At 38.7% G+C, this 144,179-nt stretch overlaps 1 protein-coding gene across 1 annotated transcript; it reads right to left on the reverse strand.

Annotated features, from left to right (window-relative positions):
- Positions 1 to 30,866: 30,866 nt before the first annotated feature.
- On the reverse strand, positions 30,867 to 111,879 carry LOC149223094 (putative calcium-binding protein CML13). Its single transcript, XM_089385757.1, has 7 exons — positions 111,619 to 111,879; positions 55,822 to 55,951; positions 55,692 to 55,728; positions 55,548 to 55,575; positions 31,606 to 31,758; positions 31,357 to 31,459; positions 30,867 to 31,154 (listed from the first exon to the last, which is right to left on the reverse strand). Exons 1-7 carry the CDS (start codon positions 111,619 to 111,621, stop codon positions 31,093 to 31,095), a joined length of 516 nt encoding a protein of 171 aa, XP_089241883.1. The 5' UTR covers positions 111,622 to 111,879; the 3' UTR covers positions 30,867 to 31,092.
- Positions 111,880 to 144,179: the final 32,300 nt, after the last annotated feature.

A 144,179-nucleotide genomic window follows, 5' to 3' on the forward strand; every position in this document is an offset into this window, starting at 1 on the left:
TTCCAACAAGCTACTTCAAGTCTACAATGAGGTATTTCAACAAGTTTCTTTAGGTATACATAGAAGCCTTCAAAAGTATGCCCTAAGGTACTCACCAAGTATCACCAAGGGAAGCTTAAAGGTGCTCTTCAAAAATTGTTCTCCAAGGTCTTCTATTCTGCGATATTATGCTACAAAGGTGCCTTCAAGTCTGTATTCAGATGATTCCAAAGCATTGTCCTTAAGACTCCCAAAACTTTGTCCTCAACTCTCCCAAAACATTGTTACTAGGTTGCTCTAAATAATGCCTAATAATGTGCTCTCAAAGGATGCCAACTTGAAAATCAAGTGCCACAAGCCTAAAACATTTAGGCCACATTTCAAGTGTCACAGGTCTGAGCTTGTTGAGAGTATAGGTCTGAATTTAATAGATTATACAGGTCCAAATTGTATTGCCACGGGTCCACATGTTGGAGATTTTATGCATAGGTTTGAATTAGATCATAGGCTCGAATTACAGTGCCACAATACCATAGGTCTGAGTATCAAATGTCCGAGCTACAGTGCCTCAGATTTGAATTAGATCATAGGTCTGAATTACATCCAAACTTTCTTTAGGATCCGAGACACAAAGATATGCTATAAGAGACTAGGTCGAGGTCTAATGGTCACAATTCTGATATTTTAGTTTTGTTTCAAAGAAAGGTGGAATAGATCTGTAAAGGAACCCGAGTTACAATTAAAAACAGATATATTTTCCCATGGTTCTTTCAATAGAAAACACAACAAAAAGTACAAAGGATTCTCCAAAAAATTCCAAATGTTAGATGGTCTTCATCCTCCTTTCCTCAGATTTGAATCTTCCTTGTATTCTTGACTGAGATTGGTGATGAAAATGGGTGAGAATTATTTATATTTATACTCATTTGACCATAGTTTGAAGGGACACAACCATCAGAGGAGTTGACTTGATATTAGTTGGAGTCGACCTAGAATATTTATAAAATTCAAACAATTAATTTTTTTTAAAGAACTATGTGAGTTAATTTGAACCAAGACTTGCATTTTATGTATAGTAAATAAATCCTCTCTCACTCTTTCTTTAGTTGTCTCAATTTTTGTAAAGGTCATGCTACTTTTTCATCTCTACCTCAAAATAAGCATAGGCTTCAGCGATCTTTCTTCAAGAACCCATTTATTAGAGCACAGTAGATATGCATGTTTGGACAGACACCCTTCAAAAAACCATATGGTACAAAAGACATTAATCAGTGTATTGTAAGTATGATCATCAGGCACACTCCCATAAATTCTTAAGTTTTCCATTTTCACATGACAACCCTATTATGATCATGCCATTGATTGTTAGGGCTTCTTCCATACACCTAGGGTTTGCTTCAACAATGCTAGACATCATATTGACATCAATGACAACCTTATTCAACATCAAATGCACAAAATGGCATGCTAAGATTCACCAATAGCTTAGTATCATACAAGCTATCACAACAATAATCAATCTCTCAACAATTACAATGTACAAGTTGTACAAGAAATACTGCCTCCAAGGAATAACACTAGAAGCTCCCTCTGATTTGTAACAATCACTAGAACTAAACAAGGTCAGCATTATTGTAAACCCTTGAGCCACAAAACCAAACAGATTTTTTTTGTAAGCTGCGATAGTGCCTTTCTTTTTCTATTTATATAAAAACAAGTTGAACCATATACATCGTTTTGGTGGCCTCAACCTGCCCAGATGGGAAACCAGATCTGTTGGCCACCTCAAATTATTATAGGCCATCCAGTAGCAAAAATTAATAAGTCTATCAATCCACGCTAAATAAACTTCGCAACAACAAATGCTGAACATGTTCCAGACAGTCATGAAACTACTAAAAAGAAAAGAGAATATTGTCCTCCAAAACAAACATAATAAACAACTGCAAAAACTAAACTTTTTAGTCTTCCACATTCTCAGGTGTTGTTGCCGCATCCCTCGTTGCTGGAGTTAACTTCTTCAGTTGTTGTTGGATTTCCTCCAGCTTGTTGTCCTGCATAATCATTATGATTTGTAGATTTTTCATCTCTTTCTTCATGTTTGGCATGCCCTGGGCAAGCTCTGCCATTTCACCTGCTACTTGTTCCAGCGCCTTGGCAAGTAAACGCTTCAGCACCCAGTAAACGTGCAAGGCTTGCTTGTATAGAGTCATTCGTCCCCTGGTGTTTCCCGGGTCAGGAATGAGATCTCCCCATTCCTCCATTTCGGGCTCCGAGTCTCCTTCTATGACATTTTCTTCCAATTCCTGAATGAGCTTGCGGATGTCAGCATCAGTTCCTTCTCTATATGCCCTTGCAGCCTCTTGCACTATTTTCCTCATGGTTTTCTGACTACGCCTCTGAAGTGCAGGCATAGAGGTCATGGGGTCGTTACGTCCTGGCTAGCTTTGCCAGCCTCTTCCACCACAACCCCTTCCTCAACCTGGGCACACCATCTTGCTCTCTACAGCCGCCTGTTTACCATGACCAACAACAAAGGTTAGATTATCCGCAGTTACTCTTATTCCCATCTCTTGAGTATCCCTATCCCAGATTTTGCCCTCCCCACTCCAGGTTCTCCCGATGGTCTGGCCACTCCCAGGATTCCCTCCCCTTGGGCAAGACAAGTGTATGCCCTCTATAGTCTTATCTGCCTCCCAGACTGCTTGTTTGACCTCCTCGGGCTGCCCCTGTACCCAGCACTTGCAGAACCCCAGCAGGCCTTTATTCTGGTCTTCGCGGTTCTTTACTATGTTAGACCCTTCCTCTGCATTCCTCCTCTTGCCCCCCTCCACCTCCTTACTGCGCGCTGCAGGGAGGGTTGTAGACTCATGCGGACTTCTCCCTCTCTCAGCAATTCCTATCTCCCCCCCTCCTCCGTCATACTACAAAAGGTTGAAAGGGATGCAAGAATTGACACTGAGAAAACATACCCAGACTTTCGCTCAGTTGCAGAAGAAACCAGTTCTCGCCTAGCTCCGATCTTCTCCTTCCTTCGCTGAGTACTGATCTCGCTTCCACCCTTAGCCATCCTCATTAACCCTCTCCCACCTATCCTGCATCCCATCACCCTTCCGCCGCCATTTCCTACTACCTCTTCCCCCACTCCCCTGTCACCTCGATGCCTCGGGATTCCATCAGGCCTGCATGATGCCCCCACGTCCCATTGAGTTATTATGAGAGTGTTTGGTGGCCGGCCTTGCCAGCCTCTCCCCTTCGTTGTCCTTTTGAATGTTTTTTCCCTTTCTCTCACCCCAATCGGGGGACAAAACCAAACAGATTGAAAAATATTCATCATTACAAATTTAGACACACTCTCATCACAAGACCAACCAATATTTCAATCCAACAAACCCTTCACATTTGCAGGTACTCATTTCAGACACATTTAAATTTCACCAACCAATAACCTTTCCCAAATTCATAAACAAAAATATCCAATGTTCAAATCAAAAGAAGGAAATATTATTCCAATCCACACTTCACATCTGTAGGGGCTCATTTCAAACACATTGATATTTCACCACCAAGAACCTCTCCCAAATTCGGAAACTAAAATATCCAATGTTCAAATCAACAAGAAGGAAATCTTCGTCCAATCCACTCTGATACCTTGTTAAGAATCCATGAGTTGAGTGTTTCTTAGGAAATTTCAACATTTTTTGCCAACTCATATTTCAACCCTACTTAGGGTCTCTTACGTCTGTTTCCTAATGAACTTGTTGGCCTAGGGTTGAATTTGATTTCAAATTTATAGAAAACATAAGAATCATTTAAGGAAACAAAACCAAACCACTCAGAAACTCAAGGAAACAAACACAAAATCATATGCAAACTTGGGAGATAATTCCCACCCAATAAGAGCACATTCCCAAGCAAGAAAAAATTTAAGGATGGAAATTTATCTTAAAGTGTAGAAACATTGTTGAATCTTACTACTGCCTAATATTTTTTCTTAATGGTAACTAGGAAATTATATTAAGCAAAATCTATGCATGGAGACACAACAAAGTTACATAGAAATGAGTGGTGTTGTTACACGATTTTTAGGCAAAACATCATCCTGGTCCAGATCTAGACCATCTATTCTATAATTATACTTAACTATAGCAAACCAGGGGAATAATAATGTATACATAGTAAAAAAACCCCAAAATGAGACAAAATTTAACTTGGTTGTAGTTTTAATAAAATAAATTCCCTTGAAATAGCCCATTAGTTGCGATAGAGTTTAGTTGAGACATTGTCATGTTCAAATCCGGGAGGGAGGACCTAGGTTGTGTGAATGAATTGACCAAGGTCAAAGTGTGTGGATCAGTACAATAGTTTGATGAATGCAAATTTCTTTCCTAACCATCAAGCTATAAATCTTCCACTTGAGGCTGAATGAAACCCATTTTTTCCTTAATGCATTTGAGATTAACTCTATGATCAATCAAAATTTCCATCATGATTGCTAACTAAGTTTCCAATTGATACTCCCTAACATGTAATTTGCACATATTCTCCTACAATTATGTGAGTCCATGAAAGATTCCTAGGAAACCTTACTCTTGTTAGAGGCCATTACAAAGGTCTTGTCGTAAATCCAATTAGCTTCCAAATAACAAGCCCAAGTCTGCATGCATTGATGGAGACACTTGAATGCCATAAGGGGAGGGTTTTGCACATGAGAAGCCACCGAGAGCAGATCCAAAATCATACACCAAGCAGTCACCATGACTACAGAGTATGAAACATTGCACCCCATACCAAGAAGACAAGGAAAACCAGCAATCGCTATGATGCAAATTTTAAATTTCCGCTTAAACATGCATGGCATCTAAGGTGTTGATGGGACTCAAGATACCCTCTAATGAACATGCATAATCCCATGTGGCATCATCAATAAATCAATTGGAATAACACTCTTGAATTGATTCGCAAGGTTCTGGTGGGTTTCCCTATTTTGTGGGTGGCTAATCTATCCCCTACCAAGTTGTTGGAGTGGACAACATAAAAATAACTCGCCTTCAGGAAGGATTCCAATCCTAATGGTATACACTGGAATATGACTTTAGATAGGGGTTGAGGGGAGAGGCTCCATAAGGCACGTTCCTTATGGTGTTTTAGAGTCCCCTATTATAATTAGATTTCCCATATGGAGTGAGACCACTATACGAATTCCTTGGAGAAAGGCATAGGCCTCTACTTGGTTGTTAGAGGTGTGCCTTATACTCCAAGAGAAGGTTCTGTCTATTATTCCTCCAAGGTTATAAATCACCCCACCCCCAACACACCTATCACCTTTGGGTTTTTTTAGAAGCATCATTATAGCATAACACATTAGCAACTTGGGCTTTAAGCCATTGGTGAGACTAGCTAGGTGGGAAGGAGAGCTACCATTTCTCACTATGAGAAGGGACACATTCATAATGAGGTTGGACATTGAAGTGGGAAAACTAATGCTCCTCATATAAATCCAAGGTCTGGAGTTCTAAAAGTTGAACTAGTCAAGATCATAAGTGCTTGACCAAAAGGGATTTGGCTCAATATGCTACCACCATTGGCTAGGTTAATATCTTGAAAAATAGCCCTACCTCGAGCCAATAAAGCCTTCCAGCATATGAATTTGGAATAACTTTTCAAATCCTTCTGAAAATTGGAATGTTGGTAAGAATTTTCTAGGATACTAGTCCCTAATATGTAAACTATAAAATATTTGGCAATTTTTTTGGGAAAACATTCAAATTTCTAATGATTTCATATAGTATCTCTAAAATTTTGACAAATTTTAAGGTAGAATAGTTTTATCCTATAAAATTTTGGAAGATAATTTTTTAATGGAAATTGACAAATCTTTTTTTGGGGAAATATCATGGAAAATTCACCCATATACGAAATTAATCCCCTAAAATTTTCCATTCCCATAAGTACAAACCAAATCTAATTACAATATTGCATTGTTATTTTATATTTACTTGTCAATTCACCCAAAACATAGTTACCAAGAAAACGGGAACTATTACCTCAAAACAGGTACTTTAGCCCAAAAACCCCAAAAAAACATGAAAAAATAACCCAAAAAACGAAAATTGTGTATGCCAGAACGATGTTTTTTTATGGGTAAATGTTCAATTTTTTTTCTAAATGGAAGTAAAAACCATTTTTTTTTGCAAAATGGATGAGAAAAACACCCTTAAAAAAATGTGTTTATGCAGGAACCAAAAAAAATCGGATTACAAATTTGATACTTTTTAGCAATGGAATTAAAGATAAAATATCAGAGCTTTGAAAAATTGTAAAATTCCAACAATTCTCAGACATGATGTTAAAGATAAAATATCATGTTTCAAATCCTGATAATTCCAATAATTTCCATCTATGTTGTTAAAGATCAAATATCTTGACTCTAAAAAACCTTGAAATTGTAATTGTTTTCAACCATTGCGTTAAAGATAAAATATCATAAGTTAGAAAAACATTTAAATCTTGACAATTTTTTAACCGTGCAATTAAAACCAAAGATTATGACTACAAAAAAATCTTAAGTTTTCAAAATATTTCAAGCATGTAATTATGGAATAAATTTATGACTAAAAAAACTTTAAAATGAACACCTGAATGAAAGAGTTTTTATACCACGAGTAATTTATTTTTTAAATGCTAAATATATAGCGATTTTAAATCTTAGTCTCAAACAACTTAATACATTGCAACAAAAATTTTAAAATCCACCATCAAATTGGCACGCAATGTAGGTGAACTCAACCCATTGTAATGAAAACTTTAAACCCAACCATGAAATTAACACATTGTGAGGGCAGACTCTATTCGTTATAACAAAAAATTTAAAATCAACTATCAAATTGCACATAATGGGATTGGGTTGCTAGACGAGTATCGACACAGACCCTGCAAAATATATATCTATATATATATATATATATATAAAATAAAAAATAAAATAGAAACCAAAATAATAAATAAATGTATAAAGAAATAAAAATGAGATTTTCAAAAAAAAAAGAATCAAATATTGAAAAAAAACACACAAAATAATACAAAACAAAACAAAATTCAAATATTGATAAATAATAATAATAATAATACAAAAGAAAACAAAATTCAAATATTGAAAAAATAATAATAATAATAATACAAAAGAAAACAAATATTGAAAACAACAAAACAACAAAAAAATAATACAAATAAAAACAGCAATTCTAATATTGAAAAAAAACACAAAATACAAAAACAAAACAAAACAAAAACAAAAAATAAAATATTGAAAATATATGTATATATATAAACAAAAAGAAAATAATACGAAAGAAAACAAAAATTCAAATATTAAATATATATATATATATATATATATATATATATATATATAAATTTAAGACCAAAAAAAATCAAAATTAAAAATGTAGAGAGAACGTAAAAAAATATCAAAAGAATAAAGGGGAAATTTTTAAAAACATAAACATAATTTAAGAAGGAAAAAAATTAACAAAAAAAAATAAAAAATAAAAAACGTCGGTGGTTTTTTTTTATAATTAAAAAAAGTTATAAAAACAAATTAAAACAAAAAAATAAAATAAAAATATAAAATTTAAAATTTAAAAAATAAAATAAAATAAAATAAAAAATAAAAACCCGCCCAAGAGTGGCAGGGCTGATTCCAGGAATCGACCCTACCACTCCTAGGCGGGTTCGACCGCAGGGTGGTTGGGGAGGCAGCTGCGTGCACACCGCGGCCCAACCCGCCCAGGAGTGGCAAGTCAATTCCAGGGATCGGCCCTGCCACCCGTGGGCGAGGTGGGTGGGGATGTTGCCACGTGCAACGCCTCCCCGCCCACCGCCGCGGCCCACCCTGTCCACCAGGATCAGCCTACCACCCATGGGCGAGGTGGGCCGAGTTTTTTTTGTTTTTTACAGAAAATAAAATAAAATAAAATTGTTTTATTTTAATTTTTTTTGTTTTTTTTATTCTTTTTTATTTTTTTTGTTTTAAATTATTTTATTTTAATTTTATAATTTTTTTCTTTTTTACCATTTTTTTTATTTTTTTTTTTGTTTTTTTTTTAATTCTTTTTAGTATGCGTTTTTTAACTTAAAATAGAAATTGTTATAGATTTTTTTTTCAATTTTTTTCTTTATATTATAAGTTTTTTGAATTTTATTTTTACAAGTTAATTTTGTTAATTTTTTTTTTTATTTGAGTTATTTTTTGTCATGTTTTTTATTTTATTTTTATGTTTTATTACTAACATGAAAATCACTATCATTTAAAAAATAATAATAATAATAAATAAATAAATAAAATATCCACACTTAATACATTAGAAAATTTATAGTGCAAAAAATAAACCCTCTAAACAAAAGAAATTTGTGTTGTCTCAACAATTTTCAAAATCAAGATGAAAATACAATTTTCAAATTTAAAATGAAAATCACTAACATTTTAAAAAAAATGTTCATACTCGATACATAAAAAAGATTTAAAGTGTCAAAAATAAACCCTCTAAAAAATGTGTTGATGTTGCTTCAACACTATTCAAAATCAGCATGAAAATCACTAACATTTAAAAAAAATGTTCATACTTGATATATAAGAAAATTTAAAGTGTCAAAAATATGCTCCAAAAAAAAATGTGTATTTTGAATCACCACTTTTCAAAATCAGGTGACTTTTTGCTACCTCAAAAAAACGGATACTAGGTAATTTTCTCATTTGATCGGTAACTATGTTCCAAGTAAATCTACCAACTATTATATAAAATTATCATAATAAAACCAACACTAATAACTACTTAAATCACCATGAAAAATAAGTTGTAATACAAATCTGCAAGTACAAAAAATTAGAACAACGATGTACACTTCAAATTAACATAAGAATGAAGTACATATGCATAATAATGTGTGTTAAGCTAGTACATATTGTGCACTAGCTTGTCACAAGATTGGACTACTCCATAATGCTCTCTAGGTCTATCTAGGGTAACCACCAGAAGCTAACATCAAATCCACTATCAAACCCTAACCTCCAACTCCTGCAAGCTAGGTATCCCTCCAGACCAAAGCTAGTTGATCCATTACTTGCAACATAAATGTACCTCCAAGAAGATCATCACATTGAGATGGAATGGAAAATTGTATTGTTTTTCATCTATCTTTATGCTTTCAAATTGGAAAAACTAGAGGAATCATCTCACAAGACCATTTTTACTGGCAGGGCCCAGTTTGGAAAATTGGGGTCTGAAACCTTCCAAAAGTAGTTTGAGGCATCAAACGACATTTTTTGGGGGGTAAAAATTTGTCACTCAAACGCAACACATTTTTTTGTTATTCTACACAGGGATTTCCAACGATGCAAGAATTGTCTCAATCGGAGTTCGTATGCAAAATTTGTCACTTTGAAGTTAACCTTCCTGTTTTGGCCACCATAATTTGATAGGATACCGTGTCAACCCCCATTACTCATGGAAAATGGATTAGCCACATGATCATGATGAAGGATACTTTATAAGAGTCGATATTGTAACTCTAATTAAGAGTTGAAGGACTCAAACCTAACCACTAGTATGCTATCAGGGTGTGTTAGAAAGCCACTAGGAGGAAAAGGGGTTTCATTCTATTCGAGTGCATTTTGTTCCATATACGAGTAGAGTAGACAGAAATTGGAGAGGGAGAGAGAAAACAGGGGATTTGTGCACTATAGCAATCCACGGCCATAGACCTCACTTCTTTGTACTTGCATCAATTTTCTATTCAAAGAAAGAGAGTAGAGCAACCTCACCTTCTAGTGGGTTTTCCCCCAAAAAGGTTTCCTAGGCTATATCTTGTGTTAATTGTGGTTTGTGAGTTTTTATTTCATTGTTCTTTATTTTCTTCATAATTACATTTTGCATGCATATGCAATAAACAGTAATTAATAGATCTAGAAATCTAAGAAGAAATAAACCCTCATAGTGTAGATTTTATATTTTAAGCTTAATTTTATCGGATTTGTTGTGATGAACTATCCAGTGGAATATCCATGGAAATTTACAGATCCTATTGGTATCAAAGTGGGTTTATTTCGATAGATTGTGAGAGTTGTAGGGGATTCAAATTGGTTAAGCCGAAAGTCACAAAATCCAACCATGGTCAACAAATCTGCCAATGGCCCTTAGGGTCCCGCAAAGGAGAGGTTCGTGTAGCTGGAAGCACAAGTTGCCGATATGAACTGTAATGTGAGCCTCCTCATGGAATCCTGAACAATAAGATCAGTTTATTCGAAGATGGGGGTTCTAACGCAGAGATCTAATCAGAGGGGAGATCGGGAGATCGAGAAGAAACCAAGGACTTCCAGAAAGAACCCAGAAAAGATAAACTTAGTTCAAGTGTGATGAACTATTCACAGTCTCGGTTCAAAATAGAAGTGAAATTTGACAGCAATCCATATCAAGGTGAGACTGGCGCTATAAAATTAAATCATTTGTTGCAACAATTAGAAATTTATTTTAGTATTCATCATATAGAGAAAAAATAGAAAACTTTGTTTGCTCGACTAAAATTAGAGGGCCATGCCCTGACTTGGTGGGAAATCCACGTGAAAATATTGAGGTTGGAGGGAGATCATCTAGTGACTAAGTGGGAGGATTTGAAAACCCTCATAAATTCATAATTTTACCCTATTAAGTACGTAGAGAACCAATGGATCTAATGGCATTATTTCAAAAAAAAGTAGGGGCAAAGTGTACACAAGTACACAACAGAATTTAGAAAGATGGTCATGATGTTGGGTATCCCTCCAAAGGCCCCAAACGTACTCCACAAGTATTTGGGGGGTCTACACAACCACCTGTGAAAGCAAGGGATGTTGTTCAAGCCCAAATCGATGGATGAGGCTTATGTATAGGCATGCTACTTGGAGAACATAGGCTAAAAAAAAGGGAAATCAAGTGTGATGTGGATGGTTACCAGAATTTGATGTGGTAGTCTGCAATTAGACTAATGGTTCACTTAAAAACCAATCAGTTGCATGTTAAACATTATTTTGTACGTGTATTTTCTTTTAAGGGTCCCGTTTACCTGACCTATCACTATCGGTCCTACTTTGACTTTTCCTTTGCCCAAGTGTTTCAATCTGCACCGTTGATCTTGCTTCTCCAAATCCAATAAATATCACGTCGTATCACGCGCCAACTAACCCGGACGATCTCCACCGTCGATTTGTCTCGTTCGATCTAACAGTTATCGCACAATTTTGCATGAATTCTTACACAATCGATATCAGGTTAAGAGCGCACCAGAAAAGTGGTTTTTTCGTGCTATGTGTCGCGTGCTAAGGTTAATCGCGTGAAATTCAGAAATACCATTTACAACTTTTAGGGCGCACGAGATACCGCTTACCACTTTTTGAATACTACCCACGTTCTTAATTCATATTTTTAAAAAAGACGCTTAAGGAAAGGTTTAGCGCTTAAGCTCGATATTAACCCTTAATACTAATCGACTGTGATTTATCAATAAAATGTATAAACAGATAAAATTACCCGATTAGGGTCCAGAACACCAATACACAATTACAAGAGAATTTCTGCACCGGGATTAACACGCAACACCACACTTAACCATTTATTCACTAAAATATAATTCACAGAGTCTTGGCCCTCTCGGCTCGATTACATCAATTTTTCTGACCTCTGTTTCTTCCACTCTTCAAACACTATCTCTGTCACTCAATCCCTCGCTTACTCACTCTATTCTTTCTGATCATCTAATCTCTCCGTCATTACATTTTTTTTCTCTTTTATGGATCAAATCCTATCCTAACTGCATTGACAACTCAATCTCTATTTTTATCAACTCAACCATTAAATCCCTATTCTCAAACTCTGATACACACCTATACTAACAACTTATCTCTTAGTCTAAAAATAATACAATATTCTGATTATTACAATAATTAAAGTAAATATAAATTCGAGAGATCCAACCCTCTCTACCAAAACTGATTTTGACCACTCAGGTCAATGAAATTCATCTCATCTTAGCCACAACATGTGAACATACAATCACATTATTGGCTAAGTCCGGATGCTCTTGCATCAAAATGGGTTGAAACATAAGGAGCATTGAGATGCTTCTAGGGAGAGGAGGAAGAAGTGGAAAGGAGGAAAAGATAACAACACAACAACCATAGCACACCATTGCAAAGATCCCAGCAACCACTGCAATCACTATAACATAGATTGGCATACAGAGCAAAAGTGTTGGAAATTGCTTCCAAAGCGTAACCCGAAAAACAAAAAGAAAGATAATAAGAAGAAGAATCTCATGGCTACTTATTTGAGCAATTAAGTTGAAAGAAGCTTGGATGTCGACGAAAAGTTGTTTGCACATTAGTGCAGAAGGAGATGAATATTATTAGCCTTCAACAACATGAATAGAACAAAAACACCAAACTCTTTTATGTAAAGATACAAGTCAAGAAGACAAATATTGATCTTTTGTTCAACTTAGGATCATAGGTGAATCTCATTACAGTAGAGCTTATCAACATACTTGAATTGGAAGTTTGTGATCATTCAAACTCATATCCATTGAGATGGGTAAATAAGGATTTGGAAATAAAGGTAACCAAACAATGCAAAATTAGATTTTTTATTAGTGTTGATTTCATTGATGAAATAGAACTAGATGTAGTTCCCCTTGATGTATGTGGAGTGGTGTTCAGAAATCCCTATATGTACATGCGAGAAGCAATCTTCATGCGAAGAGCTAACCAATACCACTTCATTAAGGATGGAAAATACTTCACCATCTGTTATGAAACCAGCTCACAAAAAGATAGAAAAGATAGATCAACGACTTCAAAATCATCCTCTTCAAGGGGGCAACCTCCTTTACATTACACAAACGAACAATTCTTGGATGATACAAATCACAATACCTCATTTCTATATATAGGAGTCTAAGGGGTCCCAATACAATCAGAGCCTACATAACAATAATATTGTATGATCACAACAATAACAATAGTGGGCTTCTATGGGGCATAATAATAACAACTTGGGGACTATATGGGCACAATAATACAATAAAGGGGTTGCACTAACAATAAGGGGTTACACTAGTAGTATAAGGACCTAATATGCCCCTCTCCTTCAAAGAGTGTTGTCCTCAACACTTGAGTAGTGTTGGATGCTTCTGTATAAAATTATTATCCTCCCATGTGAAATGTTCAGCGGGTAAGTTCTTTCACTTAATGACATACTCTAAAATTGATTGATTTTGTAGCTGTCGATTTCTTTTTTTGTGACTACTTCTGGTTCCAATATGATTTTTCCTTCCTCGTCAAGTTCTAGCAATATTGTTTGAACTGGGATTTTCTCACCTATAACCTTCTTTAAGCATGAAACATGGAAAACTGGGTGCACTCGGGAAGATGCAGGAAGCTCCAATTTGTATGCCATAATACCAATCCTTTGTAACACCTTGTATGGACCATAATACTTTGGTGATAATTTATTATCCTTCTTAGCTTTTTTGAGGGACATTTGTTTGTATGGTTGTAGTTGTAGAAATACCCAATCACCTAGATCAAAACTTCTTTCGCTGCGATGTTGATATGCTTGTTGTTTAATTCTATTCTATGCCAAAGTGAGGTTATACTTTAAGAGTTTGAGAACTTGTTGTTGATGCTCGATGTGATCTTCCACTGCTTGAACATTAGAATTTCCTTTTAAAGATGATGTGATGGACGGTGGATGATATCCATAAAGTGCCATAAATGGAGTCATTTTTGCTGCAATATGGAAAGAAGTGTTATACCACCATTCAACCAGAGGTAACCACTTGACCCATTGTATATGTTTATCATATACAAAGCAATGAAGATATCATTCCAAACATCTGTTCAGTATCTCAGTTTCCCCATCAAATTGAGGATAATAAGATGAGCTATGAGCTAACTGAGTACCCAAATATTCCACCTCTTGTACTCCCAAAATAGGGAGATGTGATCCAGATTGGATCATTATATTGTTTTTCATCTATCTCGATGCTTTTAGAGTGGAGGAATCACTCACAACACCATCTTTACTAGTGGGACCCAGTTTCACAAACTGGGGTCTAAAACCTTCTTGGAACATTTTTAGGCATCAAACGATGTTTTTTGGGAGTAAAACTTTGTCGTTTAAGTGCAACATATTCTTGTGCTACTCTACACATAAATTTTTCCAATGGCGAGAATCACCTCAATCAAAATCTGTATACAAAAGTTATGCCACTCGGAAATTGACCTTCATGTTTTGACCACCATAATTCGAGAGGATGCTACGTTAGCCCCCATTACTCATAGAAAATGGGTTAGCCACATGATAGTTATGAAAAAGACTATAGAAGAGTCAATATTGTATGTTATAAATAAAATATATATAAAATGTAATTAGATATATAATTCATGAATGGATTTGATACCATAATGACATAACTCATTCATTCATGCATAATGATATATATAATATATGCATTCACTCTCTATTGATCGAATCAGGTCTTACACATATCTCATTCATTCATGCATAATGACATATATAATTCATGAATATCTCTCCTCAAAATCACATCTGTCTGGTTTGGAAATCACCTCTAAGTCATTCAATCTCTAGTAATGCATCATGTAATTACATATATAATTCACAATTGGATTTGAGAACGTAATTACATATATAATATATGCATTGTATGATAAAGCATCGTAATGTCGAGTATATAATAGCAGCATTATCTACTAAAGCATAATTACAGTAGAAATGTGTAATGACATATATCGAGTCATGAATGGATTCGATACCGTAATGACATATATAATTCATCACGGAATTACATATCTCCTTCATTCGCCATAATGACATATATAATGAATGAAAGAGAATTCATTGATTCCTACAATGCATGAAAGTCTCACTAGCTACAACATCGAAATTGGTTCAATCACAGTGAACTTGACATATGGGGGCAAAAGGGCAAGAGGAATGCCCCCCATCAAGTGTCGTGCCCACCAAATACTCCCTGGTTTGGGCAACAAATGGGGCTTTCTTGTCGCACAGAGTCGCATCAAAACAAGGTTGGTCTACTTGCCCCCCCCCGCTCCTTTGGGACTGAAAACTATTGGTTGGATTGCGGCACCATACCTTTCGTGCCAAAGGATGTAGGTGGGGTAACCCCCATCGAACCACCTGACCAAAAGGAAATGATGATCGGTTACACTCGGCCTGACTTTGAGACCGAGGTTCATGGTTCGAATCCACGCGTTTCCAACATAAGGTAGGTAGTCGTATTGACATAAAAAGGTAGTCATAGGGGAACCTGCTGCTGGATCAAATACCTTTAGTGCCCTCCCTTATCGATACCTACCCTACAAGTCATTGACCCGGATATGTCCATGATTCACTAATTGTCTAGCTCTAGGAATGGTGGGAGCCATACCCAATCGAAAAATATAAATAATGTAAACAATAATAATAATAAATAATGATTAATTAACTAGTAATTAGTTAATGAAGAGGTATGTCCCTAAGGACATAGCCATTAGTGAAGAAGTATCTACCTAGGTATATAAGAAAACCCTCACCCTCGTTATAATCATTCTCATTCATACATTTTAATATATATGTGTGTGTGTGTGTATCTTTAATGGAGATCTTTATATTCCAAGTCTTCTAGAGTATTTAAAATTTTGCGTATACGAACTTTGTTCATTATATTGATATCAGAGCCACATTGGTTAATCATCAGGCCTTTGGCCATCAACCCTTTGTCTATTGCCATTGGAATTCAGGTTTTTAGCCACAAGATGATTTTGGAGATTCTCTAGAATTAACACCAAGCCATTGGCCATTTAAAAAATATATACATATTGAAAAAAGAAAATAAATAAATATATATATAACTAACCAAACAGCATAAAAAAAAGTTGTAAAAGAAATTAATAAATAATCATAATAATAATAAAATTTAAAAAGAAAATGAAAAAAATAATAATTTAAAAAAAAATTATATATATATATTAAAATAAAAAAAGGTTCTATCGTACAATGTTGCAGCAGCGAAGACACTTGCCACCCGCTCAAACAAAAAACACGACTCCCAGAATCTTGTCTGAACTACTGCTGAAATACTCTCGCACCTCCATCACAATCTTACATACCACCTTCGTGTCGTCGCCCTACTCGAGGTGACGACTCAGTGCCACCACCACCCTACGCAGTGCCGCTTAAACTCGTTATGTTTGCGTCTGTCTTTGTGCGTCACTGTATTTTTGTCACCATTGAACTCGTGTTGTTCCCATGCCATTTCAATTGTCTTCAGCGGCCGACATATCACAACTCGTCCATTTTCAATCCGCCCTTCATTTCTGCTCTTAATCCATCAACCATACAATTTGTTCATTTGTCCATGATATCCTATCGCACCTAAATTATGATTATTTCAAGTTATAATTCGTGTGTGTGCCATTCTGAATGCCAAAAGTCACAACCTTTAGAAGTCGTGGCCATACACTAGGTTAACGATTTATTAAGTCTTGGCTCTTCATTCATAGTCATATCATTAAAAAAGCATATTATTTAAAGTGATTTGAAGAAAATTAGGCAGTGATACCAATGCCATTAATGCCATTATATATAAAAGAAAAAAAAAAAAGCCATTGTATATATAAAAGGGAAAAAATATTATTATAATATTATTAAAAAATATTATATTATAGAATAAAATATTTTGATATGATATTAAAAAAAGAAAAGGGGAAGTAAGAAAAGCAAAAGAAAATTTTTGATTCAAAACGTATAAACTAAAAATATTATATTAAAAAAAAAAAAGGAGAGATAGGAAGTAGGGTTCGCAAAAAAACAAAAAAATAGTCTAATTCGGAAGTAAAGAAATAAGATTTCTATTAACTTCATATAACTGTGCTTCGGCGCTATTTAAAGTAAAAGGGACTTGAAGGGAAAGATGTTACAATATCTATCTCGCCTGCTAAAAATAAAAATTATATAAAACCTAAAATCACAAACTAATTAGTGATTCCTAGTCAAATATAATTGAAAAATTAGACTTCTTGGACAAAAAAAATACAAAATAATTGATTTACAGTTAAACATTGGGGATTATACATTTATGTCGCAATTCTCTGTTCAATCCCTATGGAATGATCAAGGTGACATTATTCAAGGATCACCCTGGATGGAAACACTAGGATCCTTCATCCAAAAAAAAAAAAAAGAGATACATTTTCATACAAAAAGAAAAAAAAAAATTTACAAGACATTACATTGAAGCCAGCATCAATGACGCCAAAAGGCATACAAGATATCTCAAAAGTAATTCTTAAAGAAAGTCAAAAAGAGATACAAAATATGAAAATGGAAGTTGACAAAGTCACTGCTGACAAGAATGAAAAAGTTTCTCGACTTAAAGACCATAGTGAAAAATTATTGACGCAAGTTAAAAAGCTTAAGAAAGACAAGAAGTCATTGGAAAACAAAGAAAAACAACTTATCGAGAAGGAAACATTGAATGTAGAAATTCAAGTTGAAGAAAAAACAATGAATATCGATACAGTGAATATCACAACTCAAGAAGATGATAAGCCAGTTGAAAAAAAAACACACTGAAATGTTGCAATTTAGACAATGAAAATTCTGAGTGAAGATTTTGTAACCAACTCAACAACGTCAGAACATAAAGCAAATCAAAACATTGCCACACACATGACAAAGGAAAGAGAAACCAAAAGAACTCCTTATATACCCCTGAATCACAAGAACAAACATCTCAGTGAATCTACAAGTCTGTAGCACTCGGAACATAAAGAACCGAGTTATGTTCCAAAGAAAACTGATCTCTACACCATCTAGTCTTATAATAACAATTCATTACAAAGTTTCCCATAATCGAAAGATTCCATAGAAGATTGATTTAAGATGGCTAGATACCTTCTCAGTGCAACAATTTTGTTTATCACTCAGAGGATCCTATTATCTTGTATCAACAAAGATGATAAATCGAACATAAGTCCAAAAGATGTGAATATATTACAAAGACAAAGAATAGATAATCGCCTTGTCAGTGATAAGCTTTGAGGACAAAGCTTTTTGAAGAGGAAGACAATGCTATGAATAAAATATATATAAAATAATATAAATAATGTAAACAACAATAATAATAAATAATGATTAATTAACTAGTAATTAGTTAATAAATAGGTATTTCCCTAAGGACATAACCGTTGGTGAAGAGGTATCTGCCTAGGCTTATAAGCAAACCCTCACCCTCGTTGTAATCATTATCATTCATACATTTTAATATATATATATAGATATTCTTGTATATTCCAAGTCTTCTGGAATATTTAAACTTTTGTGCATACAAACTTTGTTCATTACATTGTAACTCTAGTTCAGAGTTGGAGTCAAATCTAACCACCAATGGGCTATTAGATTATGTTATAACCAAGCCACTAGGAAGAAATTGGGTTTCATTCCATTCGAATGCATTTTGTTCCATAGATGAACATAGTCGAAGGTTGGATAGAGAGAGAAAAAACAAAGAGGATTTGTGCACTATAGCAGCACACGAGCCACAAGCCTCACTTCTTTGTAATTGCATCCATTGTCCATTCAAAGAAAGAGAGCAAAGCAGCCTCACCTTCCAAATAGGTTTTATCCCAAAAAAGTTTCCCATGTTATATCTTGTGTTAATTGTAGTTTGCAATTTTTTATTTTGTTCTTTATTTTCTGCATACTTATAATTTGCATGCATACATAATAAACAGTGATTAACAGATCCATAAATATAAGAAGAAATAAACCCTCATACTGTAAATTTCATATTTGAAGCTTAATTTTATCAGATTTGTTGTAACAAACTATCTAGTGAAATATCCACGACAGTTTACGAATCAACATCACATGATAATTCAAGCTCCATTGAGCGTGACATCATATCAAGCTCCAAGTGCTCTATGCAACGCATTTCACCATGCTCTAGATCTCCACATTAGCACTCTTGACTTCCGTAGGATTTACCAACCCTAGCCAACTTGCATCACACAAGTTCAAGGCTTATAATACAACTCTAATAATAGCCTCCAAGTATTCATGTCCATCCTATGGTTTCAGTCCCCAAAATCTATATATTCAATTTCACATCAAAACAAGCACCAAGACCTCCCTCAAACATCAAGAGTATAATACACGAGTCTTCTTCCAAGAAAGGCATCACACCAAACTCAAGATTACTCCACTCAACGAGCAATGCTACAAATTTAGCACTGCATGATTTTTCCCTAGCACCCATGCATCACAAAGGAACAATGCTATAATATCACCCAAAGTGCTAGATGATCCAATATCTTTTACTTATAAATGCATCAGAATTACATGAAACAGAGCTTATTAACCATGGAACTTAAAAGCACATAAAATAATGCGAAAATAACATGATAAGAAATAAATCATGACACAAAGATTTGATTGCGGAGCTTGTCCAATTTGGACTGCGTCTTCGAGCCCTGTTCAATAGTGGGGAGGTCTTCTTTCATTAAGTGGCATAAAAGAGATAAAAGTACAAGCAACATTCATTTACAATCCTTATACCTCCAAGCTGGAAGATGGATGAAGAATGGAAAGCCAAGCTTCATAAACAAACAGTACCACCGAAATCCTCGCGAAAAATCATGCAAAAAAGCCTATCCGAACACCCATTTCGGATAATCGAGCTTTCTGCACCCTCTTGGAACCTCCCTGCTACTCAAGGCGAGGTTCCATCCCCCCACTGCCAGGTCGGGTTACTATGGCATACAATATTCTGAACTATCGGCCAGTCTCCCCCTTTTTCTAGCGCTGATAGTCCTATATATATATACTTGGTGGCTAACCCCTCAATTCCCAGGCAGTTCCCAACAGATGACAAGTATTAGATGGCGAGTTTGTTTCAGGCAGAGATTCTCAGGCCCCTGAATAGTACGTGGTAACAACCCTGTCAAACATAGAAAAAATTCCATGGACTATTTTCGCGTTAAACCTCAAACGGCGGAATAATCCATCGGCGCAATTAGCCTCATCGCAAATCGCAATCGCCGTTTTACATCGACATACAAACCCAAGCCTTTACAACAGGCGCCCTGTGATAACAACAGACCCGACAAACTTATTAAACACAGTTCATAATATATCAGGTCTAAAGCCTCGTCGCAAATCACAATCGGTGGGAACCAAGGTGGTACTTGTTATCGGGATACTGCGCAGTGTGATGTGCGATATGCGATATTGTAAATGAAACCTGATCCTGTCAAGGTTGATTATGTAATGCCACTCCCTCTGCGATTGCAATATGCGATTATCGCATCACAACTTTTCTTGCCTGAGGTGGATTGAAACCGCTTATTTGCCTCTAATCTACGATTGTGATATCGCAATTGCAACCCGGTAATGCTGGGGTCCGATTCCTCAACCCGCAAACCTCTGCCTTTTGCGATCAGCGATATGCAGGACCAATGGCAGCCTACCACTTGGCGCTTCCCCATTCGCTGAGAGTTTTTCCACGTCACTTCCTCCTGCCACTTGTCCAAGTCAAACTTGATCTTTGACTTGCTCTAACTTCTTCATATGAACTCGGATTTGAGTGTCGTTCACACCGTTGGAATCAAGTTGACAAGCACTTTGATCCGATGCTATGTTTATAGAGTTTTTGTCACTTTGAGTTTTGAGTCTTCTGACCATGCCACTAGTAATTTTTAGAGATCCACCTAGATCAATCCTCCCCACTAAGAGCTTTTGTACAGCCAAAAGCCTTTTCAAACAATTGGCAAGTGAAGAAATTGCTCCCTCACTCTCTTTCTCCATCCATCGAGATTTACTCAGATGCATTCCTTTAAAGCCAACACGAATGTACTCCACATCTCCCCGTCATGAAAGTCTGGTTTTCCTGTCGAGAATGATATCTTCAAGCAACTTGTCTAGATACTGTGGCGCAAAATCGTCCACTATAGGAATTTGTGCAACCTCTTCAGTATCCATAATCAATGGAGGTTCATAATGATTTAGGTTTTCAACATTTACTACTTAGTACATTTGCATATAAGCGAGCAAGTCAAGACGAAAAGCATTGTCTCCAATCTTTGCCAATATGGTGAAGGGACCATATCGAATGGGTCTCAATTTCTTCCCTTCTCCCTTCATTCTATCCTTGTTGATGTGGAGCCATACCTTGTCCCCAACTTGAAACTGATGGTCAACTCGGTGCTTATCATGTCAAGCTTTATACCAAGCCTGACTCTTCTCCAACTGCTCCTATACTGCCTAATGAATCACCTGTATCCGCTAAATAAACTTTTGTGCTTTGTCCCTATCATCTCGTCCATTGCCATCCTCATCTTTCCCAAAGACCATGTCTAAGGGATCCCTTGGTAGGTAACCAAAACATGTCTCGAACGGTGAGCTCTGTGTGGATGAATGTGTTGCTTGATTGTATGCATGTTGCACATAAGGAAGTTGTTCATCCCACAACTTGGGATGTTTTCCACAATATCCTCGTAACAAGTGTACCATGGTTTGGTAGACGACTTTTGTCTACCCATCGATCTGTGGATTAAATGTCGTACTTCTTTTCAGCTTAGTGTTGATCATTCTCGATTCTCCACAAGCTGGTCCAGAACTCTCCAAGAAAGTGAGAGTCTCGGTCTGACACAATAGATGTGGGCAACCCAAAATGGACCCAAACATGCTAAAAGAAAATATAAGCAGTCTTCTCAGCAGTGATCTGCTTTTTACAAGGCATTAAAATACACATTTTATTAAACCGATCCATGACGACATACAAATAGTCATGACCTATCCTAGACGTAGGCAAACCACCTACAAAATCCATGTACACACTTTCCCATGGTCGACTCGGAATAGGGAGTGGTGTGTAGAGCCCAAGTTTTCTATTAGAGGGCTTTGAAACAGAACACAACACACAACCCTTTACAAAACAAGTCACAATGTTTTTCATATGAGGCCAAAAACAAAACCTCTGTAAATGACAGTCTTTTCAACCCCAAAATGACCAGATTACATGTACCCTTTCAGCAATGGGTATGCATAGTTTGCCAAGGTGGTACAATAGTTTTCCCTGCAAATAATAATTGTCCACCTGCGATCCACGAGTCAGTTTTTCATAAATCTCTTTAAAATCATCATCGTTAGCATATTGTTCAACATAACCTTCTAATGATAAAGAATAATTTTGCAAGACTACAGATACAGAAATAGGAGGGTGAGAAAGCATATCTGCTACTTTGTTGTTGGAGCACTTCTTGTATTTTATTACCAAATGAAACTGCTAGAGGATTCCCATCCATCTAAAATGACGGGCTTGTTGAAGCTTGGTCTGTAACTGAAGGTGCTACAAGGGTTGATGATCCGTATAGATGATGGTCTCCTTACCGATCAGGTAGTGTTTCCACTTATTTACACTCTGGACCAAGGCGTACAATTCCCTGTCGTACATGGGATAATCCACAATAACCGAGGAGAAAGTCTTTGAATGGTAACATACAGGCTTCCTTTGTTGCATCAATACAGCACCCATGGCATATCTACTGGCATCTGTTTCAATCTCAAAAGGTTATTGAAGGTCTGGTAAGGCTAGCACTGGTGTTGTGCTGATCTTCTCTTTCAGTGTGTCAAAGGATTTCTATTGTTTTCCTCCCCACTGAAATGCATGCTTCACACTTGTCAATGCATGTAAGGGGGTTGCGATAACAGATAAGTTCACAATGAACCTTCTCCAATACTGTACCGCACCCAAAAAGCTTCGGACCTCTGTAACATTTGTGGGCTCAGGCCACTTCATAATCACATCTACTTTAGAGGGATCTATTTTCAATTGCCCATTACCGACTATGTGACCTAAATAAACCAGAGAGGTCTTCCCAAACTCACACTTTGACAGCTTTACATACAATTTTTCTTTTTTCAGAACATCAAGCACTTTCTTCACATGACATACATGTTCATCCCATGTCCTACTATACACAAGAATATCGTCCAGATATACAAGCACAAAATTATCAAGAAAAGGCCTAAACAGATCATTCATTACCCTCATAAACGTGGCCAGAGCATTGCACAGTTCAAATGGCATCACCATCCATTCGAACAACCCCTGTTTGGTTTTGAATGCAGTCTTCCAAATGTTTTGTTCTGCAACTCTAACCTGGTGATATCCACTACGCAAATCTAGTTTTGTAAAGTAGACAACATTTTTCAACTAATCTAATAATTCATCAATGCGAGGGAGATGGTATCGATTATTCACCGTAGTTTTGTTTAGCATCGTGTAGTCTATGCACATTCTCCATGTGTCGTCTTTCTTTGGCACCAACACGATCGGTGACCCGCATGGAGAAAAACTCTGTCAGATGACCCCTTGATTTAGCAATTCCTGCACCTGTTTCTTAATCTCCTCCATCTCAATAGAAGCCATCCTGTACATACCAATATTTGGTAAAGGAGCATCCTGTTGTAAATGGATCTCATGTTGGATTTCTCATTTTGGGGGCAATCCTCTCGGTTCCTAAAACAATCTATGATAGTCAAAAATAATTTCAAACAATTCTTTCTTATGACCAGGATCACAACCTTTGAAAGCGTCATTCGTCTCGACCTCTTTTGCTCTCACTACCATGAGCATGCACCCTTTACTGGAATTAACCAGTCGTTTAATTTGTCCTGCACTTACAAGGCTAGCACTGACTTTCGTATGATGAGCTCTGACTATATATTCTACCCCATCCTTCGTGAGGTGGTATTTATTTTCGTGTCGAAAGAAAACTGCCTTTCTGTCATATAGATACGAACTTCCCAAGATAATTCCACAGATATCCAAAGGCACAACATCTAACTCTACCTCATCAACTAATTTGGAAGCAATAACAAATATGGCCCTACACTGCTTGGTTACTTGTAATTTTTCTTTATCGCTTACCCAACCAAGTGGGTATGGACTCGGATGAGGCTTAGTTTCGAGGCCTAACTTTTTCACTAAGGACTCTAAGATTAAATTTGCTTGGGAACCTAAATCGAACAAAGTTTCCACCTTTGTGTGTTTTATAATAACTCTAATGTGGAATAATTCAATTCTCTTTCGCTCATTACTTACAGGCTCATTCAAATAACTAGTACTTGCCATTGAATCAGAATTATTACTAACAGAAGGAGTACGCCCACGGCTGTGATCAATGTCTCATCATCGAAATCTGATCCAAGGTCCTATTGTGTTGTTGCCATTGTCTTTTGCTTGCCCTTTCTGCTGAATCTCTTTGGTCTCAGCTCCGGATGTAGCTTCCAACAGTGGTCCTCGTCATGACCTTCTCTCTTGCAATGAGTGAAAGATGGCATTTCTTTGTCCCCTTTCTTGGCTACGATGATCTTCTTAGCCTTCCCCTTGCCTTTCTTCTGGAATTTGCCATGTTGAGGGTTGAACGGTGTTTTCTTAGCTTGACCATCTCTGTCATTCTTGCCTCGACTTTCAAGATGAATGGCCTTTATGTTGGCCGCATCAATCGTAGTAGGCTCGAACAATAACAGTGAGTGTCTTATGTAACTATGTAGCACACCAACATACTTAGTTACAGTCTCGGGCGAATCTAATGAGATGCCCAAATTCAATGCTTGTTTCCGAAATTCTTCAGTGAAGCTTTGCACATTTTGGCCTTTATCTTGCCTTAGATATTGTCATTCCATTAGTGCCTTTTGTTTATAACCCAAATGGTAAAATTGGTCTTTCAATGCATAAATAAAACTAGACCAAGAGGAAAGAAGGTTACCCAACTTTTTGTTGCCCTTCTGCAACTTGCTCTCCCACCAAACGAGAGCAGTGCCACTCAGTCGAAGAGATGCTAACTGGACCTTTGCCTCATCTTCTTCGATCTGTTGGATTCAGCAGTAAACCTCTATTTGTCTTATCCAATTATTAATTTTTTCTGCACTACACTCTCCATTGTACATGGGCAAGTCAAACTTTACATCTAGCTTGAAGAACGGTTTCTTAGATGTATGTTTGGAATTGCGATTAGAGTGATGAGAACTATCACTTGAAGAAGGAGAGGGAGGAGGCTCTTCTCCATCACCTTCATGATTCGTTGATCTATTGTCACCGGCATCTTCCTTCTCGTGCCCAAGTGCCTTCTCATACTCTAAAAACAGCGTGTCCACTTTCTCTGCCATATTGCAAAATACCTTGCGGAAATTTTGCTCATCTTCCCAACGAGCTTCTTCATTTGCCATGTTTCTTCTTCGTTGTGCACGTCCTGCTTCAAGATCAAAGGAATTAAGCGTTCCTTCTCCTTTTCACAGCTTGTTCCGGGTTAGCATATACTCATGCAATTCACATCAACAAAGACCTGCTCCGATACCAAACTTGATCCAAGATCTTTTACTTATAAATGTATCAAAATTACATGAAACAGAACTTATTAACCATGGAACTTAAAAGCACATAAAACAATGCGGAAATAACATGATAAGCAAGAAACCATGACACAAAGATTTGATTATGTAGTCTAAATTGGACGAACTCCGTAATCAAATCTGTGTCATGGTTTCTTGCTTATCACGTTATTTCCGCATTGTTTTATGTGCTTTTAAGTTCCATGGTTAATAAGCTTTGTTTCATGTAATTCTGATGCATCTATAAGTAAAATATCTTGGATCACTAGATGCCTTTTTCATGTCTTTTGTATGGTCAAAACCCTAGCAATACCACTCTTATATCAACAAAAAATTCAATGCTAAATTGGACGAACTCCGTAATCAAATCTTTGTGTCATGGTTTCTTGCTTATCACATTATTTCCGCATTGTTTTATGTGCTTTTAAGTTCCATGGTTAATAAGCTTTGTTTTATGTAATTCTGATGCATCTATAAATAAAATATCTTGGATCACTAGATGTCTTTTTCATGTCTTCTATATGGTCAAAACCCTAGCACTACCACTCTTATATCAACAAAAAATTCAATGCTTCTCCATGACAATACAAAGAATAAGTAACAATAAGAAGCAAGGCTTGCATTCAAGTCTTCAACTCCTCTAGTGCTCATGTTGTTGTCTAGGATAAGCAAAAACCTTGTAAATTTTCCAAACCCTAGGTGATTGTTGTCCTATCCTTTATTAAATAAATCAAATCTTGAATTTACTCAATAAGGAAATAAAAAACCTGAGAGTGCATCAATCAACGGATGGTTGAAAAATACAACAAAAGCATAAAAATTAATTTCTCACACATATAGGTAATTACTCCTTCAAATCAGCTTTTCATTCCATCTAAAAAACTTACAAGGAAACCTCCACATGTTGCCCAAAAAAGACAGCATGCACAAATACCAAAAAATGCTATAATTAACCTTGTACATGTTAAAAACCCAAAAACAACAAAAAATTGTTGTATGCCTAAAAGATAGCATGTATAATATGTTTGTACGATTGTACAAGCCTATCTATATGACTGTACATACTTTTGTTCGACTGTATGGAGCTATATGGACCACTATCTCGTATTGCATGGTACTTGAGAATGTCTTTTCCCTAACCACCTGCTCTCTCTCTCTCTCTACTACTACTCAAGTGTGTGTAATAGCCTCAACCTTGCCCTGTTTTTATAGTTTTAGCAAAAAATCAATTTTTAAGATTATTCCTAGTCTAAGTACAATTTTAGATTCAATTGCTAAAATAAGACTTCATTTTTCACAAAAATGAATTACAAAATAGAATTATTATTCCAAAATTAGAATTATTTTTTAAGAATAAGTTTTTCAAAAATATCTCGAATTACTTCTTGTATGTCCACACTCAACATATGTAGAAGTTCATATCCAAGCTATAATTCTCAACAAATCCTAGCATCTTGTTGCATCACACAAGGATTCCAAGAACACCTTCAAGTGCGATCATTTGTCTTCATGTTTCTTCTAAGATTTACATCACAAACCCTATGTATTTCTCCCTATAAGACTTCCCCAAAACAATTAAGAGATAGAATGAGTGCAATAGTAATGTGTTATGACAAGGTTCTTGCCTCCCATTATATAGAATATGTGAGGGAGGCCAACATAAAATGTGGACTACATGCACACAAGTAACCGTAGACCTAAGTCAACAAGGCAACCCCACATGGAACACCCTACAATACAAGGATGACAAGTCTTGTGCTAGGGTTTTACCCAACCTAAGTTAGTGCACCCTCCAAGCATGATGCCCCTTTGGCCCAATGCCCCTCCTCCAAGATAATGTGCTATCCAACAAGTTGTTGGCCCTAACCCAGTGCTCTCTCTTACATGGTGGTTTGTTTCTCCGAGTATCCTCATGCAAGGTGCCCCTTGTCTCCTCATGCAAGTTGTTCCTCTAGTTGTGCACCACATGTTCACTCAAGTAAAGCAATTCTCAACATGTGTCAAGGTAGTTACTTCAATGCTTATCCTCAACATGTGTATCAAGGTCCAACCAACCTCCATGAAGTATGCTCCCCACCCCAAGTGTTCTCAAGTTGGGTATCCAACCTCCATCATGTATGTCATAAGGTCCCATGTTCTTATCAGTGTTGATAATATCGGTATCGGGAAAATATCGGCGAGGGTCCGGAAAATATCTTATCGGAAATATCGGCGAAAATATCGGCAAATATCGGCAAGCATAAAAAATGCATAATATATTCATTTTTTTTCAGATTTCTAAACATATAAAGCAATAACAACATGAACTAAACACATTGGCACATAAATATGAAGAAAACACTGATATCAAATAGAAATGATACATCAAACTTCAAAGGCGATACCAAATCCTGCTGATCCCTGATAGTGATAAATTGATAATTGTCCAATCAAGGACTCAAACAAAAATTAAAATAACATCACACATCCTTGATAATTGTCCAATCAAGGACTCAAACAAAAATTAAAATAACATCACACATCATTGGCATAATTATGAGGATCTTTGTGATACACTCTCGACATGCTCTATAGATAGTCACAATCTAAGCATCATTGTGGTGAGAAGGATCTCGGTGATCCTATAGTAGCTCACTCTGTCTCGGCATACTTATAGTCTTAGAGTATTAGAGATATATGAACAAGAATAAATTATTGGTCTTTGTAACTCAAAAGATAAAGAAAACTCCACGCTATTTGTATGTTCTGGTTATGCTTCTCAATAGATATATCATATTACCAATATAATGTGTTGCAGGCTGCAGCGTTGCGTTGACGGTTGTATTATTGAACAGTGAAGACGTCGGGACTCGGACGATTGCACCGGGTAAACCCTCCTTCGCAGCACCGACTGCCACCGGTTTCGTCTCTCTCCAGCTCGCACGAAAACATTAACAAAGTGACGGGAAAAGCAAAACACTATAACCATTTTATAACCCGATTAAACCTAACCCGCGATATTTACAGTCGTAGCGCGATATTTATGAAAATATCGCCGAAATTTCGGAAATCTCGCGAGAATTTAAAAACATGAAAATATCGCGCTATTTTCCAGCCGAAATTTCGTTTTCACCAAAATCGCGCGATATTTACGAATATCGCCGAAATATCGGCGATATTATCAACACTGGTTCTTATGGCTAAGTGCCCTCCTCCAAGTGCCTAGTGCTCATCCTCCTAGGTAGGTACCTTACATAATCAAGCAATTGACTTGTCCATAGTGTGCACCCAATGGGATAATCATCTTGCCATATAGGATAACAAGCTCCTAGGTAAGTGCACTATGATAGCACCCTATCCAAGGTCAAACATCGACTCTAACTGGGCCATCCATATGTCCATCAAGCATCACCAAGGAACTAGGAGACCTAGTGCTCTCATAGCTAGGTGAAAACACTTTGAGTAACCATAGAAGCTAACACAATCATCATGAAGATACCATTGCAAAGACTAATAATGTCCTCCACTGAATGGTCAAGACCAATTGGGACCAGGTTAGATAAACCTAGGTAGCCTGATATTACTTGTAAGAGCTCTTCTAACATCCAAAGCTGAAAAGAGTAAACTAGTAATAGGACCCTAACCACTCAATCTGGACCAGCAGATGACAGCGTCTAAGCCAACTACAGTGGCTGTGCCTTACTGACCTTGTGAAATATTGAGACTGACTAAAGCATTACAGATATTGAGATGGAGTCTTGTAAGTTGTATCCCAAAACACTTTGCAAGAACTCTTACCTTACGGAATTGATCCTCAGATGCAGGGATCCCTTGTTCCTTAAGCTCGGCAAATTCTCAATCCTAAGAGAATCAATTCTCCAATTCACTGATGAAAATGCCTAATATTGCTTATTTAACGTGTACATATAAGGGACAGTTTAGGAAGTTAATCTTTGAAGTCTGTGTCACATTTCCTTTTTCAGAAAGGTACTGCTGCAGGAAAGGAACTCAGATTCTGAAGACACTTTTCAATGATCTTGGTTTGCATTCCCTTATGCCTCATTATCCTTGTTACATACAGATGAGAGAATCAACTTTTAGTGCAAATTCACAAACTGTAGGAATACATATGGCTTCTTGTAATGTTGAGGTAGCTTTTCAGAATCCAAATTCCACTATATTTCTCCTCTTTGAATCATGGAATCTCAGATTGATAAATGACATAAAAGGACAAAATATCCTCCCCAACCTGCTGGAATGGATATTGCATTGGCAAACATTATATTTCTTAAATCCTTTCCAAAAAACATTGAATCACTTCTGATGCTTGATAGAAAGCCTTGATAATTATCAGGAATCATTGATAATTTCAAGGGATAAGAATTTATTCACGTAGACAGAATAAGCAATTTACAAAGTGGATCCTGATGTCACCTAAATATCCAGATTCAACCACTTGTTTTCTGCCAAATAAAAGGGAATCCAGCTTCACAAAACAAACAGTTAATGAATGTGGACATGCATTTAAGAGAGTGGAAATCATTGAATTCAAAGGGAAAATGCACATTATAAAGGGTTTCTCAGGGAAGGATGGTAGTTTAGATGTCAATATCAATAAATTACAATCATATTTCTAAATTTCACCTTTACTATGAAAGGCCACAAAGAAAGAAACCACAAAATAGTTTGTTCTAGTGTGATCATTCCAACAACCTAAGAGTAGTAGTACCATGTAAATTATTCATGACAATTGGGTTATTGGATATTGGGAGAGAATATAATACGATTTCTTACTACCAAGTGATTTCTTTCTCAAGATATGCTCTAAATCAACCTAGATATCCCAAGGTTTGAGACATGTTACAACTTACCCCATAACATCAGAAGATAAATGACAAACAGAAAAGTAAAAAAAACACAACTCCAGAAAGATCTCTTAGACAATACATGGTGATACTCAAATGAGCTAACCCATGATTAAAATAGCTTACTATTTACTTTTAGCCCACAGAAGGCCTTCATATCATGCCTGTTGTTTTCTCCAACAACAATAGTGACATCCTTGCACATCCTACAATAGATGTTTTGCAGGACAAATAGCCATATCATAACTAAGGATGCCACGCTGCTGATAATATCATTAGATAACATCAAGCATGATACCTGTAATTGGAAGGCACAATTCTGCAAAGCTCCAAGGCACAATACTTAATAGACTACAAGTGAATGAGAAAAATTACAGTTCATTTTCGTTTGAATGTGGTAAGAAGAGTTTTAACAGCCATGCTTCTGAAATTTAGCTATTCAAGACGTATTGGTGCTCATTTTTCACGGTCAAATAAAAAAGATGCAGGGAAGAGAATCTAAACAGAGGTATAGAGAAAAAGGCCCATGGAATTGTCCCCAGTAAAACAGATTGCTCTATTGCACTTAGTTTAGGAAAAAACAAATCACCAATTAGAGAACAACACATTTGTTTGCTTCAAATATTTTACAACAAGCACATACAGATTCAAACCCCAATTTCGAGTCTAGACACACAGTCAACATGAGGATTACATACATAGATTCTATTTTTACAGCAATCTTAGCAGAATGAAGAACATCTTTAGAACCACAGTAACTAGTAGAGACTGGTTCTTTTCATCATTTTGAAGAACTCATCTGGGTCAACTTCACCATCGCCTACATGAAACACAGTATAACATAATTTCCTGTTAGGAATAGAGAGATCAAATTGTCCTCCCGGAGCCAGCTGGTAGGACTTATATAAAATTAGTAGTAATTAAGTACTCGAGCAATATTTCAAAATGCAAATAGACTGAAATAAAGAAATGTACTAACTTCCGGTAACTTGTGTTTTAATTAATCATAAAGGAGCTCTTACCATTACGGTCTGCTTCATCAATCATCTCATATATCTCCTCTGCACTAAAACTCTCGCCCAGTTCCCTGGCCATTCGTTGAATGTCTGCAGCAGAGATCTTTCCCTAACAAACATCGAGGAAAAAACAATGGCATAAATCCTTCCAGCAATGAAAGCATGCATTAAGAGAACTAAATATTAAAATACTTACATTTTTATCCTGATCTATTTCACGAAATGCTTAAGAGAACTAAATATTAAAATACTTACATTTTTATCCTGATCTATTTCACGAAATGCCCTTGTCAACTCTTCCCTCGTATCTCGCTCTCCAATTTTTGCAGTCATCATGTATGCAAACTCATCAAAGTCTATAGTGCCACTCCCATCTTTATCAACGTCTGCAATCATCTGCCTTATTTGCTGCGGGAACCAAATTACAAGTTATGAAAATGGAAAGCAAACGTTCCCTAAAATTCGAGGAAAAAGGAGTTTGCACAAACAATATAAACAATCTCATATACCATATATCAAAGTAAATGAGACAGTAAAAGGAAATCAATAAACATGCTGTTTAACTACATGAAAAGTAAGCATTTCAGAAGCTTTCACAGTCCAACATACAATATATCATTTTGGGATTATTCGTATAGAGTAAGTCATTAATGCATGACCCATCTCCCTTGAGCATTAATTAGAATGGCCAAATTTCTAATCATATTGAATAGTCGACATAGCACTCACTGGATCCTGTGATGTTCACAGGGTTGAACAATTGGAATTGGAACTAGCGAAATGAATCACATAGCATTAACTATCACCTCCGTAGCTTGCACCCAATAATTAGGACTTCCTGGAAGATCACCCCTCCTAAGACCCTTCTAGCTTAACCATGGAGTATTTCCCTACAATCAAGCCCACTTAGATTCCTACTCCATTTGCAAAACCTTAGCAAGTATTGTGCTTTATGAACCATTCATTAAAGCAAGCTCCCTTGACTCTTTATTTAAGAAATGTGGGAACAACTTTTGCAGTGCAACATATGAGATATCATTTTTGGGATTATCTATGTAGAGTAAGTCATCAATGCATGGCCCATATGACCAAATTTGCCATGATACCTAGTAGTCCACCTTAGATGTTAGCACACATTGCATCAGATCATGCTCACAGGGTGAAGAAGTGGGATTGAAGCTACTACTTCACCTGTGCGAGCATCATCAGATGCAGTGAGATCTAATTGAGTATCCAATATTCTGAGATATTTGGTCATTCTGACTAATGCTCGTGGGATATGAGTCATTCATTAATTGCTTACTTTAAAGTTTATGCAGATAATCCCAAAAATGATGCCATATATGAAAAGTAGCCTACTGTTAATTTAATTTTCTGATATTGATTATAATTTCAACCAAGTTGCATGGAAACAAATGCAAATCCACCAGATTGCTGAAAACTCAAGATCCATATATGGGAAAATGATATATAGAGATATATAGAGAGATAGATAGGTAAATATTTCATACAAAGAACACAATGAACCAGGAACGCAGAAAAATCAAACATCTAAATAAATTTCACTCTAAATCACAGTCACAAACTTACAAATCCAGAGTGCTATAGGAAACTCAGAATTTTGTGTTTTAGAATGGGGAAGGGGCTATTTTATAGGCAAGAGTTAAGTTTTTGGGTTCCCCACATAACCTTTTTCTATCTGTTATTTTATTTTTCTATGAATTTTTCCTAAATGGATTATTTTGGAGCATAAGTCTGTCAGAAGTTTCCAATAAGCTGGAAATAGATCTTGAGTGGAAGATCAGATTGTATCTCTTGTTGAATTGGACAATTTCTCTAAGAAAAGGTTGTTGGGATTTTCCGTGGTTAGGGTTTTCCCAGGATAAATTTTGTCTCTTGTTTGGCTGTCTCTCTATGATATTACTGGCTTTATTGTTTATACCATTGAGATTTTCTGTGTAATTGCTTAATGATGAATGTGACACAAGACAAATTAATGAAGTAATCATTGGAAGTAATTATCAGTCTTGAAAATCTTGAAAAATCAACATGGCATCAGAGTTATGGTGAAAGAGCAGCCTTGAAGAACTAAGCTAGGACTAAGAATTTACCGCAGATATATCACTGTTTCATTCTAAAGGAATCACAGAGCAGCACATTGAGTTGGCTTATATTCTAACTGAGGATCAGATGGCCAACATTTAAGCACCCAGATTTATGTTACAAAATGGCAATGGCAGACCTTTGCTACTCTGAAGCAGACCTTTGAGTTCACCAACTGAGGCCGAATGAAAGGACATATGATGACTGAATACAGGCTCATAATTTAGAGTTTGAAAGCAAGAGAATTCATGATTTAATATTTATCAATGTGCTATGCTGATCATGCACAGGGGCAAAGTTTATTTTCTTTGATATGGTAATTGAAAGGACATTCATGAGTTTACAATGAAGAAGAGGCCGAATTCCTCATCAAGTTTGGAGATCGAAAGAATACAGGCTCATAATTTTGAGTTTGAAAGCAATAGAATTTATGATTTAATATTTATCAATGTGCTATGGGGCAAAGTTTATTTTCTTTGATATGGTAATTGAAAGGACATTCATGAGTTTACAATGAAGAAGAGGCCCAATTCCTCATCAAGTTTGGAGATCGAAATTCTCTTGTGAAGACCAAGTCATTTTCAGAACTAAAGTTGTCCTTGTAAAAGCACAAATTATTGCTATTACTACAATGTTTTGAGAAAGTTGAGCTACTTGGTTTGGAAGGGCCGAAAATGTTCAGCTGAGAATACATAGTTGCAATGCTAAGCTTGCAAGAATTCCATAATTGATTGCCAGTACTGCCGATATAAGAAGCAGTAACAAAGTATGCTGAGGGTTTGCTATATTTCCTTTCTTTGATGAAGACATCTTAGTTTTATAAAGTAGTATTTACTGGAGATATTGTTGGTAATCATAAGGATGTTCTAGAGAAACCTTGAAGATTTGTAGATATGGCTTGATTAACAGTGCTGGAGGCAGAATACAAGCCCTACAAAAGCTATGATGGACCATTAATCTTGATACATTTGCTTGGACTGGTACCAAGATGGAACATCCTTGACTGATTGATGACATGATGGATTTCATCACATATGCAGAGGCATGGGGACACTATGGTTTTGGACATTTGGATATGGAAAGAAAATTTACATATGGCAAAGTCTGTTGGACTTACAAAGGGTGTCAATGGAATTTGGAAGCCTAAGGGTTTGTAAACCCTAGAAGACAAGAAGTTTTGAAAAACCCAAAGGTTTATGGATAAAACCCTAGAGCTAGACCTAGATCAATGTTTTTGCTAAAAGAATAAACCCTGGCTCATGCAAGTAAGCAAAAGGAAAGCAACATGCTGATGATGAGGATGAGGATGATGAGTTTGCAGATGGATTTCATTTCTGCAAGAAAGCAAGGATCAAGATGGAGCTGTCAATTCCCTACAATCCTCAAAGATAAGTACTACATATCTTTCTTCCTTGATTGTTATCATTTCATTTTTTGGTTAGCCTCTTGTCTTTGTTTCTTTTGTTGGGTTATAATCGTTCTTCCATGGGCCTCCTAGTGAGGATTGCAGGTACATTGTGAAGGCTGCCAAGGCTCTGGCAGAAAGTGGAAGTATTGGAAGAACAAAGCAAAATTTGTGGCAAGAGGATTCTCCCAGGGTCAGTGATTTGTGGAGGGAGAAATTGTACTAACATCTATAATCGTACCTGATGACTAGAAGAGCTCCTAGTTCAGAGGGAGCAGGCAGGCCAGCAAGTTTGAAGGATGTCATTGTGCCGAGATCTGTGGAAAGTCAATGATGACTTCAAAGTGGATTTACAAGATCAAGCATTTGGTAGATGGCAGCATAGAGAAGTACAAAGTGAGGATTCTCCCAGGAAGAGGGAGAGGACTATGAGGAGACATTTGCTCCAATTGTCAGGAAGAAGTGTACAACGAAAAACCTCTAGACTTTGAGGTATGTGAGAGGGGATCTCATGTTTGCAAACAAGAAAAAGCTTTGTACGAACCTCAAGCTTGGTATGGATATCTGAGAAATCTTGGTTGATCGTGTTTTTGATGACTATGGAAGAACTCACTTGTCAAAAGGAGCAACAATCGTAGAACGATTTGCTTCCGTGATAGAGGGAGCAATCATGACAAAGGGAGTTGATCTCTAAGATCAAGATGAAGGATCCTGATTGGATATATTACTATTTGGGAGTAGAAGCGTGGCAGAAGCCAGGTGAGATCATCCTTGGTCAAAACGAAGTGTATTATTATGATCCTTCAAAGATTTGGGATGATGAACAACAAGTTCATGGCCATTCCCATGGTATCCAATCTGATGAAGCTGAGTGGCAGAGGGAGCAGCCTGGATTGTCTCAACAAAATTTGTTTCAGCGTTAGAGGGAGCACCCAATCAGGGTGACCGGAAAGCAGTTGTGGTGATGGATTCAAGTTGGTCAGTTTATGGTTGAGCCAAGGCATGTGGCACAACATGTGTTGAGGTACCAGCATGGTACAGTTGGATATGGATTGAGATATGTCTCATACAACTACAAGGGTGATTGAGGAGGAGGTGTGTATTGAGCAGCCTCAGGGCTTTGAGGTATATGGGAGAGATTCCCATGTATGTAGGTTGAAGAAGGCACTTTATGGGTTGAAGTAGGCTTCTCACGCATGGTATGCCAAGATCAATGGATATCTTCTTGGTTTAGGCTTCACTAAGAGTGAGGCAGATCCTAACTTGTACTATGTACTTGTTGAGGGTGAACCGCTCATCTTGGTATTGTATGTGGACGATCTATTTTTGACAGGATCGGAGAAGCTCATAAGGATGTGCAAGGAGGATCTTGCTTCGGAATTCAACATGAAGGACATTAGCTTGATGCATTACTTTTTGGGATTGGAGGTGTGGCAACAGCCAGGAGAGATTTTCCTTGGGCAGGGAAAGTATGCAGTTGAGATCTTGAGGAGGTTCAGGATGGAGGATTGCAGACCTATGTCTACACCAATGATCACTAACCTGAAGAAATTGAGTGCTTCTAAAGGTGAATTAGTGGATCCCACACTATACAAACAATTGATAGGTTCCTTGATGTTACTAGTCAACACTACGCCGGATATATGTTTTGTTGTGAACACACTCAGCCAAGTCATGGTGGAGTCGAGACAAGTTCATTAGGTGGCAGCGAAGCATGTGCTGAGAAACCTGCATGACACAGTAGACTTTGGATTGAGATATGTCAGATTTGGAGGAGTGGAGTTATAGGGATACACAGATTCTGATTAGGCAAGGAGTGCAGTAGACATAAAGTCCACATCTAGATGTTGTTTCAACTTGGGATCAGCCATGATCTCATGGTTCAGTAGGAAACAACAGTTAGCAGCACTCAGTTTAGCAGAGGTAGAGTACATGGCAATGAGTAAGGTGAGTTGTGAGGCAGTGTGGCTTCACAAGATGCTTGCATGATTATTTGATTTGCAAATGGGGACAATGGTGATCCACTATGATAATCAGAGTTGCATTAAGCTCTCTGAGAATCTCGTGTCTCATGACTGGTCCAAGCATATCGAGACCAAATATCACTTCATCAAAGATAGGGTCCACAGGGGTGTTGTGAGATTACAATACATTTCTACAGAGGAGCGGGTGGCATATGTTATCACTAAGCCTCTAGTAAAAGAGAAGTTTGTAAAGTACCAAGATAAACTAGGGGTGGTGGAGAATCCCTTCCTTGCTAGGAGGGAGTGTTGATGCGAGTGGTAGCTTCGGAAGGTCTTCCACATAGGCTTGGTGTCTTAGCATGTGGAAGACATTATTTGCCTCTTCTAGGTGCTTGCTTGGTGGAATAAGTGATTTAGTCTTCTTTCCTAAGTCTAACTAGGAAAAGTACAATTATTAAAGTCAATTAATTGTTGTGGACTCTAGAGTTATTTTCTAAGGATAAATAATTTAATTATTAAAATGAATTAGAAATAATCTCAATCGTTGATCTCCAAGATTGTTCTAGAAGGGAGATTGGGGTTAGGGATTTGGACCCAAGGAAGATTATAAAGGGAGCCTAGGGAGGAAGTGAAGACACAATTTGTGTGAGCGAATCATCATTCAAAGAAAGCGATATACGAGTGGCTTTGTGGACCAAGTGTGCAGAAAATTAGAGGTGCGAGTGGATTGGGCTGAATCCAAGAGGGACTAGTAAGAGGAGATTGAAAGGTCGAGTTGCTGGAAGGAGATTGATTTTATCTGGAGGAGGCTGAGTTATTGAGAAAAATGGTACCAAGGAAGTGTTTCCTAGGCATTTATCCTTTGGCCTAAGAAGACACATTAATAACCTTTTTGTCATGTGACATTGAGTTTTATTAATGTCATGGGGTAAAGTCACTTTATGAGGTGGTACATGTGTTAGGTACTTTATAATAAAGTCACTTTATGTTTTAAATGTGACTTTAGGAGAAAAACTACTAAATGTCTTTTATTATTAAAGTCGCTTTATATTTTAATGTTTGACATTATGAGAGAAAAAGTGCACAAGGTAGAAAACATATTAAAGTGACAAGGAGTTCATTAAGTGATGGAGACCACATGAGAAAAGGGGTCAAGAGAGGGAAATGATCTCTACCCTTGATCTAATGAGCTGAGATTTAATCTCAGCCATTAGATCTCTAGGGTTAGGTTTCTCTTCACTAAGAAAAGACAAAAAGGAAAAGGAAAAGGGATTATTGCTCATTCTTCTCATGTGTTTGAGGAAAGCGTAGGAGGCAGAGAAAGAGAGCTCGAGTAGGAGAAAAGGAGGGAGCACAAGATTGCAGAGAAGGGGAGCACTGAGTATAGCCAAGAGGACAGTGTTCAGCAAGTACAGAACCCGAGTATTCTGCAAAGACATACTGGCACGCGGTCCTAGAAATCAGTGTTAGTTTGCAGGCTGAAGTTCGAGGAAGTTCCAGGTTGAATCTTAAAGTGTTTTGCAGGCCGAGTTATAAGTCCCAAAATTCTGTGCTGGTGTGGTAAGTCTCAGAGAGATTCTCAGTGAGTTTCTTGTGGAGGAATAGGACAGTTCGAAGCCCTCATTATTCTGGTTTTTACACAGGATTGCAGACCCAATATTTTAAACAGTTACAGCAAGAATTTCGAAGTAGTATCAGACCTAAAACGTAGCAGAATACCTCTGCTATGGCACAGATTTGAAGGCTGAAAGTTAGTGGACTGTGTATGCTGACTATGTATTGTTCAGGCTTCCAGACAGCGAAATTTCTGGAGTATTCACAGCAGAAATTAAGGCACAGTTTCCTGTAGCAAAACTCAATGCTTTATGTGACTGTTGGAGAAGTAAAACCAAGCAGAAGTCTGGCAAGCAAAGCTCTGACTGAGGCAGAAATTTCTGCTGTACTTGGCACAAATTCCAAGGCACTGTCTGTTTATTTGTGCACAGAATTCAAGGCAAAATATCAGTCTGAGCTTATGACCGGGAGCTTGAAATTTTATGTCATTTGGCAGTGACTTCAGCAAGCATTAAAAGGGAGATAAGTTGACTTCACCAAGCATTAAAAGGGAGATAATTTGACCAATGACCAAAAGTGCGAGAGAAAAGAAAAGCAAAGTATGGAAATATATAATTGTGAAGTGCCTAATATTATTTTTTAATACCAGATCTTATTTAATTTTCCTAGCAATTTATTTTATACCCAGAAAATATTTCAACCAATAAAATCTTTTCTGAAAACTGCTGAAAATAAATACACTGGTATTTTAACTTCACAATTTTGCAACAGAATTAAAAATAGAAAATCAGTCACAATAACAGCAAAAATTTTCCCAACAAATTCTCCTTCACTTTTCTATTACTTAGGAAAATTAGGGCTCCTTTACCAAGGAAAATAACCCTCAGATAAACTGAATTCTTCTTGCAGCAAATGATTCTGAGGCATTTTTTCAATTAAACCCCTCAACTTTCACCTTTGACTCTGGTCCTGGAATTTTCTTCTTGGTATCACCTTGATTTAAACCCACAGCTGGCCAAAATCATGCTCTGACTTGGTAGCTTCTCTTGTAGGTGATGTATTTGTGGTCTTCCGGATTCATCAAAATGCTGATATATACTGCCCTTTAAACAACACAACTATCTAAGACGATGCTCTGATACCACTGTAAGATACCCCCCTTGGAATACCTTATTGTTTTCTCCAATATTTTCTAGTTTTATTTTAGTTTGCTTTTGTTTGTTTAGTACGTGGTTCTATGTTTTAGTTTGCATACTATTGGTTACAAGTGTACTTTTTATAATTTATTTCAATAAATGGAAAACATAGAACCACATACACACCAAATAAATCCCTCAACCCGACAATATATGGTTTATAAACTTTGAATGGGGTGCATGCCACTGATAGAGAGTATACCAACAATACTAAGAGAAATGAAATGATAAATATCAGCAGATCTTTGATAAATATATGGTTGTCGGTGACTATTAAGAAAAACAAAGAAATGCACCAGCAAATCCACTCCAATTTCTCCTCTGAAAAAAACCCAGAAAGGTACAGCAATAAAGGATTTCCTTGAACAATAACAATAGCATATATTAATCCTTTAAATCTGGTATATATGACTCAGAAAATAACCAGCAGCTGACTCAGCTATGAAAGCACACAGAACTTGGCCTCTGCAAGGGTATACATAGCCCAAAATGAATGTTCACTAACAGCAGCGAGAATAACTCAGATTTATGGGCTTGGCCCTCATCAAACAGCAACACAGCTCCCAAATAAAGGTAATAACATGACCCCTGTATAATGACAGTCACCTCACCAGCAAGGAAGAATGATTCTTAGCCTCTTTAACTAGTGCAACTTATCCCTCAGAGGTGGATGACAGAATTCGGCAAACCCCTAATAAACTCAGCCCTCAACAAATGATAGAACTCGGTCCCATCTTCCATAAACTCGTCCCACTGAGCTGTGGCAGGACTTGGCCCTCAGATTAGGTTGGAAACTCGGCTTGTAAAAGAGATATAGAATGCCCAATATTAGAGTATAAAATAAATTGATAACACTTTAAAAACTTACTCCAGCACTACTATTGTTTTCTCCTCCTCCAACAATGAAGCTCAATGTCGAAATCTGAATGATTTCGCTCCAATACTAGCTAGGGTATATAGTTTCAACACCGAAACCAACAACCAAAATAAGGGTTTCCAAAAACCTTATGCTCTTTCTCAAGAGCCCTCCAAAATTATATTTTCGCAAGAATGAAGAGAGACCCCCTCATTTTCCTTTTTCATAACTCACTTGACTCTTTTACCACCCTTTTTACCTTTTCCCTTCAATTAAATAATAAAAGCATTTTTCCTTACTTTATTTAATAAAGTGATTTTTATTAACTAATTAAAGCCAATTTTAACCCCAGAAAATGCTTAATTCGCCTCCATGATCACCCTAGCCACCCAAAGCCCCTTTTCATCATCCTATCCTATAGATATTTTCGCTTCGATTCCAACAAGCTATTACATTAAGGTGTTCCTCCAAATAGTCAACCCCAAATAGCACCTTAAGCATAAATAATTAAAGTATGCTTGTTAATATTAATAACCCTACTTTACAGGAATCGTAGGAATGCAACAGAACCAGGAGAAAATCGTGTGGTACTGATCTTGATGATGAAATATGTTAAGCGATCCCCCCATAAAACTCCTCCAAACTTCTCGGGCTCACCAATGGTGTAATCCTGCTCCTATGATCTGGCTGACACATGCTTTGGAGATCTCCCTTAACCATATCACACAGAAATCCAAATATTGGGGACATTACAATTTCTAACTTGGATGCCAATTCAACCACTTAGTTCATGTCTACGCTTCCTACGATTTGTTTTTGTGGACACTTATTCTTTCATTTTTTCCTCTAAAAATTGATTAGCATAGTGCCATTTCTTGTAGTTTGTCAAGCCAGGAGGGTAACTCCGAATGAACTTGTTTATTGCATTACCCATGTCATGAATTTATACATGAGTGGAGAGACTCTTGGGATTCCAATTCCAAGGTCTCTTGGTTTGCTCAAATGCATAACTGCCAATATTTACAATAATCCTTTCAGATTAGGTGTCAACATTCCCCCCCCTTAATTTGAAGGGATTTTGGTGAGTCCAAGCATCATTCTGAATCTTTCAAGCTTTTCTCTTCCAAGTGCTTTGATGAAGATGTTTGCAATCTTCTCATTTGTGGAACAATGAAGTAAGTGGATTGTCTTGGCCTCAACATGATGTCGAATCAAATGATAGTTTGTATTTATTTGCTTGGTTCGATCATGGAACTTTGGGTTCTTGGCCAACTTTATTGCAGAAGTGTTAACAATCAAAAGAGGAATTGAATGCGCTTGTTTCTCCTGCAAGTACTCCAGAATTTTCCTGAGCCACAAAATTTCCTTTGTTGCTTTAGTTGCTCCCACATATTCCACCTTAGATGTGGAATCTACTAGAACTGATTGTTTGCGTGACCTCCAGGAGACAACTCCTGATCCAAGACTCATAACATAACCTGAAGTAGATACCCCAGTTTCTTTATCTCCATCGAAGTCTGAATCAGAGTATCCAATCAAGCTGAAGTCGCCCACCTGTGTATACTTAAGTCCAAAATCTTGAGTTCCCTTCAAGTACTTTAGAACTCTTTTTGCAGCAGACCAATGACCCTCACAAGGCTTTTTCATAAACCTGGAGAGAATTCCAACAGTAAATGAAATGTTTGGTCTGGTAGTAGTCAGGTAGTTGAGACTTCCTACGAGTTGTCTATACTTTGTTGCATCATCAAATTCTTTTCCTTCAATGGATGTGAGCTTTAAGTTTTGTTCCATTGGAGTAGTCAAAGGATTACACTCAGCCATGACAAACCTGTTCAACAAATCTCCAATGTACTTCTTCTGAGATGGGAATATAAACTTCAGATGTTGAGTTACTTCAATATCAAGATAGTAGTGAACATAGACCAAATCTGTCATTTCAAAACCTTACTTCAAATGTTGAGTTACTTCAATACCAAGATAGTAGTGAACATAGCCCAAATATGTCATTTCAAAACCTTTCCTCAATTCTTTCTTTATGGATGCAATGTAGCTCTCATTGTTCCCTATCATTAGAAGATCATCTACATACACCACAAGATATACAACTGTTTTTCCAACTTTCTTGACAAACAAAGTTGCATCATCAAGATCATAATGTTTGAAATTGAGTTTCAGAAGATGCTCAGTTAACTTCTCGTACCAGGTTCACAGTGTTTGCTTTAGACCATACAAGGATTTTACAAGCTTGCATACTTTGTGTTCTTGACCCTTCACAACAAATCCTTCTGGTTGGGACATAAAAACATTCTCTTTCAGATCTCCATTCAGGAAAGCAGTTTTTACATCCATTTGATGGACTTTCCAACCGTTTTGAGTTGCCAAGACAAAGTGTCCGAATGGTAGCCCATCTTTTTGTGGGGGCAAAAGTCCCCTGATAGCCGACCCCTTCCTTCTGTGCAAAACCTTTTGCCACAAGCCTGGCTTTATGTTTGTCAAGTGAGCCATCTGCTTTATACTTGTTCTTGAAGACCCACTTGCAGCCTATTGGTTTGGTTCCCAATGGAGGATCAACCAACTTCCAGGTGCCATTCTTTATCAAAGCATCATATTATTTCTGCATTGCTTCTTTCCATTCATCATGAGAAGCGGCTTCTTTAAAAGAAGTTGGTTTGAAATCTGTAGACAAATTCAGTTCACAATCATAAGAAACATCCATATCAACAGGTGAATCAGAATCTTCTACATCGCCTCCATTCTGTCTGGTTGAGCTTTTTGTTCCTGTCTTTCCAACCTCATCAAGACGAATGCCTTGAAGTGTCTTTGTCAACCATTTTGGAGGACTTTTCTGAGATGTTCCAAGTTGCTCAATTGACTGAGATGGGGCTGAATCAAGATTTAGTCTCCCAATTCTATCAATCACATCACTCAAAGTGTCATCAGTGGCTGGAGCTTCATGCGGGGGAGAGAGTGTTTCAAAAGAAGATTCCACAGATTGATCCAGTATAAGAACCCCCCCTTCAAGATGTGGAATCTCATTATCAAATTCTTGAAAAGACTTTGCATGTCCGAATCTATCCAAGCGATCAAGTTGCCGCTCAACAACATTGTCAGTCTTGGAAGATTTAAGAAAGATCACATCTCTAGATATTATAAACTTCTTATTCACTTCATCATAGAGACAGTATGCTTTGGAGGTATTTGAATACCCAAGAAGATACATTTGTGACTCCTTGCACCGAGTTTGTTTCTCTGTTCCTTGGGTATCAAGGCATAACAGGTGGAACCAAAAACCCTGAGATGCCTCACCGAAGGAATGTGGCCATACCACATTTCATAGGGAGTCTTGTTTTTTATAGCATTAGATGGACACCTATTCTTTATATACATAGCACATAGAACTGCATCAGCCCAAAACATCAGTTTAACATTCTTGAAAAACATCATGGAACATACCATATTTAAGATTATCCTATTCATTCTTTCAGCTACTCCATTACGTTGGGGATTATAGGGCGTGGTTGTTTGATGTTTGATCCCAAGTTGGCGAAGATAGTTTTCAAATTCATTTAAAGTGTATTCTTTTCCATTATCAGTGTGAATAGAGCCAATATGAGATTGTGCATCATTTTCAATCCATGCATGAAAGTTCTTGAATGTTTCAAAAGCTTCAGATTTGTTCTTCAATAAATAAACCCAACACATTCTGGTGTAGTCATCAATAAATGTCATCATATATTTATTACCATTTGCAGAAGGAACAAGCATCGATCCACATAAATCAAAATGAATAAGTTCAAGTTTTCTATGTGCTCTGGAATGAGAATCATGAAAAGATTGTTTGTTGTGCTTTCTTAAGATATAAGAATCACATTGCTTAAGTTTCCTAGGAATTGTAGGCAAACCAGTAACACCATTTTTCTTCAACAAACGAAGGTTGTCATAGTTCAAGTGTCCAAATCTAGCATGCCATAAAAGACTTGATGGAAATGTACCTTCATCATAGTGAGAATTGTATGAGAAGTTTTGTGCATGAGCAGAGGTTCCTTGCAGCTTCAGAAGTCTTTCTTCTTCTATCCCTGTCATGACAAGTGAGTGATCTGATGCTTTTCTGACCTTGACCTTGCCATCAAATATATGAATGGAGTGTCCTTGCTAGCAAATGTGGACCAAAGACAGCAAGTTTCTCCTCAGCTCCGGGAGGTATAGAACATCATGTAGAAGAAAGTCTGGAAGACCAGGCAGTTTGAGCCTGATGGTGCCAAGCCTTGATGGCTTGAGTTTTGACTTGTCTGCAAAGTATACTACTCCATCAACATTGTCAGTGAATTCTTCAAAGAAATCTCTCCTGAAAGTCATGTGGCAAGTTGCTCCTAAATCAAGCAACCAATCATCTTTCCATGAAGCAAGTGAAGCATTGAATAAGTCTTCAATTACTCCAATGTTGCAATGTGCCACAACATAATGAGCGGACTCGGGTGCTTTACCTTTCCCTTTGTCAGTTGTTTTACCTTTCCCTTCATTTCTTTCCTGCTCAATTCGGTCCCAAGGCAACTTACAAGTGGAAGCATCATGTCCATCTCTATTGCATCGTATGCAATGAAGATTAGACTTTTCTCCTTGGAACTGTCTACCCCCCCGCCTCTAAAATTATTCCTTCCTCTATCCCTTCAGCCACCTCTTCCTCTAGAAGAATCTTGTGCATGATTCTTCTCTTTATGTGCAAGACATACAGCTTCTTTAGAAGATTGAGGAGTTGTCTTCTTCCCAAAAGCTTTCTATCTCTCAACAAACTTCTTCTCAAGGGAGTCAAAGGTAATCTCCTTAAGGTTTCCACTTGCTTGCAATGACTCAAGATAATGTGAATAGGTGGGATATAGTGCCTTGACATAAGCTATGAGAGGAATATCTATCTCAACACCAGTGGCTTTTATATCATGCATAATGGATCTTACTTCTGATGCTAAGACAAGAGGGTTGTCATTTTTCAAAGTGTGAGTCATACAATTCCTTCAATTTCTTTAAAGCTTCAAAGGCATTTGAAAATGGCAAAATATGGCAACTCGCCTCTTCATTTACTGATGTTGCAATCAAGGCATAGGCCTTGTTGTTCTTGTTTTCCCAAATGGCAAGCTCCTTATCTGAAGTGGGCTTTTCAAGTGCATTGTCTCCTTCTTCTTCACAAACCACTTTCCACAACTCATTGAAAATGAGGGTGTGTTTTATCTTCCGGGACCACTCAGGGTAGTTCTCTTTGCTAGTGAGAACTACTCCCACTATAGAGATTAAAGAGTGCATTATGTACCAAAAAAATCTCAACCCAAAGATAAAAATATATGATCCAACCCTCACTACTACTCACACCATATATTAAACATCTCCATAATATATTTACAACATACTTCATAATGGGAGAATGTATGGCTTTAACATAAAAGGAATTATGTATAATGTATGGTCATCATAATTGATACATGTATACCCATTCAATCAATTTTATATGCCATTCTAATTAATATACGCCCACCAAAACACAGATGACCTTCCAAAATAAAGTGTATACCATTTATACACACTTATGGCATGAAATTCCCTACATGGCCTTCATAAAAGAGGACTCACGGCACACCATATAAAATTTTCATGAAGTGCACCACACGATCTTTATAAAAGAGGGCTAAATGCAGCACATCAAATCAACTCTTCATCGTATACCAAACAGGCTTTCATACACATATATGTCATTCAACACACACACTGTTTTCAAAAATATTCAACGCAGTTCTTAAAATCTGTTCGACTTATACCACGGCCTTTAAAAAAATGGCTAATGAACAGTCAAATTACCAACACAGTAATCAACGCATACCATATGTCAGACGCCTTCATGGTCTCAACATTCAATGCACAGAGATAAGCTACAACTCCTTTCAACGCATAGGAACCAGCAGTCACATGCACCGGCAAAGGCTTTAGTGTACAGCGTTCAGGTCTCATATGCAGGAGAGTCTTCAAAGCAGAGATTCAAACTCCTTCTTTTTTAAACACAACAGTTTACAAATCCTTGACACAGCAAAAATACAAGCCCTTCTACAACAGAAAATTGGAAAGTAGGTTAACGCAGCGTCTAAAGCAGTCAAGGCAGAGAGAGGTTTCGACCAACGGGATTTGAATTCTGGCAGAGGGGCAGAGAATAATCACAGGAAAAAAATGAGGACAATGGCAGGAGTTACAGCAAAAACAACTAATATTGGGAGCTGGAGGAAGCTAAAAAAGGGCTGGCTCTGGTACCATGTCAGGCCAGGTGGGTAACTCCAAATGAACTTGTTTATTGCATTACCCATATCATGAATTTATACATGAGTGCAGAGACTCGTGGGATTCCAATTCCAAGGTCTCTTGGTTTGCTCAAATAAATAGTTGACAATATTTACAATAATCCTTTTGGATTAGGTGTGAACATAGTTCATGTCTACGCTTCCTACAATTTGCTTTTGTGGACACTTATTCTTTCATTTTTCCTCTAAAAATTGATTAGCATGGTGCCATTTCTTGTTGCACTTCTAAAAAGTCACATCACTCACATTCTTCACACCAAAATCAGAAGAGGATGTCTCCTCCTCACCCTTCATGGGTCTCCCTTTCTTCCCATGTTTCTTCATCTTCCTGATGAGAGCAATGTCTTGTGCCTCTTCACTTCACGCTGAAACTATTTCCCTCATTTCTTCTTGGATAAAGATATCCCAAAAGCTTATCACGAGTTGGGAGATTATCCTGAGTGCAAAGACCTTGAACAAAAGCTTCCTAATAGTGGAAAATCCATTTCCTGAAATAGGCACTAATTTCTCAGCTTTCTTCTTATCAAGGACAAAGTGTTGATCTCTAAGCTCAGTAATCTTCATGAGGTAACTTGTCACAGTCTCTAAATCACTCATGCGTGTGTTAAAAAAGCTTGTTCTTCAAAAGCACATCCCTAAAATGTTGACACTTCAATACACAGGAATCAATGCCTCAAACATCTCCTTAATCGATTTCCCCACTACATGAGGAATTAGGGGATTCTTCAGAGAGTCCAGAGGAACCCTCTTAGCGTTAGTAACATACTTATTGTGTTCACTGTTGAGCATTGATAGGAGAGCAGTTTTGGTACCCTGGACCATGCCCCATAGATCAAGCTCTTACATGAGCATCTGTAACCTGCACTTCCAAGGCATGAAATTAGAGGCCCTTTCTAATCGGTCACATTCTCTGAGACCTAACATGTTGGAGCTCACCAATCCTACAGTGCCTTGAATCACAACTTACAGAAATCAGCAATCTTTCACAGGTTAAAGCCACACTTCACGAGCATACAAAACAGTTCAACCTTAATGCTTTGAAACTTTGGAATTTAAGATAGGCACCGCAATAGAATACAAAACAATTCAACCTTAATATTTTGAAACTTTGGAATTTAAGATAGGCAACACAATAATTTAAGAATTGTGTTGTCATGAGTAGGATGAGCATGGGAAATCTATGCTATAGAAGATATTAACTCACTTAAACATGAGTCCAATCGAATTTTTTTAACTTGTAAAATGGACAGGTCAGCATAGGCAAGCTGGATCATACAACAAAAATTACACCAAAATACAGTGGTATACCGTTAAAAAAATTGGGTGTTTCAAAAGTCAAATAGTTTACAAATCAACAACATTTCATGCACACAGAATCGTTATGATTAGAGTGTGAAGGCAATAGACTAGAAAACATCACCTGGGAAGGAAAGATATCACATATGCAGGGTGTGTGTAATTCACAAAGAATAGAAGTCCAAGGTGTTAAGGACAAAGGGTGTTCATCAAAAGAGTTAGTAGACAGCTGGGCAGGTGTGTAGAATTTATGACAAGGGAAAAAAAACAGAATTGTTATTGTGTTAGAAACATGTAAAGAACTGTGAGAAGAAGATCTAGGAAGCATGCATTGCCGCTTGGAGTCAACTAGTCTAGTGCGCTAGGGGAACCATTGACATGTGGGAGGATAGATAGGTAAAGGATAGGATAGGTAAAGGATAGCGAAGGAGTAATATTCTTGGGAATATTACTGGCAAGGAGATAAGACAACATAGGGTCAGCCATAGAGTTGGGATTGTCAATTCAACCATAGTGCTGGGAAGCTATCGCTCCTAGGCAAGCATTGCCTAAGGTTTCAAAGTTCAAGTTTTTAAGTTATTTTCACTTTTCAACAGTAGAATTTGTTTTTCAAAGTTGTTTGATTAGGCAAGACCAGCATGAAAAATAGAAAAATATCAAATTCTTGGAAGTATGGTAAGTGGAAGCAAGCAAATGTTTCTAGGCTTGAGACAAGTGACTAGTATTTGAGCTAAGCATCTCAAACCATAGAACAATGTGGTAAGAACTTCATTTTCAGAAATGTTCTTTACGTTGCTAGTTTAAAAGAAGTCATGAATATGAGTACATGAAAACTTTTTTCTACGTTGATCTATGGTTTGTTGATCCTTTTTCACTGTCTATTAGCCCCATGGATACTTCGTTACAATCCTTCCCTTGTGGTTCTCTTTAAGAATTCGACAACACAGAAATATAACTAAACGTGCTATTATGGAGGAGGCTTAGCAGAGGGTTAGGGTAAAACCCTAGTGTTTTACTGCAGCACCAACTTTCACCAACTGCAGGCACCCAGACAACCGACAGTTCCGTTCCTCCGTTTCCTTCGCAGCTGTCTCCATCTGCCGGCGGTTACCTGTTTCCAGCATGGGCGATGTCATGGAAATTGAGGAGCTTGATTACACCAAGGACCCTTTTCCCGACCGAGTGATTTTTGGTAACCCTAACCCTAATCCTCCGGTCTCAGGTTCACCTCTTCCGTCCATTACTGTTTCATCTTGTACTGCTCCGGTGGTCTCTTTCCCTGGACACGTGCATCTTCGCTCGTCTTCGGGTCATTATCTATTGATTCTCCTGCTCTTGATTGCCCTCCTTTATCTTCGGGAACCCTACACATACTCACTGCAATTTCGCCGCCCTCGCCCTCTTTTGAGCCGAACCCTCCAGTAAACCACCTCCGTCCATCGAGCTCGACTTTGTTTCCGGCACAGCCTGAGGAAACCCCAGCATCTTGCGGCCAAAACCCTCCCATCTCTGCAAATTCTCCGTCGGGTTGTTTTGAAACGCCTGCGGTAAAGGTCAAATCAGCGACCCATCTGCCTCAGGACGGGGTTGTCTCACTAGACCCGCTATCGGATCATCCATCTGCGCCGCGAACAGGGAAGTGAAAAACTAAGTGTGTGAAGGCTACTACAAAGGACATCACCATTCGATTTGGCGAAGGTACTGCTATTGGGGAAGCCGTTTATATGGCAAGTACAGTGCTGGTTGGACATGTCCGAGGCAGGGCATACTCAGCGGATAGACTAACCCTGTGGGTGCGAGAAATTTGGGGGAGCATGCTCAAAGATCTGCCAGAGGTGCAGGTACTTCCTAGGGGTTGGTTCGCACTTCATTTCGCCAAAGGAAATTATACAGACTTGGTCCTGGCTAGGTATTGGCATATTGAGATGGCACCGGTTCTTCTCAAGAGATGGAGCCCCCTTTTCGACCCGGAGTGGGAGCAGATTGGGGCAGGACCTCTATGGGTTCGCTTGCCTGGACTCCCTTTGTAGTACTGGTGTGAGGAGGTTTTCGTCAGAATTGGGAATGCCCTTGGCACATACCTGGACCATGATAAGACCTTCGTTCAATCTAAGAATCGAACCCTAGCTCGCATTCTGGTCCACCTGGACACGCGTGAAGGTCTGGAAGAAAAAATCACTCTACAATGGGGGAAATACACTCGGGTGCAGATCCTGGACTACGAAGGAGTCCCATTTCGATGCAGAAGATGTCACAAAGTGGGGCACATCTTCAAGGATTGCCCACTAATCAAAAAATCAGAGGATCCTTCGAGTGCACCACCTACATCAATGGGGCCTGCTGCATCTACTCAGAATCGCACTCCTGTATCGGCACCTCTGGCACCTGTTCGCAACAGCACTCCGAGGACTGTAGCAGGAGATTGCAGAACGCCATCGCCTCCCTTAACAAGAGCTCGTGCAGCTGCCGAGGCCGCAAAAACTTCGGGTATTCCTCTGTCCTCTCACCCTTTCTCTTTTTCATGCAGCTCTCCTCTTGATTCATCTGCCATCAATACTTCTGTGGTTCACTGTACTCTTGCACCTACACCTCCCACCATCGCCACCACTGTTCCATCCATACCTCCCTCACCGACCATCTCATCCTCTCCATCCTCAGATGGGATGAATCCACCCCATAATTACAACCTTCGCTCCCGTTCTCACATTGATGGTCATCCGTCTCTCCTCTCAGGATTGGGACTTTCCCTTCCTGGTTCTGTCATACATTCATCCCGTGGGAGGAAATCTCATCTTTCAATAGCCATTCAAAGGGTTGGGGCAGAGGTTGCCTCTGGTAGACAATCCACTTTGGAAGGGGTTCTTAGAGCACTGAATACCCCGGGCAGGGTTCCCCCATGAAGTGCCTCTCATTTAACTGCAGGGGCATGGCTAGTGCCTCCAAAAAACTAGCCCTGCGCAGATTATTTGAAGTTGAACCTATTGATATCATCATGCTGCAAGAATCCCTGGGCGAGGCCGAAATTATCTCCAGAACACTAGCCTCCCTCAAACCTGGATGGCAATTTTTCGCCATAGATGCTATGGGGCGATCGGGGGGTTTAGCCATAGGGCACAATCCTCGCACCATCAAAGTGTTAGCATCCTGGGGAGGATCTGGGTTTATAGGATTGGATATCTTCTCGGCGGAGCTCAGACTGAACCTTAGGGTTATCAATATATATGGTCCATGTCAACAGAGAGAGATCTTTTGGCAGCACCTGCTCAATCTCTCGCTCGTATCTCCAGACCACATAATTCTCGGGGGTGATCTCAATTTCTCCATAGGATTTGGGGAATCTTGGGGATCTCAAGCTCAAGTGGACACTTTATCAGGATTCATGACGAACCTTTTGGAACAGCACAATTTTGCAGATGTCCCCATGAATAAGCCACTCCCCACTTGGAGAAACAGAAGGGTGGGAGAAGCAGCTCTTGCCAGGAGGTTAGATCATTTTCTAATAAAGGTCCCCCTCTTAAATCAGCTGCATCACTACAGACAATGGGTGGGTTCCGGGGGTATCTCGGATCACTCCCCCATATATCTTGAAATCCTTGGACCCCATCCCAAACCCAAAGCTCCCTTCAAATTTAATCATGTTTGGCTACAGGACCCTGGATTCATCAATCTGGTCTCGGATTTTTGGAAAGCCAATCCTATTGCGAGACATGAATCTTTAACAAAGGGTTTCTGTCATAACCTGACCCAGCTCAAGCACCTCTCCATCACCTGGGCTAAAGAGAAAAATTAGAGGGAGGACCTCACCTTAACTCAGATTGAGTCAGAATTATGTGCACTGTCAGATGACCGCAACCTGGGGTTTACATCTGCAAATGAAAAAGCTCACCTGATCGAGCTTGAAAACCAAAAGGCAAGGATTTTGAAGGAGAGAGAGGAATCATGGCGACTCAAGAGTAGGGCTATCTGGTTACAAGCGGGAGATGATAACACAAAGTTTTTCCAGAATTATGCTAAAGGTAGAAAAGTTTCCAACACCATTTGGAACTTACCCCTACCTGATGGGGGAGTAGCAGACACCTTCAACAAACTCTCCCAGCTTGGCACCTCTCACTTCAAGCAACTCTTCAAATCCCCACCTGGGTCTAATCTTGTAGACATCATCAATGTTGCTGGTCATTTCCCTCTTTTTGTAAACGAAGATGAGGCAGAAGAGCTAAACTCCCCTGTTACTCCTGGCGAGCTTGAAGGGACTCTGAAATGGTTCAAAAAAGACAAAAGTCCTGGACTGGATGGATGGTCGATCGAATTTTATCTTGCTTTCTATGAACTCTTGGGGGATGATCTGTTAAAAGTTGTGGAAGAGTGCAGAACCTCTGGCACCATATACAATGTTGTCAATACCACTTTCATTGCCCTTATTCCAAAATCAGATTCCCCCTCCTCCTTCAATGACTTTAGGCCCATCTCCCTTTGCAATTGCCTGTATAAGATCATTGCCAAAATCATTGCAAACCGTATCAGGCCCATCCTCTCTCGCCATATAGCCCCTGAACAGTTTGCTTTCCTTGAGCATCGACAGATTCACGAAGCCATAGGTACGGCCCAAGAGGCTATACATTCGATCCGGACCAAAAATCTAAAAGGAATCATCCTAAAGATCGACCTGGCAAAAGCTTTTGATCGGGTTAGTTGGCTCTACATCAAGATGCTGCTTATCCATCTTGGCTTCCCCCATGCTTTCATCACCTGGATTATGGCATGCATCTCCACTCCAACTTTCAGTGTCCTCATCAATGGATCTGCCTCCCATTTTTTTCATGCCGAGAGAGGACTCAGACAGGGCTGCCCCCTCTCCCCCTTACTCTTTCTGATTGTCATGGATGGGCTCAGCAGATTACTTGCACAAGCTAAAAGAGATGGCAGACTCTGTGGCCTCAAGATAAATGACTTCTGCTATCTTACACATCTCCTTTTTGTGGACGATGTACTCATTTTTCTTGATGGAAGCATTAGAGACTCAGTCACCTTCTCAAAAGTCCTTTCCCTCTTCTCGAAGGCTACTGGCATGCAGGCTAATCAAGGGAAATCCACCATTACTTTAGCCCATACTTCCATCCATGAGTCTCGGTTTGCTCAGCACCACTTTCCTTATTGTATCTACCCCCTTGATCGTGGATTCAAATACCTGGGATTTTGGATCAAGCCACTCGGTCAAAAAATAGCAGACTAGGTTTGGCTGGTAACCAAGTTGGAAAAAAAGCTCTCAAATTGGTGTCATAGATACTTATCCAGAGCAGGCAGATTGGTGCTCATTAAATCTATTCTCGAGGCCACTCCTGTTTTCTGGATGGCATTGGCATGGATTCCCAGGAATATCCTCACCCGCCTTCAAGACCTAGCTCTTTTTGCACAAGCCCTAGCTGCAAAAATGGGCTAGATATTATTGACAGGGCAGAATCTATGGACCTTTGTCTCCTATTACAAGTACATTTGGCCTCTCCCAATCATGGATTGGGTTCGCAGGCCTAGCTGGCCAAGAACAGGTATATCATCAGTTTGGAAGGCTCTTCTGCATTCCTTACCAAGCATCTGAAACAATCTTGTCTGGAGAATAAATGATGGATCAAAAGCTCGCATAGGACTGGATCCCTGGACTGGGGGGGGAGGAAGATTTCAGCTGCCAAGAGAACTCGTTCAACACCTCAATTCACATGATATAAAGGTCTTTGCACACATAGCTGATCAAAGGAACACCACCATTTTCTCACAAGGATGGAAATCTGCCCAACAGCTTGATATTCCTCCTCAATGGCATCGGGAGTGGCAAGAATATATAAATGCTTTGTGTGAATCTCACATCTGGATTAAGGAGGGACCTGACGAACTTGTTTGGTGCCTGGCAGAGAATGGAATTTATTCCCCAAAGGCCGGCTACCTCAGTCTCATTTCGCACAAACATCCTGAGCAGACACCAGAGTGGTGGAAGAGCATCTGGAAGCTTGGTTCTCCCCCGAGAACAAGACTGTTCTTTTGGTGTGTTCTCAGGAACAAGGTCCCCACGAGGGAATCTCTATCACATCGCTCTTTCCAAGGCCCTCACTAGTGTGTATTATGCAAAAAATCTTCTGAATCGACAGAACACTTATTTCTTCATTGTGAATCTCTGAGCAATCTCTGGCAGATTGTCTCCTCCTCGATTCATCTGTCTGGAAAATGGGAGGGTGAAAATATTTTCCGAGCATGGGAACATTGGTGCAATCTGCATCGAGGTACAAAACAATTATGCCTTCCCCTACTAATACGCTGGCATATCTGGCTGGCCCGAAACCGGATTATATTTGATGACAGAGCAACTAGATGGACGCATATCTCGGCCCAGATTATATCTGCCTTTCACGATCTGCCTGAGCCCTCCAGACCTCGGTCTAGGAGACCGCATGCCCCTGCTCCCATTGATAAAAACACTCCTGGGCCTACTTTGACGGTGTTGCACAGAACCAAGGATGTGGCGGCGGTTTCATTCTATATCTCTCTGATCAACACTATTTTAAAGTCAAGATGGGGCTTGGACATGGGACAAATAATTTCGCAGAACTTATCACTCTTCGCCATCTGCTGCATTTTTCACTTGGTCATGATTGCATGGATCTAAACATTTATGGAGACTCAAAAATCATTATTAACTGGTTCAATAATATTACTGTTTGTCATGCACATACTCTCAGTAATATTCTGGATGAAGTAAACATGTTCAAAGCACAGTTTAATTCTATTTCTTGTCAACATATTTACAGGGAACATAACTGCAGTGCTGACGGGCTTTCCAAGGAGGCCACGATACTTCCCCGAGGAGAGTGGATGATACAGGAACAAAGGGGTACAAATGAGTACCGATACTATCACAGGCCATACAATGATCAGACTTATCACAGGGCAGAGAGTCCCTAATTTTTGAGTTTTCGTTTTTTGGTGAATCATGCACAGACTATACATATGTATATATTTATTTTCAGTGTTTATTTTGTTTTTATCTCCAGACCATACAGAAAGGACATCACCCTACATGGTGTATGTAAATTATTGTAGATAACAGCTATGTTTATATTTTTATCAGACAAAAAACCGAACACCCTGCGTGGTGAAGAATGATACATGCATCCTTTTTGACAAAAACTGAGCACCATTTTTTATTATGGCTCACAGAGATGGCTAAGGGCAAGTACAGCATATGCTGAAAGGCATCTACTACATGTAATTTTTCAATTATAATGAAAGATTACGATTTCTTCAGTGGAAAAAACTAAACGTGCTATTACAAAGACCATTAAACATTTATTGCACATTATGCCCGTAAGGCTCTGTTCAATTCCTTTTCCAAGGTTTAACAGCCAACGAGCATCAATGGTGTAGATTCAAGGATAGAAACCTCAAAATTAGTGACTCTGCTAAGAAGGAAAAGCTTGAAAGAGTCGTTGACAGTTAGCTTACCTCGTCTGTCATCTCAAACCCGAGAGCCCTGCAGCCAAGATTTGATGTTAACAAAATTGTTATCTATATCAATGTTAAGGTTAACTAGAGTAACACTGTAATGGTATCTATTCTCCCCATAAAGCCAAAATTATACAATCATACCTCATTGCAACATTCAGCTCCTTTGCATCTATTGTACCTGGAATGAAACATTTTTATGAGACAAATCCAAGCCAAACCATGAACAAATCGTTTGCTATAAATAGTATCAAAATCAAATCTAAGGCCATACCTGACCCATCAGTGTCAAATAATTCAAATGCCTCCTTAATCTCTTGTCTTTTTTGCTCAGACAATCCATGATTGCGGCCTTTGCGCTTCTCACGCCTTGAAGCTCCGACACCGAGTCGAACATGTGATGACTGTTATATCAAAATACATAAATAACAGATTCATTTAAGTAACCTTCCAATTCAAAAGAGAAAAAGAAAAATCCCCTTCAATGACCAGACACCCAAGACATGATTCATGTGTTGAAGTAATACCCGCTCATAAAGAAACATATGAGTTACATTCTTATTCAGCAAGGCTAAGTTCTTAGTGAAACGAGTAAGAGAACTATAGTTTCAAAGAAACAAAGCATATGGTATCGACTTTAGCATGCTTAAATGGAAAGACAGCCTATAGATCCAATATCCCGGATATACTCAACAAGGATCTAAGTAAAAAATTTGGAACCTGCAAAAGTGCATATCCTTGTATGTTTTCTCATCAATTGCGCCCATCAGAAACCAGCATGAATCACGAGAGAAAAAGATTATAGATTTATAATGAACCTAATTTTGTGTTTAGTTCTAGCATTATGTTGTCTAGCATAATGGGCATTAGGTAATTATGCATTATTAGCCTGACACATAATTGGGAGGAATGCAATTTGTGATGTGATATTGGCTGGCATGTAAGAAGAGACTTCAAATATATCATCAGCTCCATTGCTAAGAGCACCCAGGTCCAACAGGAAGACCAGGAATCCTGCCCGCTATATTGTACTAGTGTAAATTGTATATATGTTATATCACAAATACCCTATCTGTGAAAGATATGATTTCTCTAACTAAACAACTTATAGGAAGCATGCTCTCTCATTGTCATCAAGAGGGACAAAAGCTGTCACACAACCATTTACGAATGCTAATTTCTTTAAACCCAGTTACAAATTTATTGTCTCAACAAATAATCACAGATCTGAAATAAACAATGCTTTCTAATCTGATTTGTAACAATAAATATTCTAGGTTTTTAACCAAATAAACAGCAGAAGCAAAAAATACTCTAAACCAATCACATGCAATCACATGCAACAAAAAATAACACAGATATACCCTGAAAACCCCAGAGTGGGGAAAACCAGCAAACGTTAGGCCTCTTATTCAGCCTCAAGAGAAATATTTCCATACAGCAGTTACACAAGAATTTGTTTGCACAAATACCCAGTGAAATATCTCAGCCCTATTTCTCTCACTCAACTCTTGTACACCCACACGCGCAGCCCAACAAAAAACTTCTGCGTACAAAGAAACTTGGCCTTTTGGCCAAAGAGAAAGCTTGGGCTCTCTGCTGATCTCGCTCTAGCTAGCTAAATCAAGCCTTTTCGAATGTGCATTCCCCTTTGGCTCTCAACAGTTGAGATTATATCTCACTTTACCAAGATCAATGGCTATGACATAATTTGTCGTTAACTTATTTTCCCTTTTTATAAAAAAGTACACAGCAATTAAATTTCTCTCTAAAGTCTGGATTTAGAAAATTCATTAATAAACTGTCATAGGAGATAATTAAGGTGACTCGTTGCATGTCATGGCACTGATACATGCAAAATCACCTTCCCAGCTACAATCTCAACACTCCCTCTTAGCGAGGAAGGTGTTCGGCATAACACCCAACTTATCCTTGAAGAATATAAATGTGCCTTTCATTAAGGCTTTCGTCAAGATGTATGCAACCTGCTCGTCTGTGGGAATGTACTGCAGCGTTACTGACCCCTTCTACACACAATCTTTGATGAAGTGGTACTTGATCTCAATATGCTTCGAATTGTCATGGAATACTAGAACCTCAAAGAGTTTAATACAACTCTGATTATCACAGCGAATGACAGCCAGATTCAACTCCTGATCAAAGAGCCCAACAAGGAGTTTCCAAAGCCAAATAACCTCGCATGCTCCCATACTGGCAGCAATGTACTCAGCCTCTGCAAAACTCAACATAATTGACGTTTGTTTCCTATTGTAGCAAGAGACTGCTCATGATCCCAAAATAGAAATTGCACCCAAGAGTGCTCTTCCTGTCAGTTGTATTGCCTACCCAATCCACATCGCTGTACCCCTCCAACTTCACTCCATCTTGTTAAGTGTACCTCGGCCCATACTCTATTGTACCACAGAAATATCTCAGAACATGCATTGTAGCTACCCAATGCACTCACTTACACTCTACCAGGAGGGGCTTGACTTAGTTGTGGAAGAAAAGAGAATCAAAGGACAAATCTTCTTGGAATAGAATGCAATGATCCAAATGAGGTCGCTAGACAAGGGAAACCTAGGGAAAGAAACAATCCTCGAGCTAGGGCTTGTAATATCTCAAGATACCAATGTCGAAATTTCCTGAAATTTGGAGGGCCTGAGGAAACCCCAACGTAGTAGTGTACAAGGGATTGAATGTTGACCTAGGTTGTCATTGATGTCAATATGGCAATATTCTGGATACTAGAGGATGACATGAAGCCAAGGGGATGCAGAGCAGATTCATGAAGAGACAGGAGCAAGGCCATCAGGAAAGCCAAGCCATAAGCAAAGAGGAGCTACCTAAGGAGGCATATCAAAGCACACTACAAGATATTAGAGCAAGAGAGGCATTCACAGCAAGGAAAGCCATACCAGAGCAAGAGGAACGCTCCCTGTAATATACATATCGGAGCCAAAGAAGAGGAGCAAATGGAGCAGACAGACTTATCGGACCGAGAGGAGCCAAGAGGAGCCAAGAGGAGCAATATATAGAGGAGGAGCAGATGGAGATGAGAGGAGCAAACAGAGCCATCGGAGGAGCTCAAGAGGAGCAGATGGAGACAAGAGGAGCAGACAGAGCTACAAGAGGAGCCACACACATATATATAATATATATATATATATATATATATATATATATGCGAACAGAGTTAGAGGAGCTGCAAGAGGAGCACACAGAGTTATCGAGGAGGAGACAGAGCCACAGAGGAAGTAGACAGAGCTATCGAGAGCAATGTATGCCACAATAGGGTTATATGCATGCAAACAAGCCTGAGGAGCCACAATGGAGACGAGAGGAGCACACAGGGTCATCAGAGGAACAATGCATGCAATTAACAGCCATGGGAGCCATATATATATGCAATATATATATATGCCAAAGTAGAACAGACATATATATGCATGCATTTAACAGCCTATCGGGAGCCATATATCCATGGGACGCAGCAATCACAGTTATCGGAGCAATAGTGCTTAAGGAATACTGTATCGGAGGCGGAAGACTTAGATATATATTGCTTAACACTATCGGGCTTGTAAAACTATGCATATATGTGTTTAAACATAGAGATCCCTCGAAGGCGGTGAATTCCATTTCCGCAAAGAAATGGCGAATAAACCATTAAACGGAACATTGGGTGGACGTGAATTCTTATTAAGATTGGTCCAGACCCATATCGGGTCCGAAACCAATATCGCATCGGAGGAGTGGAGCCTTTCGGAACCGCCGAAGTGTATGCTCCGAAATCCCGAAGCCGAAGTATTATAAAGTGCAGCGGATAAGGATTTCGAGTCCGAAAAGAACCTTTGATACGGCTACATGGGAGACCTCCGATATCCCGAAGCCGAAATACTATAGATTGGAGTTAATGGGTATCGGGTCCGCAAAGGCTTAGACTGTACGCTCCGATAATCGGAGCCGAAATATTATAAAACAGAGCCTAAAGCAGCGTTGGGTCCGTAGACCCTTTGTATTACAAAACCGCCGATGCGAACCTGCCAAAATGACGGACCCGAAATCATTAAGAAGCAGAGTATAAAGGGCCGTCGGGTCCACAAAACTATCGCATCACAAGAGGCCGCGATAACCCTGATATCCCGGACCCAAAGTCATTATAGGAAGGGATGTAAGAGGTGTCGGGTCCGCGAGGGCGTCGGGGGTTGGAGTCAAGTGGTTATTGCGATCGTCGAACGGACGGACCCGCCGATAAGTATAGAGGCGGGTGTATAATATTTGGGATCCGCATATGTGAACTGGAGCGGGACTTACGTGTTTTCCCGTGTATTAATATATGTGCATGTCTGCGGGGCTTTAAAGCTTAGCCCGATAGTTAACACAGCGGATGGGTGGTGGCTTCCGATAGTATTAAAAGCGCCGATAAAAAAAGGTGGCTCTGATTCTAAAGTGTGGAGGCAAAAATACTGTAAGGAACAGTCCCGATAGTGCGGGAGACCAAATCATGGCGATTATGATTGGGATAAGATGTGGCTATCTGTTAAATGAAACAAAACCCTGTGTATGCCTGCTATTATTGTCGAAAGGACGTGGCTGTCCGTTAAATAATGCCATCCCTGTGTATGCCCACAATCATTGGCAAAGCAGCGTTGTTACAGTTTTAGCCGAGAAGATATGTTCTCCGGTGGATTGTTTTGGACCTGGCCATTGATTCAACGTGTCCCGTGAGCATGAATAGACAAAGGAAACGGAAATTCGGGAAGCCGAAGAAGCAAGCAAGCGAAGAGGAAATGACAGCGAGCGTTGAGGAAGTCTAAGAGGCCGTGTAAGAGGAAACGAATGGACAGAGGCACGGGAATGCATAAAAACAGCAAGAACAGAAGACTGTGGTTGCTGTTGTTGTTGCAAACAAAATGAGAATGTGAGATAGCAGAAGCAGCAGCGGTGAATGTTGTTGAAGGCTGTTGAACGCTGTGGAAATAAGCTGGAGGAGACAGAGGCAGCGAGAGGATCCAGCAAAACAAAAAGAGGGTCGCAGGGCTAATAAGACAGCAGACAGTCAAAGGGGAGAAGCAGCTAGCAGAAAACATAAACTTGAGCAAGAAGTTGTTCTTTATGCAGAGCTTAGTGCAGCTAACAATAGACTGACTAGAGTTGTGTGAAGACATTATCAGAGAGCATGAAGGCTATTGGAGACTATGCATTGGAGACTATGCGTGGGCAGTGTGCAGAGGTATGAAGACTCATCCATAAGAAGACATGGTTGTCATTGATACTGTAGTTTGGAGATAGAAGCTGTAAATAGACAGAACTCAGCAGAGAAGAGTTCTGAGAACAGAAGGATAGGAGTCCTTGGGGTTGGTGCCTCAAAAGTGAGAAGAATAGGAGTCCTTGGGGTCGGTGCCTCAAAAGTGAGAAGGATAGGAGTCCTTGGGGTTGGTACCTCAGAAGCAAGAAGGATTGGGGCTGGTGCCTCAGAAGTATGGAAGGATTGAAGTCCTTGGGAGTTGGTGCTCCTAAGTCCAAGATTGGTGTCTTGGCAAAATAGAGTTGGTGCTCTGGAGGTTGGAGCCTCACCAAAGTCCAAGTTGGAGCTTGGCAACTGATTGTGACCATCTATAAATTGTATTTATTTTACTGCACAGTGATATTAATAAAAGCATTTATTCTTGCTGTTCTTTTTGTGTTCTGAATATATATGTTTTAACTGGTAAAACAATAGTGGGAAAAAGAAATACTGATTCACCCCCCCCCCCAGTATTTCCAACAATTGGTATCAGAGCCAAGTTCCTTCATTCAAAGCTTAACAGCTTGAAGGTTGACTCTTAGAACACAAATGGCGAGGTCAAGGAAGAAAGTCTCCAATCCTCCTAAGGATGTGTCTCCCTCTACTACTAAAATAGAAGACAATGAATTTAAGGAGGCTCCAAGGCTCAATGGGAACTTTAATATATGGGAAGCAAGAATGAGGAATTTCTTACAGACTCAAGGCATTGAAGTCTGGAAATCAGTGATTGCTGATAGCAGGATGGATGAGGAATCCAAGGAGTACAATGCAAAAGCAGTAAAGGCAATCTTGAATGGGCTACCTGATTCTGTAAAGAACAATCTAGGAAAATGTTCATTAGCAAAGGGTATATGGGACAAACTTCATGACCTTCACTCAAAAGGAGCGTTGACCATGACCATCAGTCAAGAAGATGATGGAAATCTAGAAAGAAATCCAGAACCCATCATGGAAACTGAACATGATAATGATGATGTCAAGGCTAAAGCAGACTTAGAAGATGAAGAGAATGAAAAAGACTTTGTAGAAGAACTCCTCGCTCAACTTATGACTGCCATGGAAGAGATTAACAATTTGAAAAAGAAAAATGAGAAACTTAAGAAGATAGCTCCAGTTGGTGACCAAGATCAAACAAGGAAGAAAGTTGATCTCATCAAGCTTCAAGTACAAGAAAAGGATGAAGAGTTTGCCAAGCTTAAGAAGGAATATCATAAAGCAAAGAAGCAGGAAGATATATTGAACAAAGGCACAAGAGAGTGAACAAACTTGAAGAAGAAATTGGTCAGTACAAGGTAGAGGTCTCCGCCCTTAAGTCCCAATTACAAGAAGCCAGGAAACAAGCACAAGGAGCTGAGAAGGAAATGGAGAGCAGTCAAGCAAAGAATGAAGAAATCTTCAAAATGAACTCAGATATCATCTCCCTTAAAATAGTAGCAGCTGAAGCTACTCGTAGCAAGGAAGAAACTGAGGAACAACTTGCAAAGAAGAATAGTGAGTGTGAAATACTGGAAGAAGAGATTGTCCTCCTCAGGAAAAAGGTTGAAGGAATGAACAAAATCATGAAGAGCTCTCAGGCCTTGGATGACATGCTCAACTATCACAGATGTCCATATGATAAATCAGGCCTCGGGTATGCAGGTGAATCCTCAAACAAGAATGAAAATGCTTCAAACAAAAGAGATATAAAGAAGACAGAAAGAAATGGTGATGCTCCCAGTTCCAGCGAAGGCAAGGAGAAGAATCAAGATTACAATAGAACAAATCCTGCTCCAAGAAGAAATATAGATGATGACAAAGATGCGAGAAGCAATGGTTATCATCAAAGGATCTCAAGGCAGAAAGGCTTCAGAAGTACATCAAAGAAACCTCCATCTCCTAGGTACCAAAGTTCATTTTTTGGTTATTGTTATTCCTGTTCAAACTTTGGTCATATGGCAAAAGACTGTAAAGTATACCATAAAGATAGATGTTGTGGTCCCCAACCATCTCATAGAGATAGATGTTATAGCCTCCGACAACCTCCAAAAAACAATTTTGCAAGAAGAAACCATGAATTCTTATTCATGTACAATGTAGAATGCCTCAAGTGTCATAACATTGGTCATATGGCACGAGATTGTAACTTAACATGGGCTCTTACACAAGCTAGAACTATGCAAAAGAAGAAAGTTACACAAGTATGGAGAAGGAAGGAAATACAATCCGAAAGTCCCTTGAGTTCTTCAGCCAACAGCATGTGTCATTGGCCTAAATTTTGACAATCTAAGCATTTTATAAGAAGACTCTGCCAAGAGGAGATGATGCATACAGTTAGGGGGAGCCTATCATGTTCTCAGGAGCACTCCATTGAAGCATATGATCCTGTAACCATGCTTTGGACTGTTGTTAAAGAAATAGGGCAAACAACCATGGTGTTGTTATGATAGACGTTGAATGTATTAACTCAGAAATTAAATGTGAGAACAGATAAATTCTGGACACTGATAGAGGCAGTCTTCAAACAAACAGATACATCTGGAATGGAGTTTGAAGTAAGAACAGCTAGCAGCCTATATCAAAACTGAAGCATTGCAAAAAGATGCAGATCAACAATTGTATTTAAAAGACAGTCACAGATTGGATATCTGAATCTGCAGAGATATGTACAAGAACGCAAGGAAAAGATGGCTCATAGGAAGGAGAATGTTGTGCAGTCAAGCATAACTTAAGCTGATACAGATCACTTAAGGAATATAGCAACAGCAAGGCACAACCCCTCACATTTTTGTCCAAATGCAATGATGATTGAATACTAGATGGCAGTAACTTAAGGGGAAGCACAAAGACACAAATAAACTCAGATCTGAAGAAAGACAATCTCAGTAGCAGTCTCTCTCTTGATTCGAACTATGAAGGTCTCTCAATTCTGCCTATGGAGACATCAATATGGATTGAGCATGAAAGCCTGGACTTGGACACTTGTGTATGGCCATTTGCAATCTGAATGAAAGCATTAAAGTAGAGCATCCTTAAGCATTGTTGAAGCCATGATAAAGCAGTTCTGAGACATGAAGATGATAAAGCATCAATCCTTCTATCTTGAAGAAGAAGAGCACTATGACAGGGGGAGTCACAGACCCATGAAGATCTACCATTCATGAAGAATAGAAGCAGTTTGATAGGGGGAGTCCCAGAGCACTCCTTTGTCATTGATGTCAAAGGGGGAGAGAAGAAGAATATTGCCATCAATAACAAAGGGGGAGATTGTTGACCTAGGTTGTCATTGATGTCAATATGGCAATATTCTGGATACTAGAGGATGACATGAAGCCAAGGGGATGCAGAGCAGATTCATGAAGAGACAGGAGCAAGGCCATCAGGAAAGCTAAGCCATAAGCAAAGAGGAGCTACCTAAGGAGGCATATCAAAGCACACTACAAGATATTAGAGCAAGAGAGGCATTCACAGCAAAAGCCATACCAGAGCAAGAGGAACGCTGCCTGTAATATACATATCGGAGCCAAAGAAGAGGAGCAAATGGAGCAGACAAACTTATCGGACCGAGAGGAGCCAAGAGGAGCAATATATATAGGAGGAGCAAATGGAGATGGGAGGAGCAAACAGAGCCATCGGATGAGCTCAAGAGGAGCAGATGGAGACAAGAGGAGCAGACAGAGCTACAAGAGGAGCCACACACATATATATATAATATATATATATATATATGCGAACAAAGTTAGAGGAGCTGCAAGAAGAGCACACAGAGTTATCGAGGAGGAGACAGAGCCACAGAGGAAGTAGACAGAGCTATCGAGAGCAATGTATGCCACAATAGGGTTATATGCATGCAAACAAGCCTGAGGAGCCACAATGGAGACGAGAGGAGCACACAGGGTCATCAGAGGAACAATGCATGCAATTAACAGCCATGGGAGCCATATATATATGCAATATATATATATATATATATATATATATATATGCCAAAGTAGAACAGACATATATATGCATGCATTTAACAGCCTATCGGGAGCCATATATCCATGGGACGCAGCAATCACAGCTATCGGAGCAATAGTGCTTAAGGAATACTGTATCGGAGGCGGAAGACTTAGATACATATTGTTTAACACTATCGGGCTTGTAAAACTATGCATATATGTGTTTAAACACAGAGATCCCTCGAAGGCGGCGAATTCCATTTCCGCAAAGAAATGGCGGATAAACCATTAAACGGAACATTGGGCGGACGTGAATTCTTATTAAGATTGGTCCAGACCCATATCGGGTCTGAAACCAATATCGCATCAGAGGAGTGGAGCCTTTCGGAACCGCCGAAGTGTATGCTCCGAAATCCCGGAGCCGAAGTATTATAAAGTGCAGCGGATAAGGATTTCGGGTCCAAAAGGAACCTTTGATACGGCTACATGGGAGACCTCCGATATCCCGGAGCCGAAATACTATAGATTAGAGTTAATGGGTATCGGGTCCGCAAAGGCTTAGACTGTACGCTCTGATAATCGGAGCCGAAATATTATAAAACAGAGCCTAAAGGAGCGTCGGGTCCGCAGACCCTTTGTATTACAAAACCGCCTATGCGAACTTGCCGAAATGACGGACCCGAAATCATTAAGAAGCAGAGTATAAAGGGTCGTCGACTAAGTTGCAGGAAACGTGGCCCTAGGGGGCGTTTCTCCAGGGGAAACGAAACGAAACGCGTTTCCGGCCGTACGACCACGTTTCCCGAAACGGAAACGTGGCCGTACGGCCGGAAACGCGTTTCCAGGCCGTACGGGCCACGTTTCCCCCAAAAAAACATTTGTTTTTTAATTTTTTTTTTCTAATGTAGATCTCTTACATTTGTTTGCCCTAGTGTTGATATGCAGTTCATGGTAATGTTAAATTCTTAAAGTAAAAGTGATATTCTCCTTTATTTTTCATTTTCATCCTTTTACTTAAATTTTTAACATTACCATGAAATGACTCAGGATGTTTGAGAGTGGTTTCGCCGTCATTGGATTTCATATGGAGAAAGTAGAATTTTAGATCTTACTCAAAATCCAGCAGACTTATTTGTTTTTCAGGATTTCAGGATTGGGGGGATTTCAATGTTTCCATTGGATTTTATCATGTACTAGGGTATGGAACTTGTATTTAATCGAGAGAACAAAGCCCTCTATGCAGGGGAGACTCCCAATAATCAAGAGAATGTAGGGTACTAGGGTATGAAACTTGTATTTAATCAAGAGCACTAAGGTCATTCGACTATGTAGGAGGAGACTCCCAATCAACCACGAGACAAAAAATTAGAAATTTCTCGTGGCTGATTTTGGATATTTCTATTTTCATTATGTGATTATTCATGAGTAAATGTGATGTAAATTTAGATACTTATAGTCTATGCATTGACAATTGACAATTTTATCATAATGTAATAAATTAGAATGTATCATATATGCTTTATGATTGCACATATTTCTTAAATTCCTAATATATATATATATATATATATATATATATATATATATTCGCGTTTCCCCGTTTCCAAAATTTGGGGAGGTCGCGTTTCGTTTCGCTTCCCGTTTCGGAAACTCGTTTCCGTTTCCCCGTTTCGTGCAACTTAGGTCGTCGGGTCCGCAGAACTATCGCATCACAAGAGGCCGCGATAACCCCGATATCCCGGACCCGAAGTCATTATAGGAAGGGATGTAAGAGGTGTCGGGTCTGCGAGGGCGTCGGGGGTTGGAGTCAAGTGGTTATTGCGATCGTCGAACAGACGGACCCGCCGATAAGTATAGAGGCGGGTGTATAATATTTGGGATCCGCATATGTGAACTGGAGCGGGACTTACGTGTTTTCCCGTGTATTAATATATGTGCATGTCCGCGGGGCTTTAAAGCTTAGCCCGATAGTTAACACAGCGGATGGGTGGTGGCTTCCGATAGTATTAAAAGCGCCGATAAAAAAGGTGGCTCCGATTCTAAAGTGTGGAGGCAAAAATACTGTAAGGAACAGTCCCGATAGTGCGGGAGACCAAATCATGGCGATTATGATTGGGATAAGATGTGGCTATCTGTTAAATGAAACAAAACCCTGTGTATGTCTGCTATTATTGTCAAAAGAACGTGGTTGTCCGTTAAATACTGCCATCCCTGTGTATGCCCACAATCATTGGCAAAGCAGCGTTGTTACAGTTTTAGCCGAGAAGATATGTTCTCTGGTGGATTGTTTTGGACCTGGCCATTGATTCAACGTGTCTCGTGAGCATGAATAGACAAAGGAAACGGAAATTCGGGAAGCCGAAGAAGCAAGCAAGCGAAGAGGAAATGACAGCGAGCGTTGAGGAAGTCTAAGAGGCCATGTAAGAGGAAACGAATGGACAGAGGCACGGGAATGCATAAAAACAGCAAGAACAAAAGACTGTGGTTGTTGTTGTTGTTGCAAACAAAATGAGAATGTGAGATAGCAGAAGCAGCAACGGAGAATGTTGTTGAAGGTTGTTGAACGCTGTGGAAATAAGCTGGAGGAGACAGAGGCAGCGAGAGGATCCAGCAAAACAAAAAGAGGGTCGCAGGGCTAATAAGACAGCAGACAGTCAAAGGGGAGAAGTAGCTAGCAGAAAACATAAACTTGAGCAAGAAGTTGTTCTTTATGCAGAGCTTAGTGCAGCTAACAATAGACTGACTAGAGCTGTGTGAAGACATTATCAGAGAGCATGAAGGCTATTGGAGACTATGCGTGGGCAGTGTGTAGAGTTGTGAAGACTCATCCATAAGAAGACATGGTTGTCATTGATACTGTAGTTTGGAGATTACAGTGAAGCTGTAAATAGACAGAACTCAGCAGAGAAGAGTTCTGAGAACAGAAGGATAGGAGTCCTTGGGGTTGGTGCCTCAAAAGTGAGAAGAATAGGAGTCCTTGGGGTCGGTGCCTCAAAAGTGAGAAGGATAGGAGTCCTTGGGGTTGGTACCTTAGAAGCAAGAAGGATTGGGGCTGGTGCCTCAGAAGTATGGAAGGATTGAAGTCCTTGGGAGTTGGTGCTCCTAAGTCCAAGATTGGTGTCTTGGCAAAATAAAGTTGGTGCTCTGGAGGTTGGAGCCTCACCAAAGTCCAAGTTGGAGCTTGGCAACTGATTGTGACCATCTATAAATTGTATTTATTTTACTGCACAGTTATATTAATAAAAGCATTTATTCTTGCTGTTCTTTTTGTGTTCTGAATATATATGTTTTAACTGGTAAAACAATAGTGGGAAAAAGAAATACTGATTCACCCCCCTTCTCAGTGTTTCCAACATTGAAGTCTTTTGAAAAAAATATGCTTTTTAAAGTGATCCCTTATGGAAGGATTAGTGCCTTGTCCTTTGGAAGAGGTTTTACCCAATCAAGGAGGTTGTCAAGCAACTTCCTATGGCATTAGGACACGAGAGCAGCTACTCGAGATCTTTATACTTCGATATGCAATAATTGATGACTTATCAAGATGTATTTTGACAAAATAATCTCTAGGAACATTCACCCATTCACACATGGCCCATGCAATGATGCAACGCTATAAAAGATCAAAATTCCCACAACTTCGTACCAGAAAGCAGTAAATTTCAGACTTGTATAGCGAAAATCCCAGCAACATTCATGTGACAAAGTAAATAACATGAATTAACACAAAAAGATTACTTACATGTGCAAAAGAGGATATCCAATCATCATATTATGCCAATAATGAAGCTCCAAGATAAGAGAGTGATATCCAAACATCAAAATTCATCCATAACATCCAAACTCCTCCAAAAGGGATAGCGAAAATCTCACAAGAGCAAATAATCTAATCCAAGTAATGATGATCGAGAGAATGCCTCTCTTCTATTTATACAATCCACTAAAGGATTCAAATGGCCTAATTTGGACTAATAATGCCACTAAAATAAAATAATGTGCATAATAACAATGCTTTTGGTGACAAACCCACCAAAATATCTCAATAACATAAGAATAAGCCTCTCAAGAGGGCAGAATGATCAATATATGAGCCATTGGGCCTCTGAGGAGGCCTAATGAAGTCCAAGGGGTGCCATGATGTAATACTGGACTCCAAACATAGTGGACAAGGGGTTAGCCCCTTGTTTTCTAAGCAAGAACCCGTGGTGCTCCCAAGTGGGTGTAGGGGCACAAGGACATCCTCATGGGTCTCCAAGTGGATCGAAAATGCTTGTAGACCATCTGTAAGGGCTAGGATGATGACATAAGCTCCCCCTCTGCAGCGGGAGACATCCTCTGGACCCTAGAACATCTGCCAAGTGCATGGTCCATGTGTGGAGCTGGTTTTGTGAACCAGGTGCATAATCCTAATCCAAAAGGTGGAACACGAGCAATCAACGAGTGGTGTTGGGGATCCATGAAGTACTCTCTTCTATGGTGGAGGCTTGTTGACCACTCCATGTCAACTACCCATAGTTGTACATTTTTTCGCACGTGGATTTCCATCATGTCCGAGCACTTAGATGATCCACAAATTCATCATTATCAACTATATCTACGCTGGAGTTTTGTAAACCCATTATGCATTTTGTAATGTAAATGATCCTAGTAAGACAAATGTATGTATCAACCTAGGTAAATTTAACTTTCTGATGATGATTTCTATCCTAGGAGGTTTTTTGTCTCACTAATTTTTATAGGTCCCCAGCCAAGAGAATATTGGAAATTTCAAGATATTCTGGACCCTTGGGCCATAGTAGTTAAGTCAAAGTCAACTTTTTGAGACAATTAACTCAAAATAATCATTTTTGAGTTAATTAAAAGGAAATTATAAGTCAAATTCGAATTTCCTCAAAAAGTAACTTTATTTCAACGGTGATGATTAAAGATCATTTGATCTTCAACAACGGTTGAAATTGCTTTGACAGGGATCAAGCCAACTAGCCGTTGGAGAATTTCTATAAATGAGAGGCCTCTCTCCATTATTTGGATCCGATTTCTGAATCGTGTAATTGCTCTAAGAAAGCTCTTGTAACTTTTTTTCTGGTTTATAAAATGCAAAGACTTTGGGGTTTCAAACCGTGGTGTTCCTCTTTCAAATTTATGTGGTAATATTGTTCTTAATACTCTGTTGCTTTTATTTGTATTTGCTTAATGATAGCCTTTGAGGATTGATTTGTGCACAGGTATCTTGCACAGCTTTCTGGGTTATTAAAATATCATTTTGATTTGATAGAGGTTGTAGGTATCTCTATTTCTTGGTGATTTTATGGTCATTTTGAATCTCTATTATTCTAACAATCAGATCTAAGTGTGCAGAAGTTATCATTCAAGATTTGGGCGTTTGGAGAAGTCCTCAACTGGACCAATTGATTCTCTGATTACAGAATCTAAAGAGCCTAATATTTTAAATTTTTGAAGTCATCTTACAAAATATTTTATTTGCAGGGTTTTTCTTGGGCTTGTACCTTTATTTAAAATTTTCAGTTTCTTTATAAATTTGTGCAAAATTGTTTAAAATCTGGCTAATAGAGGGCTTTGATCTGTAGATCTGCTAGATCTGTGAAATATTATTGTAGATTTGTAAATATCAAATTTTTAACTTATTGGGGTTTTGGGTATTTCATATTTCTATATATACATGCTTTGGGGTTTTTTATCTTTTGTTTGTGAAGGAATAGATCTGAAGATTATAGGTGATTTTTGTGGATTTTGGAGACAGATCTAGGCCCCAGAGGGAATCTCCATTTTGTTTGCAGGGTAAAGAGAAATTTCAAGAAGATCGTGGGCAAACTTTTGTTTAGTGCCTTGAGGCTCTGTGCTAGCCACCTCCAGCCTCCCTTCCATCCTTGACCACCCTTCTTCATTCTCGGCCTCCCTCCATTTTCGGTCTCCCCTCTTCATTCTCACCTCCCCTCAGCTCTATCACTCAACCTCAAGGCATTCCACCCTCAAGCCTCCCCTCCTTCACCAAAAGTTTCTCACTAATTTTTCCTAAAAAATTTCCCAAAAAAATTCTAAGTTGAAGATCTTCAGTGACTTGGGCAATTTGTCTCCAAATAGCTTCAAGCCCCTAAGGGTTGACTGGTGCACACCCTCTAACCTTTCCTCATTTCATTTATCTAATTGAAAGCAAGGCTAATACTGGCATAGATTTGAAATTAGTTGGAGTTTAGCAGCAAATTTAATTTACATCTTTTACTGTTGTACATTGCAGAAATAGAAGTTATCTTTAGTAACTTTTTGCATGCTAATTTCTAAACATTGTTTCACTGTTGTTCAGTAATTTATTTCTGAGTTTTTAGATCAAATGCATCAGTAGATTAGGAATAATTAAACTCAGAAATTTTCTGAATTGTTAAGTGAAGTTTCTGTTGTTATATATAGAAGAAATCTGAATTTTGCATGGTTATAGGACTGTTGATTTAGAATATATTGTTGGCATTAACATTTGATTTAAGAGCAGATTACTAGACTGATATTTCATTGATGTAATCTGAATTTAAACACTTAGTTTAATTTCTGAAATACATTTATTTTTTTACATGCTCATGCAAGTAGGACTAATCTAGTTTTACTTATGCATCTAATGATCTTTGATTGAGTACCTCATACAAATGGATTTTTGAATTTAAAGTGTTTTATTTCCAGCATTTTACATTTCAGTCCTATTGTACATTTCAGTAATTACTTGTGCAGATTTTACATTTTACATTGCTGGTATAAGTACTTGTTTTCACATTACGATCATCATTTTTTTGAGCCTTAAGTTAAACAACACTCACAACATAACTTAGAATAATTCATATTTTAGGCCCTCATTTAACTAAAATTTATGAAGTCTCTACACATCACATCATTTCACTTTGCATTTGCATATAAAATAGTTGAATCATTCAGCAACAGTTTCCCATCCTTTACTTGGACTTCATTTCCTTCGCAAGATAGTTGACTCCACAAGGCATTGATATCATTTTCCTCAAATCAAATTGAATCCTTCAAAATCTTGCGCAATCTAAAACAAGTATTGGTTGCTTAGTTGTGTCTCCCAAATTGGTTGGTTCACAACCAATCTTCTCTCATTTCATTTCCATGTGGTCTACCCCCCTTAGTTTGCTATTGGGAGACAACTAAAACAGAGTGATTGGAGATCAGTGTGACAGCCCTCGATATGAGTTATTGTCGCGGTGCCTAGACATTTTGTGTGACAACAAGGCCCATGGCTCTCAACACTCACCCTACAAGTGCTAATATGGCCCTCTATAGGGCTAGGACCCCGTATAGGGAGACCAAGCCCCAAATGGAGAAGCACGTGCAATCCTGAATAAGATCCAATGCGTCCCCTTGTCCTCCGATAGAACAAACCATCATAATAATCAAGTAAAAGATCTTACTAGTCATGGAATCAAAGGGGCATTTCATGGTGAAATGCCCTTCCATAGTGGGCTTTAACATGTACAAGTGTATCCAAGCTCAACAGGGGGTTAATCAAGGACCCCATTAGGTGGTTTCAACCTTTAAAGGGGGGGAATTTCCATGGTACATCCCTCAAGTGGCAAGTGACAAATGATATAGTAATGGAACAAAGTGGGTATCAAGGGAATCATCCAGACCACATGTCATGGTACAAAGGTAGCTATAATAAGGGAAGCCCACACCTAGGTATATGAGTATAGGAGGGAGAAAATCATGATACATGAGTTACCTCGCCCTTTTTTTTTCCACCCTTCATAATTGCTCAGGGCTCCAGGGGATGAGCATGATGTGTAGCAGTGGATACCCCCTTAAGGTGGGGAGGTTCATCGCCCACCAAGAGTTGTGACAATCATGGGTTCCTTAATGATGGAGAGGGCTCATCTAGGGCCCATAAGAACCAAGGTGATGGCCATGGATAATGGGTAGAGCTCACGTTTGGCTTTGGCCCACATGCTAAATTTGTATGTCCTGACCACCTTTTTCATTTTTTGGTATGTTTCCTATTGAAAGTGACCAAATTATGCTTTTTCTGTTCTTTTTAGCTGCATCAACCTCTGGGGCATCATTTCAGGCCCATCCCAAAGTATGGACAAGGGGAGGGGAAGGCTAACCCTATGTGGACACATGTGGACCCGGATGGGAAAGGAGATGAATAGGGCTAAAATGAGTGGAAGGGGGCGATGTATGTGGTGTCGGGAAGCGAGACTGCAACCAAAGTCAGGGTTTCCCAAGTAGTGTCAGACCTAAAGCTAATGCCAGTAAAGGAGATCCCACGAGACTAGGATACAAGTGTAACCATGAAACTAGGGAATGGAGACAAAAATACAGACCTAACCCACTCTTTCTGGTGAATCTCCCCACCAATCCATGCCCAAAAGTGCCCATGAAAAGTAAGGAAAATTACTCAACTACACCAGTGAAAGCCATTCCTTCAGGGTCGGGAAGCCCACCTTCAAACATACAATCATAACAAGTGGGCGAGGGACCACATGGCTGGCTCAAGTAGCGGAGATAATGGAAAATCGAGCTATCTAGTGGCTGCAAGGGGCTACTAGCTATTAGCTAAGGACCATCTAGGAGAAAAAATTTCTCCTATACATACTACCCATAAGGGGGTGGGTTGTTGATCACAAATGGCTAGCCATGGGTCTACAATACTCCATTCTGAAACGCTTCAATATTTTAACTATATATTTCCCTTGACCAAGGAAAATCTCTCCTTCTCTCTACCACACCTCCAACCCTAGAAAGTAGTGCATCAACCCCAAATCCTTCATCTCAAACTCTTCTACAAGATCCTGCTTACAGTGCGCTATGAGCTCCTCAGACCCAACATACAACATCAATATGAGAGACTCAACCTTCACCTGAATGTAGTACAAGTTCAGGTCTGCCTCACTCTTGGTGAAGCCCACGCTTTGCAAATAATTGTCAATTCACGCATACCACCCCTGGGGAGCCTGCTTGAGCCTAGATAGTGCTCTTTTCAACCTATACACATGGGAATTCCTCCCATGCACCTAAAAACCCTCGGTTGCTTTATGTAGTTCTCTTCCTCAATTATACCATTGAGGTTCACGTCCATCTGGTGAATCCTCCAACCCATCTGTGTTGTTATAGAAATGATAGCCCTAATAGATGACTATATGGCTACCGAAGCGAAGGTCTCATCATATTCGATCCCTTCCTTCTGCGAAAATCCCTTAGCCACAAAACAGGCTTTGAACTTCTCCACACTGCCATTCACAGCATGCTTGATCTTGTACACGCATTTGGAGCCAATCTCTTACTTGCCCACTAGTCGTGGCACAACCTCCCATACATTATTCTTCATGATGGAAGAATATTCTTCCACCATGGCATCCATCCACACCTAATGCTTGGACACCTCCTGAAAGCTAGCAGGTTCAGCCTCAATCAGTTCACTCATCAACGCCATACACCTAGAATAGCGTTGAGGAGCCTTGCTCTGTCTAACTGAATATCGCACCAAACATACTCTTGGGCCTCTCTCAATGTCTGCTCTACCCACTTGCCCTGCTTCCTCTCTATTCTTGGAGTCTGAGGCTACGTGTGAGGAATCCCCTGTTCCTCATCCTGATCTCTCTACTTGGCCTACTCGCTCTACTCACCAACTTGCATGACTATAGACAAAGGAATATGCGTTGACTCGACCTTTGGTGGTTGCTACCCATGAACTTCAATTGTAGAACTCATGCTGACAACTTCTGAAGAGCCCTCTCTTCTTCAAACTTCACATCCCTACACACTATTGTCTTCCTAAGAGCAGGAACGCAAACACAATAGGATTTTGAAGTCTCATTGTACCCCACAAGGATACTTTTCTCTGCAATAGCCTCCAACTTGGTCCTTTTCTCCTCGAGAACATGGCAATACACAAAGCACCCAAAGATGTGAATGTGTCCCAAATTTGGTTTCTTCCTTGTAAATGCCTACTCTAGTGTCAATCTGCCCAAAACCTTGTGCGAGCTTCTATTTTGCAATTATATAGTAATGTTGCAAGCCTCTGCCCATAGAACAAAAGGAAAATCCTAATCATCTAGAATGGCCTTAGCTGCTCCAACTATAGCCTTGTTTTTCCACACTACAACCTCGTTCTGCTAAGCGTTGTATGGAACAATCAACTCTTTGATACCTTCCTGAGCACAGAAGTCCTTGAAGTCATTCAAGATGTACTCGTCGCCATTATCTGACCACAGTGTCTTGATCTTCTTCCCTATCTAATTCTCAACTAAAGCCTTGAACTCCTTGAATGTGTTGAAGACCTTGTCCTTTTTCATGAAATAGATCTAGGTCTTCATCAAGAAGTCATCTATGAAGGTCATGTTGTCGCTCAAATTGTACAGGCACGGTGCGACAACAACTCAGCGCAGGGGCTGTCACTCTAATCCCTGCCCGCTCCGTTCTAGCTATCTCCCAATAGCAGACTATGGGGGGTAGTCCCTATGGAATATAAGAATGCAAGATTTGTTGGCAACCAACAAATTTGGGAGACACGAATCCAATGTTACCAATGCTAACAATCTTCTCACAATAGAGCATTAAACAATATCAAGAGTCTTTATGCACTTTGTGTTCCAATGACATTAAATGAGCAAGAGAAAACCTTTTAGGACAGCAGTAAGTTAATTATGACAGCAGTTGTGTCAAAAGAATCCCAACTACTTATCTCTTTCCCTTTAAATTAGAGCACTTAAGATGAAATGCAAACAATGAGAAAATGCCTATGAGTGCAAGCATGCAATAGTGCAAATGAGATGAATGAGGCAACCACGACAAGACTAGAGGGCAGCCCTCTTAAAACACTTTGCCAATACAAAGAGATAACCAATGATGCAAGGGACAACAAAAGACAAATGCGTAATTGATTAAGGATCCTTCTCCAATATCACTGCTATGTTAGATCAGACCTTATTATGCCTTTCAAAACAGTGTGACAATCAGTGAAAATTTATGGAATATGCTAAACAGTGAATGCTCAATTTATGCAAGTGACTTATCAATGTGTTAGGTTACTTATCAATTATTTGTATACCACTTAGATGACGATTAGACCACTGTTATGCAAATGATTAAGGCTGCTAGTGAAACAGAGACAAGAATGAAGGTTTGAGAAGACAAACCACTAGGCCTCTTGGCCTAGAAGATGACCAACTCACTTCCAAAATTTCTTCAATGGAATGACCACATGGAATCACAAATATAAGCCCAAAATCTCTGCAAACACCAATGAGGGCTAGAAGGCCAAGGGAAGGCAGCGGATAGGGGAAAAGGCCTAGTAGGCCCACGGCAAGGAGGGAGGAGGCCTCAAGGCTTGGCGTCAAGACTTAGGAGGGCTGAGAGAGCAGAGAGGCCCCATAAGGGGCTGCAGCCAAGGATCAAGCCCTCTAAGGGCTGCAGCAAAGGGAGAAGAGGCCTTTAGGCCTGTGGCAGAGGTGAGGGACTCTCCCGAAGGGCAGATGGAGGAGGGAAAGGGCCAGCTGAGGAGGCCTAAGGCCTTGGGAAGGCCTGCGGCCAGCCCTAGAAGGTCCTAAAGACTGACGGCTAGGGTATCTAGCCCAAAAAAGGGCAGCGGCTCACCAAGAGAGGTTGAAAAGGGGACAGCTAGAGCAAGGAAGGCTAACGCTAGGCCTAGAAGGCCTAAAAAAAATATTCGGACCCCTAAAAAAATCAAAATTTGCTTCAGATCACCAAAAAATCACCACAAACGCTGCAAAATCACCTCCAAGGGCTAGCGGCTTCCTTTCTTGCTTGAGCATTGACCTAGAGAGTGGATCTTGCCTTCCTAGGCCTAGATCCACCTCAAAACCCCAACGATAGTCTTGAAGTAAGCTAAAAACCCTTGAAACCCTTCCAAAATTTCAAATTTGGCTTGAGAAATCACCTGCACAAACGAAAATAAAAATTTCCCAAAACCCCAATATATACAAAATTCAAATAAAACCTCCAAACCCCAATTGCTGCAAACAAGGGTTAAGTTATTTACAAAAAATTATATACAATGCTTATAAAATGAAATTTTTTGAGAAAATAGTTTACGAATAATGATAATGGATCAATGTATTTTTCGAAAGTTAGAATATTGGACACACCCTTTAGCGAAGTAAAAACACCATACAAAAATTCCTAGAGCCCAAACAAGGTCGGCTCTTCCCCAAAGTCTGTGAACTTGGAGCCCAAGGGCTAGTGTACTTGCAAATCTCTATATATTTTCTCAAGCAGACTTGTTAGATCATATGGTGAATCAGATCACCTAAGATAAAACCAAATTTTACCAATAGAATGTTCTTATCACCAACAAATGAAATAACAAGCTCATAAAATAATTAGCACAATATAGGAAAGCACATAACTAACACATACCACAGATCAATGGAACAAGAACACCATGAACTGAGCCCCAAAGTCCTTTTATTATGATATCAAAGGTTCCCAACAAAGCAATGGCTCAATACCAACGTTACAAATTTACATCATCCAAAATCATCCTGACTTGAGAAGCAAAATGGCTTTCTATTTATAGAAAAATCCCTCCAAGTGGAAAATAACAACTAGTTGGCTTGATCCCTGTCAAAATAATCTCGAACGTTGATAATAATTTGATCATCTTTTAATCTCAGCCGTTGAAAATATTTATTTTGAGAAAAATTTCGAATTTCTCGTAAAACCCATTTTTTATTAATCCAAAAATTAACTTTCTGAATTTGTTTCCTCAAAATGTTGACTTTGACTTAACCACCAAGGTCCAAGGGCTTAATTTTTCTTAAAAAATCCATTTTTGCCTTGGTGGGGAGCCTCCAAAAATTAACTTATTTTTGACCCACGAATTTTTTGGTCATTTTCCACTTGGAAAAGATTAATTTCTCTAAAATTAATTTTGACTCTAAATTAATTAATTTTTTGGCTTAGGATTTAATTTTATTTTTGCCAAAAAATTTAATTAATTGACAGTACAGGAGATTTATTATTTTTTCCACCTTCAAATATTTTAGCCATGGTGTCTAAGTATGAGGAACCATGCACTAAAATATTTTTTACATAAGATATTACAAATTCAACCCTCAAAGGGGAATACACCTTTACATATAGACCCTCAAAATAATTACCCAATTTTGCGACACAATATGATCTAGTAGACCAAGTGATCTGTAATAAAATAATTTAGCCAAATAACTTAAATTATTCCCAAAGCACTTTTACAAAAACTCGATATAACACTATGACTCACCTAAGACCTTGTCAATGAATTCCACTCTAGCTTTGGGGTCTAAGCTGGAGGAAAAACTTTGTCGATTATCCGCGTTTAAAAACACAGATAATGCAATGAGGTTAAAAAACCTTCGAGAACGAAATTTGTCACCAAAATCAAAGGCTTACCTAGGTGTTGTTACAAAATTAAACGGTCATACTAGCATCATTTATATTATAACTTGCAGAATTTGGGTTTAAAATGATACACATATAGTTGCCTGATGATTCTGATTTTTAAAAAAAATTGTACACTGCTTCCTTCGACTTGTGACAAAACGGGTACAACATATGGCTCCATATGGGGACACGTTGCTTCATCGGAGCAATGTGAGAATCCATAATCCTATATCCAAGAAAACAATATACATAAGGTAGATATATGTTCATGATCAAAATCATCATGTCTATAGAACATCTGCTGGATTGGAAAAATCTACTCTAAAGCATAAAACATAAATGCATGAAAGAAAACCAACTAATGATATAACTGAAATTCTACAGAGAGTAGGGTTAGAGATACTATACAAAAGATGCCCCAAGGAATCATTTGTCATCCTTGTAGTTTATGTTGAGCGTCTACCGACTTTTAGGCAGATCCATGGGTTGCTTTCCGGATGTGCCATGCTGAATTCAGGAGAGACTAGGATTTTGACTTATCCAACTATCATGGCTATTAGATGTATTAGACCTCTTTCTTCTTTTCTTCTGTCTTTTACCTTTCTTGCCAGTGGATTGTGATGATAATAATGTGACCAAAGTAGACCTTTTGTCTTTATCTTGAAACTACTCGGATGAGAAATCTGAGGCATGCCCAACTTTATTCTGGATATATTCTGTCAAAGGTGACATAAGTACCACAAGCATTGTGAATGACCTGATATTTCTCAGTTTCTTTTCCAACCATGGCACTTCCAGTTAAATTGTCTTCAATGGGACAATTTACCTCCTAGCAATGAGATGGGAATTCTTTGGAAGGCTCGTGATCTATTGAAAGGTCTTTGTTTATTTCACCATCTAGCTTATGCTAAAATTCCTCTATTTTGTCCAGCCTATCCTGAATGGTAGTCATTTGTTGAGAATGCTCCACTCTCATAGCAGTGATCTCTCTAGCATGATTTTCTTCCATGTTATTTAACATGTTTTGAAATGTGATCGTCTGATTATACTGAGTAACCTCCATAACCTGTAACCTATTCTCCAAGATGGCTAGTTCCTTGGCATGACTCTTTTGCATGAAACTCATCTCCTTGGTATGATTAGCAATTAACTTCGCTTGATTGAGTTCCATGTTCTTAATTACTTGTGTGTGCTCTGTTTCCATCGCAATCAAACGATTTTGGATAGTGGTTATCTTATTAGAATGATTAGATTCCATGGCTTCTATTGCTTGCGCGTGATTCATTTCCATGGTTTTAATGAGTTGAGCCTGACTGAGTTGCATATCCTTAACCATTTGAATTAATTCTTTGATAGGTTGACCATCAGTTCCTTCGATTTTATCGTTGATCTCTTCAACTCTACTTCTTTGCAGCTCATTCTTGTTCTTAAGCGGATGCCCATCTCCATATTTTTTCTCAAAGGCATCAATGATTGATTTGAAAGAATCAAACGTATTATCAGGGAACTCCAAAAAGTAAATCAATACATCATCTTCTAACGAAAGAACAAAGAGCTTCATCTTAACATCTTCATAGTCAGCATATGGCAATACTTGCTCATGCAATGGCTGAAATTCTCAAGGTGAGTCTCAGCATTATTACCTTGAAAAAGAGGCAACTCATCAATGATCTTGCCGACCCCTTCCAAAAACTCATGTGGATAACTTGGAATGTTCGTAAAGTTACAAGGGGCAAAGAAGCCATCCATGATGACTTATTCAAGGGCAAAAGGAGCTAATGGATGTAAGAGAGAGATCCCTTTTCAAGAAAAACAAGAGGTCTACAAGAAGCGAGCTTCTAGAAGAAATTCTTGTAAAAAATGAAAGAAGTGGAGTCGCCACTTGAACATGAATCTAGCTCCAAAATCCAAAAGGCAAAAAACCAAAAAGTTAGTCAGAGAGAAGCAGATGGATATCAAGGAGGGCTTCCTGTCTAAGAAAAAAGAAGGCTTACTAGAATGTAATTTGTTCAACTGAGCTTTGAGAGCGAGGTTAAGCAAGCTACCAGGATTTCTTCTAGTATAAGCTCTTGTGAATAGATGAATAAGTGGAGTCACCACCCAAACAGGAAACTAACCCAAATCTCTAGGTGCTAAGGTGTGGATTGAAAGGTGAACAAGTTGATGAGAAGATTAGTGAAAAGATGAAGGATGAGAAGATGAAGAGATGGAGGGAATGAAAAGATGTCGTGAAAACTAGGGACAGAAAAACTCTATTCCTCGGTAACGGCGCCAAAAAATGTTGTGGCGTTGACAGGATATGGAATGATGATGAAAAGAAAAGATGATGATAAAATGTTGCAATGCCAAGGCTCAATAAATTGGTCCCCGTCAACGAAGCCAAAAAATGTTGTGGCTCAAATTGTACAGGCATGGTGCGACAACGACTCATGTTGGGGGTTGTCACTCTGATCCCCGACTTCTTCGTTTTCGTTGTCTCCCAACAGCAGACTATTAGGGGTAGTCCCTATGGAATATGAGAAGGCAACATTTGTTGGCAACCAACAAATCCGGGAGACACGATTGAATGGCATAGACACATGGTTGATTTTAGCAAGTTAAGAGATCAAATTGGATTATTTATGTGAACCCAGTGCCTTATGGAGTCAACTACTTGCTTTATATCGATTAAATAACAAATGACTAGATGAACAATCGTTGCTTAGATACTTTGCTATCCTATATGAAATGCAAGTCCTATAATCTTGGTGAGATGCCAAATCTTGGTTTATTTTAATTATATGCCTAGCTAGATATATCCCTTAATCCTCAGTTGTTATGAGGTTAGTCTCTAAAGTAGGTTGTAGATAGAATTCAAGGCGTAGGAAGCAAAGGCTTGGTTAACGATACCTTCCCTTGAATTCTAACAACCCGATGCCTCTGGCGCTGCAGAGACTGTGGCTCTGATGACTACAAGATCACTGTGTTAACCACTAGAGAGGGTCTATTCTTCACAAGTTAAGAGATGAAGGGTGTTCCTATCTTTCTATCAACCAAGACTAGGCTTGGAGGTAAATTATTAATGCAGGACTAGGCCTAAAATGCAAAATGCAAGGTGATGAGAACTCTTGAGTTAATATTGCTTATGATCTTAACTACTTAATTACAATTCATCTTTAGTTATCACACAAGAGTACTTGAAGAATGATGGACAATCTTAAACACAAGATAAAGTACTCAATTTCAAAAGTGCTCAAAAGATATATTCAATGCAACCAAGAAATAGTTGCCCAATTGCTAAACAAGAAACAAGATTAATGCTCTCAATAACAATTTACCAATATGCCAAAAATAGAATTAGATTATCTTATCATCCACAATAGATATTCAATCCAACCATGAACATTAAATCCAATGACAATAATGGCAATAAGAGAGATTAGAGCACTTATCCACGGTATTACTTAGAACAATTAATCAAGGCACTTATATGAGATAACACAAGATGTGAAAGGGATCCCAATAAACACTTACTCCAGAGATAGGCAACTTAGATGAATAATATTCTTTCAGACACAATTAGCAATTTTCCAAATCATGTCAACAATTTATCACAATGACAATTAGATAAAGAACAATTAGATCCCCAATGCTAATTTGTAAGAACAAGAGATACAAATATGCCCAAGTCCAATGACCAATTAACCATTCAAAGAGATATTAGATCTTAGGATTAGGTGCTTTTGTGAGTAAGTTACTTAGTGCACAATTATGATTACGAAACTCACAAGAAAACAAAGTGTTAGATCTCTTGTAGTGAAGCAATGTAGCAACTAAAATCCAATGTTACCAATGCTAACAATCTTCTCACAATAGAGCATTAAACAATATCAAGAGTCTTTATGCACTTTATGTTCCAATGACATTAAATGAGCAAGAGAAAACCTTTTAGGACAGCAGTAAGTTAATTATGACAGCAGTATGCAATCTTATGCCAAATGTGTCAAAAGAATCCCAACTACTTACCTCTTTCTCTTTAAATTAGAGCACTTAAGATGAAATGCAAACAGTGAGAAAATGCCTATGAGTGCAAGCATGCAAGAGTGCAAATGAGATGAATGAGGCAGCCACGACAAGACTAGAGGGCAGCCCTCTTAAAACAATTTACCAATACAAAGAGATAACCAATGATGCAAGGGGCAACAAAAGACAATTGCTTAATTGATCAAGGATCATTCTCCAATATCACTGCTATGTTAGATCAGACCTTATTATGCCTTTCAAAACAGTGTGACAGTCACTGAAAATTTCTGAAATATGCTAAACAGTAAATGCTCAATTTATGCAAGTGACTTATCAATGTGTTAGGCTACTTATCAATTATTTTGATGCCACTTAGATGAGGATTAAACCATTGTTATGCAAATGATTAAGGCTGCTAGTGAAACAGAGACAAGAATGAGGGTTTGAGGAGACAAACCACCTGCAATCACAAATATAATCCCAAAATCTCTGCAAACACTAATGATGGCTAGAAGGCCAAGGGAAGGCAGCGCCTAGGGGAAAAGGCCTAGTAGGCCCATGGCAAAGAGGGAGGAGGCCTCAAGGCTTGACGTCAAGGCTTAGGAGGGCTGAGAGGGCAAAGAGGCGCCACAAGGGGATAAGGCCAAGGATCAAGCCCTCTAAGCACTGCAGCGAGGGAGAAGAGGCCTTTAGGCCTGCGGCAGAGGTGAGGGAAGTTCACAGAGGGCAGACGGAGGAGGGAAAGTGCCAGCGAAGGAGGACTAAGGCCTTGGGAAGGCCTGCGGCCAGCCCTAGAAGGCACTAAACGCTGACGGCTATGGTGACAAGGGCCACAACTAGGGTCTCTAGCCCAGAAAAGGGTAGCGGCTCACCAAGAGAAGCTGAAAAGTGCACGGCTAGGGCAATGAAGGCTAACGCTAGGCCGGGCTGAAAAGGGAACGGCTAGGGCAAGGAAGGCTAACGCTAGGCCTGGAAGGCCTAAAAAAAATATTCGAACCCCTGTAAAATATTGAAATTTGCTTCAAATCTCCAAAAAATCACCACAAAACACTACAGAATCACCTCCAAGGGCTACCAACTTCCTTTCTTGCTTGAGAGTTGAGCTAGAGGGTGGATCTTGCCTTCCTAGGCCTAGATCCACCTCAAAACCCCAATGATTGTCTTCAAGGAATCTAGAAACCTTTGAAACCCTTCCAAAATTTCAAATTTGGCTTGAGAAATCACCTGCACAAATGAAAATAAAAATTTCCCAAAACCCCAATATATACAAAATTCAAATAAAACCTCCAAACCCCAATTGCTGCAAACAAGGGTTAGAAGTTATTTACAAAATTATTTTACAAAAAATTATATACAAAATATATACAAATATACAACGCTCGTAAAATGGAATGTTTTGAGAAAATAATGATAATGGATCAATGTATTTTTAGAAAGTTAGAATATTGGCCACACCCTTTAGCGAAGTAAAAATGCCATTTAAAAATTCCTAGAGCCCAAACAAGGTTTGCTCTTCCCCAAAGTTTGAGAACTTGGAGCCAAAAGACTAGTATACCTGCAAATCTCTATATATTTTCTCAAGCGGGCTTGTTAGATCATATGGTGAATCAGATCACCTAAGATAAAACCAAATTTTACCAATAAAATGTTCTTATCACCAACAAATGAAATAACAAGCTCATAAAACTATTAGCACAATATAGGAAAGCACATAGCTAGCATGTTCCACAGATCAATGGAACAGGAACACCATGAACTGAACCCCAAAGTCTTTTCATTATGATATCAAAGGTTCCCAGCAAAGTAATGGCTCAATAACAGCGTTACAAATTTACATCATCAAAAATCATCTCTGACTTGAGAAGCAAACAAAATAATCTTGACCGTTGATAATAATTTGATCATCTTTTAATCTCAGCTGTTGAAAATATTTATTTTGAGGAAAATTTCGAATTTCTCATAAAACCCATTTTTTATTAATCCAAAAATTATTTTTTTGGATTAATTTCCTCAAAATTTTGACTTTGACTTAACCACCAAGGTCCAAGGGCTTAATTTTTCTTAAAAAATCCATTTTTGCCTTGGTGGGGGACCTCCAAAAATTAACTTCTTTTTGACCCACGAATTTTTTGGCCATTTTCCACTTGGAGAAGATTAATTTCTCTAAAATTAATTTTGACTCTAAATTAATTAATTTTTTGGATTAGGATTTATTTTTATTTTTGTCCAAAAAATTAATTAATTGACACTAGCGGGGATTTATTATTTTTCCCACCCTCAAATATTTTAGCCATGGTGTCTAATTATGAGGGACCATGTACTAAAACATTTTTTATATAAGATATTACAAATTCAATGCTCAAAGGGGTAATACAAAAGAGCAAAAAATAGTAAATCAGAATCAAATTGCTTTCCTATAAATGCTTGGTTTGATGAGGAATGCAAAATGGCAAGGAGAACCTTGGAAAAGGTAGGAAAAGAGAAGAGGAATGTAAAGTTATATGAGCAGATACTAAAAAGGAAAAAAGATGAGTTCATGCAAACAAGGAGAGAAGAGTTAATATATTTAAGCAAGAACAATCCAAAGCTTTTCTAGCAGGAAATGCAACCAAGGAAGAAGCAAATTGATCAACACAAATTCAAAGCTCTTCACATTACAGAAGGTGGAGAATGGAATTAAGAAGCTGAATAGGAAAGGCAAAGGACTTGGTTGAACTTCAAGCAGAGTATCTAAAATGGGGAATGAACGCTCTTGCACCGCACATCATGAAAATATTCAACAACATCATTCAACAAGGATTCCCAAGAGACTGGACAACTAGCCTAGCAATACCCCTTTTTAAAAGTGGAGACATTAATAATCCATCCAACTATAGAACAATTATGATCAATCCTTTGTTTGCAAAGCTTTTCGGCAGCATGGTAGAAGACAGAATTAGCAAGTGGGCAGAAGTAAAAGAAAAGAGGGCAAGAGGACAAGCGGGTTTTAGGCTGAAACATTCTACAGTGGATCATGGCATCACGTTGAGACACATTGTTGAAAAGGTTTGGGAGGACAAAAAAGAAGTATTTTGCTGCTTTGTTGACTTCAATACTTTAACAAATATGAGTAAAAATGTAAATGTGTAGACTTACTAGTGGTTACTACCCACAAAAATTTAATTTGCAAAGAGACGTGATTTAATTTGCATAGAGGCATGCCTTTTGGGCACCCTAAAATCATTATAAAAATATACTTAAACTTTTCATTTTTCACTCACTTATCACTCATATATATATCTCTCTCACACGTGGGAAGCAATCTAAGAAAGAGGCCAAAGTTTCTAAGGAGCTAAATTTTTGAGACAGCCTAAGTTTTCAACATTGTGATCTCTACTTTCCTTTCATGGTTATTGGTTGAATTTCTGAAGTGTGATTGCTTGATGAAGATAAAAGAACTATAATATATATATTCACAAGTAATTACCATAGTTCAGAAATAGTGCTTGTATCCATTGCACTCTATTTTTTCAACATGGTATCAGAGCTTTGGTGAAGCAAGGAAGTTGAAGATCACATCTAAGCCTATGCAAGGAAATGAGTTGATCTTTGTCTGCTAGCAAAGCTAAAGATTGAGGCACCTTAGATTAGGGCTCAGATCTAGCATAAACAAGTTATTTTTGTTCCAAAAGTTATGGCCTCAAAATCTAGAATGGTGATAATAAGGGGCCAGCTTACAATTACTTGTGGTCTGTGATATGTCTAGGGCACAAGTTCACAAGAAGGTTGGACATTGATCAATGCACTAAAGAAGTCTCTATGCTCGAGAATTGTGAAATATATGAGTAAGCAGCTCTGTAGAAAGCCCTAATCTGAATTGTTGGCTTCAGGATCAAAGAATATAGATCAAGGTCAATCCCTTAAATCAATCTCTGCTAGAGTCCGAGAAACCTTAGGAATGAGACTGAACATCTGTGCATCTGTGGTGTGAAATCAAAGTTCTTCTAAGACCTCAGATCTATCTCAGAGGACCAAAAGCCTCAGAAAGTGTCAAGCAATTTCAGGAAGCCGAAAGGTCTATCATCAGGAAGTTTAGAAGCCTTTATCTCCTGGATATTTCATGTATTTTTTGAAAGAGCAGCCCTAGGAATAAGAAATCTCTGTCAACAAGCAATATTTTCTTCGATCTCAGAATTATGGCAAATTTGGAAGTGTTTGTGAGCACACTACAACAATAATAAAAGTTTGAAGTCTGAAGACCTACTATAGATGTCGAGTAACCTCAGATTGAACCTTAGCCTCAAAGCGAATCTCAGTCTATCCAAAGGCCGAGAGTCTTCTAAAATAACCTTAGAATACTATTTGTTTTGGTGACTAATATTGTTGTGATTTGATTAATGTCTCAAAAGGCAGAGTCATTGGAGCAGATTGTTCTCAGTCCTAAGCATAATGATTTCTCTATCCAAGGCCAAGGATCTTGACTGTAAAGTGACCATGAGGAGATCATAACATGGAAGAATCTTGAACATCATTGAAGTTGTCTATAAAGGTCTTGGAGATGCTTGGATACTTTCTTGTAATCAAAATCCTAGATGCATTTGCAATGAACTCAAGCTTGATAAAGGTTTCCATGCATAGCATACCTTGTCTACAAGAAATGGTCCTAGCACAATCTTGTGATTGTATTTCTATCATTCCACTGTAAAAATCCATCTACAACAATGATCTTTGAAGGTCTGGAATCGAGTCCCTTAATCTCATAAGGATCCGAAATGATGTCACTCTGAAAATGCTAGCAAAGTCATCCTTTGTGAAGTTCTGGAAGGCATTAAGAAAATGTCTCAGTTTGGACTGATATATCAGCCTGAAGTATCCTTATGAACCTCATGACCAGTACATGTCTAAAGGAAGAATTGATGCTACACAGTGTTGAATTAGTCATGGGAATTCAAACCTACAAGAAGAACCGTAAAGCTAATGCTTTAGAGTAATGACACCTCTATTATGCAAGTTGTGGATCAGATCATAGCCACATAAGGAAAGTTTGTGACCTTTGCTCAGATTGAAGTATTGAACATATGCTTTCTTTGAAAAATGTTACTATGTCATAAACCCTACATTGCAAATGATTGTTGAAAGTATATTTGAAGTATACCTTTGAAGAAAGATTGCTTACAGTGAAAAAGATGTTGAATTGTCTCTTAAGAATCATGATGATATATTTGGAAACAGAGGGAGAAGTTATCATAAGATTACCTGAGCCCAAAATATCAAATTAGTGAAATGAAGAAGCCTGGTAATTATCCCTACAAAACCTAAAGATGATTCCTTTAAGGTCACTTTGTTGGCTCAAATATCTTGAGTTCAGAAGGAAAGGTTGGGGCCCTCTTCAAGCTTAGAAGTTCTAAGGCTTTCTTGATAAAGTCATTTGCAAACCCTGCACTATGACAGGTCAAGGACACAAATGACTAAAGACATTAAACAAAATACTACTGCTACAATGATTTAGAGAAAGCAGATCATCATTGGACTCTCTTGATTGATTGTTGACAATGTTGGATATGTGAAGGGCATGTCGATTCTAGGATTCTGACATTTGATTATGAAATTGAAAATCTATGTTTTGTAAACCCTAGCAAGCAGCAAATTCTTGAATTGGTAGTGAAGCAAAGCTTGTGACAAAAGGATCTGTCCCAGAATCGAGATTTGAAGATCTGAGCTTAAGAGGGAGCAGGAAGATAAGCAAATTTGAAATATGCTTGTCTGTGACTAGAGATGAGAGAATAGAAGATTCTCCAAGTAAGAGGGAGATCATGGTTTTGCTCCAGTTGTCAAGACTTTGAAGAAGTCTCATAATTTAAGAAGGCCCTTAAGGACTCATGTGGAGCAACTATGATATGTTGTACCAAAGAAGGGGCAAATAAAAAAACTTATGTTAGCTTCAGAGGGAGCTTGAAATGATCACAGTAGAATATGTCTCAGATTAAGAGGGAGTTGGCCACTGAATGTGATCTTGAATTGATGAAGCCTGATGAAATCTTCTTTGCAAAAGTTTGATGATGATAGGCAATTGATTGGTTCTTTAATGAACTTGGTCTGAATATTTGCTTTACAGTGAATACATTAAATCAAATGAAGCCAAATTATGATCACTGGATACTCTTGTGGTACTGCTAATTATTGTTTGAAGTATGTGGCAGGAAATGAGCTTAGGCTGTTGGGATACTCTGACTCTGATTGGGCTGAAAGTGTTGTCGATGGAAAGAGTACATCTAGCATATGTTTTTGATTGGGATCAGCAATGGTTTCTTGGATGAGCAGGAAACAGTCTTCCGTGGCAATTAGTACTGTTGAAGCTGAATATATCGTAACCTGCGCAGTTTGTTGTGAAGCAGTTTGGCTTCGGAAATTCCTTGTTGGAATATTTGAGCAGGTGTTGGAATTGACCATGATATTTTGTGACAGTCAAAGTTGCATGGCAGGTCGAAGCAAATTGGTATCAAGTACCACTACATTCGTGACATGGTGCAGAAGGGAGAAAGAAAGCTTCAGTACATCTCCACTGATGAGCAGACAGTTGATGTCCTGACTATGCCTCTTTCCAGAGGGAGATTTGTGTTTTTCAGAGATAAGCTGGGACTTGTGGAGCATGCCTCTCTAGCTGAGAGGGAGCAGTGATTTTGCCTGCATCATGATATTCTTCCTGTGTCACTTGACCAGAATTAGGGATATCATCCCTGTGTCAAGTTGACCAGAATTAGGAAGAATGGTTTGAGAGATGATGTTCTTCCTATGTCACTTGACCAAAATTAGGGATATTATCCCTGTGTCAAGTTGAACAGAATTAGGATGAACAGTTTGACAGATTGGACAGCATCTTTATTCTTCCCATGTCACTTGACCAAAATTAGGGGTATTACCCCTGTGTCAATTTGAAATTAGGAGGAATGGTTTCATGGACAAATATTCCTCCTTTGCCCTGTATTATGAACAGAATTAGGGATGTTATCCCTGTGTCAATCACATTGACCAGAACTAGGAAGCATGGTCCAATGGATAAACGTTATCTTGTGTCATGTACTGTGACCAGAATTAGGGATGTTGTCCTTTTGTCAAGTACATTGACCATAATTAGGAAAATGGTTCTAGAGGCTGAGTTGTAGCCTCCCAACATCATGCTCAGATCTCTTTCTAGAAGAACTTGTTTGATTGATGTCTCTTTTGGTAGACTATGTATGAGTACCATGATTGTGAGGTACTGGTTGTTTGATTATGTTGTCAATGTTGTTATTAATTTGATAATGATGTTAATCTAGTCTTGATTTTATTAATGTCGATAGAAAACTCTTCAACTTTTTGGCATCTTGTTAGACAATATGAATATCTCCCTAGCTAAGGAGTGTTGAAGAATGTAGCTATGGTCGATCTTCATAATTCTTGATGTATTTATAATACTATGTAAAAACGCAAAAGAAAATTATATTTTAATTTAGAAGAAAGAAAATCAACAAAACCACCTAAAATCAAAATCCTTGAAAATAGTTCATACTCACGTAAATAACATATTCACCATCAATTACTACCCATCATAATTTAAGCAAGTATTTGTATAAAAGATGTGATAAGGAACAAGATGTACATTGTAAATAAATATACTTACCAAGAGTTACTGCCCACCATTATTTACATGTTTTTCAATACTTTAACAAATATGAGTAAAAATGTAAATGTGCAGACTTACTAGTGGTTACTACCCACCAAAATTTAATTTGCAAAGAGATGTGATTTAATTTGCAAAGAGGCATGCCTCTTGGGCACCCTAAAATCACTATAAAAATACACTTGAACTTTTCATTTTTTCACTCACTTATCACTCATATATTTCTCTCTCACACACACGGGGCAAGCAATCTAGGAAAGAGGCCAAAGTTTCTAAGCAGCTAAATTTTTAAGACGGCCTAAGTTTTCACCATTGTGATCTCTACTTTCCTTTCATGGTTATTGGTTGAATTTTTGAAGTGTGTTTGCTTGATGAAGATAAAAGAACTAACTATGGTAATTACTTGTGAATATATATATATATATATATATATATATATATATATATATATATATATTCAAAAGTAATTACCATAGTTCAGAAATAGTGCTTGTATCCATTGCACTCTATTTTTTCAACAGCAGCCCTTCTCCAATTTTGTGCGTAACAAATCAGTAGATATCCTTGTGGCAGAGTGAAGCCTAGACCACTTTGAGGCAATCAAGCGTGGGTTTCTAGTCCTGGAAAAGCAAAGTATCCGTCTAGGGCTCCATCTGTGGGTCTTATTCCTTAGGTTAGTAACGATTTATGATAGCTTAGTTTCGAAACAGCCATTCGGAGGTGTGAAGCAAGACTGGACAGCAGGACCTTTCCGATGGATCGTGTCTCATTTGCAGCTGCAGAAGAATTTCTATAGCTATGGAAGAGATAAACCAAGAATTCTCATGACAGACTATAGCCACAAGAAGGTTAGACGAGTGTTCCCATGATCATAACTGCATAAGGGTAGGGAGACCACAAATGGCACAAAAGAGAGGTTAGCAACAACACAGAGGATTCAGAGGGTTAGCGCAGAGGATTCAGAGGTTCAGTGTAGAAACTAGCAGTAGTTAGACTCCAGCAGCGAGATGCATCATATTGAACACCAGTTCAGTAATTTGGGATGCTTTTCCATTGTTAATGCAGTAGCAGCAGCAATTGGAAAAGGTTGCAATGCAGTTGCAGCTGGCAGTGCCAGTGCCAGCCGCAGCATGGATGCAAAATTGAGAGGGAGTTGCAGTACGGAGGCAGTGTTGACAGTGTCAGGGTTAGCATCAGTACAGATGCAGCATTTGCGCAGTAGTTGGTGGACAGGATGTCAGAGATCAACAACGCAGAAGCAGATGTTACAGAACAGAGTGATGCTTCAGCAGGTTGCATTGCTAGAGCACATTCCACGCTAAGAGGGAGTGATGATTTATGGTAGCATCGGATGTTCTCTAAGTCTCAAAATTTGCAAGGAGGCTTAGACACATGCATTCTCTAATACCCAGAAATCGTTTTGGGAAATTCCACCCGAAGACAGTTTTATTAAAATAATTAATTATTTTTAATGGGACCCTAAGTCTAAACGTAGGAAATTAAACTAATTAATGGGTATTAATCTAAACTGTGGGTGAAACTTCTAGAAGAAGGCGGAGATCAAGTCAATATGATCCTAGCCATTGATTAGAATCTAATTTGGGTCGTTGATTGATCAGCGAGAGGATTATAAGAGAAGGCTTGATGGGCACTTGGAGAACACACAAAGAGAGTTCAGAAGATCGAATTTTTGAAGCAGAGCAGCTGCCGGTGAGAAATTCGAAGTGAGCTTTTGCAATGAGGGGCAGAGATAGTATCCGGAAGAGGGAAGTTTTCCTGGGCCGGAGAGTACAAGGCAGAGAGGGTAGAACGACGACCAGAGAGAGGCTGACACAATGGCAACACAGAGCCTAGAGGGAGATCAAATTCCTACTGAGGAAATCGAGTTTTAGAAGCCGAGAGTCGGGGTGTGAGACCGGGAGGTTGGAAATCGAAGTTTCTGGGCAACAGAGGATCCAGAGGAAGAGCAGTGCAGTCCCCAGCAGAGGTGACACAGAAACTGCGTAGGGCTAACACAGTTTTGCGCAGAGGCTGACGTAGAGCTTCCTTCTAGCGAGATCAAGGTCAGATTCTTCCAGTGACAGGGTGAGATCATCTCATCATTTGTTTTGTCCAGTTTCTCTCTATATCGGATAGCCAGTTGGGCATCCAACGAATTGAACTCAGAATTTACTACTACATAATAATAAAACCCTTAGAGCTGCTGCACTGGTTTTCCCGCATTGGGTTTTTCCGGGGACATTTCTACAAAAATAATTGTGTAGATGTGTGTGCTTATTATTTCTCTCGTGTTGTATTTAGTTTCCACAGTTTATCTTGGTGTAGGTTGCAGTGTATGTATTTCAGTGTTTATCGTAAAAAACTGCAAATAACTTGTTCAATTAATTTAACAAGTAGGTGAAATATTATTAGTTTGATGTAGTAGGAATCGGGTAACCGATTTTTTTCGCATTATAAAGGACTTGTTGAAGGATTTGAAATTAGAATATGAAAGTTGAGTTCAACTTTTGAATATCAAAGACCCAAGTCATAAATGACTAAAGACATTATAATCTGAAGGACTTGCTTATATGGACAAAACCACAATAATAAAGTCTATTGCACTATGAAGAGGAAAATACTTCTACTATGAACAAAGGGTTTCTTGATTCAAAGAATGCAAGGATGTATGTTACGCAAAACCCTATGACTGATAGCGAGAATGATGAAGTTGGCAAAGAATGCAAGGATGAGTGAAACCCTAGATTAAACTTAAAAGAATTATTAGGGTTTGGAGTCAAAACCCTAGCTAATCATATTGTAAACCCTATTAGGTCAAAAAGGGTTGGAGAAGAAAGCCTTGGGCTTATGGATTGATTGCTTCCACTTAAAAGAAGAAACCCTAGTTTCTAGAAGATTTGACATCTTGATGATGAGGTTGATTTGCAAGTTGGATGCAAGAAGGCTAAAGATTAAGAGGGAGTTGACATGCTCTCAAAAGATAAGTATCTTGTATTTCTTTAAATCGTTACTAATGATGTGGATGAGGTCAACTCCTTGATGATGATATGGACTCTTAATGATGTGGACTCCTTGATGATGATGATGATGATGATGATATGGTCTCCTTGATGCTGTGGACTCCTTGGTGATGATGTGGATGAGGTCAACTCCTTGATGATGATATGGACTCCCTGGTGATGATGTGGATGAGGTCAACTCCTTGATGATGATGTGAACGAGGTCAACTCCTTGATGATGTGAATGAGGTCAACTCCTTGATGATGTGGATGAGGTTTACTGGATCTGAGAAGGCTAAGATCAAGAGGGAGTTGACACTTTCTCAAGAGATAAGTACTTTATTGTTTGTTGTTTCATTATGAGTCTCTTGTCTTTGTATATCTTGCTTGGTTGTAATTGTTCTTCCATGGCTCCCGAGTGAGGAATATCATTGGAAATGGATGGAAGAACAATGTGACAAGAAGACTCGTTGTTGGATGAGCTATGTACTCAAAGAGAGTAGACAAGATCAGCCTGATTGAAGCATGTTTTAATCTATGACGAAAAGAAATATGTTACGAGATGAAGATGGCTAGAATTTTTGAAGAGCAATATTTTAGCCCGCGATTTTTCTGCTATGTATTAATGATATGTTTTTGACAAGCGCTGAGGACTTTTGTGTCCAATGTAAGAGGGAGTTGTTTTTGTAAAGGCATGAGCCTGATGAAATTCTTGTTGCAATTTGGCATAATGGACTATGAGTTCTTTGATATCTCCATAAAGAAAATTTGATGACGCTGCAAGACTTTGTTGCTAACTTAATTGATCATTTTGTTTGGCTCGTTGAACCCCCTGATCGCTGACTCTATTTGGACCGGATGTATTAAAGAAAGAAAAAGCACTTTTGGGTGTTGTGTTGAATGATACAGATATTTCTATTGCATTTAGAACGATTGAAGTTGGAAATATAGCTAACTTATGAAGCAGTTTGGCTTTGGAAGCTATCTCCCGATCTATTTGATCTTGTGTTGGAATCAATCATGGTATACATGTTTGCTGATAAGCAGGTTGATGATGTTTGCTTCTATAAGAAGCCTCGTCTGAAACAGAATGAATTGTTGGATGTCGTTGTCTGCTAGATTCGACCATGGCACACTTTTCTGTTGATGAGAAGGTTGTTGATGTTTGCTTCAGTGAGAAGCCACTTATTGTCTGTTGGATTCGACAATGGTATACTTTTCTGCTATTGAGCAGGTTGTTGATGTTTGCTCCTGTGAGAAGCCACTTATTGTTTGCTAGATTCCACCATGGCTACTTTTATGTTGTTGAGTAGGATGTTGATGTTTGCTTTTGATAAGCCTGGAATGGCTAAGAATTCCTCTTGGAGAGGAAGCATTGATTATATAGCATCATGAATCTTCCTTAGGTTGTGACTGTGAGACCAATGGATTGGTCAGGAAGATTGTCACTCCCTTAGTTTAGTTGGTCGTGAGACCAGTGAGCCTAGTTGAGGAGATTGATTATGAGGCATAGAATGATCCCTTAGGTCATGATGACTATGATACCAATTTGGTCGGGGACACTGAGTTTGTGATCTCTCCCTTAGGCAATCGTTGTGAGACCTATGGATTGGTCGGGGAGATTGATCACTAGTTTTTTCCCTTAGGTCGTGGACCATGAGACTATTTAGTCAGGGATTGAGATAGGGACTCCTCCCTTAGGTTGTTGACCGGGAGACCTTGTTTGTGGTCAGGGAGATGTACCCTGTGCATATGATTGGTTTGTGATCCCATTGATCAGTTGGGTACTGACCTGGATGCCATCAGATTTTGGCTTATGGGATGTGTTGGATGCTATGTATCTTTCCTTATGATGAGACTGATGATCTCTCCCTTAGGCTGTGCGCCGAGAGACCTATGTATTAGGTCGAGGAGATTGATCTTGACAAAGAGAGAGACTTGTACTTGTGATCTTTGCCTTAGGTTGTGGCTGTAAGAGTTATGGATTGGTTGAGGAATTTGATCTTGAGAGAGAAAATGAAAAGCACCTTCCTGGTTAAGAAGGGGTGTTGGAAATATGGTAGCCATGGTCGGTATTTTCATCATGAAAAGAAAAGGAAAATTTAAATTTGAATTTATTCCTCCTAATTTAATCATGTCGACCTCCTATTGTTTAAGTCGATTGGGCCTCTAAGAGGCACCCATTCAAGCCCCTTTGAAGACTATATAAAGGAGAGACCACCTCTCCCCATTTGGCACATCAATCTATCTTATGATGAGCTTCTTTCCAGCAAAGAAAGCAAGGAAGGAGGGGGCCAAAAATCTCAAGAGACTTGGCACTTGTTTCTGGTCAGCTATTATGTTTTCGGTTTTCTGGATGTATTGATGAATTGAACTCTCTCTCTCTCTCATAAGGAAAGAAATTTTATGGGTTTTCCCCTTCTGGGTTTTGCCTTGGCCTTGGGCTTAATTTTTGTGTCCCTTGTCTCATTGTCTCATGATTATTTTACTGCTCTTTCATGTCTATTGGTTAAGATTTTCTTCTATATAACTGCTTAATGATATTGGATATGTAATTGATGCTAACTGATCATTAGAAGTAGTTATCATGTTGAAGAAAATTTATTCTAGCTTGTGCCCTAAAAATATCAACATTCTTCTCTCCTTAGGCTATCTTTTATAATTTTTCATTGAGCTAAATCTCTAACCATAATCTCTAAAGTGATTGATGGATGAGATTAGGTCTCACCTCACTTGAGATCTATGGTTGAGATTAAATCTAAGTCACCAATGGAATTAAATTACATTTCCTTAGATTTCCTAGCTCAAAAGCCAACAATAATTAATTAACTTAATTAATGTGCTTTTCATAACTTAGGAAAATCAGAAAAAACAGCTTAATAAATCAAGCAAGTTTCCTAAGTGAGACTTTAGACAATTCCTGCATGCTTGACACCTAACCTATGCAAAAGAAATTGCTTGTTGCTAAACTTCAACACTCCCTCTTAGTGAGGAAGGTATTCTACACCACTATGAGCTTATCTCTGTAGAAGACAAACTTCTCTTTACCAAGGACTTGATTAGAATATCAGCAACCTGTTCATCTGTGGAGATCTACTAAAGCTTCACTACTCCTCTCTAGACCCTATCTCTAATGAAGTGATCTATGATCTCAATATGGTCGAACTTGTCATGGAACAATGGATTCTCCAAAAGTTTGGTGCAACTCTGATTATCACAGGGTATCATTGTAGGATCCAATTGTTGACCAAATAATCCTATGAACAACTTGCAAAGCCAAATAGCCTCACAACTCGCCAAACTCGTTGCCAATACTTTCCCTCTACTAAACTGAGTGCCACAAAAGCTTGCTTCCTTTTGAAACATGAAATCACTACTAATCCCAAGCTCAAGCAACACCCTGAGGTGCTTTTCCTATCCACTACACTCCCAGCCCAATCTAAGTTTGCACACCCTGCAACCTCACTCCATCACTCCCAACATACCTCAATCCATACCCCATCGTACCATGCAAGTACCTGAGTGCATGCTTTGCTGCAATCAAATTCACCCGCCTCAGTTCCACCATGAACTAGACCAAGGTGTTTACAGCAAGGTAGATATTCGGGCTAGTGTTGACCTAATACATCAAGCAACCAATCAGCTACCTATACAATGTGGGATCCACCAATTTTGAATCCAAAGCACATAGCTTTTTCAAATTGGTGATCATAGGTGTAGTCATAGGCCTGCAGTTCACCATCTCAAATATCTTCAAAATATCAACTACACACCTCCAACCCCAAGAAGTAATGCATCAACCCAATGTCATTTATCTCGAACTACGAAGCCAAATCTTGTTTGCACATAACGATGAGCTTCTCTACACTGGTGAGAAACAGATCATCAACATACAGTACCAAAATGAGTGGATCATCTCCAAAAATCATAAAGTACAAGTTGGGATCTACCTCACTATTGGTGAAGATCATGCTCAACAAGTACCCATCAATCCAAGCACACCATGCCCTCAGTGGCAAGTGCCTACTTAAGTTTGTATAAGGCCTTCCGAAGCCTACATACATGAGAATCCCTTCCATGAATCTCAAAGCCCTGGGGTTACTCAATGTACACCTCTTCCTCAATAACTCCATTGAGGAATGTTGTCTTCACATCCATCTGATGTATCTTCCACCCCATTACCGAGGCAATAGATATGACAACTCAAATGGAAGTATACCTAGCGACTGGAGAAAACGTCACCTCATAGTCCACCCCCACTTCTAAGAGAACCCTCTCGCCACAAACCTCACTTTGTATTTTTCTATGTTGTCATCCACAACATGCTTGAGCTTGAAGATCCACTTGAAGCTCACCACTATTTTACCTCTAGTCTTGGAACAATGTTCCACACATAATTCTTCATAATGGAGTGATACTCCTCAATCATGGCATCCCTCCAAACTTACTTGTCTATTATCTCCTTAAAATTGGTAGGCTCAACTGGAAAATTTCCTTGGAGATCCACTCTCCTTGAATGTGCTCTAGAAGTCTCCACGCGCTCCTAAGCATCCCTTAATGTTTGTTCTAGCCATCGAGGCCTCTTCCTGACAAAACTAGAAGGAGCTTCCAACTCCTCCTCACAAAACTAGAAGGAGCCTCCAACTCCTCCTCCTCACAAAACTAGAAGGAGCCTCCAACTCCCCCTCCTGACCTAAAGATTGAGTCCTTGTTGTGGGTAGACTATGAACTCTCCTCAATCTTTGGAGCTTGTTGCTCATTGTCTTTTGTCACTAAAATGGGCTCATGAGACTTCTTGACTGCCAAGCCTTCCTCATACTTAACATCTTGGTTCATCATGGTCTTCCTAAGCACTAGAATGAAGACCCTATATGCCTTTGAGCTCTCACTATAGCCCAAAAAAGTGCCCTTCTCTCCTAATAGCTCCAACATCATCCTCTTCTCTGTTGGTACATGGATATACTTGTGCAGTTGAAAATGTGAAAGTGGTCAATCTTCGGCTACACTCCAAAGAAAGCCTCATCTAGAGTCTTGTCCCCCAAGATTTTATATGAGGACTCCTGTTTTGAACATACTCTATCCTACTACATGCTTCAACACAAAGGAACATGAGCAAATACTGTCATGAATCATTGCCTTAGCAACTCCAACTACAAATTGATTCTTCCTTTCAACAACCTAGTTTTATTGTGGGTTGTAAGGCACCAATAGCTCCATCTTGATCCCTGCATCCTTTAAAAAATATTTGAAGTCATTTGAGATGTACTGACCCTCATTATTCGACTTCAAGAGTCTGATACTTTTGTCTGTTTGATTCTCCACGAGAGCCTTAAATTCTCGTAAATCACTGAAGACCTCATCCTTGGTCATCATGAAGAAAATCCACATCTTCCTAGAGAAATCATCAATGAAGGTCACATAACAGTTAGAACTTAGAACCCCTCACTAAAGTTACCGACATCGGACCACACATCTGTATGCTGCTCTAGCCACTCAAAAAAGCAACCTTGGCATACTTTCCAAAAGCACGCCCCTTGCACGCTCCATGCTACTACACACTGAACTCTGGAAGACCAGTGACAATCGCCCTCAGTATGGGCAATGTTCAGTGATGCAAGTGACCCATCCTCCTATGCCAAAGCTCACACAGGTTGTCACTATCATGAACCAAGGCATGTGTTGGTTGAGCCTTCAGCACATATAGATTACCCTCTGTGCCCCCAATAACTTTGTACCCTCTTTACATCTTTCTAGGAAATTTCCTAGTCAAATCTTCTTGGTCTTTTGGATGTTGATGGCCTTCATCATGGTTGCATATCTCACAATCTCTTCCTTCCTCACACATTCCATTTCCTGGAGCTTTTAATCAGAGTTTCTTAGTCAACTACCTCATACTTCATATGAGGACATATTATGTTGATTTCATCTAGTGTGACTATGCCTTCCTGCATTCTTTCAGAGGAGAAGATCTCTTGATCATGCTTCTCAAGATAGAAATAATGATTCATGTTACCTGCAACCATATGACATGACATTATAATATACAAGCATACATACCTCATTTTACCTTTAGGTCATCTAGGCTTCTTCCAGCAGCTCCCTTGATTGAAAAGATCTTCAATCCCTTGATTTGCTTCATGTCATCACACCACCATCTGATGAATTCCATATGTTGGACTTCCCAATGAAACACTTGCTCCCTCTCTAGATTAGTGAACCCTCTGATGAGGATTCCTTCAAAAAATCTTGAGGATCTTGCATATCCCTATCTGGCAGATGTTTCTTGATGTCTGATGAGCTTTGTCTTGGATGACATCTTTCTTTCCTTTAATGTTCAATGAGATTCCCAAGAGCTATATCCTTCATGTTTGACTGCCATGGATTTTGTCCTTTTTGTCCTTCATGATTCCCATGGTGATGTCATGAGCTCTTGCTTCTAATGCTTTCATGATGCCATGATGCATCTTATTATCATTGTCATATCTTATAACACAAGATATAGGAGCTTATGATAGGATCCTTTTGTGAGGGATACTATCTTACTCATAGGAGAGATTTGATACTCCCTCTTTCCTTGGCCCTTTTCTTTAGCTTCCTCCATCTTTCAGTGATATGAGCTTCCAAAATCTTTCTATAGCATTGAATCTTAACTATACTTATTTTTGTCTTTGCTTGAGGACCAACCTTGCCTTTCCTTTTTGCACATGGTTGAATTCTTTATCCTTTAATATTATAGACTGCAACTTGTCTTTCTCTATCTAGCATAGAGACCACAAATTGTCAAGTGAGGTAACCTTCTTTGTTCATTGATATTTGTTACCTTGCTCATCAATGATGACTACCTTCTTATCATCTTTCCTAGATCTTCATGAAGTTATTCCTTCATTCTTTGATACCTTTACTATTGTGTAGGTCTAAGTGACCTTCTTTACTTTAATTTCTGAGAGTATATCTAGCATTTCATATATCTCTCTTTATGTCTCATCTTCTGCTATTTAGGTATGAGAGGACTTTTGAGTGATATCATATGAATCCTATGAATCTCTTGATGGATTCAAACAATGCTTGACCTTCACAGACCTTTTCATAGATATCATTGTATCAATGATTTTTTTTTTCTATGAGGATTATGACAATCCTCCTTATTCTATGCAAGGACTTTCGATTATCTAACCGATTTATAAATCCCCTTGCAATCATGAAATCATTTAACCAAATCTTATTATAAAATTGAAAGATACTTACTTGGTGTGTGAAGAGGAGATCTTCACCTTGATGCTTCTTTTGCTTGAGCTGCCCATCATTAGTATCCTTTCATCACGACTTCCTTGGAGACCTTCTAGCACCATGACATTTGTGGTCTTGACATCACCGAGACTACTTCACGACCTTCCCAATTCATTTTTAAGGTACTTTTGACTTCAACATATTGTTGACATGTTAGTGATACTATGTTCTGATTTGAGCACCATGCTATTGAGATCATAATCATAGACAGAATTCGAGACTGTGACAAGTATATTGATATGGCACTACACAGTGATGTCTATGTGCATTGTGTAGAGAGGCAATGTATTGAGAGCCCAAACTTGTCAATGAATAACATAACTAAACTGTGGGTGGCATTGTATAGATAAATTGTCTCATCACTGAAACTGCCTTGATGTAATAACAATACTGAGACATTGACGTAATCATGGATTGTGAGAGGTATTCCTTGGATTACTTCTGCAATATATATCTATATATATATATACCTGAGGCTATCTTTTATGGCATGGAGAAAGTTCAATGATCAAGAAATGAGGATCACTGATATACTCCATCAAACTGAGCATGAGTTGAGTGCATGACTGTAATTACTGAAGTTGATACTCCATGACTGTTGTAGACCTGCTTGTTGTATACTTGCTCCTTTAATTCTTTCACCCTGCTTTGATGTCCTTGAAGACAGATCCTTGTATGTCTCTTTTGTTGCCCTTCATTTGACTTCAGCACCTTAGCTCTGCTACCATGTTGAAGAATCTAGGGCAGTTAGCATTAGATAGATTCTTCTATACTTTATAACAATTTGTGAAATGCTTTTACTATTTATCTTATCTTGATCTTCTTATTATGAGTGTGTGTGTTTACTTCATCAAATTGCTACCAAAACAAAGAGAAAAGAACACAAGAAGTTGGCATTCTATCAGGGCCAAAATCTCTCCCTCTTGGAGAGGAAAACCCGCACATAATTCTTCTTATAGAGATTCTAATTGACGAACACCAAGACCATTATACTTGACCCTCTATGCCACTCCAAGACCAAGACACCAATCCTCTTCCTTTGTTACTACTGAGATCATCATCATAGTTGCTTCAGGACTGCTCCTTTATCGAAATCTTCAACGAGGTTTCCACATATATGACTGATGTCTGTCCTTAACTTCACCGAGATCATGACTATCTCATGGTTGCACCCTTAACTGAGATTATAGTCTTATGACTGAGTCTTCATTGAGATCATATTACTGCACTCTTGAGACAGAGTATCTTCCCATCATGTTTATGCCGAGACTATTTATGCCACTGTGGTTTACTTCAACGAAATCTTCTCCTTCACCGAGATTGTGCCATCAAGGAGGAGGCTCTGTCATCATTTCCGAGATCCTGTGAGATATCTCAGACAAGTTCAAGATACTGTCTTCACTGAGCTATCCGAGATTTTTTGTCTTACTGTGCCATCCGAAGTCCTGAACTATACCTCTGAAAACTTCAGAGATATCCAAGATTTTTCCTATGTCTTTTGCGGATACCCCAACTGGGTATATATAGTGGTTATGTCTCCAATTTGAGCCGACTTATCCAGGTGAACCGACATGTCATCCTTTAGTTATTTAATGTATTTTTGCAAGCCGACATGATGTCTTTTCATCGCTTTGTTTGCAAGCTTCTTCTTTGAAGGATGGTGCTTGTCTTGGAGGGCTACTTAACACTAGGTTGACTCATGTTCATTACATAAATGCTCAAGAAGAGCTCTTCAATATAATTTTGACTCTTTGACTTTCCTAGACCTATAGAATGAGCAAGAAACTAATCATATAATTTATAAAAATAATAATTATTTTTCTTGACAAGTACAAAGATCAAAATTACATTGACAAATACCGAACCTAGTTACCCTTTTCTTCAAAAGGTTGATGGTTACCGAATAAGCCAGATGGTACATAGAGAGGCTGAAAGCTTTAGTCCATCTTAGTCCCACCTGGATAGATTGCCCTGGTTAGGAATCTAGTCCATGGCATTGTGAGTGCCTAAACTATTGGAGGACCTTGGATAGATTGCCCTAGTCAAGAATCTAGTCCATGGCATTGCAATGCCTAAATTCTTCATGGTTCATGTGTTTTGAGATCTTCCTTGTACTTGTACTTATGAATACCTCCCTAGTTAAGAGGGAGTGTTGAAATATGTAACTAGGTTCGGTCTTCATAAATGTATTTGAGTCACAATGAAATGTATTTATTAAAAGAATGAAGAAAATATTTTTTTTATTATTATTACTATTAATAGGTTTCATGCTTGGGTCATTTTGTTTTAGGTCAAAGTTCCCATTGAGGACTTCTGTTAGGGTCCAACCCTAACCCCTCTATTTATGTAATAAACCCAATAGGGTCGAGACATAGTCATAGTTAGTTAAAGAGTCAATAAAGCGCGTATTAATAATTGTAAGTGGTTGACCCGCATTTAAGAAAGGGACCACAGTTAGTTGCAAACGGGCCATAATTAATAAATAAAGTGGTTAACCCATGTTATGCAAAGGACCACTAGTCGTCAAGTTGTTGAAGGTCATTTAGCTATAAATAGTCGTAGTTAGAAGGGAAAGATCATCGAGAATTATTTTGTAATCAAGCTCTGCTCTGCTTGAGGTTGCCCCCTTGAAGAAGCAAGTGAACATTGCTTTTATCTCTGAATAATAAAATACGTGTTGTTTTTCTCATTTTATTCTGTGTTTTGGGTTGTATTTCTTTGCATATTTGGTATTCTGGAATTTCCCGCAGGTCAAGCACATAACAAGTGGTATCAGAGCACTTTCCAAGGCCGGTGGTACCTCCTTTTTTAGAAGAATTTTTTTTTTAGGCTAGAGACGTGTTTCGGCGTCTTTAAACCATGAGATCTATCGTTGAGCGCATAAACCTACGGATTTGGGGAGGCATGCACGCAGGAAATACAAGAGGTGGTCACGCTTGTTCGACTCCCTTGTAACCCCTGTGGGTACCCCTTCGAGTAGTAGCACATTAGACAGAACCGCGCACGGACTGCACTTCCACGTACCCTATGGGTATATCGGAAGCCCCCTAGGCTCACCTGAAACCTCGCCTTAGATAAGCCATTGGCCGTCTTGCTGCTACAGTACACTGAGAACAGCACTCAGGGAGATTACTCGCGTGTACGATAAGGTAGTCGGGTAGTACGGCTAAGGGTATGGTTGATCCTCCTTAGTTAGTGCCCTGAAAGATTGGGTCGAGTACTATTGTTGGACCCTTATGTATATTGCAATCTGTAGTACCTGACACTCCTTTGTGACCATAGTTCCCTCAGCTCTCTGAAGATCACCCATTATCTTATTTGCCAAATCAGATCCACCAGTTGGGGTTCTACTGCCGCAGTATGATTTAGATCTAGCAGTTGGGGTTCTGTCGCCACCGCACCAATCAAATCCACCAGTTGGGGTTCTATCGCCGCAAATGGAACAATATTTCATTCTGAATGATATCCGCGATGATCCAACTAAACTACGTGTGGGAGCCCTTTACTTGGACCAAGAGAGATGGCAATGGTGGCAGTGGCATGTGAAATGTTATCCCAGGAACATAACTTGGCAGGTGTTCTCAAAATCCCTTTGTGACTGCTTTGACAGAGAATCTAATTTTTTGGGTCATCTTACTAAGCTCCGACAGACAGGCACAGTAAAAGACTACATTGCAGCCTTTGAGACATTGGCCATCCGAACAGAAGGTCTAGGAGATGAATTCTACTTGGAGTGTTTCATCAGTGGTCTCAAAGAAGCCATCCAAGCACATGTCCGAATGCACCACCCACCTACATGGATAGATGCTTGCACAAAGGCTGTCAAAGTAGAACTTGCTTTAGCTGCCCAGTCTACTCGTCCAAATTTCATAGCCAAGGGGCGTTCCACCCAGGCTCAGGGCCCTACCCAAACACTTAAGGTTCAAAAGGTGTCTCCAACAGAAATGGCTAAAAGAAGAAAACAAGGATTGTGCTACTACTATGATGACAAATACTCCCCAGGGCATAAATGCAAGGAACCAAAATTCTTTCAAATTGATGTTACTGATCACAGCTCATCTGAGGAAGCCCCACCCCTTGGGGGACCAAAGGACGAAGTTGAGGAAACCCAGCAAGACAATGATCTCACAACTACGCCAAATGAACCAGTTATCTCGCTACATGCTTTGGCGGGCATTTCTGCGCCCCAAACTCTCAAAATCAGAGGCTTTCTTAAACATCGCCCTGTAGTAGTATTGATTGATAGTGGCAACACTCATAACTTTATCCATAAGCGAGTCGTCGAAGCTATTCATTGTTTTGTCAGGGCAGTCTATAATTTCCAGGTCCTTATTGTTGATGGAGGGGCAATGAAATGTGAAGGTCGCTGCGAAAATATTAAACTTTAGATGGGAGACTACCACCTAAAGACCCACATGTTTGCAATTAATATGGGTGGTTGTGACATTGTCTTGGGTGCTGAATGGCTTCGCACACTAGGCCCAATCACAATGGATTTCCAGGAGTTATATATGAGCTTTAAGCAGAATGACCACATTCATACACTCCGTGGACTCCAGGCAGGTGCTCCTTCTATCATCAGCTCGCATCGAATGGAAAAGTTGTTGAAAAAGGGCCATCATGGAGTCATCGCCCAGTTTAATGCCATCCAGGCCATAAAATCCACTACTCTTCATATTCATCCTGAGATGCAACAGGTCTTAAACCACCACCAGCAGGTATTTGACAAACCTAAAGAGCTTCCACCCTCTAGAGGGGAACATGATCATAGCATCACTTTGGTCCCAGGGGCCCAATCGTCGAATGTGCACCCATATCGATATCCTTTCGCCCAAAAGAATGAAATTGAAAAAATCATCAAGGAACTCCTTGAAGCAGGTGTTATTCATCCTAGCATCAGTCCTTATTCATCACTAATGGTCATGGTGCTAAAGAAAGATGGGGAATGGCGCATGTGTCCGGACTTTCAGGCCCTCAACAAGCTCATTGTCAAAGACAAATTTCCTATTCTGGTTGTTGATGATCTGCTTGATGAACTACATGGTGCTCAATTCTTTACCAAGCTAGATCTTCGCTCTGGCTATCACCAAATACGCATGAAAGAAGTAGACATTCCCAAGACTACTTTCGAACTCATGAAGGCCATTATGAATTCTTGGTCATGCCATTTGGTCTCTGTAATGCTCCATCTACTTTTCAAAGCCTCGTGAATCACCTGCTGAAACCATATCTCTGAAAATTTGTCCTCGTTTTTTTTGATGACATTCTCATCTACAGCCTAACCTGGGAAAAACATCTTCATCATGTAGACCTGATCTTGCAACTGCTCCGAAATCACAAATTATTTGTCAAATTGTCCAAGTGCTCTTTTGGCGTGGAAGAAGTCGAGTATTTGGGACACATTGTGGGACATGAAGGTGTCAAGGTTGATCCCAAAAAGATACAGGCAATGCAAGATTGGCCCCAACCAAAAACCTTGAAGAGTTTGAGGGGATTCTTGGGTCTCACCAGCTACTATCGCAAATTTGTCCACAATTATGGTTGCATTGCTAGACCCCTCACTAACCTTCTCAAGAAAAAATTCATTCCTCTGGACTGATGCAGCACAACAGGCATTTGTGGCTCTCAAACAAGCCATGTGTTCCACTCCAGTATTGGCACTACCCGACTTCACCAAATCTTTTGTGATTGAATGTGATGCTTCAGGTACTAGTATTGGTGTTGTCTTAATGCAGGAAGGTCGACCCTTGGCTTTCACCAGCCAACAACTAAGTGGGAAACATCTAGGACAATCTACCTATGAGAAAGAGATGATGGCCATCTTACATGCAGTAGATACCTAGCGACCATACTTATTGGGGCAGCATTTCCAAATCCACACAAACCATCAAAGCCTCAAATATTTTTTGGAGCAATGTCTATCCTCGCCACAGCAAAATAAATGGTTGGCCAAAATGTTGGGATATGATTATGAGATAATTTACAATAAAGGGCATGACAATGTAGTAGTGGATGCTTTATCACGCCAATTTGAGGATGAAAGCACCCTGCTATCAATCTCTCTTCCCATACCAAATTGGATTGAAGAAGCCCGCAAGGAATGGTTTTCACACCCCTCTCTCTCCCAACTCATTAATAACTTGAGAGCAGATCCTAATTCCTCAGTTGGCTACTCTTGGAAGGATGAGATTCTTTGCTACAAGGATCAAGTAGTTATATCGCCGACATCCACCCTCAAAACTCGCATTTTGGCAAAGTTGCACTCATCTCCCACTGCAGGGCATGTAGGCTTTCAAAAGACTTATGCTCGCACTCGTCATTCTTTCTTTTGGACGGGCATGAAAACTGACATTCTTACTTTTGTAGCTGAATGTGATGTGTGTCAATGCCACAAAGGAGAAACAGTCAAGTTACCAGGAACCTTACAACCATTGCCAATCCCTACCTCCGTCTGGACGGATGTTTCTATGGATTTCATTACTAGTCTCCCGAAGTCAGGCAACAAATCCGTCATCATGGTGGTTGTGGATAGACTTTCTAAATATGCTCATTTTTGTGCTCTACCCCACCCATTTACCCCCACTTTGGTGGCTCAAGCTTTCATGGACCAGATCTTCAAACTGCATGGCATGCCAACTTCATTGTGTCTGATAGTGACCAGACTTTCACCAACAAATTTTGTCAAGAACTTTTCAAGATACAAGGCACCCAACTCCAACTAAGTACTGCCTATCATCCCCAAATTGATGGTCAAACTGAAGCAATCAACAAATGTTTGGTGACATACCTAAGGTGCTTCACTTCAAAAAAGCAGCATCAATGGTTAAGTGGCTACCTTTAGCTGAATGGTGGTATAATACTAACTATCATGAAGCCACCAAGATGACTCCATATGAAGCAGTGTATGGCCAACTCCCACCTTCACCTATTTCTTATATCCCTAGATGCTCTAAGGTGCAAGCAGTTGATCAACTCCTACAGCACCGTGTCGTCATGCTAGTTCGTCTCAAAGATAATCTCCATCAAGCTCAAAATCGAATGAAGCAACAGGCAGACCAACATCGTTCCAAGCGCACATTTCAAGAAGGGGATCAGGTATTTCTGTGGTTGCAACCGTATAAGCAAACATCGCTCAATGAAAAGGGCTGCCAGAAAGCAGCTCCAAAATTCTACGGACCTTATCAAATACTTCAGCGCATTGAAGCAGTAACCTACAAGCTGACCTTGCCACCAACTTCAAAAATCCATCCAGTCTTCCATGTATCATGCCTCAAGAAAGTGGTGGGGAACAATTGCAGAATTCAAACCCGTCTACTCGAATTGGATGAGGAAGGTTCACTTACACTCCAACCTTAACAGGCCCTCGATACTCGTGAAAGACATCTGCGCGGCCGCACGATCAAGGAAGTCCTCGTCAAGTGGAAAGACACCTCTCCAGAAGATGCGACCTGGGAACCAACCACTATTCTTCAATAGTTTCCGCAACTTCAACCTTGAGGACAAGGCTGCTTTTGATGGGGGAGGGCATGTTAGGGTCCAACCCTAACCCCTTTATTTATGTAACAAACCCAATAGGGTCGATTCATAGCCATAATTAGTTAGAAAATCAATAAAACCCGTATTAATAATTGTAAATGGTTGACCTGCATTTAAGAAAGGGACCACAGTTAGTTGCAAACGGACCATAATTAATAAATAAAGTGGCTAACCCATGTTATGCAAAGGACCACTAGTCGTTAAGTTGTTGAAGGTCATTTAGCTATAAATAGTCGTAGTTAGAAGGGAAAGATCATCGAGTCTTATTTTGTAATCGAGCTCTGCTCTGCTGGAGGTTGCCCCCTCAAAGAGGCAAGTGAACATTGCTTTTATCTCTGAATAATAAAATACTCACTGTTTTTCTCATTTTATTCTGTGGTCTGGGTTGTATTTCTTCGCATATTTGGTATTCTGGAATTTCTCGCAGGTCAAGCACATAACAACTTCTAGGATTTATTCTGAGTCATTAGAGTCATTGTCCATTAAAAGAGACCCTTCTTTGGCTTTTGAATCATGTAAAAAGAATTAATATTGAGTCAAATATACTATTTGTCCCCTCCAAACCAAGTCAACTACAAGAAGGGCAATTCGACCTCACTGGAAGGTTATATATACAAGGCAATTCGAATTCATTTGAAGCATTCATTCTCTCTCTCATAAGTTCGATATCTAGAAGCAAGAAGCTAGGAAGTGCGAAGTTGAAAAAGAGCTGGAAAAGGGTTGAAAAAAGGTGCAAAGTTTTGGAAGGAAGAAAGAGGACATCAAGATCAAAATTTTCAGCCATCTATCACTCACATCAGAGGAGTATCTAGGGAGATCGAAGTTTTTCTTTGTCTAGTGGAAGCTACTATTGCTACCAGTTGTTGGGTCGACGCTGCAACTACAAGTTGATGCTACTACATCGAAGTTGCTTTTGAAGGGTTATCATCTGCAAGAAGGATTGAGGGCTGACTTGGTGTGGAGAAAGTCTTTGTCTAGTCAAGAGTCTTGGATTATCTAGAGAAACTATTGAAAGAAGAATTGTTGACTGGGTTTTCCCCCAGATAGGGGTTTTGCCCTGGCTGCCCGCCTACATCTGTTGTCCTTGTGCTATTGTTTTGGTAATTGCTTGATGAACTAAAAGATAAAAAATGAACATATAGATAAAAGAATCACAAGTAATTATCTATAAAAGAAAATCTTTCCGCCTTTCTGATTTTCTAACACTGGGCACTTGTACCAGTTAAACCTTCCCCGTGTGACACATGTGACATCTCTAGCTGAATACAGCCTCACACATGCGGCTGCTCCTCGCTAATATGCTAAAATTGTTGTACGGTCTTGCTGGGAATGATCTCCTGTTGCTGAAATCTCTCTTGATATTTTCCTCCCTTGGCCTTGACCTCTAGATGAAATTCCTCCTTCACATTTTAATGAGATCTTTCACTTGAGAAAATGCTCTTCTGAAATCTGTCTCTTCTTCTCTCCTTAAGCTGTCTTTTATAATTCTTCATTGAGCTAAATCCCTAAACCTGATCTCCAAAGTGATTGATGATTGAGATTATATCTCACCTCACTTGAAATCAATCGTTGAGATTAAATCTAAGTCACTAATGTAATTAAATTACATTTCCTTAGATTTTCCTAGCTCAATAGCCAACATTAATTAATTTACTTTATTAATGTGGTTTTCCTAAGTAAGACTTGGGAAAATCATAAAAACCACCTTACTCAATAAATTAAGCAACTTTCTTAAGTGAGACTTTGGATGACTCCTGCATGCTTGACACCTAACCTATGCAGGAGCACCTCTTCACTACTAAACTTTAGCATTTCCAAATAAAGAAAAACTATACAGGTGTTTCCGTGGCATTTTGATTTTTTCAGGCATTTCCGATATAGGTTGGGGGCCATTTCTTGCAACATGGTGTTTTTCCATATGAAAAGGGAATTGTTGTTAGGTCCAAAGATGTTCTCCCTTCAACAATGATATATTCTCCTCAACAACATTGCACTTTAGCAGGTCCTGTAGAACCATTGGACCCTTGTGTCAATTGCAAGGGTGAAGGAGGCACTTAGTTTGGTGTCCTAACAGTTATAGGAGGTGTCTATGATTGAGGCACATGCATTCACCACGTTTAACATTTTCTTTAGTTTAGACCTAAGATGCACGAAATGCAAAAACATGTACAAGTTTCAAAAATGGGAATGCTTGGGAACGTGAACCCCCAAAACGACTATGCAAGGGAAATGCAATATATAAAAAATACAAAAAATATAGATATATAATATTTTTAATAACACATTATCTTGCAAGAAAATAAGCAAAAAAATAAGAATGATAAACATAAATGACATTTTAGAAGGAAACCCATGATTACTTGATGCAAAATCCCATAGATTGGTGGTCTTTACTAATGCCAAACCCATACCTTCATACTCAATATAATCTAGTGGAAACACTACAATCCTGCCAACCCAGAAATCCTGAAAACTATTGAGTCTGATGAATTCTGAATGAAATATGAATTTCTGCCTTTTTCCATATGAAGTCCATTGATGTTGGGACTACTCCCAAATATCCTAAAACAATTAATGGTAATGTTAAAAATTTAAGCAAAAGGAAAAAAAAAAGTAAGATAAAGGAGAATGTCAACTTTTACTTATCGAGGTGACAAACTCCTCAAAGAGCTCAATCAAAATAGACAGATTGAAAGTTTCGAAGCCAAATGTGAAGCGTTGCGCCATCAGGTGGCCAGTTTGACTATGAGTCCACAGCCAGCCACTTCAAATAACAAAATGTCTATTGGTTCCAAGGAAGATGAAAAGAAGGAAGAAGAATAGTGCTACAGATGCCTGGCGAATAGGATGAACTGGATCAAGATCCTCAGCCTCCACCCCCAACCCAATTCCTGGCCTAAGCAAGAGGAAGCATATAGCAGGAATGTTCTTAATTAACTCCTGGTTCTACTATGTATTGCAAAACTGATCTTTTTGTTTCAAACATTCAACTCTATTTTCATTGCAGGGTGCCTTTGAATATGGCTTTATGCCCGTTGCAATCATTTGGAGCAAAAATAGTATCAAAGCTAGTTATTGACCTGGCATTCTCGGGAGAAGGCAGGTACACCTTTTGATTCCATTTCTTCTGGGTTAGCAGGAGCCCTCGTTTTCGTTTACGACTTTCCGTCTTCGTTTTTGAAAAAGGGGGAGAAACATAGTGTTAAAACAACAGAGACAGACACATCCATTATTGTATTGCTCAAATTGACCGTGTGAACATGATTTCATTTATAATCCAAAAGTTACTTTCTGAAGATACGATTTGTTTCAATTAATTTTCTTCCGGGTTCACCATTTTCAAGAGACCTATCCCTTCACAGCCACAGTTGCAAGGGAATTTATATGATAGTATAGCTATATATAGGTTTTCTCGAAGATTCATCATTCCCTAAACCGGGCCAGATATCTTCTGCGTTTCGGTTGAAACGTGCATAATTTAGATCTTGACCTTGCTTAGATTTCTTACAGTTACTTTTACAAAAAGCTGGGGCTTTGACTGTTCTCTGCTGTTGAACAAGCGCTCGTTAGGTGTCCTATTTTGTATCCTCGTTTAATCTACCCGCCTAGTTATGATATGCCAATTTTTCTATTTCACAAAACTTGGTGGTGTCAACCAGATTTTTGGCTTCTCTTAAATAAGCCACTTTATTGTAGCATATAACTATAAAATAAATCAGACCCAAAAGAAAGAATAACATGCAGTATCCTAGCAAAATTACAAGACTATTGTAATTTGAGAAGGAACAAATCTGGTTTTGAAGATATTTCTTCAAATTTGGGAAAAATACGTTTCTCCTTGTCTACCTCAAATTTGTAAGCTGCGGCCATATGTCATAAAGGATTCAGGCACTGACCTTAATTATCATGAAATTTCATATTCTTGTAAACTCCATAACTTAATTGCCCAGGATCTTGAGGTATTTAGAACAGAAGTGGAGTAAGACGCGAGACTCACCATTTTGTATGGAGCAGGATAAATATTGGCCGATCGCACCCAAAATGCACGAATCTTCCTCTACCTGGTCGCGGAGATTCCGATTTCTCTGTACGCTTAAATTTGTTGAAGCTTCAAATTACTTCTGGCACTTCTATCTGCAATACTCTAATGCATTTCGTGCGAATCGCTGGCACATCGGATACAAATAGGAGGAAGAAGCGACATTCTTTACATATATTTGTATTTCGAGTTAAAAGTCGCCTGATCTGATACAAATAGGAGGAAGAAGCCACATTCTTTACATATATTTGTATTTCGAGTTAAAAGTCGTCTGTCGGTATGAGTAACTTAGCTTTGAAGTCGTACCCCTTTGAAAAACAATATTACCATAACCACCTCCTCAATTTTTGACAAATCTGAAATTATGATGAATCTAGGGTGGTTTATTATATATTGGTGGAGTTCATCATTTAGGCAATTCACTATGGTCCCTCACTAATAACAAGTGACGGGTCAATTTTCCTTATTGATAATGAGATGTGATTCCCTATGGTGGATCTGCCTATATATATACATCATTATGAAATGAAATGATATTTTAAGGTTTACAAGACTAAAAATAGTTTATGAGACCATTAGTTCCTTGTTTTTCGCTCTTTGCAATTCAATCCTTTTCCAATTCAAATTGATGATGAGCTCACCCAACCTTCCAACAATCCCCTCGCTAAAAAGACAATGCCAAGAAATTGATGCTAACATGTTCTCATAACTTTCTCTGATGTCTTTGAATGCATCACATTCCAAAATGAAATGTTTTTATGATTCCACAGCCCCAGACGTGCAAAATGTACACACCCTTTCTTCCCAAGTTTTTTTAGGCCTTTTCCACCGTCCTGTTTCACACCGAAGTTGATGTGAGTTGGTCCTTAATTGAGCAATAAGAACCTTTGCCCTCCACGAAATGCTAGCTCCAATGAACTATTTTTGTTGTAAATCACACGTAGGGTTGAATTCCTCAATGTAATATTTCTTCTTTCTACCCAACTCTTTTCCCCATACCTTTTTACGAAACTTCTCCATAACAAAATCCTTTAGCTCCTTGCTATTTGTGGGACAGGCATTGAGGTAGATATTCCATTTTTGCATCCATGTGTAGTTTTGTTTCATCCATGTTTTCTTTCTTTCACTGATGCCTTCATTGAAGATAACATTAGGCCATCTACCTACTCTCATTTGTTCAATTCTTTTTAGGTATCTTATGAGCCGCACCATAGCAATTGCTTCAATGGAAGTTGCTCCTGTTTCACTCAACATTATCTCATAAGGTACCGAACTTTTTATTTTGAACTTGCTCATGATCAAGTGTTTTTGGATTAGCAAAACCGTGGGTTGTCAAAATTTGGAGCCTAAAAATAGCCAATGCAATAAATTGACTTTATTTTATATATATACACCATTAGCAAAACCGTGGGTTGTCAAAACTTGGAGCCCAAAAACTGCCAACACTAAATTGACTCTATGACCTCAATTTTTTATTTTATTTTATTTTTATGTTTATGTTTATTTTTAATGTTGTGCTTTTAAATAGGCCACATTTAAGAAGAATATTGTGGGAAAAACCATGGGTTGTCAAAATCTAGAGTCTGAAAACAGCTAATATTTACATAACATTACAACATCTCTTCCATAATAAGTTGGAAAACGCTTCTTGGTGCAATATTTTTTGTTTAATGTTTAAACTTAAAATCAACCATTGAATTTATGGAAAAGAAAGAAAACCAACCATTAGATTTATGGAAGATGAAGAATGGTTATGTGTAACCACTTTTTCCCATAGAAAAAGGGAAAATAATATTATGAAAGTTATGAGCTTTGGAATTTTGGAAAATGAAAAATGTTTATGTGTAAGAATTTTTTTCAAAGAAAAAGAAAAAATGTTATGGAAGCTATAAATTAAGTTATTAAAGTGAAAAGTGTTGATTATAAATAATAAAAATTGTTGTTGTTAATTTATTTGTGACATGTAAGTTATTGAAATCACTCATAATTGCACTTATTTTGGGTCACACCAACCTTTAACATGGTTGGAGTGTTTTAATAATGCACTCTGTCAACTACCATATGGTCTACACCTGGTAAGTATGAAAAATGTTGATTCAAATGCTTCATCATTTCAAAAAAAAAAAATTGGTATTAATGTGTGTTAATTTTGATGCTAATTTGTAAAGATAAATAACATAATAAAGATTATGACCAAAACATTTGTTGAGAGTTTCAAGAGGGACATGTGGGTCTGCAAGGAAACAAATATAGCACGACATGCAACATTTTTCTAATATCAAGGTAGACAAAGTGGAGGAAGTATAAGATGATTACACATTTTGTAGAAGCCCTAATAAGCTCTATGTATGAGCTATGCAAGAAAAAGAACATGAAAACTTTACAAATTTTCTTATAAGGTAAAAAAGCTAAGGTGGCAAGTTACCAATGGGGTTTCGCATCTTCAGAGATTATGTGATGCATAGAAGGGTATAGGTATGTTGAGAGTAGATAAACTATGTAAATAAAATCAAAATTTGTGGTAAGAAAATAAAAACATATAGAATCATTATGTGTATTAAAACACGAGATTTTATGCAAAAACAAAGCATCAAGTATAATTAGACAAATATATAATACTATAAACAAAATTATTTGTCCCGCAACACCAATGTGATCTAGGTTCTTATCTTTTGCTAGCTCTGGGACTTGCTTGGTGGGTCCCCAATCATGATTAGCAGCGTGGTGTTTGTGGGAGATCTATCAAATGGAAATCGACATTGTCGACTACTCGAATGACCCACTAGTGGGCATACAAATATGGGCCTTGTTAGAGGAGGTCAGGGCACATCTCTCCTATCCACTGCAAATGTTGCCAAAGGTTGACTTAACACCCTCGTCAGGTACGATACTTTGTTCTCCCTCCACATCTAAAAATCGCGTGATAGACTTGGGTTTTATCCCTTTGAATGTCGTGAGGCCTTTCCCTCCTCTCGCCTCCATACCAACTCCCCTTTCTCATTTTGCAGATTCTATTGGTATGACAGTCACGCACTCCAATGCACAAAACCCTGTCTTGGTGCCTTTCGCAGGTCACAATTACAAGTCTTTCCTACCACAAGATCTTGTTGCTCTTCCTATTTTTGGGTCAGGTTCTAACCTCAACATCCCCCCCTCACCCTACGATTTCCTTGGAAAACATTTAACGAAATAAATGTTATATGGGAACGCATCTTTCTCGAGTCAGGGGCCATTTTCTCAACTGGCAGGAAAGTAGCCAGCTAGGCATAGTAAAACAATTATGAAGTGCAAGGCCATAAAGACAAATTTAGTCCTGGGGGATGAGGTAAAGCTAAATGACATCTCCAAAATGGAGGAAATGACAATGGTTGGAAGGTTTGCAAGTAAGCAGAAGGTGATGACAATCTTGTGGCGATGGACTACAAAAAAAAACTAGCTCATTACTGGGCTATAACCCAAATTGCTTAATATTGGCTAAAGAATGGTTAGGGTGGTTGTTGAACTCAAAAGAGGATGGGGAAAGGATTTTACAACATAGATGGACTCGGGACTTACAACTGTTATTCTTGAAGAGATGGGCCGTAAAATTTGACACCCATTCAGAGCAACTCACGGTTGTCCCTATCTAGGTAAGGCTCTTGACCCTTATAGACTCAATAAGTATTTAAAGGAATAGGTAACATTCTTGGGTTCTTCTATGAAGCGGATATATCATATAGGCAAACTAGATACATGGCAATGGCAAGGATTCTTGTTGGACTCAACTTGTCCGTTGGACTCCCGGAGTCCACATCGATTCAGGTGGGCTTCAAAGTGCATAAATAAACCTTGGATTATTAAGGTATCCCCTTTCATTGTGTAAGGTGTCATTCTTATAGACACTTGGGAGGGAAAGCCCTCCAAGGAAAGTTAAGAAAATCTAGACAAAAAAATCCCTAATCGAGCTCAAATCCAGATAGTGTCCCATCACAAAACTTGGCAGAAGGCGACATGGGTATTGAGAAGAAAGAACCCTCATCATCCTCGATCCCATTCAATAGAGAGGACCATCCAATCGTGCAACATAATGAACAGGTTGCCCCAGTGACACAGTTGATGGAGGATTTCAACATGGCCAATATGGAGAATGTTGCTTCTTCTTTGGCTATGTCTTTGGTTCTTCCCCTTGTTTCTTTTTAAATATTGCAGATGAACCATCCGTATTTGATGTTCCTCCCCCAATTAACTTCTCACTGATAAATTGCAACCTTGTGGAACTCATTAACATATCCCTTTCTCCCTCCTCCCTGACTATCCCTTCCTTGAGTTTTCCCTCGCCTATGGGAAATTTATCCTTTCTCTCCCTTGTATCGACACCAACCCTAGGAGGCTCTCACCCTTACAATCTTAAATCTATCCTGAATTCTCTTCTTGGAAGCCCTTCTTCATAAAACTTCCTTCCTAAGCCTGGTGTGGGTTTAGGGTTATTGTCATAATTGACTCCTCCATCATAAGGAAGAGGTAGGAAGTCCCACACCTTGATGTGTTGATTGGAGTAGAAAAGAAAGGGTTTTGCTTATCTAAGTGCTAAGACTAGCAAAAGAACCTAAAAGACTACCACTTTAGCAGAATATTAATTTATTTAACTATTTCCTAAAGTTAGACTTAAGAAAAAATAAAAATTCCTAAGTTAACTTATTGATCCAGGTGGCTCCAGGATGTTGGAAAATCAAAGATATTATATTATGGTTTTATTCTCCTTTCTTGATAATTACTTGTGAGTGTGTTGGCTTCTTTTACTTCTATATTATCTTTCTTTCGTCAAGCAATTATACATACATGAAGATCACAAAACAAGAGACACAAGATATAGGCACATGCCAGGGCAAAAATCCCCTCGAGGGGAAAACCCAGTCAAAGTAATTATTCCTTTCAATAGTATTCTTTGAGACTCTTCACCCTATACCAAGACCAGACTTTCCCTCCACACCATGTTAGCCTCCAAGATCTTCAACCCCTTCCAGCAACTTCGACTAGGCAGCAGTTCCCAGCAACATGCAGCTTCCGACAGCAGCAAAACCCTAGGAGACTTCAATCTCCTAAACCAGACCATGAAACAGAGAGAGAGAGTGGCACCAAAAGTTTGATTTTCCTCTTCTTTAGAGACTCCCCCAAACTCGCACTTATTTCCTCCTTCTGGCAGCAGACTTCGCACTTCCCATCTCTTCTAGAGATATCGAATTGCTTGAGAGAGTGAGTACTCCAAATGACTTCGACCTCCTTCAATATATAGGCTTCTTGTGGGTCGAATGGGGGTCCTTAGGCCGATATGATGTGGAGGACAAATAATTCATATTTGACTTGATACAAACCTTTTTACATGATCCGAAAGCCCAAGAAGGGTCTCTTCGAATGTACAATGACTCTATAAACTCAATATTAATCCTAGGAGTCCACAATGGGGACTTTGACTAATATAATGATGACCCAAACATGAAACCCATGCTTTAATAAGTTATTGTTACAATAATAAAAAGTCTTTTCTTTCTTTTTTTTGACAAGTACATTTACATAATGATTCAAGTACATTATTGAAGACCGAACATAGTTACATTTTCCAATACTCCATCTTAACTAGGGAGGTATTCATAATATACAAATATAATGGAAGATCTCAAACTATATGAAAACATGAAGAACCTTTAGGCACCACAATGCCATGGACTAGATTCCTGACCAGATCAATCTATCCAACCAGTCACTCAACAATTTTGGCACTGCAGTGCCATGGACTAGATTCCTGACCAAGGCAATTTATCCAACCAGTCACTCAACAATTTAGGCACTGCAATGCCATGGACTAGATTCCTGACCAGGGAAATCTATCCAGGTGGGACTAAGGTGGACTCAAGCTTTCATCCCCTCTAGGTACCATCAGGCTTACTTGCTAACCACCAACCCAAACATACAGGTGTGTATCCAAAACTGAGCTTAATAAACAACACCACCTTTTCAATTTTGGGATTCCTGACATCAACACATAGTGTTGACCTGATGTCTCCTTAGGAAATCCTTCACTCACAAAGCCTCAACAAAGCTCTTCCATTCCTTTATCATCAATGCAATTACCAATCTCTACCAAACCCAGCAGGTTCCTCACATATTTGAACTTCTTAGTAGGAAGAGCCTTTGTCAGAATGTCTGCTACATGTTCGTCTGTCAGAACGTATTCTAGCTTCACGATCCCATCCTGCATCAAGTTCTTAATAAAGTGGAACTTATTATTGATATGTTTCGTCCTTGAATGAAACGTGTGATATCCAGACATCTTGATACAACTTTGATTATCACAGTTAATCACAGTAGGACTCAGAGACTTTTCAAGCAAGTCTGTCAGGAGCTTCCTTAACCAAACAACCTCTTTTCCTACTTCACGTGCAGCCACATATTCTGCCTCCACACTACTCAATGCAATGGGATCTGACTTCCTACTCATCCATGAGATCATAGTAGCTCCCAGACTAAAGCATCCTCCGATAGTGCTCCTTCCATTAGTCTCACTGCCACCCCAATCAGAGTCTGAGAAGCCAATTAGCTTGAATTCCTTACTATCATACTTTAGGCAGTGATGTATAGTGCCACGAAGATACCTCAATATATTTTTGGTAGTTATCCAGTGATCACGACGTGGCTCCAACTGAAACTAACTAAGAATGTTCACTACAAAACATATATCTGGCCTGTTATTTACCAGATACATCAGGGAACCCACCAACTCACGTTATGAGGTAGGATCCATGAGACTCGAGTTGGAGCTCCTCAACTTCTTGAGGTTGGTGACCATAGGAGTAACCATCAGCTTGGATTCCATCATCCCAAATCTTTGCAATAACTTGATGATGTACTTTCCCTGCCCCAAATATACCTCCCCAGGTCTCTGCCATACTTCTATACCTAGGTAGTAATGTATCTGTCCCAGATCCTTCATCTCAAATTCAGCTGCCAACATTTTCTTGCATTCTTGAATTCTTTGTTCTACACCGGTGATGAATAGATCATCCACATATAGTAGAATAATGACTGGCTCATTATTCACAACCTTAATATATAGATTTGAATAAGTAGTACTCTTCACGAACCCAATCCTGAGAAGATATGCATCCATTCTTGCATACCATGCCCTTGGTGCTTGCTTCAAGCCATATAGAGCCTTTTTGAGTCTACAAACATGAGAATCCCTGCTATTCACTTCAAATCCTTCAAGTTGTTCGATGCATACTTCCTCATCAATGGTCCCATTCAGAAATGTGGTCTTAACATCCATTTGATGGATATTCCACCCCATTGTAGCAGTCATTAAAACCAATGATCCAATGGTAGTGTACCTTGCAGTAGGTGCAAATGTTTCTTCATATTCAATGCCTTCCTTTTGAGAGAAACCCCTTGCAATGAACCTTGCTTTGTACTTGTCTATACTTCCATCAATAACATGTTTGATCTTATAGAGCCACTTTGATGTGGCAACTGATTTGTCACTAGGTCTAGGAATGATTTCCCAAACCCCATTCTTCATGATGGATTGATATTCTTCTGGCATAGCTTTCTTCCAAACCTCTTCATGCTTAGCTTCTTGGAACATAGATGGCTCGACTTCAATCAACTTTGTCATATATGCAACATAACCAGAATAACTTTTCGGTTTCTTACTTTCCTTGGACCCTTTCACAGCTTCATGTCCTTCAACATCTTCTAATGTAGCTCTCAACCAATATGGCCTCTTCCTTGTGGTTGGGATAACCACTGATTGAATAGGCTCACTTGGTCCTTATTCTTCATATTTTGTAGTAGAGTTCTCAGGAACTTCATCTTCTTCAAATACAGGAACTTCTTTATCATCAGAATCAATAGGGATATCCTTTGATTTCTTGTAAGCTTGATTCGCATCAAATATGACATCCCTGCTTACTTCAATGTATCTCCCCTCCTTTATGTATATTCTATATGCTTGAGGAAAGACTATAACCAACAAATATTCCCTTTATGCTTGTCGAGTCCAACTTCTTTCGCTTGTCCTTGGGAACATGGACATATGTTTGACTTCCAAATATGTGGAAATGACCCACACTCGGCTTCTTTCCTGTGAATACTTCTTCAGGTGTAGCATTATCAAGACTCTTATGAGGACTTCTATTTTGAACATATACGGCAATTGTTGTTGCTTCACCCCATAAGAACTTCGGTAGATATTGATCAAGAAGTATAGTTCTAATGCCTTCTTCAATTGACCTATTCTTTCTTTCGGCCAATCCATTTTGTTCGGGATAGTAGGGAACAATGAGCTCCCTCTTAATACTTGCATCCTTATAATATGCAATAACTCTTTAGAGGTGTATTCCCCACCATTGTCAGATCTTAGAGTCTTTATCTTCTTTTCAGTTAGGGTTTCTACCTCAGCCCTAAACTCCTTGAACTTATCAAATACTTCATCTTTAGTTTTGAGTAGGTAGAGCCATGTCTTCCTTGAATGGTCATTAATGAATGTTACATGGCAGAGATGACCTCCAAGTGTCTTGTCAGACATGGGCCCACACACATTAGAATGGACGAGATCTAAAATTTCTTTAGATCTAGATTCACTATGATAAAATGGATTTCTAGTATGCTTCCCCAAAGAAAAGCCCTTGCACGCACCTTCATGGTCTAGCTTCATATCAAGAATATCATTAACCAATTGACTAAGAGTAGGGATGACCCTATAATGAAGATGACCATATCTTCGACGCCATAGTTCAATGGGACTTATTTCCATATGAACAAGAGCTTGAGGAGATGGAGTGATAACTCAGTAAAGACTTCCTTCGCGAACTCCAATAACCCTAGATTTGTCAATACTAGAGTTCTTTCCCCAAACCAATACTTTTCCATCAGCAAAAGCAATCCTTTACCATTTATCTTCTAAACAAGAAATAGAAAGTAAATTCTTTTTCAAACCTGGAACATAGAGAATGTTGTTGAGATGCAGGTTCAATCCATTGTCTAGCTTTAATGATGTAGATCCCAGGCCTCTAACAACATAGCTTTTGTTGTCACCCAATTCCACTACATGGGAGGATGACTCCTTTGATAGTTTGTGTAGTTGCATACTTTCACCTGTCACGTGTCTCGATGCTCCACTATCAATGATCCATGCATTATCATCAGTAAGAGATCATGTAAGGGCAGCCAAGAATCCATGACTCTTAACTTTCTTGAATAGGTAGAATATGATCTTCTTGATCCATCTTCTAGAAGATTTGAAACCCAATCTTATGTAGTTCACCATAGAGGGAGAATCCATGCCAACAAAGTGATCTTCGACTTCTCTTGACCTTAGCTCTGATACCATGTTGGAAAATCAAAGATATTATATTAGGGTTTGATTCTCCTTTCTTGATAATTACTTGTGAGTGTGTTGGCTTCTTTTACTTCTATATTATCTTATCTTTGATCAAGCAATTATACATACATGAAGATCACAAAACAAGAGACACAAGATACAGGCACATGCCAGGGAAAACCCCCTTCGAGGGGAAAACCCAATCAAAGTAATTCTTCCTTTCAATAGTATTATTTGAGACTCTTCACCCTAGACCAAGACCAGACTTTCCCTCCACACCATGTTAGCCTCCAAGATCTTTGACCCCTTCCAGCAACTTCGACTAGGCAGCAGTTCCCAGCAACATGCAGCTTCCAGTAGCAACAAAACCCTAGGAGACTTCGATCTCCTAAGCTAGACCACGAAACAGAGAGAGAGGCACCAAAAGTTCAATTTTCCTCTTCTCTAGAGACTCCCCCAAACTCGCACTTATTTCCTCCTTCTGACAGTAGACTTCGCACTTCCCAGCTCTTCTAGAGATATCAAATTGCTTGAGAGAGTGAGTGCTCCAAATGACTTCGACCTCCTTCAATATATAGGCTTCTTGTGGGTCGAATGGGGGTCCTTAGGTTGACATGATGTGGAGGACACATAATTCATATTTGACTTGATACAAAACCTTTTTACATGATTCGAAATCCCAAGAAAGGTGTCTTCGAATGTACAATGACTTTATAAACTCAATATTAATCTTAGGAGTCTACAATGGGGACTTTGACTAATATAATGATGACCCAAGCATGAAACTGTTATGAAACCTGCTCACAAAAGGATAGAAAAGATAGATCAATGACTTCAAAATCAACCTCTTCGAGGGGGAACCTCCTTTACATTACACAAATGAACAACTCTTGGATGATACAAATGACAAGACCTCCTTTCTATATATAGGAGTCTAAGGGGTCCCAATACAATCAGAGCCTACATAACAATAATATTGTAGGAGCACAACAATAACAATAGTGTTCTTCTATGGGGCACAATAATAACAACATGTGGACTATATGGGCACAATAATACAGTAAGGGGGTTGCACTAATAATAACAAGGGGTTACACTAGTAGTATAGGGACCTAACATGCCCCTCTCCTTCAAAAAGTTTTGTCCTCAACGCTTGAGTAGTTTTGGATGCTTCTGTATAAAATTCTCATCCTCCCATGTGGAATCTTCAGCGAGTAAGTTCTTCCACTTTATGAGATACTTTGAAATTGATCGATTTCGTAGCTATCAATTTCTTGTTTCTGTGAATGCTTCAGGTTCCAATATGATTTTTCCTTCCTCGTCAAGTTCTGGCAATATTGTTTGAACTAGGATCTTCTCACCTATAATCTTCTTTATGCATGAAACATGGAAAATTGGGTGCACTTGGGAAGATGCAGGAAGCTCCAATTTGTATGCCATAGTACCAATCTTTTGCAACACCTTGTACAAACCATAATACTTTGGTGATAATTTATTATTCTTCTTAGTTTGCTTGAGGGACATTTGTTTGTATGGTTGTAGTCGTAGAAATACCCAGTCTCCTACATCAAAACTTCTTTTGTTGTGATGTTGATCTTCTTGTTGTTTCATTTTATTTTGCGCCAAAGTGAGGTTATCCTTTAAGAGTTTGAGAAATTGTTGTTAATGCTCGATGAGATCTTCCACTGCTTAAACCTTATAATTTTCTTTTAAAGATGATGTGGTGGATGGTGGATGATATCCATAAAGTGCCATAAATGGGGCCATTTTTTCTGCATTATGGAAGGAAGTGTTATACCACCATTCAGCCAGAGACAACCACTTGACCCATTGTGTATGTTTATCATATACAAAACAACACATATATCCTTCCAAACATTTCTTCACTATCTCAGTTTTCCCATCAGATTGAGGATGATAAGATGAGCTATGAGCTAACTGAGTACCCAGACAAGAAAATAATTCTATCCAAAAATTTCCAATGAAAATGGGATCTTTGTCGCTTAAAATAATCTTTGGGTTTCCATGTAGCTTTTGAATTGTTTCCATAAATGCAGTAGCGACTGTACTGGCTTTAAATGGATGAGATAATGCACAAAAGTGTGCATACTTGGTAAGTCTATCAACTACCACCATGATGACACTCTTTCCTTCGGACTTGGGTAAATCTGTGATAAAATCCATTGAAACCTCCTCCAATAGTTTGAGCACCCTGTCAACATGTTGAACATGATCCTTCCAAGACTTGTTGTAGATTAGTATATCATCAAAAAATACTAACACAAATTTTCTAAGGAAGGGTTTGAAAATGGAATTCATCAAACCTTGAAATGTATAAGGTGCATTGGTAAGGCCAAAAGGCATGACCAAAAATTCATAATGACCCTCATGAGTTCTAACTATTGTTTTTGGAATGTCTCCAGTCTTCATTCTGATTTGATGATATGTTGAATGAAGATCCAACTTGGTGAAGTAAATTGCTCCATGTAATTCATCCAATAATTCATCAATGACAGGAATGGGAAATTTATCTTTAATAGTAAGCTTGTTGAGCTCCCTATAATCTAGACACATGCGCCATGATCCATCCTTCTTGTGTACCAATACCACTGGAGCAGAGAAAGAACTTTGACTAGGTTGAATTATACCAACCTCTAGCATTTCTGCAACCATATGTTTAATTTCACTCTTTTGGGCATATGGATATCTGTAAGGCCTGATGTTTGGGGGAACACTTCCTGGAATCAAATGAATAGCATGATCATGATCATGAATAGGTGGGAGGCCTTTGGGAGTCTCAAATACCTTGGAATGATTGTCCAAAACTTTTTGGAGATCTGGAGAAATAGATGATTTCAATGTGGGAACCTCTAGTGAACATAATTGTGCAATTACGCCCCATTGTTCTTTCTTTAGAAGCTTTTTCATGTTGTTAGAGCTGATTATCTTTCCCGGTTTCCCTGCAATACCCCTTAATTCAACTTCCTTTCCTTCCCAAAAAGATTTCAAGAAAAGTTCTTGAAAATTAAAAGTTATCATACCCAAAGATTGTAGCCATTGGACTCCTAGTACAACATCAACACCACCCATTGGAATGGAAAGCATTGAACTATTCAATACATATTATACCATAGATAGCTTGATATTATGGCACTTTCCAAAGCAATTTATGGTTCCTCCATTTGCAACTATTACTTAACACTCTGGTGCTGGATATAGGAAGCAATTCAATTCCTTGGCTATCTTACAATGAATAAAATTATGGGTACTACCCGAATCAATCAACACTATTACCTTTTTCTTCTTGATATGCCCTTCTATCTTGAGAGTTTGAGGAGTGGTAATTCCTATCAATGCATTACAATATATGGTCAAATTCATTTCTTCTTTCTCTGGGCTTGGTCCCTGGTGTATATCCTATTATTTTGACGTTTATTGTTCCTTTTCTTGCTCCTCTTCCCCATCTATGTCAATTAATTTCTTCTCAACACACTTATGACCTTTAGTGTATTTTCTATCACAATTGTAATAAAGCACTTTTGCTCTTTTTTCTTCCAATTGTTTTGGTGTCAACCTTGTAGGTGGTAAAAAGCTAGGAGCAACAACACTTCCATCTTTATAGTTATGAGTGGTAGGCTTCCTTGTTGCCATAATTTTGCTTTCAATTTTTCTTGCCAACATGTATGCCTACTCTAATGAATCAAGTTCCAAAGGTGAACCTCATGTTGGATGTTATAATTTAAAGTCCTTATGAAGACTTCAATCGTATGTTTCTCTGGAATATCATTTACCCTTATATTTAATTTTTGGAATTCCTCAATGTGCTTCTCCATTGAACCCTTTTGTTTGAGATTTATCAATTGGCTAAAGAAGGTGTTGCTCTTTGTATCCTCATAATGTGTGTTGGTACCATTCCTTGACCTCCTTTTTCCTCTTCAAACACATCGTTTGCCTACCTTTTTCCTTCATACATCTCTTAGACCCCTTGAAATTGATTAGTTAACAGTATTATAGTTGTTAAATACATTAGAATTGATTTATGAGTTTTATGTTAAAGAATTAGGGATTTTTTATAAAAAGACTACAGGAAGTTGCAACATCCTGTAATTGGTTTATTGTTTGACATATGGCATGACAGCTAGGCTAAAGCAAAGGGTAGGGATGAAAAGTAGAATGTACAAGCATGGACGAACACCTATCCTACAGCAGAACCAACGCTCCTGGAGGCATGGTCAATAACGGTCAAAGTATAGCATGTTGGCGACAAAAGCAGCAACAACATAGGGTTCTAAACTGATGTAATTTTATTCCTTTTTGAAATCGGTTTAGAATGGAAACAACTTAAAAAAAAACTATGCCATAGCAAAAGCGGCAACAACCGCATCATGAATGTACATTCATTTCGAAATGTAAACGTTGTAAAAACATATGAAAACACAGTTATGTGTGGTCAGTTAGGGGTTATCATTGTATCGTTTTGAAAACAGAGTTTTGAACTTAATACCAAAAACACGGTTGCAGTCACGATTTCCTTGTTGCATTGATTCTATAGTTGCTTGAACACAGTCCAGTATACCTCTGAAACGCGGACGGGCCCTGCGTGGAACGAGTATATTGTTATTTTATTTCCTTTGCAACTTCTGAATATTCAATAGCATGCACAGTGATTAGAGTTCAGTTTATGCTTTCGTTGATTCAATTAGAAATTCGTATGAGTAATGTTTATGATGGTAGCTTGAAGGATTAATCGCTGAGATCATTGAATTGTATCCTGTAAGGGATCTAATCTTTCATTATTTTTAAGAGCATCTTCATGAACCCTGTTTCTCATATATTTGGATTTTAAGTGTGCTTATGATTTTAATATATTTCAATCTTTCATGAATGATAAACATTGAATGCTGAGTGTTCACTGAACAAGGGTTTTATGCACAACATCCTCGTAAGGGGATTGAAATCTTGGTTTAAGTAATACACAGTGTTTTTAGATAAGTAGATGAGTTGAGTGACCTGAGTGTCCAGGTGATAGGGAACATACCTCAACCTTCCGTAAAGAAGTTCTGTAACCTACCATCACGAACACTTAGTTAGGAATCCTTTATGTCTATAGATTGTAGACGCATGCCTCGAAGTTTACTGATCCTGGTCGATAATAAATATAGCCTAATCTAGCACCCTAGATAGGACACTACATTTTGGCACCGTTGCCGGGGAGGCGTAGTTAAAGGATCTAAAAAAAAAATTCAATAAACAAAAACGAGCAAAAACATAGATTTAGAAATCATGTTCATTTATGCCTAGATTTAGAGACAATCAAGGTAGATTCATTAAAACCCCCAATCCAAAAACTAACCCATCATCAGGAGCAGAATCTTTAGGGAATACAACACCAGCTGAGGAAGTCACCATACAAGCATTAGAGGATAAACAAAAGTCAGGACAAAGACTTACTCTCATCGAAAGGCAAACTTTATTAGCACATAAATCGCAGAAGAAACACTTTCCTAGATCCTCCACACAAGGAGAAAGTAGCACAGTGACCGAACAATCTGTCTTTAATCTCCTTTTTAAGACAAGTGACACTGACACAGAGAAACCTATTAGAATGGCTGAGGAAGGAGATGGATCAGTACCAAATCAAGGACAGAGAGACGAAGAAGAGTCAACTTTTAAGTTTCCTATACATGAACCACAAGAAGATGATGAGATCAAAATGAAAAACATACCTCCATCCGTGCTACCAAACTTTTATGGTATGGCTTCGGAAGACCCAGACTCATTCTTGTTCGAGTTTGACATTGTATGTCGAACATATGGTTACACAGATGATGCCCATAGGCTTAGACTCTTCCCAGCGACATTAAAAGCATCAGCCTTAAGATGGTTCATGAGGCTTGGTGAGCATGCGATAGTTGATTGGGATGGCATGAGAAGAATATTTCTAAGGAAATATCAACCTTATTGTAGATCCAAAGATTCCAAAGATGATTTCTTTAGAATGAGCCAACAAGAGGATGAAACCTTAGAGGAATACTTAGAACGGTTTGTCTACAACTTACAAAAATCCAAACACCGAACTATGCCTCTTGATCTGATCCGCACAATATTTTTGAAAGGCATCCAAGAGGAATACATGGATGATCTCAATTTGATGGGCAAAGGTGACATTTCTACCTTACCTTTTGAAGAAATCGCTGAATTATGCGAAAAGTATTCAAGGAGAAAAGCTAAAATTGGAAAAAGAACCCTGTCATCCAAAGTCACAAAATCTGCTTCAGCAAGTGTCACAAGGGCTGAAATAGGGAATCTGTTAGAAGAGTTTAAAACAGATCTGTTAAGCACCCTAGGGAACCAAATTGACACTCTAAAAGCTAAGAAGAAACAAGAAGATGAAGATCAGATAATGGCTATCTTCTGCCCAAAATGCCGGAAGAAACATGCCTTAAAAGACTGCCCATTAGAAAACATCCAAGTTTGTGCTTTCTGTACTGAACATCATGATATATTTAATTGTCCTAAAGTTAAGGTTTTGCAGAACTGTAATATGGCAGCTAATGCAGAGGCGGAAAATGTGTATTACATGGGCACAAAGAGACCATGGCAGCCAAGGCCAGCACCTCAAGGTATGTTTCCAAATCAAAATTTGCAATTTCCTGTAAATGATCAAATGTATGCTCAGAATTCATGGAATGTACCCATGCCATGGCAGCACCAAAATCACCCACAGCAACAATGGAGACCATCTCAACAATACTCTCAATCCTATCATACATATCCTCAATCATACCAACCATATTCACAGCCATATCAACAATATCATCAGCCATATTCATCACATCCTCAACCATATCAGCAGTATCCTCAGCAGCAAGTTGTTTACCAACCTCAACCTACTCAACAAGCACTGCCTGCTCCTCCACCAATAAATCCACCACAACTGCAATTTCCATCTAACTCACAACCTCCCAGACCTACTCAAATTCCTGCTCAAACTGTCCCAAATCCAAATAACAGAGCAGAGAGGCCAGCCTACAATGTAGAAGAGGGAACCTCATATCCCACACTACCCTTGCAAAATATCAACTTGAGGTCTGGTAGGGTACTCCACAAAGATTCTCCAATAACAGATAAACAAGAAGAAAACACAGAAAATGAAAATGAAATGACAAATCAAAGAAAACCAAACGATGATACCAAAGATAAGCAGATGCAACCATTGCATCCACCTTTTCCAGACCGATTGGTCCAAATGAAACTTCCAATGTCTATACCACAGTTTGATGTTTTAGATGAGCTCAAGAATGTCTATATAAAAATTCCGCTACTGCAAGCCATAAAAGACATTCCCATATACACTAAAGCAATCAAAGAAATGTGTCTTAAGAAGCCCACTAGGAAAAGGATTGATCCATAAACCATTCATGTTATAGGACATTTAGCTGGCCTTATAACAAATACCATCTCAATGGAAAAGTATGTTGATCCTGGTATCCCCAGAGTTACTACAATCATTAACAACATACAGATTCCAAACACTTTAATAGATCTTGGGGCCGCAATAAATGTCATGACTCTTGAAACCATGAGAACACTCCAGCTCATAAATTTGCAACACACAACGATTGTTCTAGAACTAGCTGATAGGTCTAAAGAGATTCCTGAAGGGATTTTGGAGGACATAATTGTTTCACTAGACTCTTGGGAGTACCCAGTGGACTTCTTAGTTCTTCAACCCAAATCCAATCTAGGAGGGCACCCTATCATCCTTGGTAGACCATGGTTAGCGACTGCTGATGCATTCATAGGATGTCGATCGGGCAACATGATTATTTCAAGAGGGACCGAGAGAAAACAACTCACTCTTTATCCATCGGCACAATCACCAGCAGTAACACACAATTTATGGCTTGATGATAAATACAATGATAAAGAAGAAGTACAATCTGTTTTTAGCATTGACCAAATCTATGATTTCCAAGAACAAAATAATAATGATTTGGTAGAATTGTTCCTTTCCCAACCTGATATTTCCGAAAATTTGAGAAACGACCAATATCATGCTGCAGATGTACTTTTAGCCCAAAATTTTCAAGAAACATGCACCATTCAATCTTTGCAAACCACATTTCACGATATTTTTCCAGTTCAATCCATCACAAACACACAGAGTCAGATCATAGAGATTAGTCCAGGGAAAAATCTGAACATAGGCAATCACCTAGACTCATCTCAGCAAGAGAAATTGATTCGACTATTGAGAAAATACCAGAAATCATTTGCTTGGGACTACACCGATATGCATGGGATTCACCCCGACACATGCACTCACCATATTTATACAGATAATACTATCAAACCAGTGAGGCAACCACAAAGAAGAATGAACCCCATGCTCCAGGATATTGTCAGAGAAGAATTGCAAAAACTGTTGAGAGTTAATTTTATATATCCTATTTCTGACAGTCAGTGGGTATCCCCATTGGTTATAGTGCCCAAGAAAAATGGTAAGTGGCGCATTTGTGTTGATTACAGACAATTGAACAAAGCAACGCTCAAAGATTATTTCCCACTACCATTTATTGACCAAGTGTTAGACACCTTAGCTGGGAAATCATCATTTTCTTTTCTTGATGGTTTCAGTGGCTACAACCAGATCAGGATAGCCTCAGAAGATCAGGACAAAACCACATTCACCTGTCCTTGGGGCACTTATGCTTATAATGTTTTGCCATTTGGACTTTGCAATGCTCCAGCTACATTTCAGAGAGCTGTCTTAGCTATTTTCGCTGATTTAGTTCATGATTGTGTTGAAGTTTACATGGATGATTTTTCAGTGTACGACAATTCATTTGAACATGCATTAGAGAACCTTGAAAGAGTTTTGAAAAGATGTATTGAAGCTAATCTGTCCCTGAGCAATGAAAAGTGCTTTATGATGTTAAACGAAGGGATAGTATTAGGCCACTATATTTCCTTTCAAGGCATCAAAGTTGACCCAGCAAAAATCCAGATCATTGTTGATTTGCCAATTCCAAAGAATCAAAGAGAGGTAAGAAGTTTCCTTGGGTATGCAAGCTATTACAAAAGGTTTATTGAACATTTTAGTAAAATAGCTTTACCTTTGTTTAAGCTTCTAACAAAAGATGTACTTTTCAACTGGAATGAGAACTGCCAACAAGCATTTGAAGCACTCAAAAAGAAGTTATCAACCACACCAGTCTTAAGAGGGCCTAACTGGAGCCTACCATTTCATATCTTTACAGATGCATCTGACACTGTAGTGGGTGCCTCATTAGGCCAAAAAGAGGAATCTTGTAATTATGCCATTTATTTCATTAGCAAAAATCTAACACCTACAGAGTCAAACTACACAGTCACAGAAAAGGAAACACTTGCCATCATATATGCTGTGAATAAATTCCGACATTATATAACTGGTTATGAAGTCTTTGTACATACTGATCATTCTGCCATTAGACATTTAATGAATAAACCAATAACTAGTGGCAGAGTTACCAGATGGTTATTATTGTTACAGGAATTTAACATCACAGTGTTAGATAGACCAGGTAAAGAGAATCAGGTGGCAGATTTTCTTTCTAGACTGCAAAATCCAGGTGAGGTTGTTCCGGTTGAAGATTCTTTCCCAGATGAAAATTTATTTGCAATTTCCATAGTGAATCCTTGGTATGCTGACTTGGCCAATTATTTGTCTACAGAAAGGACACCTCCATACTTTACTCCAAAGGAAAAGAAGAGACTAGTCAAACAAAGTGCTCGATACTCATGGATTAATAGCGATTTATTTTACACTGGTTATGATATGATTATTAGAAGATGTGTAAGAAATGATGAGATAATTGATATTTTAAAATCTTGCCATGATGAACCGTGTGGTGGGCATTTTGCAGCTAAGCGAACAACATTCAAAGTTCTTAGTCTTGGATACTACTGGCCATCCATTTTTAAGGATTCTAAGAAGTACGTGAAGAGTTGTGACAGCTGCCAAAGAATGGGCAGGCCAACAGCTACAGACGAGATGCCACTTCAGCCCCAAGTTCACCTAGAGCCATTTGAAAAATGGGCTCTAGACTTTATAGGACCCATTAACCCAACCTCCAATGGTAAGAAGTACATCTTAGTATGTACTGATTACGTCACAAAGTGGGCTGAAGCAAAAGCACTAGTTAGAGCCACCGAACAAACAGTGGTAAATTTCCTTTTTGAAGAGATTTTTGTAAGGTATGGAGTACCAAGGGAAATAGTGACTGATCAAGGTACTCAATTTACTTCAAAATTAGTGAAGGACATCACAGACAAATACCAAATCAAGCACAGAAGAAGTACACCTTACCATCCACAGGCCAATGGGCAGGTGGAATCCACAAACAAAACTTTGGAAGGGATCATCACTAAAACTGTGGCAATGAACAGAAAGAATTGGGAAGAGAAGCTCAAAGATGCACTCTGGGCTTACAGAATTACGTGGAAGAATACTACAGGATTTACACCATATCAGTTGGTGTATGGCAAAGAGGTAATGCTTCCTATTGAGTTTCAAATACATACTTTTAAACTGGCTGCAGATTTGCAAATTGACCTGGACCAAGCACAACAAGAAAGAATTTAGCAGTTGAACCAGCTGGATGAAATGAGGCAGCAAGCGGAGGAAACCACAATCCTCATGCAAAAACAAAGGAAGCAGTGGCATGATGCACATATCAAGACGAAGCAGTTCAAGGAAGGTGACTGGGCTTTACTTTTTGACTCTAAATTCAGAGATCATAAAGCCAAGTTTACCACCCATTGGATGGGCCCATACCAAATTATTCAGGCTTACGAAAATGGTTCAGTCAAGCTCAAAACTATTGATGGAGAAGGTCATTCCTTTACTGTCAACGGTCATCGCCTGAAACTTTACACTAAGCCCATCAGCAAGCAAAATTTTCTCCAAACAGTATCTCAACAAAGAGAGGTTGAGATACTGCAGCCTTCAGCTGCAATATCCCTGCCTTAGTTCATTTATTTCAATTTAGAAATTCAAAAAGAAATTAAAAAAAAAAAAAAAAAAAAAAAAAACAACAACAACAACAACAAAACAAAATCTAAAAAAAAAAAAACAAATAATAACAATGGGTTAGATGTGAAAACCAGACTCTGGCACACTCTAACCCCGAATTCTTACTTGAAAACCAATTCGTTGGCGGGTAAGAATTCCTTTTCTTTTGTTCCCTATTTGATTTATCAACTGAATAACGACTTGAGGACAAGTCAAAACTTTAGTGGGGGAGAGAAGCATCAACATTTTGTTCTCTTATCTCTCCATTGTAAATTCTTAAAGATTTCTTATCTCATCTCCTCACTGTAAATTTCCAAAGCAGTTTGTTTCAGCATTCCAGATTTCAATAAAGAAGTTGTTTTGTCATTGTTTTATCTCAGAGGGACCTGGTTATAAACATTATGCAGGGGGACCTGTTCTGTCCAGAAGACCATGTTACCAACACCAGCAGTAATGGGACCTGTTTAAGACACATAAAAGGGACCTGTTAAGAGACTGTTACTTCAGGATTACTTCAACAAAGCTTCATCAAGTTTCTACAAGGATCCACAGGTTGCTGGGCACCAAGACTTCATCAACTACCAAAGATCAAGGAACCTGTATACATATAATTCTTTCTCCGGATTTCAAAGAAGCTGCATGAACATCTTCAAGATCTCAAAGGAACCTGTTGCATTCGAATCTATCTCAGGGGACCTGTTATGAACAACAAAGAATAGTCAAAAGAGACTAGTCCTACCCAGCATGCCAATGCAACGCTTGAACAACCAACAAAAGTGTAATGTATTCCTTATTCTTAACATTTAAATTCTTAGATTAATTTTTAATGTTAAATTTAATAACTGTGACTGCTACGATCAATTTCAGAGACACCTCCATACCTATCACTCGTTATCCTATTGTTAATCCCTATCATCTTCCAATACTCCAACCCCTCTCATACTTATACGATTTTGTTAATCCCCTCTCATATTACCCCTTTTCAATCTCTGTTACCAATCAATTAGACCCTACAGCCATATTTGGCTGGGTACCAACAGAAGCAGGACACGTGGTGAATTGTTTGGAAACCAAATGTCATGCGGGCTTGTTCATTATGTTTGAAACGGCCGAATTATGATTTAAACACCCGACGAAGCCAAATGATGCAAACGACTACCCGGAATCATATCCCAGTACTTCATATATATGCTTCTAGCGTTTCTATGATGGCATCCATACGACCAGTACAGCCATTCCTCTGTTTCAAAAGATGAATATGCTATGAATTGAGTTAAGCCGGTTATTTCACTATCGTTTTCAGTTGTTCTATGTCAGCATTCGACTCCTGTGACTTCAACAGTAAAGACTGAAAGTAGCAAGCGCTACGAAAGGAAAATGTAGTTAATTGGGTTCGACCTCTATTACAAGATAGTCAATCGAGCATCGTTGGGTTACTAAAGGAGCTAGTGTTAAAGAGCCGAGGATGCCACCAGGTCAGCAGCATTGGGGCGGAAGATAAAAGGTAACAAATCAAAACTTCTTTGTTGAAGTGGTAAAACATAAACAAAGAAGAGTTAGAGCACAACTCTCGGCCACAATGACCAATAGGGTCGAACCAAGCATATTCGACAGTTCCCAGTATCACGAAGATTGCATTTCAATTCTTAAAGAAATACAGTGGCTGCCCTTTTTAGAGAAATTTCGTGGAAGTAATGAAGAGGTCACCAAACAGTTCGCTTTTACATTCAACGGAGAGAAAGCTCTGATAGGTAATTTTTCATTCAGAGTTTCGGAAGACACCATAGCTCAAGCCCTAGGGATCAGCCCAGAAGGGGAGAAGTACTTCAAGACAAAGCAATTTAAAGAGAAATCATGGACCCAATTTATGTCCAGATCCAGGGTTTCGTCCGTTAATTGGAAGAAAGGCGTCCCAAGAAGTTGGCTGGTGCATCCCTGGGACGAGATGGTTTATATCATCCAAAAGTTTGTAACTTGTGAAGGCCGCTACAATATTGTTTACTTGTACCATATCAAGTTACTGTTACATTTGAAAGGGCAGTGTGTTATCAGTCTGCCATACTTCCTCTTGCAAAGCCTAACCAAAATGTCAAAGACCATCCAAAAGCAGAAAGGTAACGAAGACAAGAGCTTATATCACTTTGGGTTAATTAAAATTCTTATTGAGTATGAATTGCAGAGAAGAGGGAAAACGTGGAAGGAGTTCTTGGCTGCTAACCAAATTAAAGACGAAGAGGACAAGGAAGAACCACAGGAAAACTTCGGATTCATGAATGATATCGATGAAGAGATTCCCATACACAAAGCAAGCAAGGTACCTCCACCTGTTAGCAGTATAAGGACGAGGAAAATGAGAAAAGAGGATGCTCGGAAAGCAGAGCAAGATAAAATTTTTACCACTTATTCAAGAAGAACCAGGAGAACATCAAAGGCCCAGCTACAAGAAGACCAGCCTGAATCAAATGCACCTATGCCGATGGATATTGAAAGTAGTGCCCACTCACAACCTGGACCAGGAGCTGAGATGGAGGTTGAAAGCAATAACAGGCAAGAAAAAGATTCATCGCCTGCCATAAAGAAACAGAAGAAACTGGAGAAGAAAATTGAGAAGTTAAAGGAAGAACTAATGGAGGCTAATATGCTGGAAAAAGTTATCAAGAAAGAAAATGAAATGCTCATAGCACATAGTAAAGAGACTAAACAGAAGAATGAAAAGTTAAGGGAACAAATTAAGGAACTTGAAGCTGAACAAACAGATATTTGTAAGTGGGCCACTAAATGGTACAACCAAAAGAAGGTCCTCAAGGAAAATTACAAAAGTTTAAAGCATGAGCTCCATGGTCAGAAATATGCCCAGGTGAAGAAGAATGTGGATACATTGTTGAAGGTAGCAGAGGTACAGGCAGGGACAGAGTTCAGAGGAAGCACATCAGGGTTAGCATGAGGTCATGCTAATTCATTAAGTCGGGGAGAGATGTTGGTACCATTCCTTGACCTCCTTTTTCCTCTTCAAACACATCGTTTGCCTACCTTTTTCCTTCATACATCTCTTAGACCCCTTGAAATTGATTAGTTAATAGTATTATAGTTGTTAAATACATTAGAATTGATTTATGAGTTTTATGTTAAAGAATTAGGGATTTTTGATAAAAAGACTACATGAAGTTGCAACATCCTGTAATTGGTTTATTGTTTGACATATGGCATGACAGCTAGGCTAAAGCAAAGGGTAGGGATGAAAAGTAGAATGTACAAGCATGGACGAACACCTATCCTACAGCAGAACCAACGCTCCTGGAGGCACGGTCAATGATGGTCAAAGTATAGCATGTTGGCGACAAAAGCAGCAACAGCATAGGGTTCTAAACCGATGTAGTTTTATTCCTTTTTGAAATCGGTTCAGAATGGAAACAACTTAAAAAAAAACTATGCCATAGCAAAAGCGGCAACAGCCGCATCATGAATGTACATTCATTTCGAAATGTAAACGTTGTAAAAACATATGAAAACACAGTTATGTGTGGTCAGTTAGTGGTTATCATTGTATCGTTTTGAAAACAGAGTTTTGAACTTAATACCAAAAACACGGTTGCAGTCACGATTTCCTTGTTGCGTTGATTCTATAGTTGCTTGAGCACAGTCCAGTATACCTCTGAAACGCGGACGGGCCCTGCGTGGAATGGGTATACTGTTATTTTATTTCATTTGCAACTTCTGAATATTCAATAGCATGCACAGTGATTAGAGTTCAGTTTATGCTTTCGTTGATTCAATTAGAAATTCGTATGAGTAATGTTTATGATGGTAGCTTGAAGGATTAATCGCTGAGATCGTTGAATTGTATCCTGTAAGGGATCTGATCTTTCATTATTTTTAAGAGCATCTTCATGAACCCTGTTTCTCATATATTTGGATTTTAAGTGTGCTTATGATTTTAATATATTTCAATCTTTCATGAATGATAAACATTGAATGCTGAGTGTTCACTGAACAGGGGTTTTATGCACAACATCCTCGTAAGGGGATTGAAATCTTGGTTTAAGTAATACACAGTGTTTTTAGATAAGTAGATGAGTTGAGTGACCTGAGTGTCCAGGTGATAGGGAACATACCTCAACCTTCCGTAAAGAAGTTCTGTAACCTACCATCACGAACACTTAGTTAGGAATCCTTTATGTCTATAGATTGTAGACGCATGCCTCGAAGTTTACTGATCCTGGTCGATAATAAATATAGCCTAATCTAGCACCCTAGATAGGACACTACAATGTGCTATCATTTCCTCCGTGAAAATTGACCAGGTGACAAGTGGTTTACGAGAAAAAATCCCTTTATACCATACAAATTGATTCAGTTCTAAATATAAAGATGCAATACATACCTTTTGTGGCGGTTGCACATCATGTAGATCAAAATATTGCTCCATCTGTAGTATCCAAGTTACCGGATCCTTGCCATCAAATTTCCTCATATCTATATTTGGAATATGGTGGGTCTTCAATCCAACGTTAGAGTCTATGAAATCATAAATAACATTTATTTTGTTCTCATCATGAGTTTCCTCTACTACCTTTTCGGCATTAGGACGCCATTGTTGTAGTGACTTTGTCCCACCTTCCTTCAAACCTTCCATGTCTTTCTTCAAATATTCCATGTTGCCATTCAAGTTTTCTTCTATACCATTTATCTTATTGATCATATCTTCGATCACATTCTTCAAATCATCCCTCCAATTTTGCTTAATAGGTGTTTCTATTTTCTTGATTCAAATCATTATTTTTCTTGCTTTTAGGAGCTTGATCTTGAATCTATTGTATCTCTGAAATTTCATATCTCCAAGGTCTGAAATTGCGACTTATGGTAGCCCTCTACGTCCTCTTTCCAACGCCACTAGTCTGATCGAAATTGGATTCTCCAAGAAAGAGTTATGCCCAATCTCCCATGATGACCTGATTATATACTTTTTTAGTAGAGCGAACTTGTACGAAGTGCCATGTGTCACTGTTTCGTCCTTCGGACCTGAAAATGATACACAAAAAACTACAGTCCGTCCTATTTTTGTAAATTCTTACTAAATTTCAATATGATGGTCAGAGAGAAATTTATGACGATTTTCCCAAGGTCACCTATTTGGGATGTAATTCAGGAGCCTGCAAAAACCCTAACTTCCTTGGATCATCTCTCTAAAAATATAGTTAGACAATATCTGAAATTTGGACCCAAGGTTTATCAAGATTTCTGCTCAAATGAGTTTTAATTTTAGCTTCTGAAATGTCATAGAAAATAAGTTATTACGAAAATGCCACGATGACCTGTTTGGAGCAACGAAACCCTAGAATCCAAAGCTCTAATACCAAATGTTATGAAACCAGCTCACAAAAAGATAGAAAAGATAGATCAACAACTTCAAAATCAACCTCTTTGAGGGGGAAACCTCCTTTACATTACACAAATGAACAATTCTTGGATGATACAAATGACAAGACCTCCTTTCTATATATAGGAGTCTAAGGGATCCCAATACAATCAAAGCCTACATAACAATAATATTGTAGGGGCATAACAATAACAATAGTGGGCTTCTATGGGGCACAATAATAACAACATGGGGACTATATGGGCATAATAATACAATAAGGGGGTTGCACTAATAACAATAAGGGGTTACACTAGTAGTATAATGACCTAACAAAAACCCATGCTTTAATAAGTAATTGCTAAATAATAAAAATTCTTTTATTTATTCTTTTTGACAAGTACATTTACATAATGACTCAAGTACATTGTTGAAGACCGAACATAGTTACTTTTTCCAACACATGAAATATCAAAAATCAAAAAGTTCAATTTTTTATGAAACCAAGGCCAAGTGGCAGATCTCATCGAGAGCTTTCGAAGGACAAGGAATGGAACCTCAATCTAAGTCCATCTGAGAAATTTATTATAGTTTGAAGTTTGTACCAAACAACAACAAAAAAGTCAAAGTCAAAGGCAATCTTCTACCACGTGGAAGGTCGTATAAATGGCATGTGGAAATGAATTCAGCGAGCATAGTGGGACCCACAGAGCTAATTAGGCATCCTAGTCAACAAACTAGGTGGACACATGTAACAACCTCGGGTTAAAATTTCATGTAATAAAAGTTAATAAAGGCTAAATAAGACAACGGTCAAGGGCCACTTATTCCATGTTGAATGTTGGGCAAAATATCCTAGTGGGCATCACTTGTTGTGTTTATGGCTAAGGGGAAATTTACAAAGGCAATGGAAAAGGCTTTGAAAAGGCAAAGTGGCATTAATTGGCATTTTATTTATGAAAATAAAGGAAATTAGGAGAAAAGGGAGGTGAAAGGTCACAGGTTGCATGTGAGGAGGAAATTGAAGGAAAATAATGGAAAAATGAAGAAATTAGAGGCATCAATAATAAAAAGACATTAGAGCATCAGTTGGTAGCCTTTTTGTCAGTTCAGTTTTGGAGTTAGTCTTAGAGAGGAGAAGAGCACCAAGAGGAGAAGGAAAGCAAGCAAGCAAAGGAAGGACAAGGAAAGCAAGGATCAAGCAAGGAAAGGTTGGATCAGGTAGCTTCAGCAGGAATACTTGCAGGTAACAGATTGCATGTATGGTTTCCTAGTTGGTTTTGGCATGCATGAAATATGCATGTGTGTATTTTGGTTTCTTTGTTGTCGGTGGCATGGATTTTGTTGGGTTTGACTTTGGTTTTTTACTTGCCTTTCCATTTTCGAATAGCCATGGTGTGATGGGATTCATTCTAGTTTGAGATTTGGATTACCGAAAGATTTTGGATCTAGGTGAGGTGGTCTGAGGAGAATCCCAAGGGTTGGTGGTGGAGACAGTTTTCTCCAGGAAATCCTCAACAGGTGGGTGGAGACAGGAAAATTCCTGAAGGGATGGTGAAGGAATTCTGAGGCATCTAAGCTCGGTTTGGTTTTGTGATCTCGAGACCATTTTAGGTAAGACCACGGTATGGTGAGGGTTGAGGTGGTTTAACCTTTGGATTCTCTTGGTTGTTTATGGATGGTTTTATCCCATGAGATCCCACATTCATGCTTGGAATATGGCACATGGGTGATTGGTTGAAAGAAATATTTGGTTCAACCCAATCTATGGTCGGGTGGTACGTGGAAGTCCCTGACTTGGTTGGCTTTTGCATATGGTTAATAAGAGCTAAGTTCCTCTTGCTTTTGATGAGTAAATGTACTTGTTATTATGTGTCTTTAATGGTTGTTCTCTCATTATTATTTATCTGGTTATATGCTGGTTATAAGCATGGTTAATTGACAGATCTAAGTATGGCTCTTAACACATTTCTATTAATGAATGTTTGGATAATGAATGCAAGACCTAATTGGTGTTATGACAACTATTGTGAGAAGGCATTATTCCTTCTTGTTTATCCTCATATAAGTTTTCAGATCATTATGTTCAGATTTGCATTCATGACCTATAGGTTGCATGTTCACCATGTGTTTGACGGAATTTCAATCTCGGTTGGGAGGGGTCAGGTCAAGTCTCGGTTCAATTTTTGGTTCATAAGCTTTGTTTTTATGTCATTTATCATTTCTAGAAGTTTCACTAAGTTCTGGGCAGAGGCCTGAGTCTTGGCCCTAAAAAAGTGGCTTAGAATTCAAGGTCACTGGCATAGAACTGACTGGAAAAGTCCACAGTCACATGGAGGCAGGCTTATCAGTGTGACTGGAGGGCTACAATCACTTGCATGCCTTGGCAAGGGAGCGACTGGGGCTCTAGGTCAGTGAAAAAGAGAGTTATCTCATGGGTTGGACACCTGGAAAGTTTGGGTTGCTCCTGGAGGTCCTGTAAGGTCTTAAGTTGTCAACTCCATTTCCTTAAGGTCATATAGGAGGTTGAGTCTTATCATAGTGACCCTCAGCTCATATTTACCCCAGGCTAACCGACGAAAGTGGGTAAATGTGGGAGGAGGCGGTTACAACCCACAAGTAGATGATGTGGTAGCACCACAAGTCGACACATGGCATGTAGATGACATATGATGTGGCCCAATGAGAGTTTGCCACATGGCCCAATCACATGGTGCCACATAGCACCTCAAATTAGGCCAAAGTGGCCTTGGCATGGTGCAACCTCCATTTTTGTCTTATTCTCATGGTTTTGGGAGTCGTTACAATATGGACATACGATTTCCATATATTATATAGTTTGAAAACTATATTAAAACCAAAATTGGGCTTTAAAACCATATTAAAGCAAAATCAGGATTTCATGGGTTTTGAACCCAAAAAAATCCCCAACAACAAGTAACTTAATATGACTATGCCAACCATTATGCCAACCACACACTTTGTCTTATTCACCCTCACACTTTGTTATAAAATGCCATTCAAATGGTTCAAAGGGAACCATGGAGAATACATGAGAGATGAGGGTGCAAGCAGGGCAATGAAGTCATGAATCTCAAGAAGATTCTAGGAATATTGTTAGAGCATATGTTAGGGAATATTTCAAAGAATATTCTCTATGAAGAATATTTGAGGAATCTTCAAAATTCCATGGGAGTAGAATTTTAAAGGTGTTAGAACTATGTTGAGTTTATACTCAAATGAATCGGTTTTTCGCTAGGAGTATAATGGCGTAGTCTGTTTCTTCATTTGAGCAGTATAAGTTTTTCCCGTGTCTAGAATCTTGTGAGGAATCTTTGAGATTCTTAGGAAGCCCAGATTTGACTGAGCCAAAAAGGGGTCGAGTTTAAAGTCATATTTCATGGATTTCTGCAAGGAATGCGATGGCGTGGGAAGTTCCTTCATTCGAGTAGTCGATTTTCAAGTTGTCCCCAGACTTGGAGATATAAGGTGCATTTTGCCATGTCCCTGTTTTCTTTTGTTGAGTGATGTTTTGATTATGAGATCCATGTATGCCACGTTGTGAAAGGATCTTTGTATGCCACTTTATGTGAGAGATTGTTATTTTTTCATACTGAAGGAGGGATTTTATGAGTGAGAGTTCTTATAGAAGAACTTCTCCTAGGAGAGAGACATGACACTCTAGTTAAGGGAGTTATTCCTTATATTGACAAATATTGCATCATGTACTCATCATCTTCCTGCAACAATTAATGAAGTGGCCTCCCCACTCTTGACACCAAGCATGGAGACATAGTCCACACTGGATGAACTCCATTATCATATCATCGAGTTATGGTTGTTCATGATTATGGCTTCTTATTTGTTTCATGTTTCATGTTAATGGTTTGTTAAAGCATTGTTAGAATATGCATTGCTCACGATTTCACGAAGAAAATGTAAGCGTCAATAAAAGGTCTTGTATGATGGGGATTTTTGTTTGAAATCATTCATGAAATTTTCTCGGATCACTTATTATTTAATTTCAACCATTGATCACATTTTGATCTCAGTCGTTGAGAGGGAGATTAGGGTTAATATCAAAATTATAAGAGGATATGGAGCGAGTTAGTGGCAAGTCAGTTGAGCACAAGCAAGTGTGAGAGATCAACAAAGGAACATCTGAGGGTTTTAGTAGTTCGCAATGACTCAACGACAAAGCAGAAGAAATTGAGTGAGGGTTGAGTTCCTACAACCCCAACACAATTTATCCATTGTCATGTGTGCAAAGGTTTTGCAGATCTAGTGTGCAAGAAGGGTATTGATTTATTTGGAGAGTGATTGAGTGGTTTCCTATGATAAAATGGAAGTTTCTCCCTTGTTGTAATTCTCAAAAGAAAATCCTTTATTGAATTAAATAATAAAGACACACAAAGTTGTAGATTTCCCTGGAGTTGGGGTTTCTTGGGTATATCTTGTGTTCTATGTGTTGATGTGTTTATATTTGATTTATTTTCAGTTGTGCATGTTAAGTTAGAAAACATCGTGTATTTGTGATTTAATTTTCTAGAATATTAGTTATTTGTGTTTCTAGGTTTTGACACTTAGAAAATTGCAAATCAATTTACTTGTTTTTAAGGAAATATAATGTCATGGTATCATACTGCATTCTTTGACTGAATATCAAGAATAGATTTTATCTTCATGAGAAAATTATGTGATTTAGAGGGAGCAAGTTATCAAATCAATTTGGCCATTATGGTTTTGAGCAATACACATTGATTATATAATTACAATTTGTATTCAACAGTTTAATTTGGCAGTATGGCATATCAGGGTCTCAAATTTGAAGACAGATTGGACGGTCTGTCCAAATTTTGTTCGTGGCGTGAAAGGATAGCAGTGGCGTTGGAGGAACAAGGGGTTTGGGATTTTATTGGTAATGTCCCAGTCGCACCAACAGATCCTCAGCAGTTGGCTCAACATAACAAAATGGATACAAAGGCAAGAAGGATTGTCCTAAAAGGAGTCAATGACCACATTATCCCTCACCTGATTGGGAAGAAGAAAGCTAGAGAAATGTGGACTGCCATCATTAGTCTCTATCAGGGTTCGAGCAAGGCCATAAAGTTGGTACTGAAAGACAAGCTCAGGAGCATTAAAATTTCCAAGTCAGATTCGGTGGTTTTTTACCTCACCAAGTTTACCAAGGTAAAGGAACAATTGGATGGTGTGGGTGAGACAGTTTCAGATAGAGATCTAGTGATTTTTTCTCTATTGGGTTTCACCAAGTCATGGAAAGCCTTCATGAATGGGATATGTGCCAAATAAAACTTTCCATATTGGGAGTCTTTATGGGGTGACTACGTCTAAGGGGAGATTCACATACAAGCTCAAGTTGGATCTTATGTTAAAAGTGAGGAAGAAGAAGAAAATTTCGCTCTAGCCAACAAAGGGACCAAGTCCAAGGGTAAAAAGAGAAATGGTGGTGGAGAAAAAAATTCTTAGAGAGAGAAGAAGACAAAGTATCTCAGTAAGATCAAGTGTTTTTCTTGCCACCAGTTTGGGAATTGCGCTACTAAATGCTCCAAAAGGAAGAAAGGGTATAAGAAGGACCAAGTATCAACCTCTACAGAGATAAATGAGTTATCTTCTCATTTTCAAGAGTTTTCACTCATTGTTTGTATGGAAAGTTTAATGGCTACAGGTTTATGGTATGTGGACAGTGGTGCATCCTTACGTATGACGGGAAACAAGAAGTATTTTAGCAAATTGTCATATAAGGACATGCAGTCCGATATTGAGATGGGAGATGATGGGAAGTATCGGATCGAGGGTATTGGTACAATTTGTTTTGAGAGGGAGTCTGAAACCCTCTATATCTCAGAGATGTTTTTTACATACTTTGGTTGAAGAAGAATCTTGTTTCAATTTTAGCATTAGAGGATAAAGGGTATGAGGTGACCTTCAAACATGGTAGGGTTCTTATAAAACCCTTTGACTCCAAAGTGGCAAAGAAAATCGGGGTTAAGCACGAGAGATTGTACAGATTACAGTTTGAGATAGTTGCAACATTGACTAGTAGAGGAGGTTGTGACTCAAGCAGTTATGGCATAAGCGGATGGGACATTTTCACCATGGGGCGCTAAAGATTCTTAAGGAGATAGTGAGAAGACTATCACAATACAATGCAAAGTAGCATGAGGTGTGCAAGGGTTTCACACTTAGCAAGTATGCCAACTCATTTTTTCCCAACAAAGATAACAGGGGCAAGCATATCTTGGACCTTGTTCATTCACATGTATGTGGTCCTTTCTCTAAAGTATCTCTTAGTGGGTACAAGTACTACACCACCTTCATAGATGATCACTTGAGGAAGTCCTAGATATTTTTCATGAAGAAGAAGGATGAGGTCTTATTGAAGTTTCTAGAGTTTAAGACCTTGCTTGAGAACTAGAATAGTAGGAATATCAAGGTATTGAGGTCTAATAATGGTAAGGAGTATAACTCAAATGCATTCAAGGAGTTGTGTGCTAAGGAAAGAATTCGGATGGAGTTGACAACACCATATAATATTAAGCAAAATGGTATGGTAGAGTGCAAAAACAAGGCCATAGTTGGAGCGGCCAAGTCCATGTTGCATGACTAGGGGTTTCGTAAGTTTCTTTGGGCTGAGCCATGCAATACAACAATTTTCCTGTAGAACTGGAGCCCACACAGAGTGTTGAGGCGAGTTACAGTATAGGAGGCATTTACAAAGAAGAAACTAA

The sequence above is a fragment of the Pinus tabuliformis genome, chromosome Q (assembly GCF_031772625.1).
Source record: "Pinus tabuliformis cultivar Carrire ecotype Pingquan chromosome Q, CPIR1, whole genome shotgun sequence".
NCBI classification, from domain to species: Eukaryota; Viridiplantae; Streptophyta; class Pinopsida; order Pinales; family Pinaceae; genus Pinus; species Pinus tabuliformis.

What these genes read in the sequence shown, in the direction of transcription:
- LOC149223094 (XM_089385757.1), bottom strand. An exon ending in AAATAGATCAGGATAAAAAT is followed by an intron (nt 31,460 to 31,605) that starts GTAAGTATTTTA and finishes GATGTTTGTTAG; the next exon opens with GGAAAGATCTCTGCTGCAGA. An exon ending in TGATGAAGCAGACCGTAATG is followed by an intron (nt 31,155 to 31,356) that starts GTAAGAGCTCCT and finishes TGTTTCATGTAG; the next exon opens with GCGATGGTGAAGTTGACCCA.